Raw genomic sequence first — 144,179 nt, 5'->3', positions numbered from 1 at the left:
GCATATTACATCCATCATCAAAGTTGGACAATCGCGCGAGGAGATGACGTTATGTGCAATCGACACTGAGAAAGTGTTTGACCAAGGTCCCTGGCCGTTCTTGCGACTATCCTTCCAGTGAAAGGACTTCTACCACAATGCAAGCCCTGGGTATTTAGCAACTATTAGACCTTGTGTGCACATATGATGGGGGACAAGGCATGAGTGTACATTGTTGCCCCTTCTGTTCACCATACGTATGGAACCACTTGCCATAACAATCAGACATGCCACTGACATTCAGGTGAAGATGACAAGTAGCACCGAACTCAAAATCTGCTCATACCCTGCTAATGTTCTCTTGGTGAAGACCAACCTAGAGGGGCCTCTCCTGGCTGCAGCAGCAGAGTTACAAAGCGTCTTGGGTTTTAGAATAAACATTCATAAATCCCAGATGTTCTCTCTGTAGCTCCCTGAGGCCTCGCAAACAAGAATTAGAGCTAGGCTCCCACTCCAATGAGCCAAGGGCAGGATCACGTAGGGAGTACCTCCAGTGATATCTATGCAGACCTCACTCATCACTTGGAAATGGACTTCAGGGCCTGGCGTCGAGTTGGTCTTTCATGGTTGGGCATAACAGTGGCTGCTTATATTACTGCGTTGCCACAAATATTTTTTTTAGTGCAGAATGTACCCGTAGTATCCCCTATGGACACCCCCCGGAACATGCAACAACATTGTAATCATTTCATATGGGGAGGGAAGCAACCACACTTATCTGCTTAACAAATGTCCCGACCTGTGGCCGAGGGTGGATTGGGTGTCCCCAACATGAAGCAGTACTTTTATGGGGCGCAGCATATAGGTGAATAGTAGAAGGGCACAGTCCGGAAAGCGAAAGGTATTGGTGCTTCATAGATCAGTCCATCACGGGTGCGCACGTCTGGGAGGTAGTTCCCAAGAAACACAGACCCTTCGGCTTAGAATCCTCACCTGCCACTAAAGCCACAACGGTGGCGTGGGGTGCTTGGGAAGGAATTAGCTACAATGTCTTCACCTACGACTCCAATGCTCGGCAACCCAGAATTTACTCCTACATTGAGGAAGGAGGTCTTTGGTGAGTGTCAGGATGCAAAGGGATAGGTGATTTGTTTGACTGGGAATGCCTCAAATCGTTCGAGCAGATAAGGGACCATGGGCTTCGGAGGGGGAGAGATTCCTATATGGACAGATAAGATGCTGGGTGGCACCTTTCACTCAAATGGCTGGCAGGCCATTGCTGCCACGCGAGATTTAGCTCCTTCCTAAGTCAGAGGATAAGTGTATAATATTGGAGATTTAAGACCTACTTCTGCGCAGGATAACAGAGGAGAATACGTCATTGCTAAAAAGATGAGAGAAGAATTTGGGAAGGGCCTTGGGTCGTAGGTAAGTGGAAGACTGTGCACCAAAGGGCTAGAGTTACACCATCCAGTACAAGGAATAGCAGAAACATTGACCATATTAGCTACATATTGGCACCAAACCCCAGAAAGAGTGCGCACGTTATAATGCTTGCTGATGCGATGTGTCGCTATTGGCTCCTTTTTATTCTTTCCACCCCCCTCTTAATGGCATCTATTGTGGCACTGCCCCCACACTGAATATGTTTGGGAGTCAGTATAGATTAAATAATGAGCGGTAAAATTCGGAGAATCCCCGTGTACATAATCTTAGGAGAAGATGACAAACTCTCATTCCCGCGGAAATCTCCTCAGGGAAAGCTTATTACAATCTTATTGTGCGCAGATAAACCAGTGATCCTGGGGTCGCGGGGAACGAACTGGATCACTGACATGAACCAGTGGCTCCATGAAATATGGGAGGTAATTGGCATGGAAAGATAGCTGTATCAACAGAGCATAGACAAACGGATTCTGAGACGCGAAGGGGGCATTGGCTTTCTTTCCTGGCGCAGATGTTTACGGAACGCACGTGCCCCAGATAACTTAGGGTACAGTGACTGACGGCCCCAAATGCCGAATCCTTTCTGATCCCAATGGGAGGCACGTGCTCATGCATTCCCCCTATGAACACTTGGCCCGTATGCCCCATATATTTACGTGTCCCCATAGTGCAAGGAACTGGATCTCGTCTGGGGGAGGAGTAAGTCTGGGGGAGGAGTAAAGGGGGTGGGTACGGGTTGAATTTGGTTGATTCTTCTGTTTTTTTGTTTCATTTATTTTTTTGCAGATTTTATATAGCGAGAACTCGCCCCGAAGGTATTGGAAAAATATAGATGAGCATTATTTACATTACGCAAGGACACACTCCTTTTTGATAGGCTCAGGGAGATTAGGGGGCATATTTACTGGAATTGTGGCACATAGCAGCGCAGCAAGATACCTTGTGCCCGCCTGTGTCACAGGGAATGTTTAGGAATGCACTGTTTTTATCAAACATAATGCATTACTGTCCTTTCCCCCTGCGCCGGTGCTGTTTCAGCAGCCTAGCGCAAATGCAGGCACCCAAGGGTGCCTGCGTTACACGCAGGATTGTTTTTGTGCACGAAGGGGCACCTTCCTATACAAAAACTATCCAAAGAGGCATTTTCTGCAGCACACACAGAAAGAGGAAAATCTGAGGAGAAATTAAGATATTTCTCCTCCTGACACCTCACCTGGGGAGGCATAAGAGTTTGACACATTCCCAGGTTTACAAGTCCTTGTAAATCTGGGAATGCGTAAAAAACCAAAAACCCACCACAATGCCCATGGAATGCCTCCCTTACACAGAGTAATGCAATGCAGCAATTTGCGCTGTGTTGCATTACTGAATATTTGTGAAGTCCTTTTAAAGCCATGGAAAGTGGTTTTCTGTGGCTTCATAAATATGATTGGGTGCAAGCATAAAGGAAAGCCCTCATAAATATGCCCCTAAGTGATTTGCCCAGATTCACAGGATGTTGAGCAGACAGCAGACTCAAAGCTGGTTCCCCAGCTCCAAAGTCGGCAGCTCTGGCAGTTACACCACATCCTCTCCTGTTTATTGATACTGATTTCAATCTTGTGGATTTCTTTTGGCCGGCCTGGTGGTGTATTTTCAGAATTATAATAAGGGAAATGGATTTGACTATAAACTCATTAGTTAATTCTTCCTTGAAGAAATTAAAGTCAAACAGTGAAATACTGTTGTAATCCTCTGGGAGAGGACTGTGCTGCTGCAATCCCTCCTAGAAAGGGAATTTGTGCAAAAAAAAAAAAAAACTTACAAAGAGTAATTTCACCTTTTACATTTTCTTTAACTTTTTTGAACCCTCATGAACGTTCACCAGTGAAACTAAAGTCACAGTTGGAATTATCAGTGGACATTGGACTTGGATCTGAGTTAGTGTGAGCACTGCAAGAGGACTTAAACACTTTCCAGACAGAGTTAAGCCTTCTAGAAGCTATGCTGGTGGCAAGGTATTTATTTAATTACTTATTAAGAGATCTTATAAAATGCTATGTCAATCCTCTTGGTTACTTCAGAGAACTTTGTAGAGGAGCGAACATTACAGCAGTATGACAGGATGGAGAGGTCAAAGTCCAGCTAGCTAGTGATTAACCATGTCTGAGAATATTTGGGCAACTCTTCTCGGAATCTACTGAATCACACGTAATATTCCCTGAATGAGGCACACATCCTCAGCTTGATATAACAAATAAACGATTTAAAATCCAGAAAGCTTATTTATACCCTGGCAGGAAAAGATATGTAGACTTCCCAAACTGTCAAGCAATGTTCCTTCCAAAGTGTATTTCAGATCCAACAGCAAAATGAATATGATTGATCATCGTCAGTGGGAGTAGGGGACAAGAACATCTCATTGGAGTTTGTCGATCTCTAGGAGGAAAGAGAAATAAAGGACATATGATTGGACATATGTCCGCAAACACATGTTCCACGCTTTATTTGTCATAGGTAAATTATTTTTCACTAGAATAGAACTGTAATGGTTATTTACAATGAATTCCGATTTCATTTTCCTCTGTTCAGATGTTACATGGCAGACCAAAAGACTGTTCCTATGGGATCTCAGGTTTGCTCACTGATGGTCGACATGAGGTATCTGAATGTACATTGCCTGGACCTATGGTGGTTGCCATCTTGTCTCTGTGTGAGCCTGGTATTAGTCAAATATCGATTGTGGCTTTTTTCTGTCGCTACGTAAATTCTAACCCTTCTCTGCCTTCGTGCAAGGGCTCAGGCGACGGGCACAACACAGAGCCCATTAATTCAAGAAAAGCAGTTGAACGAATATATGGAGTGAAGAACAGGCTATGATGCATAACGAAGACACAAGGAACTCCTCAGTAGAACATTAGCAAGGACAGTAGGATTGAAATATTAAGATGCATTGACCGGTGCCCATGCCACCAGAGGACAAGATGGGTCTTGGGTGGAGATAGTGAAGAGGATCTTGTGTGCTCTTTGGCACACTGAGAACATGTCAAAGGCACAATCATGAGAGAAAATATCATGCAAAAAGTCTGTTTGTTATTCATTTGCAGTTTAATATAGTGCAAACAAGTCCCAATTGGTGTCAGAAGACTTTACATAAGAACGTCTGCTTACTGTATGCAAGTATTTTACATAACAACAGCTTCACAAAAGAACAGAGAGCACATAAACGATTTAAGCAAATGTAAGCAGTCAAAGCATCTCAAGTTTAATTGGGTTTGATCGAATAGAGCATTACGTATGCAGCAGATCTTTTATTATTATTTTAGGATAACCTTTCTCATGCATTAAGAACAAGCCCTTAATGGTCCTACTGTGCCTGTCCATAGTGGGAGATACCTGGACTACTCTGAGTGTCACTTCCAATATGGCCAAGGATGTAAGTGGACTGTACTGATAATATTCTTGGCATAAAGAATCAAGCATGTTGTTGGAGGACAGGATACTTTGGTCCGTATTACATGTGGCACAGGAACACAGCCCAGATTTTCCCATCCTCATTTACTGATACTATGGGAATTGATAACACCATGGAAGGATAAATCCGAGCAATTAAAAGTGAAACCCTTCAGGTCCCTTAAGAAGTGAGGAACCATTGGGAGAATCACTGATTCCGGGGCAGATACACCCAGTAATTCCTCATTTTCCACCCTATTTTTCACATAGAAATATCAGCTGCTTTTAGCTGAAGCACAGTGGATCTTATAATTTTGATAGGGCCGGTAACTGATGTTACTGCCTCCGTCGGAATTAAGAGGCCACTCATAAAGATGGCCTATGTGCTATCAGACACAGACAACATTATTTGGGAAGTCAGCATAAGCCAACAGGGGACATTGCAAGATTGCAGTGGGCAGCATTGCATCTCTAAACAGTTCTAGAGTGTGAGAAATTGGGCTGTTGATTGAGGTGGTTGAAACCTGAGTCATGCAACAACCACAATCCTTGTCAGGGTGAACCACAAAAACTAAGCAAATTAACCTGTGCTTAAACCTGTATTAGCTTGGCAGGAAAGCAGTCAAGCTTAACTTAGAAGCAAAGTGTAAAGTATTTACGAAGCACACAAACAGCAATAAAGTGAAAACACAAGACAAGAAAAATCCCACACCCATTTAGAGAAAATAGAGTAAAGCTTCATAAATCATTTGACACCAAAACAACAAAACTATAATCAGTAGAACTGGAGATATACAATTTGAAGGTTTTAGGGTAAGAATGACACCTAAAAGTGCACAGTGCATTCAAATTTGGTCGCGCTGGACTGAGACAAAGTTGCAAGTTCAGGCTGACCTCAATGGAGTGCGTCCTCGATACACTGACCAGGTTAGTTTAACTGTGAATTATACCTTCTATCCTTGATGCAGAGTGGTGCGTCACGCTGCGTCTGTTCCGAAGAGGAACTGTGAGGGCTGCGGTGCGAGGTCCTGCTTCAATTTGGGTCGCGCTGCATTGGTTCTGATGAATAGCTGCTAGAGTTTTCCCCCCACCGAGGTGTTTGGAATTCCCTTCCTCCCTGTCATGTTTCCAGTCTGTGTGCTGTCACTATAGGCTAGTGTGAAGTTCTTTGTGTGTGAGCTGGGCATTGTCTTTGAAGTCCAAGTAGGGCTGTGCACAGCTCTGCCCCATCCTGCCTTGGATGGGCCATCCTGCCAACACCCAGGCCCACTATTGTATGGCTCTCTGGGAGGAATACACAAACGTCAACTGCCAGCTACACATAGTCATGTGACCCAGGAAACAAGCTGCAGGCACCAAGTGGTGACGGCAAGAAAATGACAACTTTCTGAAAGAAGCTTTTTCGCAATTGTGACTTTACCATTAAAGTGGTTTTTAATTATAAATCTTCAGACACCAAAAATGAATTCCCACCTGCTCCCAAACAAAAGTCATCACTTATTAAATGTAATAAGGTAACGCAATGCTATCTTATGGGAGAGATAGGCCTTCCAGTAGTAAAAAACCAATGTAAGAGTTTTTCACTACAGGAACATGTAAAACTTAAAAGTACAACCCCAATTTCTTATATATACTTCACATTCTCCTATGGGCTGTATAGGGCCTACCCTTAGGCTGACTGTTATTTATTAAAAAGGGAGATTTACGCTTGGCAACAGGTTTATTTTGCCATGTGCGATTGGCAGTTTTAGACTGCACACAGGCTGCAATGGCAGGTCAGAGACATGTTTTAAGAGGCAACTTAAGTAGGGGGCACAATAAATGATGTAGGCCCACTAGTAGCATTTAACTTGCAGACCCTGGGTACCTGTCATACCACTTTACAAGGGAAAATTAAGAAAATAAATGTGTCAATTGGATGGAAGCCAATTTTACCATATTTAAAGGAGAGAGCACAAGCACCTTAGTACCGGTTAGCACTGATACAGGGCACATAGTCTTAAAAGCCAACAAACCCAAACAGTTTCAGAAAGCAGGTGAGTGAAGGCTAAAAGTTTGGGGGGTGACCCTGTAGAGAGGGCCCAGTCTAACACACACAGAGAAGGCGTCATAGGAAATGATAGGCAGTGCAAGCAAAGACATGAGCCATCAGCAGAGTACTGGTAATGTAAAAGTAAGAGGTTGAGATGTTGTGGCTTCTGAGGGATTCTTTGCATCATCAATCTGTAGAGACTGGGAGATGAACAACAAAAGGCAGTGATTCAGTATGTTATCTTTGACTTGCAAATTAACAAACATGCAACTTCTCTTTTTTGCCTTGAGCAAGCTCCTGGGTTTACTAACCTTAGTGAAACGTAGTTGGAATTTTAGGACTGTATCTCTATCTATTATCCAAGTCTAGTAGCTCTCAGCTTTACTTAACAAATAATCTTCAAGTAAAAAAATATATTTATGGACTATTTATAAGAGATGACCGGTCTATTCATTGATCACAGACCCAGCGTGTCATGGTTTACCATTTGCCTGATACCCTTTAATGATGGATGTGGCAACAAAATGTGACCTTAAACATCCAACTCAACTTTACATTATATTTCATCTTACTTTGTAACATTCTTCCCGATCCTAGGATTCATTACACAGTAGCTGCCCAGGTGACACCACAAATAGTCAGAGGTGATATGTTGTTGGAATGTTTGTGCAGCATAGCTAGCCAGACCTGGAGAAGAAGGAAAGAGGAGAGGGGATTTACTAACACTTTGTTCTGTGTTTGCATTCCCAACCTGTTGCAAAATGTTGTACTGGGATTTTACTTTACAAGACAAAGTGGATTTGCATTAGGAAAGCTACCTGAAGTAACACAAAGTAGCTCTTAGTGCCAGTTTGTGCTACTTTGCATCAAGGGGCATTTTATGGGTTGAACATGGGTGCTCCCCTGCAACCACACATGGATTTTGAAGCAAAGCCCTATCTACAAAAAAAACCTGGAGGCAGGAGTAAAGTTTGTTGAAGGTTTTGTTTTCTCAAAACTTTTCAAACTTTTCATGTGAGCTGCATTGTACAGAACACAACAAAGTGGTAAAAGTGTTTAATTATATCAAAGCATAGTTTTTGTACTGGAAAGGTACCTTCCAGTACAAAACCTATCCTTCACATCACCATGGTGCAAGGGTGTGTGAGTTGGCTCAAGGCAGTGGAAAGAGCAGGGGGAGACAGAAACAGTACTATATCTTAGTTGACATGGCATTGTTCTGCTCTCCCCCTTTCTCGCAACATAGAGCAGCAACTTTGGTTGATGCACTGGGTTGCAAAGCAGCTCTGTAAATCTGCTCAGGGCAATCGTCTTTTCTTCTGTTTTTGTCGGCAACAACAGCCCTTCATCTTGCGCTACACCATTTACTCAAAGAGATGACACTTGCTCCTCTCTTACATTTTCTGAAACTGGCAATCACCGGTGCTACAAAAGTAACATAACATTTGCAAACTTTTCCACTAGATGAAGAAAACACACATCACTGTGAAATAACCTACATGGTTAGTACTTAATATGAGCTGTGGTTGCAGGAGGGGGCACCAGCCCTCACTTTTGGGGACTGGCACTTATTTTCCCTCATCTGACATTTCCTGAGAGCAAGAGAGGGAAAAATACACAAACAGGAATGAAAAAGGAGAGGAAAGACGGGAAAAATTTCACCAAGGGAGAAAACAGGAACCTGCAAGGATGAGTTAAAGGGGCGGGGGTGTCTGTAAGTGGATTAAAGAGGCCTGATGTGGATTTAGGCCTACGATAGGGCTGACCGGCTTTCTGGGCAGCGCTTTGGGCATTGGCGCTCATTATTTTATAAAGTAAGAACTGTACATGGTATGCAGTAAGCATCACTAGTGGGAGCAGTAACTGAATCGCAAAACAAGATGCCATGACCTAGGAAAAAGTTGAAGTATGGTACCCTCTTCTGATAATGGTGTGGGCGGATCAGTTGTAGGTTTCCACACCCTCTGAGATTAAGTGCCCTTCTAACTGAGCCAAAAGGAAAAATGGAGAGCACCTCAAGGAATATAAGAAAAAGGTGAGGACTGGACATTTGGTACAGTCAATTGAGGACTTTCATCCTCACACATTTCAACTCATAAACCTCTGTTCAGAATTTCTTACATTTTTCATTGAATTATTTACATTAAGGAAACAATTATGAAAACAAAGCTCACCAGTCAATTATTCTCAACCTTGAAAAACATTTTTGGAAAATGTTTTGTAGCAATTGTGTTCTGCTCATAACAGCGAAATAATTCTACTACTTTTTAGATGAAATACATATTCTGTTTGGTAAACCTATTCATATCAGTGGTGCTATGAGCGTTAACAATGATTTACATGCATTACCACCAATTCAAAAGTACTCTAGTTGTCACTTTTATCTCTTTAAACAATATTACATTTTTCTAGAACATAATTTTAATAAAAGTATATTATTGGAGAGCTCTATATGAGAGGAGGCCCTCATGTTATGAATAATGCAATGATGAGATAGATCTTGAATTACTTGGTTTTAACAACTTATTTTGAGGTCTGTATGGAAACAAACATATCTCTGTGTTTTATGTTGATAAGCCCACATTTATCAGTCATTGCTTCATTGTAATTGTCAATAATAATATGGGACACTATGGAAGCACATGTTCGCGGTATAACACTGCAATATGTGGCTAAGCAAACTAGAGCCATCTCCGCAGAATATTATTCTTTATGTCAAACTATTCTCCAGCTTGAAATATTACATGCCTTTAAAATTACTCAAGGAGCAATAGATGAGCAAAAAGTATTTTTCCAACTTTTAGAAATGCGATCCTGTGTTGGACTCAGATTGAAGGAGCAGGTAGCTTTTAGATTTGTTAAATACAGGAAGTTGCAATACGAATATGGTGAAAGGGTTGATCAAGTTTTAGCACATCAAATTGTAGAACAACGAACCAAGAGTAAAATCCACCGAATTAGGGTAACAGGAGGTAAGCTCTATACAAATACCACACTTATTTTGGAACAATTCTCTCCGTTTTACAGAGAGCTGTATAAACCGTCCTAAAAGTTCGATCAGGATGAGTGCTTAGAATATATTCAGCAGTGTCACTTACGGAGGAGCAGGCATATGAGTTATAGACAGAAATTTCCAGGCTGGAAATTGAGGTTGAACTAACGGCCCTACCCTCAGACAAGGGGGCCGAGGAGGACCCGCTACCTACTGAGTTTTATAAGACATTTATAGAGCTACTGAGTGTGGAATTTTCTATGGTTACTCAATTTATTCAGGTGGGGGGCTATTCCAGAAAGCTGGAACACAACTAATATTGTGGTCTTTAAAAAAAAAAAAAGAACAAACAGACTGAAGATCTGGGATCATACAGGTCCAACTCATTGATCAATATGGATGCAAAATGGTTTGCAAAAATCTTGACCTGCCGTCTTGCTCCAGTAATCTCTGTTTTTATGTCACCACAGCAACATGGATTGATCCCACGTAGAGACACCACTGCGCATACTAACATTGCAATCGCGGCATTTGATGTTGCTGGAAAATGCAATACATACATGGGCATGATTATACTCAATGCAGAGAAGGTGTTTGACCGTGTCGCTTGGGGCTGCCTATGGGTCACCTTGACCCCTTTGGTATAAGGGAAGATTTTATCAAATGAATTCATACACTATATAAGACCCAGGCGCTCGGATTGCACATGCTGGGAGCTACTCTGATCCCTTTTGGATTTACCGCGGGACACAACAGGGATGCCCACTTTCTCCCCTGCTCCTTCCTCTTTATATAGAGTCTTATCTACAGTCTCTCCTCAGGAATACAGGAATTCATCTTCTGGTCCTCGGTGGTCAACAACTGAAACCGACTGCATATGCCAACAATGTGGCAATTGTTTCTTCTAATACAGCAGCAGCAATCAGTCAGATCACCCTTAAAGCACGTATTTTTGGGAAATGTTCATGGTATAAGCTGAATTTATCTAAAACTCAGGCTCTTTTAAATTTTACTCTCAATCCTCCAACTCCAGGGGTTACTACCTTGGCGGTCTATTTAGGGGTTAGGCTGTGCCTTGAGGTTTTCAATATTGTTAAACTAAATTTCGAAACGTTGCTATCTACAACTGTCCTTAAATTAAAATCATTGGAATAAGCTACTACTTACTATTGTTGGATGAGTATATTTTATTAAAATGAATATTCTTCCCAAATTTCTTTATTTGTTTAGGGCAATTCTATTGAGGGTCCCTGATTATATTTTAGACATCTGGAAGGCGCCATTGGAAGTTTTATCTGAGGCTACAGGCGGGCAAGGCGAGCTAGTTGATTTTTTTAACTTCCCTATAAGAAAGGAGGGCTCTCATTCCCAGATTTTAAGCTTTATTTCTGGTCTGCTTGTACGGGACGCCTGCACAGTCTACTGACCTTAGGCAAGCCAGATCCAACATTATTCTGCTACCAGCTCACTCTTGGAGCAGATGTTAAGCTTTTTTGGGCTAGGGGATCCCAACAACCACAAAAGGGCACACTTTAAGATACTAAAATATAATATCTGTATCTGGCAGGGGATTGGTAAGAAATATTCTGTTGGTTTTATCAATAAAGAAACCCCCATATGGGACAATCCTGCTTTTCCCCTTATTTTCCGGGATCCAACCTGTAGGGTCTGGGCGCACTGCGGCATTATAACAATGAGCCAATTATTCAATTTGAATGGCCTTCGATCTTTTTCTGATCTGCAAGATGCCTTTGATCTCCCTCATCATTCTTTCTTTAAATACCCGCAACTGAGGGACTATATGCAGACAGGCCACGAATATGCAAAAGACATTGATAGCTCAGAGCTTTCTTCATTTAATTTTAAGCCCGGTATTAAACCTACTATAAGTATGATGTATCAGGCGTTTTCTCAGCTTGCTGTAGAAGACACCCCACTATTAGCAGCAAAGTGGAGCAGACTTCTTTTGTATGAGGTTTTGGATGGAGAGATCCAGAGGGCCTTAGATTTGCTGGATCGCTCTGTACATTCTGTTAATCTTAAATTGCAACAGAGGCACATGCTGTGTCTTTTATATTATACCCCAGACGTAATTTCAAAATGGGGAGCAACTGCCTCTACAGATATAATAAAATTCCCTCAGTGCAATCTTTTTGCTGCAGATGTCTTGCATATGTTCGCACTTTTCCCTTGTCTACAATAAGTTTGGGATGGGGTGATGAAGTTTATGTTGTTAAGTCTGGGTTTCCCAGTACAATTATCTGGTAAAGAGAGAATGATGGGTGTTAAATATGATCTCTAAGGGGGCATTCAGAAATTAATAATAATTATTCTGGTACCAGCCCGGCTTTGCATTGCTAGGGCATGGGTGTCAGGGAGCGCCCCTAAAGATACAGAATGGGGTACACCTATTTATCAGATATACGAATCGGAGCTCACTCTGGCTAAAGCAAGGGGCCCCTCCTCGCTGCTAAAGTTTGATAATATTTGGAAATATTTTTGGTGGGATTTTATCAATGTTGATCATGATTAACTATATATTGAAATGTATTCTGAATTAAAAAAAAATGTGTTTTCTATGTGTGAAATCCCTTTAACATTCTTAGCCAATGAATTAATGAATTAATCAACTAACTAACTATAATTATTTCTATTTTGGGTTGTTTCTTTTTTGATGTTCACCCTGTATGAATTGTTTATATATATCTGTCGTATACTATGACCTGAGAAAATAAAAAAATAAAATAAAAAAAGAATACTGCTTCCCTGTTCGCCACTATTCTTTAGGAATTGATTGTTGCGGTTGGAAGCTGTCAGCAGCACGTTCTTGGTTGAGTGAGTGGGACAATCTGAGTTAGCACTCTAGTTGCTGGAGAGATGCTACAAAAGGGGTATGGGTGCGGGACGTGCTAAAGATGTGCCTAAGGCACCCCATCTGCACCTGTCTGCATCTGGACCGTGCCTGACCCCTGGTCCTGTCAACCTGAACTTTCCCTGAGTTATCATGTACTCTACAGATTCTTTAGACCATGAGGGGAGGTTGTTTCCAACTCTTGTGTGCCTTTCACCTTTACTGATATATACGAGCATTGATGATGTAGCTGTAGGACTTGCTGCTTCAAGTTCTGTTGCTGGTATGATATTGGCCTCCATATTGGCCTCCATAGTTCAGAGAGTAAAGTGTCAACTGTTCCCAATCCCTATAAAGTTTGGGGGTTTAGAGCTGCTGAATCAGAAATTCAATTTAAAGGGCTTCTCATTATTGGTAGATGTTTAGTGAAACATACAGTGGAATTCTCTGGTTTTCTGTCATCGCGTGACCAAGATTGGATTTGTGTAACTGAATCATAGGCCAATGGAGCCTCTGGCCTGGACTTAGCGGATACAATTACATCAGGTTATTCCATTCTAAGATTGGATAGAGTGGGAAGGCTGGGAGGGTGTCTGGCAGTGGAGTTTAAAGCTCATTATCAGTGGCATTTGGAATCAGAGCTAGGCACTTGCTGTGAAGCTTTCTATTTTAATATTAAAGTGTCTATTACCAACTCTTTTACTAGTATACTGGTTTATATGCCTAGAACTTTGTTTCTATTAGAGCTAACATACCTCAAAGAACCACTTATGATGAAGAGTGGGCTGATCGTTTTGGATGATTTTAATTTTCACCTTGAAGAGAGTGCTAACAAAAAGTCTATAAAACTGATTGTTAGAAATGGGATTTCTGGTTGGCTAGAGCATGTGCCTAGGCCCGGCAGAAACCACCACTCTAGTCAGGTCAGGGTGGAGCATGCCAAGGAGATAGTGCAGCTGGGTGTATAGGAGAAAAAGGCCCTATTGGCTGAGGAGTTGAGACTCAAGGAGTTGGTCCTTGAAGAGACTGCGAGGGTCTTAGCACAGGAGACAATGGCAGAGGCAGAGAGGGCCTTCGCCAGAGGAAAGCTAACTACTGAGGATATGTCTCCTGAGTGTAGTTTTAGTGGTCTGGATTCACCAGTGAGGGTGGGGTCCAGTGGTGGCAGCAGAAGTGAGTCCAGTGTAGGAAGTACCACTCCCAGATCCCAGAGCATGGTACCTAGTTCACAGGAAGAGGGTGTCACACCTGAAGGGTATAGGCTGAGGTTCAGGTGCAGTAGCAAACTGTTTCACCATTCTTTTGGGGAGTTTGTGGATGAGTGTTGTGATGCACTGGAAGGTTGTGTGATGGGTAGCACAGCAAACAATGTTGAAGGGCTCTTCAATCTGATTGTCAGAGAGCACATGTTCCGTTGTTTTCCAGGGTTACGCCAACACCTGCTGGAGTGTGAGTTCTCTGATTCCAGGTACTTGCACAGGAGGCAGACCTCTGGGTGAGTGCCAGAGGGCCTGAAGTGGCATTGGGTAGTGACCCTAAGAGGAGTGGCTCAGGTATTTCCCAGTCCAGGGTGGTGGGAAAGGTTCTTAGTAGCCCAGATAGGTCCCGGTGTAGTGGGAGGGGTGTAGTGGCTCACGTCCTGTCTCAGCGGAGGAGTGAGAGTGGGCTGTGTCCCAAGGTGCCCGAAACCCAGGCTCAGGGCCTGGAGAGTTCCCTAAGGGAACACCAGGTAGGGAGCCTAGGCTATACCAGTAGGCCATCCATTGAGGGGGATCTCCAAGTGTCAGGAGAACTTGGAGTGTCTGTAAGCAGACCTCCATCAGTTCTGGTGTCCGGCGGTGCCACTCCTAAGTGGAGGGTGCAGAAGTCCAGAGGAAGAGGTGAGAGGGGGAGAGAGTCCCCAATGGAAGAACCAGTGGGTCAGGGGCTAGCCATAAGGGCCAAGCCTCCTAGGAGTGACCATGGTGACACCACTTCTGTCTTGGGGGATCTTCGCGCACTGTCAGATGGACAGGGGTCGGGAGATCATCGCCAGGCAGACTGTCAAGCAACACACGAGGTTACCCTTGGGAGGGGAATGCGTGCTCCCAAGGAAGTCCTGGTGTGCCAGGCGGGTGCTCAGCTGCAGGGTTTAGTCCCTGGGTTGGGAGGCCAGGTTCAGGTTCTGCCTGACCTGGAGGGAAGGACATCTGTAAGCAATGTCCTGACCAGTTTGTCTTCTAGGGGTACCACTCCAGCACTCCAGGTGGGGCCAGTAAATGAAATACTACTTCGGGGGCTTGCAGCGCTGATTACACCACCCACTAAAGTAGTATTTCAAACCTGTCTCAGGCCTCTGCCATTTCAGGGCCTGTGCGCGCAGTTTACTGCCACTGTGACGTGGCACCTAAAGTGTGTTCCACTTCTGTGACCCCCTTTTACTGCATGTCAGTCACCCCTAAGGTAGGCCCTAGCTAGCCCTATGGGCAGGGTGCATTGTAGGTAGAAGGTAGGACACGTACCTTAAGTGCGTGACATGTCCTGGTAGTGACAAACAGCCATTTTGGTTTCTCACTGCTGTAAGGTTGCCCTCTCATAAGAATGCATTGGGAATTCCCTGATGAGTGTTTCAGTGGTAATTCCTGATATGAGAGGAACGGCGTGGTCAAGTTCTATATGTTTGGAATAGTGATAATAAATGCTGCATAATGGTGTGCGCAGATTTATGATCACTATTTTGGCATTTCTGTGTGCTATGTGTCTTTGCATGCCTGATGTGTATTGCATGTCTGGCTCTGGAGTGACAGGGGCTGGGATGGTGTGTGGCTCCAGAGGGGCAGGGTGAGTCAGCACCAAGCTGAATGGGCAGATCTACATTTTGAGTAGTGGGAGGAGTAGTCCCTGACCCTGAATGGGTCTGTGTCTGCCTGGGTCAATGCTGGCTCCGCCCCCCTGTGGTGTGTCTGAGGACCGAGCCCCACCTGACAAAAGAGAGTAGAAGCACTATAAACAGAGTGCTTCAGTACCCCCCAAAACCAGTTGAGACTGGTTCCCCAAGCCCTGTGCCAGGGCAGAACAAAAACAACACTAGTATAAATATTTGGGCTGTGACCCCATGTCAAGTATGGGGTTTGGGGGTGCTTGCTGGTACCTGCTGGGCCCCAGGAGGAACCGCCATAAGGGACTGCCCCTCTGCTGGAGGGCCCTGTAAACTGGCCTGCCTGGGCCCAGCTTTGCCCCTCTAAACTCTTGGCCCCTAGCACCTCGAAAGCGCTACATCTTCTTTCCTGCTGCTTGAGGACGGGAGGAGCGCTTGTGCCCTGCAGCGCTGTGCTGCGAAGTATTTAGAGGGAATCCCAGCGTGGGGACTCTCCCTTGCTGCTGGGAGGTAAAGCAGGAGCCTACCCCACATTTCGGTGCAGCTTTGAGCGGGAGCCTACACCGCATTTATGCTCACGGAGAAGCAGGAGACTACCCCGCATTCCAGGGCTGAGAGCCGCTGCCACAAGCGACCCGGAAGCCAGGCGCCCATTGCCTGACTGTGGGCAGGGCCAGGACAAGTTAGCTGATGGCTGGCCAGAGGCGAGGCAGCGCGACGTTGCAATCAGGCAGCCCGTGTCTGGAAGAAGGCAGGGCCTCCGTGTGTCGGTGGGAGCTCCGCGTGTTGCCTGAAGATGGGAGCCTCGCAGGCTCACAAGGAAAAAGATCGGAGCCTCGGGGGCTCCCTGTCGAAGTCCCACACCACCATGCTGAGGCACACTGTCGGTGCTTGGATCTGGTGCAGATCAGCTCCGGTGAGTGGGGCTAAAGTTGTTGGGCATTGGTGTTGATTATTGAGGGCCCCAGATGAAGCCCAATGAATGGGGCTCCCTGGGCACTGTGAGTGCAAGTCCTGGGTCTTCTCCAGTTGCACCGTGAGAGCGCGGGAAGCTGCAATAAAGGGGGCATTATTTTGGAGGTCTCGGAGTGGGGCTTCAGAGGCACAGTGGTGCCAAGGCTTTTCACAGCTGCACCGACAGAGGTATTCCTAGTTGGATGGCGAGGAATGGGTGAGATGCACCCCATGCCCCCATGTGCGTTACGCACATCTTTCTGCTGCATTGGTAGCCAGAGGGCCTGATGAAAGGCCAATTATTATTGTGCTCTGACGTTTGGTACAAAGGGTAGTTGGGACAGCCCAGACGGGCTCCAAGGAAGGCCAGCTGGCAAGGGGTCATTTTTGGGGTGTTGGGAGGGCGCAAGGCCCCCAGATGATTGGTGCACCTTCCTAGTGTTACTGGGGTGCACTGCTGGTTATTAGGATGTATGCCTAATGTGATGCTTAATGTGATGCAGACATAATGTGTTTATATTACTTATGATGATGCTGACTACGGTATTTGCCAGAAGTTACTGGATGTGTTTTACTACCTGTTCTTATGGTTCTGACAGTGGCCCGATTGGCCCTGTCATGTATATAATCCCCTGTAAAGTACTACGTGGTGCCAGTTTGCACAGTGTATATGTGTGATTATGATCTAATGTGTTTATGAGTAATACAAAGGCTATTTTTTATATATACCGTTGTGTGGAGTTTCTTTTGTGGTGTGCCGAGTGTGTCGCTGCTGTGTGTGTGTGTTGTACAAACGCTTTACACATTGCCTCTGGGATAAGCCTGACTGCTCGTTCCAAGCTACCAAGGGGGTGAGCAGGGGTTATCTTCAGTGTGTAACTCCCTTACCCTGATTAGAGTGGTGGTTTCCACCTGGCTTAGGCGCATGCCCTAGCCTACCAGAAATCCCATTTCTAACACTGATTGAGGCCTTTTCTGGAATGGGATTATCTGAGCTGGTTTTGGCACCCACTCATGATGCAGGACATACCCTAGATGGTATTTTTTCAAACGATCCTCGGGTGTTGTTCCAGTCTGTCTTTTCCCTCAGTTAGTCAGATCATGGAGCAGTTGCATTTTCATTTGTGCTTCCTTCTCAAGATGGGGGATGTTTAGCGTTGAGCGTTAAGGTTCGCAGGAGGAATTGGAAGGGGATATCTGCAGAAGCTTTGGTGACTGCTTTAGATCACATGCTTGTTGAGATACAGGATGATGTAGATAAGGGGCCAGAAAACCTTTCAGCCTGGCTGAATGTGTCCACTGATATGGTAACTCCTATACAGGAAGTTAAGTTGAGGAGGATTTTCCCCTAGGCCCCCTGGTTCAATAAGACGCTGAGAGCTCTTATTCTTCATATTAAAGATCCTAAAAACTACTGTGCAATCACGCTACCCCCACTTCTTGCCAAGATGCTTGAGAGATATCTAAATGGCCACTTGATGGAGTTTGTGGAAGATCAGGGATAGTTGGCCCTACATTATTCAACCTTCATGTGTCTCCACTTGCCACCATTTTGCGCTTTTATGGGTTGTATGCAATATTGTACGCTGACGACACACAGAATATTGTATCTATCCCTAAGAACACAGTAGCTACTGTAGATAATTTCTCACATATGTATATCTGCCATCACAGTTTGGATGGAAAGGAATTTTCTCAAACCTAATGGTGAAAAAACCAAAGTGTTGCTTTTTGGGATGCAAGCCTCGATTTAGAATGGTAACTGGTGGCCAGACACTTTAGGTACTTCTGTGGTTCCAGTGGAGAAGGCCAAACATCTTGGGGTGATCTTGGATAGTGAAATTTCGTTTAATAGAGAGGCCAATCTCCCAGTTGAAAACTCTTTCTGGCTGATAAGGAAGTTAAAGAAAATCTTCCCCTTTATTTCTTTCTTGGTGTGGAAACAGGTGGCCCTGGCATTGGTCATGTCCAGAATGGATTATTGCAACGAACTATATTTGGACTCAAATCCTAATACCCCGTCAAAAGTGCAGTTAGCACAGAACTCTCTAGCCAGGGTGGTTTTTGATATTCCGAAGCGCCAATCAGCTGCTGTGGGGCTGCGTGAGCTGCACTGGCTCCCAATTAGAAGGCAGAGCATATTCAAGGCTACCTGTATTGTACATAAGACCTGGTTGTATGCTGGTTAGGTAGCGTCCTATTAGTATCCAAATGTTTGATTTGCCACTGGATTGTAGCGGACTGCTGTGACTAAATTTCCCTGATACCCATGGGTAATTGCTGCACTTTATAAAAATAAAAATCAATCAAATCTTTCAGTTCCCAAGAAACTGTGTAGTTTCAAAACGTCCATTGGAATTCTTCCAAGTAATACCTTTCACTGTCTCAAACCTTCAGTACCTATCCAGGTTAAAAATAAGTGTTCCATTGGAGCAAACAGACATCATTGGCTGGACACTGACTCCTTAGCCCCACAAGTCATAAGTAGAACTATACCACCCATATTGGAGTAGCATGCCAGTAACATAATTTTTTATGTTTTACAATTCTTTATTGAAAGATTAAAACAAAATATAGGGGAAGGAGGGATGGCAACTCTGACATCCATATGGGTGTCGAGATGTTGAACTGGGAGACGTGGTATTCTGTAAGCTTCTACATCTACAGCCTCCATCAAGTCCTCCAACAAAGTGCCCTCAAATCCTTCATGGAGCTCTGCAAATAATTTTGTCTCACATCCCATCAGTCCTGGCAATATTTTCAGCACCCACATTGCCCTAGTCGTCGCCTGAGTTCACAGCCCTGGGTCAGAAGCCCTCTCCTGTAGTTTCTTACTGTAGAACTGGGGGCCGCTTCCACGGGGTGATGTCTGGCTTCCAGAGCTTCTTGAGCTGTCATCTTTTCTCCCTGTCCATTCTAAATAGCCTCCATACCACATGGCAAACCAGACTTCAAACAGAATATGAACCTGAGGTTTTGGTGGACCTTCTGTAGGCATTGGATCTTGGGGCCCAGTGGGCACAATTGAGGTTCTGTCTTTTAAAGTCACTGCATGACTGGAACAGGACTCCCATAAACCTGCAGGCAGTGGGCCTGTTACCTCATGCAAATTGCTGGCACTGCTCCCACAACAGATGTGCCCTCATACATGAACTCTGTGATTGCCCCTCAGTTCAATATTTTTGGGAGGCAGTCGGTACCACGCTGAGCGAGACCCTACCAATCACATCACCCCTGCCTCATCCCCTGATCCTCCTACATGATCATGTGAACTTCCTAGACCTTTCCCACCTTCAGGGCCACCTACAGCATATGGCTCTCACCACGGCTAAGATCTGCATTCTCCACCACTGGCATTCTCCCAAACTCATGATGAATGGCTCTCAACAATGTACCAGACAGCGTCCTATATGTAGCCCATATCTAACCTACAGGATACAACAGAGACCTTCCTCCTCACCTGGACGACTTTCCTCCAGAATGAAGCCCACTAGCCCTTAACTGAGAATGCCCCCCGTCTCCAGAAGGGTGACCAAATATTATATCATACTGACACTGCCCTTAAAATCATATCTGGTTATGATCCTTGAGGGTGTCAGCCTACTTCCCCCACTTTCTTCTCCCACTCCTTCCTTTTCCACATCTCTCTTCTTCTTTGCCTCTTACCTTTTTCATCTCTTCCCCCTTCCCTTCCTATTCTCGCTCCTTTTCCCCTCTTCCCCCACCCTCCCCAGGCGTGTGGATGCGAGTATGGTTTACCTCTGTGCTTTTCCTCTATTTGTTCCTTTTTGTCATGTTACATTTTTCCGCCCCACCCCACCCCGCTGACCATTCTGTGTACAGATGTGGACCCGGGTGTCTTACTTTATATTATCCGTCCTTGTCCTTCAAGGGCTCCAGCCTCCTGGGATCACCGCATGCTTTGTACCTAGTGCTCTGGTTCATCTTGCACTGTGTTTTTTAGTACAGTGTTACTGTTTCACATATAGGAAATTACTTTCAAGGCAAAAACAGAGATATCACTATTCAATACTTTGCCAGGAAGGCTTGAATTCTTCGATCCAAGCAGGTAACATTTCTTTTGTCTTCAGAATCAGGCAGATTCTCTTCTTGGAATTGGTTATCACGGTTATGTTAATAGGCCAACCATACAACTTTAGGGACATGGTTATGGTCAATCCTAATTGTTAGATTTGGGGGTCTCTAGTTGGCACGGGTAGGCACTTGTGACAAATAGGGACCCTTGCCTCCAGTCAGGGTAAGGGGGTACACTCCTAAAATAAGCCCTGCTCACCCCCTTGGTAGCTTGGCACGAGCAGACAGGCTTATCTCAGAGGCAGTGTGTAAAACATTTGTGAACACATACAGTAATCAAGTGACAACACTACAGACGGACACCAAACAGGTTGTATAAAAAAAAGAAGTATCTTTTATGTAGATTTAACACAAGACCACAAACGACAAAAATCCACAATACTGTTACTTTAAAATTGTAGAATTGGCTTAGTTCTCTTTAGATCTTAAATGTGACACTTTGAGTCAATATACCTTAAGATACGACACGCAGGGCAACGAAAGTGTTGCAGGGAAGGTGATGCGGTAGGTCCTTACACACAAAGGCGGTAATGCGTTGAGGATCTGGTGCAAAGAAACAAAGATGGAGTCTTCTTGTTGATGCGACACGCTTCTCCGATGTTGCGAGATGTCTTGGCTCGATGCGTCAGCTGCAGCGGCGACACCCTTGTCTAGTGATGCGACGACAGCGGCTTTGGCGGCGATACTCTTCTCCAACGATGTGAGATGCTTCCGCTCGATGCGACAGTTGCAGTGGCGACACCCTTGTTCAGTGATGCGATGACAGCGGCTGCGACGGCGGCACGCTTCTCCGTGGATGCGAGGCACTTTTGTGATGTGGTGCAATGCGACAGCTCCAGCGGCGACACCCTTGTTCAGTGATGCAGCGGCTGCGACAGTGACACGCTTCTTCGGTGCTGCGAGACGTTTCTCGTGATGTGGTGCAATGCGACAGCTCCAGCGGTGACACCCTTGTTCAGTGATGCAACGGCAGCGGCTGCGACGGCGACACACTTCTCCTTCTTGAGTCACGCTTCCAGCTCCTTGCGACACGCAGTCCCTCAGAAGGCCCGAATACAGCTACAGGCACTTCCAAAGAATTCTTGGGGAGCTGGTGGTTGATGTGTGTTGTCCCTGAGACTTCAGCAGGAGGCAAGCTCTTCTCTCAAGCCCTTGGAGATCCTTTACAAGTTGAATAAAGAGCACACAAAGTCCTTTCTCCTTTCTTTGGCAGTCAGGCAACCACTGCAGGCCAACCCCCCAGGTTCAGGGGTAGTCTCTCCTCAGTCTCTCTGGTTCCACTCCTCAGCAAAGGTTTCTTCTTGTTTCAAAAGTGATCTAAAGTTCTTGGGTTTGCGTCCCAATATTTATACCCAGTTTTTCTTTGTTCTCTGAAGGCAGAGAGGCCTTTGCCTAGTCCAAACCAGTTCTGGTCAGTCCTGGAGCACTTTGATTACATGACTCCTTCTTTCCTTTCAGAGTGCAGGGCAGAGACAGCAGACGCACCACAGGAGGTGGAGCCAGCATTGTGGAGGGAAGGCACAGCCCTATTCAGGTCCCAGGTGCAACTCCTCCCACCCATCTAGATGCAGATCTCTCTATTCACCACTGGGCTGACTCATCCTGTCTCCTGGAATCCCCCAGCCCTGTCACTCAAACTCCAGACAAGGAATACACAGCCTAGCAGAGGCAGGTTAAAATGGTTAGACAAGAAAATACCTACTTTCTAAAAGTGGTATTTTCAAACACAGAATGTTAAAACCAACTTCACTAAAATATGTATTTTATCATTCTGAGTTCAGGCATACTAAACTCGAATTTGTACTATGTTCCCTGAGTCAGTTAGGATTATAAAATGTAATAATCAAACTGCCCATTCTGGCCTATGGAGAACAGGTAGCCTTGCAATAGTGAAAAACAAAAATGCCCGTAATTCATTATTATAACATACCATACACACGGGCATGTCCTACCTTATACTTACAGTGCACCCTGCCATTGGTCCTACCATAGGGTTGTGTCTGATATGAAGAAAATGGAAAGTTTAGGGACTGTCAAGTGGGTGTACTTGCCCAGTCAGCATGACAGTACCAGACTGCACACAGGCTCTGCAATAGCAGGCCTTAGACACACTTTTACAGGCTGCTTCTGTGGATGGCACAACCAGTGCTACAAGCCCACCAGCAGCAGTTGGATTTACAAGCCGTGGGCACTCCTGTTGCACTCCTGGTGCACTGTACTAGGGTCTGACAAGTAAACCAAATCAGCCAATCATGGAATCACTAATCCATACATCAATTTACAATAGGGAGCACTTGCACTGTGGCACTGGACAGTGGTGGCACAGTGTCCAAAGCATCTAACACCAGCAAAAACACATGAGGCAACAGCAAAAATGGAAGGGAGACCCACGCCAAGGTGCCAGGTCTAACACATGTTAAATCCATGGTAAACAGATATGTATGTCTTTTCGAATGCACTGCTGCTGAGAACAGGCAGAATATATTTCATATTTGGAAACTGTCATAATGATCCAGCAGTGATCCAGCAACAGATACTCCAATACCATACATTCACCTGGGCCCATAAACATACATACACACACACGCACAGGCCAGTAAAACTGCTGGAGTCAAAGTTTGTGTTGTTTCTTGCTTCAAGATTAGTTACCTATCACTCCTAACTAATCTTTCACTGATCAAAAAGTTCTTTCCTCTGGTCAATGGACCATTAGTTGAACTAGTTGATGGTGAAATGACATGAATTATTTCTCTTTGCAATGAAATGACCACAGACTCGGGAAAAATGTTAAAGGCTTTATCTAAATTAATTTCATGTGAACCACTTTCAGAGTAGAGTACAGTCTCTGTCACTGATAGGCAGGAAGATTCAATTATCAATCAATTAAACAGATATATCATACAAAGCAATGACGTTACTCAGAAAGGAGAGGATAGAGAGAAAAGCACATCTGCACATTCATGACAGTATATTTACCTAAGATGGTGTGAAAACCAACCCCCCTGGCCAAGGAGTTGGGAAGGGTCCCCCGGGAAAGATCAGGCGACAAAGGCTTCAGGACAGAATAGATGACCTCTCTAACACCGACGCTTGTGTAGCACCCCTCTCTGACACTCTCTTCCTCCTTACGATTCTACCGCAATCTTCTTCTAAATTAATTTTAGAATAGATTGTTCTGCATTCGATTTTTCATCACTCCCACAGCATCCGGAGCTCTGCATCATTCCGCAAATCTCTGTCTGACTAACTAACTAAAACTACCTCAATTATACTCTTTAGTATTCATGTACCACCCATTAATGTTTCAATACTGCAAAATTACTAACTCCAATTGGACAGGCAAGGGGGATGATCATCACACCATGCTTATTTTTCAATTTAGTCTTTCAGTCCATAGTTCAAAGATCCCACCCCTCCATTTGTATTCATAAATCTTTATTCCCACCCGTATTCACATCTTATTAGACATAAAAGTATAATTTTCATGTGTTCCCATTCATTTCAGAGGACTTCGGGGCTGGGTCCCAGGGTATGTATCTTTAGCGTCCTTGTACTGTGTTCAAGAGTCACATCACTTCTTCCGGCTCAATCACACCACGCATGTGCGGAGGTCAGGTGAGTTACAGACTCCAAATTCGTACAAGAGGCCGAAATACATACTAATAAGAAAGTCAAAAAGACAAATATTAATTTAAAAATAAAATGGTTTCACTGTATACCACCTATCTCTACTCTAATTCCATTTACTTATAAATGCTTTCCCCGCATTAGCATTAGTAAAACAGCTTGGTTTAGTTTCAGCAGAGCAGATGCCATGCATGTGAGCTTTCCAGCAGCCATTTTAATAGCGTCTGCACAGTCGCAAGAAATTCCCTCCAAGCGACAGCTCATCATACTGTGTAGATGCAGTTGACGCATGCGCAATAAAGATTTCCTGTTAGCGACCATTTTAGAATTTAGCTGGAGTTACTTATTAGTAAGACACTTAGGCAAGCTTCTCTTTCTTTTATGTCAAATGTGGTGCGTATTAATTTACACAATACATAGTTAATACAAGGTTAGAAGTTAAATGAGAGGATTGCTTCAGAGCAAGTCTCTTTTTTACGAGTCCTTGTTCCATCAATAAGACTAATAAGAATTTATCTTCACCACTGATCTTCTCAGCCCATGTCACCTATATGCTGCAAATGCTGTTTTAATCGGATTTTCCAATCAAATGTTTTACATTTACGGTTTATTGGCATTCTCGACAATAAGCATATGTCCTGCAATAAGGGCTTCAATGGAAAACGTAATCTAAAATAACTTGTTATGATTTAGGAGCAGATGGTATAAATATATCCTTCACTCCTACTCTACTTGTTCGTAGTCTGTGAAAGTTCCTATGCACCGACAGTTGCCTTACCACAGAGGCCATTGCGAAAATTTTGAAAATAAAAACGCGCTATCCTCTTTACATTTAGAATGCAACTCTTACTGTCTCACTGGACACAGTCACTGGGGAGGCAAAAATAGCAGATGTCCAGAGAAAATAAATAGAGCTCAAGGCAACTATATGAACTTCATTACTGTTGTAATTTGCATTTTTTGAAAACACTCAGAAATCATAGCTTAGCGAGTGTTTTCAAACGCATGAAAACCATTCCAAACCACACCACTTCAGAACATGGACATGTGCTCCAAAAATGCAGATATGACTGGAGCAGCAAGACAAAGATCTTCACAAGAAAAAGAGCGGAAACGACATTTAAAAGAAATAACCATTTCTCCAAGTCTATCGCCTGAGGGTCGTATCCCTTTATCTAATCCATAGGAATATGGATATATTTAACAGGTGAATTCATGGAAATATGTTAAAGTCGTAGTTTTAAGGCAACATACCTGGGACTTCGTGAATTTCAAAACAATCGGAATTTGCTGCAGAATGTAGATATTTGCATTATTTTGACAATTGGCCCCCCAATTATGTAAATATAGCAAATTTTTCCTGGTGAAGTTGAACATTCGTACATGTGAGGCTTGACTAGAAGCGCAACGCTTTCTATAGAAGGGCCCAAATATAGTGAAGAGTGAAGGGGAGATAAAGTGCATGCTTCTCCAAATTCCTGATATGTGCTCAAGTTGATGAGCAAAGATGACTGAACCTTCTATATTACCAAACCCCATTTTAGACATGAGTCAATACTTATCTCTCTGTCTTCATTAAGAAGAAGGCAGTCCCATTATCGTGATATCAATTTAAAAAACATTTCTCACCAAGCTCTGTTATACTTATGATAGATGTGAAAAACCAAGCCCTGGACACACGTTTATATAATAAAAACACTGTTTGTTGATGTTCTGAGCATTTGTAGAGCTGTTATTAAAGTCCACTTGAATAGTCAATGTTAATAGTTTTAATCTCAATAGCAAAAGGACAAAGGACAACCAGCCAACATGTGTTTCGTCACAATGGGAAGTATGCCGTGACTGCTTCAGGTCTGTAAAAATTACATAGAAGTTGTTGAGTAATCTCTCTGCCGATGATAATTCCAACCCGGCTGTTCTGGGTAAAGAAAATGGTGATGAGATCCAATATACTGTGGGGGGAGCTCCGGCTTGCGGCGATCCCAAGAAAGAATGATCGAGTGACCGTGAGTCAGTGGGTCCACGTCTCCACCGATCTTGGGTCAAGGAAAACCTCTGTAAATTGAATAGGGAACCTCCAGAGTGTTGGCGATCCCAAGGTAGTGCCAGCAGCTTGTAAACGAGCGAGTCTGCCGGTCAACAAGATCTTCAGCGTAGAAGTCAAACAGGACAACTGACTGCACTGTATCCTCTCTGTTCCATGTTAGGACCAACATGTGAGGCTTGACTAGAAGTGCAAAGCTTTCTATAAAACGGCCCAAATATAGTGAAGAGTGAAAGGGAGATAAAGTACATGCTCCTCCAAATTCCTGATATGTGCTCAAGTTGATGAGCAAAGATGACTGAACCTTCTATATTAACAAACCCCATTTTAGACATGAGTCAATACTTATCTCTCTGTCTTCATTAAGAAGAAGGCAGTCCCATTATTTTGATATCAATTTAAAAAACATTTCTCACCAAGTTCTGTTATACTTATGATAGATGTACCAGTACTCTCACGATTGGACTACTGCCATTCTCACTTACTAACATTAGGGATAATATACATTCCCTAGGTGGACGCCTGTGCTCTTCTCTGACTTGCTACATTTTCTTCCCTCAACAAACTTGACAGTCTGGAAATCCACTAATGGAGTTACATGTTTTCTTCGATGTTCTTCTTCAAAGCATCAGGCTCTGCAGACAAAATTGACCCTGATTCAAAGTAGAAGTAAACCTACAATCACTCAAATAAGGTGTTTGAGAGACTGATGTTTAATGACAGCTGGATTGACAGTTCAGGGACACAGGTGTTGAAACCTGAAACGTGGATAGGGAGAAGCCCATCCCCTCTCTTAGGTAGTTCTATTAAGGGCCTGACTACAAGTATAGGTGCCATTTAGTGCATCTGATAAATAACATTAACCACAGGGTACGTTATTTATTGGGCATGATGAATGGCCCCTATTACAAGTTTCTGGGGAATAACATGCAGATATTGATGCGCTAAAAACCAAAATCCACATGATACGGTAAACACCGTATGCTTTCCCCTGTTAAATTTTGACAGGTTTGACCTGACGTAATTTAATGAAGATTAAGGTATTTAACACATTCGATAAATATAGGATGCGTTAAATAACACTCACCTCGTACTTTTGACCCCTGCGCAATCAGGGGTTTACACAGGTGTTGGAAAATAATGACCCACTCATAACCAGGCCCTAAGTAGCCAATAACTGATAGCTTTAGCCTGTTGTCAGCTCCCACCTGTTGTCTCATGTCATTGACCTGCCCTACTGATGACAGCTGCGTCGGGCGTCGCATGTAAGCGAGAGCTTTGCCCGTTCTGGCATAACTTTGTTTGGTTTACTGTAACTATTCTGTAACTCACCTTGTTTCATTTCCCATTGTGCTTGTTTGCTAGACCTTAGTCCTGGTAGTCAGATTAGATTTTTGTATTAGATAGCCCCCACCGCGGCACTCCCGCTGCCTCTGCTGCCAATTATTGTCTGTTTTCATCTGTTATTCCCCAGCTCATTCTCCAATGTGTTTCTTGTTTCCCTAGTCTGCACAGCTACCATACTTAGCCTGCATAGTCAGCACATTGTTGTATTGATGTATTGGGTAGCTACCACTCAACTCACTCCTCTTCTGACGCTTTTTGCCACCAGCCCTCCTCCCACTGCACATGCCCATCCCTGCCCCAGGACCTACTTAATGGAGGTCGCAGTGTAGCCGCGCAGTGGCGGGATGCAGCAGGTGAGCCACAGGCACGCCAGTCTGTGCCTCACTGCACCTGGACCGCACCCAGTGCCAGGAACCCTGGACCTCCAGCCATCCACCAGTATAATCCACCGAGCTGCTGGCCTTTGCCCCTGGAGGCCAGAACAACAACTGCTGCATCCCCTCATCACGATCCACAGAAGGAACCTTTCACCTGCCACGCTGCAGCTTCACCTGCAACGCCAAAACCCTCCCCACTCCCACACAGCCAACACACAACCCCAAGGAACAGCTGTAGTGCATGCTCCTCAATGTCTGAGCCCTCTGCAAACACGCACCAGAAATCTGGGGCAATATAACCACCCTCATCCCTGACATGATGTCCATCCCAGAGAATTGGCTTACCCCCTCATCGATGCCTGACATCGCCACTGCAACGCCCCAAGGCTTCAAGATGACACACTGTGACCACTCCAACAAGCATGGGGGAGACATTGTCATCATCCACAAGAACACACTCCAATGCACCACCTCCGAAGATGAAATCTCACCAATCATAGAGCATCTCAACTTCCAGATCAGAACAGATGCAAAAACAACCATTAGAGGAACCCTTGCCGACAGACCCCTGGGCTCTAGCCCATCTAATGCATTGCCATCTCCGACTTCATCGACCCCCCTGGCAATCAACTCCAAACACTACATCTTCCTCGGAGACCTCAACTTCCACCCCGGTGCTCCCAACGACACCAACTCTGCCAACCTCCTGGAAAGCATGGGCAACCTCGGACTCACACAACTGGTTACCAGCCTCATGCACAATGCGGGGAACACACATTGCATCCCATCTTCACAGCCAGTGACAGAATCAAGTTCTCCCACATAACCGAGCAAACCTGGACCAACTACAGCATCATCCACTTCACCATTACAAACTCACTGGAACCCCCCACTAAACCCCCCAACCATCCTCCTCGCAGATGGAGCAAAATTACAGAGATCATCTGGACCTCTGCCCTCAAATTCCACCAGGCAGAACTGCATCACCATCCTCGAGCTAGACGTCCAGAACTTCTCCAACTGGATCTCCACCGACTCTGTCACCCCCCATAGGAAAGGCCAGACCCTGCAAGCATGCCGGCTGGTTCACACCTGAGCTATGACCCCTCAAGTGCTAATGGAAGCAACTGGAGAGTCGTTGGCACTCCAGCAGGAACCCCTCAGACCTCACCACCTTCAAATAATCCCTCAGCAAATCTCAACGCCATCTCAGGGAGGCCAAGAAGGACACCCTAACCAACAGCATCAGACGAGGGCAAACCACAATAAAGAACTCTTCAGCATTATCAGAGAGTTCTGCCCAGCTGCCTTCAAAAATGTAATGCGCCAGTCCCAGTCCCTCTGCAACACTCTGGAAGACTACTTCCACAACAAGATAGCAGACATCTACAGCAATTTTGACCCACAACCCACTGACTTTGACCAACTCCTCAAACCCACAACGCTGCCGACAGCCACCTGTTTACTGATTGGAAACAGCTCACCACCTAGGCTACCATTAACATCATAAATTCGATCCCCTCCAGAGCACTGACAGACTCATGCCCCCACCACATCTTCAACATGGGAAGAAAAGAAATTGGCAGCACCATCACAAACATCCTCAACTCATCCATCACCACGGCCACTGTCACCAATGCATGGAAATACACTGAGGTCAAACCGCTCATGAAGAAAACCTCTGCCGAACCCAGCAAACTCAAGAATTATCACCCCATCTGGCTGCTCCCCTTCTCTGCCAAAGTCCTGGAGAAAGCCATCAATCCCCATCTTACTGAGCACTTGGAAACAAACAACCTTCTCGATGCCTCCCAATCTGGCTTCTGCTCCAACCACAGCACCAAGACTGACCTGATTTCTGCAACCAACGACATCAAAGTCCTCCTCGACAAAAGTAGCTCTGATCTTCTTCGACCTCCCTGCAGCCTTCGACACCGTTTCCCACCTCACCCTCATTGCCAGACTCCACCACATCAGCAACCAGGGCAAGGCCCCAAAGTGGATCACCTCCTTCTTCACAGGATGAACACAGAGGATCCGCCTACGTTCCTTCACCTCCAAACCCAAAAGCATCATCTTCTGCATCCCCAGGGCTCCTCCCTCAGCCCCACCTTCTTCAACACCTACATGATGCCACTAGCTGACATCGTCCGGTCCCACGGACTCAACATCATCTCATTCGCCGACAACACACAACTCATCCTCTCAATCACAGAAGACCCCTCCACCATCAGGTCAAACTTCCGGAACTCCATGACCAGTGTCGCTGACTGGATGAGGTTTAACTGCCTGAAACTGAATACGGTATCTATGAACTAGGGGTTTGCCCAAATCACCCTCCAATTTCTGGGCTATAAATCATTTCAAAAATAAGAAAACGAACTGGACGAACCAATATTATAACATTATTGCGGAGGAGTACCTTTAATCACTCCAACGTATGAGGTCTGTATCCCACTGAATAAAGATTAGAATTAATCTATAATAAATAATATTCAAAAATCATTCTATGTCGCAACCATATTTATTTTCTTATATAATTTCTGGTTATGACTTTTCATTTTCTTTAAACATATTCAACACAAAAATGTATATAAACATACAACATATATACAAATTCTATAACATTTCCTAGGCCCCAATTCTTTGTAACAAGCAGTGTCCGTACACACAATTCTGTTGCGGTCCACTGTGAGGTAACCCTACTGTACAAAAGAGACAAAAACACATTTCCACCTCTACATATTCTTTATATCTGTACAGAATGAGCTATCTGCCACTTTAATGATCAATGGGTTCCTCCTTATCTGCAGGTCTACGCGTTTCGACCCCTTTATTTGGGTCTCATCAGGACGGGGGTGTAAGGAAAACCTATAATACATAAAACACAATATATAATATATACATATATATCAGCTGTTTATACATCCATTACCTACGGAACAATGTTACAACTATAATAGAGACTACTACCAAAGATGGTATCCATGCACCAACACCGAATTGTGAATCAAAGAAAAAAATTACAAGCAAATTAAATAAAGTGACCTAAGGTGACATAAAATAAATATAGAGAATAATAAACCAATAGACCCACGCGTTTTGAAAGTCAAAGTGTGTAATTAATCCGCCATACTAGAAAATCTTACCTAATGGCTACATATGCAAATAACCATCACATCTACCAAGGGAAGTAACACTCACAATTATTAGCTGTGGGCCGACCAAAACGGAAGTTTTTTATATGTGACAGAGTTTCCACTACCTAGCTCACGATCCAGTTAGCCTTATAATGTAAATAACAAAAAATAATAAATAATAATCGTGACAACGTGCCCAAGCACCTCAACTGCACCCTTTGGCAAGAGCAGGTTACAACAATACCTTAAAATCTCCTTTGATGTACAATGGGAAAAACTAGGATGCGACTTGCCTCTAGTAAATCAGTATATGCTATGGGAAGATACAATAAAAGCGGGACTCGTTAAAATCCCACATTGCCCTACTTTGTGTAGCAACCCCTAAGAAACTATCCAACTCACGTGGCTTTAATAACGCTTACCTGGGGTGAAAGTCCCAGGTCATAAATCTTTAAAGAACTCAGAGGAAATTAAAACCTTTTTTCTGGAGCCGCATTAATCCAACCGCGGTCAGCGGGAACGGGAAAAATCACCGTTGTATTCTATGGGGCAAAGTATCAGCCAAACAAGGCTAATTCGTTTCAACGTTGTCCTACAATATTAAAATATAGTAAAAGCTAAACAAGGCTTACCCGTGTTTCAAAGAACAATCCTGTCGAACCTGGTACTCCGTGCAAGTCAAGAGCCCTGTGTTACCATGAGAAGCAGTGCAAAACTAAACACTCAGACATTCAAAATAATATCCGAAGAGTGTCACGTGAACAGTCCATTCATGGAGCAAGAAAACATACTGCTGTATGCGTGCACCCAAGCACAGGAGTCTGCCTGGTGCTCAGAGTAAGGATCTGAATAGAGAGGAATGGAAGAATATAAACTATGCTCACACTAATGAAAAAATAGATAAGCAAATATAAAATTAAAATAAAAAAACTGAAAAAAATCACCAACACCCGATTTGCATGAAAAACGCAATCTCCATCAGGAAAAAAGGCCAGAGGCTCAAAGGTGAGGGAAGGGAAAAAACTGAATACGGACAAGATGGAAGTGCTCATCTTTTGGAAACAAAACCTCACAAAGGGACGATACCTGGTGGCCAGCAGCACTCAGCCCGATACCGACCTCCACAGACCACACCTGCAACCGTAGCATAACCCTGGACAGCCAACTCATCATGAAGCGGCAGGTTAATGCAGTGCCCTCTTCCTGCTTCCACACACTCTGTATGCTCCATAAGATTTTCCGATGGATCCCCGCCACCACCAGGAAAACAGTCACCCAAGCCCTCATCTACAGTTGACTCAACAATGGAAATGCACTCTACCCCATAACTACCAAACAGCTCCTTAAACATCTCCAGATCATTCAGAACACCGTAGCAAGACTCATCCTCAGCCTCCCCAAACAGACCAGCATCACCCCCACCTCAGAATCCTCCACTGGCTCCCTGTCCAGAAGAGATGCTACTTCATGCTCTTGACTCACTACTACAAAGCCCTCTACAACATCGGACTCACCTATATCAACCACCACCTGACTTTCCACCAACCCACCAGGAATCTTTGCTCTGCTTTCCTCACCCTTGCACATGGCCCCCGCATCTACCAGAGTCATGGAGGAGGTTGTTCCTTCTCCTACCTTGCTGCCAAGTTGTGGAAGGACTTCCCCCTCCACCTGCAAACCTCTCCCTCACACACCCCCTTCAGGAAGGGGCTCAAGACCTGGCTCTTCAATTAAGGTCTCAGAACCTCTGCACCTTGAGACACCCAGGGGTGATAAGCTGCGCTTTACAAATGCTGTTTGATTGATCTATTATCTCCCGGTGTGTAGTGTTACATGATTGTGTGTTGCATGTTTTGGCTCATGTGTGGCATGCATGGAGACAGGGAATGTTATGGCTGGTGTCCTCTATGTGAAAATGTTGCATGCACCACAAAACATTGGTCCCCCTTCACACACTGAGGCCATTCCTGTATATATTTCACAGAAGAGACCATATGGCTGGTCCTTAGAGGCAGTGCCTGCTCTCTTTCTTTTCTGGATATAAAATGATTCAGTCCACAACCCTATTTTAAAACCAAAAAGCTAGCAAAACAGGGTCTGCAGCTGGCAACTGTGCCTGCAGATCTGCCCGGAAACAAGCTGAATCCCACTGCATGGCTTTTTTGTGAGGCTCAATCTACATCCTGATCCATCAGCTGCCTCCTCTTTTTGCTTCTCCAGTGATTAACTGCAACTCATAGGTAACTCACTCAGGCAGTCTGCCTTTCCTCCCTGGGAATCTACATTATCTATGACCGTTTAGTGCCTGAATCCATCCATACATTGTTGAAAATATGTTCTTTGCTTTACCTGGGAATATAACCTTTGGAAATGGATCCCCAAATTAATTAACCCTGGGTTTTCTGCAAATACTTCCCAGTTTTCTATACATTCAGGTCCCATTTCTGGTGGATTTCTTTGCCATCCTAAAACTAAATTTTTTCAGTAGTGGGTATCTGTGAAGTTTAAACATTTTCTCACTTTTTGAAGTTGTTGGTAGATTCGTAAATAAAACCAATGAATAGTACCTGAGGTCACTGATAAAGTAGGGAAATTGGCATGAAATAGCCACGGCCATGTAACTGTGCAGCCACTGCATTTTTAATTTTTGGGGGGGAACAAAGGCATCCAGGGATAACTGCACTTTAATTGTGACCACTGAGGTCATTTTCCACAGGTCTCCTGGGGTCCCCATTTTATTGTTACCCCCAACTAAAAATCAAGCACACCCTTTCAGTACTTGACTGTCAAGCTGGTGATAGCGGATCAGCACGAGGCTCCCTCAAGGAAATAAAATGGGTAGGAAACTCAGAATTCAGTTATGTACAGTGCTTTTACTCTTAAAAAAAGGAAAAGTACTTTAATGTACAAAAAGCTAAATAGTATGCGTAGAATCATAAACATATGCACAACATAAAAGTGGCAAAATAGTGTTCCAAACAGTAACCACAATGACAGATGGAACAGTGATTCTTCCTAAAAAGGCCCTTGCAGATACTCAATGAATAGTTAAGCCTACAGACACTGAAAGGCTAGCTCACAATTTACAATAAATACCTAATGCCATTGACAATACATGTGCCATTTTAGAACATAGGCCACTTGGTTTTTATCAAAACAATAATTGCTGTGCATTATCAAAAGCCAGTCCTATTGAATTTGACACACTTTTCATAACATCACTGCAAGCAATCATTTCATCCAAAAATGCATATTTTAACATGAAGATATATTTATGCATTTAAACCAAGATGCTAGGTAACATCTAAAGACCCATGTCATGAAGGGTCTAACACTCCTCATGCCTTCATACTAGAAATACCGTGGAAACAGCTTCCTGAGGTCTCAAAGTCTTGGAGAGAGAGAGAGAAAGAGAGAGAGAGAGTGTGTGTGTGTGTGTGTATGCGTGTGGTTGTGTGTTTGCGTGTGTCTCTCTCTCTGCACGTATGCACCTGGTTAGCTGTCACCCAGAAGAACTCTTCTTGGTGTGCCACTGCCCTTCTGGGGCATTATAGAAATATGCATATTAGACAGGACAGCCTCAGTGCCTTCTATGGTGCTCCTTCACCCTGAGGGCTTTACTTTGATGCTACCACACAGGCTGTGTTGACTTTTCTCAGCTGTGTTTCTTAAGCAAGTGAGGCATTTCTCCTGTGGCACCTGCGTTGATCTACACTATGTAATACAGGGCCTTGGGACTCACTGGGAACTGCCCCGCAGGTTCAGTGACCCACAAAGTATCCCTTTTCCACCCAACACTCTACTCGTTAGAGCCTGGAAGCGAATACGCTCAAACCTAATTTCTTATTATGGACGCAGAGAACATGTAAGAGATTGTAATACACAGGGTATATTCACAAGAACGTGTGCTAAACACCACCAAAAAATGTTAACACAACTTTAACCATCGCAGCCTATTGCAGGAAAATAACCCTGTGTCAACGTGGAATTCACAACAAGGCGGTGCCATGCGATAGTCTGCCGAAACCGCAGACAATGTCCGCGATACAACCACCTCGATGGAGATAGAAACACAAACCTTAATACGAAAAAACATGCGATGGGCCAAAGCGCGATGAGGAAATCAGTGATAAGCAGCGCCAGGCCTGCAACACACACCTGGCTGGGGGCAAAATCACCATAAAAGTAGAAAAAACACCCAAACCTAAACTGACCAACACCCAAGCACCATGGAGGCAGCCGGAGCAGGCGCAGAGGACGAGCGCAACCCCACAAGCACCCCGGACGACCAGCCCGGGACCTCAGAGACAGGGAAGGGCAAGGACAAGAAGAAGAGGAAGACGAAGTTCAGTCCGCAGGCAAACAGGATCATAGTCACGGAGGTGATAGAACACCATCAACAACTGTTCGTCACCTCCAACGTGTCATTGGGCACCAAAAATCGAATATGGCGGGACATCATGGACAAGGTGAATGCCGTCAGAGAGCACAAGAGGACAATGTACGCGGTCAAGAGGTGATGGAATGACATCAAGCGGAAGACCAAGTTGAAACTCGCAGCCAACCAGAAGGCAGCAATGCAGACTGGAGGTGGGGGCCCAGCGCCACAACTTGAGCTGGATGACATGGAGGAGCTGGTGTCGACAGTCATCAGTGTGGATACTGTGGCCGGAGTTGGGGGACCAGACACTGCTCGAAAGGACACAACACAACCGCAACAGGGTGAGTGACCACCAGGTACTGGGGGGATGGGTGGAGATGGCCACAATGGCACACATGCACAATCAAGCACAGCACAGTGCACACCCTCAATGACTCTGGGTCATCGCCAAGATCCATAGACTGTCACAATGTACAATGCCATGGTATCTGAATGTCAACATCTCCCATGCGGCTACATACATGTGGACACATTGCAATACACCGTCTCCCCTTCACATTGCAGGGCCAGCATCAACACCCTTTGCAGAGCAGTCCCAGTCACTCTTCACTGATGACGAGGAGGACAACCCCAGCATCGACACCCAAGCCCTCCTTGACATCATTGACATCATCCGCGACTCACCTCCACGTTCAGGGCTGCCCAGCTGCATGGAGGAGACCCCACCCACCACCCAAACCACCCAGCAGGAGGCACCCACGGCCCGCCAGTCTCCCAAGACCCCCAGGAACAACACATGGCCTTCCAACGCCGTGTGCTGGAGGCCCAGAGGGAGACGGCTGAGAAGATATGGGTGGGGTTTGACCTCATGGCTACCAAACTGGACGCCATCCATGGGTGTCTAGATCCGCTCCATTGCCTCCAACTAGCCCTGACTGACATCGCTGGAGTCCTGACATGGAGAGAAGAACACCTGTCCACTCAGAGTGGCTCCAGCGATAGCAGCCGCGATCTGGCACTCATGCAGAGGCTCATGGAGGACATGGTGCGTATGGAGGTGAAAAGGATGGCAGCCACCACTGCACACCAGCAAAATGTAGCTGGGATCTACCATGCCCTGCAGATCATCATCATGGGATTGCTGCCACAAGGCATGGCACAGATGAATGCTGCTGACCCCATACCATCCACATCTCTGACCCCTGGTGTGTCAGTGCCCCACAGTACGGCAGGAGTATCCACTCCGGCACCTGATGTGTCACTGCCACACAGTGCAGCCAACAACCCTCCTCCAGCCCCTGATGTGTCAGTGGCACAGAGTGCCCCAGCCGGTACTGCAACACCCACAGGTGGGGCAGAGCACACATCCGGGGACGAGGACGTGGATGGGTTTGTGATCAGGTGGCACTAGCTTTCATTTCCACCATCTGGCCTGTTCCTGCTTGGTGCAGCACATGGCCCCATGACCTTTCACTGATCCCCGATACACTCCAATGCACTCACCTTAGACAGCGACATGGACTGCCATATCCTGTTTGATGATCAATGACACAGCGACCAGACTGCGGACTGTACCCTTCCTCTGCCGCAGTACTTGTCGTCCCCGGATGGACTCTGGCTGGCCCTCCACGGGTCCATATTGTGTAGTGTGCTCGGCACTGCCATGTACCGCTCCAGCCGCAGGACTGCACTGGATGTGCAATAAACATCCAGTGATGCACTGCTGTGTTACGTCTTCCATTATTCATGTATGAATGTGTGGGTGAATGTAGGGGCAGTAATGTCCCTTGCATCAATTATGCTCATCCTGTGGGATTCCAGTCAGAGGGTGCTACATTGCATATTGTGTACCGGGTCCTGTGAACACTAAAACAGGGACACACGCATCAGTCACTTCCATGTCCGGACATGGACTGAACCACGCCCAGATCCCACGAGTCATTGTGGCAAGCGCTGGGCTGGTCCGGCATACCGCAGGCCAGACCACTCCTCTTATGCTCCGAGGGAGGGCCCTCATTGCTACCCATCACAGGCGTACTCACTGGTGGTGTGCAGGTCACTGATCTAGTTGTCAGCGTGTCACAGCCACTCCCTGAGGGCAGGTTTGCACGCACACCACACCCAATCTGGCACAGGCATCACAGGCCATGTGACTCCGCCATCATAAGAGGCCGACGATGTCACATTCCCCTCTGCCAGTAGTGACTGGATGATGGACGCTCCACAGTTCTCAATCATAAAGGGCCCATGAGTTGTTGCGCACAGGGTTAGTGGCACCCGAGGCCTTGTGGCCGTCACGGGCCTACCACCACGTGGCGCTTACTGGGGCTGCACAGGGTTAGGAGCACCTGGAGCATTGCGGCCGGCACAGGCACCCCACCACGGGACGGTGACTTTGGGTGCAGTGAGTTAGGGGCAACTTGAGCTGCTGAGGGGGTGTGCAGCCTGCGATGATGCGTCTTCTCGGTGGTCCGGACACCTCAGGTTTTGTGTGCCCTACTGGGCCGCAGTGTAGGCCAGAGCCAGGGGGCAGCGCGGGCCTACCGCCACGCGGCGTCGCTTCCGGGATCACAGAGTTGGTGGCATCTATTGGGCTGAGCGGGTGTGCAGCCTGCGATGAGGCCGGGTGCACTGGTATGTCCTCTGCCATGAAGTAATCAAGACCCAGCACCAAACGTGGGACCTAGTGGCCTGCAGATTGAGGCGGCATGGTGTGGAGTGTGCCATGTCCGCGGTCCCCAGGCTTGTGGCTTGCAGAGGCATGTGGTGGGACCTCCTGTCTGAACACCGGTGGCGAAAGGTGAGCAGTGCGGCCTGGGTGTGCATGCTCCGATGGGCGGTGGGAGGGGCTGGGGTGCCTCTGTCTGGGTGTGCATGGGCAGGCAGACGATGTTGTCTTGTGCAATTGTATGTACTGTGCCAATCATGGACTCTGTTTCAGTTGATGGGTCTGTCTCAGATGTGTGACCTAATGAACTGCACTACATGCCGGCAAGTGGTTGGAGACACACTGGTGGCAGCAGGTGAGAAGTGTGGCCTGGGTGCGCAGGAGCGGCGCTCTCTCTCTCTCTCCCCTTCTCTTCCTTTCTCTCTCTCTATCCCCTCTCTTCTCTCTCTCTCTCTCTCTCTCTCTCTCCCCCTTTCTTCTTCTCTCTCTCTCCCTCTCTTCCTTTCTCTCCCCTTCGCTCTCTCTCTGTCCTTTGATGTGCGCAGGACACACCTTCTCATCATGATTTTTGTCTTGCAGGCTACACACTACGGATTGGCCCGAGGGGAGCTGGAATGTGTCTTCATTTCATTTCAGTGTTCATTTTAATAAAGTTTGATTTGTTGCGTCGGAAATGAATTTGTGATGCTCATTTTTGTCACGACACATACATGTCACCAGTTGTGATTCTGTGACAACATGCATATAATTTTGTACGTGATTGGGTGTAGCTGATGTGGCATGTCTTTGGTCAGGTGGTGCCGGGGAGGGGGTCCTGGGGGTGGTTGCGGCAGGTGTTGTTTCCCTTTCGGCCCTCCGGGCTGCATGTTCAGTTGCCCGTGTGCATCTGTTGTTCTTCAGGTGTGGCTCTGGGCTGCTCTCCCTTTTATAGTCCAGGCTGTGGTCTGACTTAGCACCAGGTTGGAGCAGGTGTTATTTTCCTGGTGCCTTATCGCCAGTTTCATGTTCTTATCGCAGTTCTGGCTGTTCATTGTGAATGTTGTGGAGTGGTGATGTCGCTGCTTTTAGCACGGGAACACCTACTCTGCATCTCATTAGCGAAAGCTGCGGGGGTCATCCGCAGCGATGTTTTTTGCGGCTGCTATCGTGGGTAAATTGGTGCAGTGGGCTGTTAACACCAGCTTGTGATTGCGGCGATAAGTTTATCGCAATTTTGGCTGCGATAAAGTGCTGTTGACTCGGCGATAGATCCTTATGAATATGGCCAACTGTTCATTGCTGAGAGGACACCCCTGCTTTATGTGGCCACTTGGAGCAATCCCACATGCTCCCTGGGCTGGGTGATTGTTGTCACAGTTTCCCCCATCTTTAACAGGGGTATTTCAAAGGATAGAACAATGGCGTTCAAGTCTGCCTGTGGGGTGCACCACCTTAAAGGCACCCTGGGGGTGAAAAGTACATTCCATTTGAGATTTGATGAGGCCAGGTGTCCCCGACCCTCCCTTACATGTGTTTCAGCCCTGGAGATGTCGCACATGAGCAGCTGTTTCTTTGTAGACTGTTTTTGTGATATCCCAGAATATCAACTAAATATCATGAGGCCAAAATATTGAGGCCTAAATATCGGTGAGCAGCCTAAATATCGATAATTTAATTTCGACCTACCATAATATCGAGTCTAGAATATCGTAGGGACAGAATATCGATGTCAAGAATATCGATGGACAGAATATCGACCCTAAGGTAAGTAATATCGATTTTTGTTATATCGATGATAGTAATATCGAAGTTAGTAATATCGATATGAAATATATCGATGTTACTAATATCCATGTCACTAATATCGATATTTATAATATTGTTATGTATTTTATTATGTATTTAATATGTATGTGTTAATTATTTTTTGTTAATTGTTCTACTGTTTTTAAAATATATGTATACAATTTATATATGTTAATAATGTTTTTTTTAAGTTAATTTTGTGTTTTAGTACCGTAGCGGGTTGTGGGTTTATAGGGGAATAGGGTGGGAAGTAATTTAATTATATGAATTTAATTATAAATTTTTGGGAATTATAAATTAATTTTAAATATGTTTTGCGTTTAAATTCTGTAGCGGGTTGTGGGTTTATAGGGGAATAGGGTGGGAAGTAATTTAATTATATGAATTTAATTATAAATTTTTGGGAATTATAAATTAATTTTAAATATTTTTTGCGTTTAAATTCTGTAGCGGGTTGTGGGTTTATAGGGGAACAGGGTGGGAAGTAGTTTAATTTTATGAAATTAATTATAAATGTTTAGGAATTATAAATTAATTTGAAAAAAGTTTTGCATTTAAATTCTATAGCGGGTTGTGGGTTTATAGGGGATTAGGGTGGGAAGTAATTTAATAATATGAAATTAATTATACATTTTTAGGAATTATAAATTTTTTTAAAATAATTTTTGCGTTTAAATTCTGTAGCGGGTTGTGGGTTTATAGGGGAAGAGGGTGGGAAGTAATTTAATTGTAATTAAGTAATATTTATATTTATTTATTGGTATTGATAATTATATTATTGTTAATTAAGTATTAATTGGTAATTAATTTTTATTAATTGGTAATTAGTTTTGAATAATTGATTAATTGTTAATTATATTATTGTTAAGTAAGTATTAATTGGTAATTAAGTTTGTATTAATTGGTAATTCGTTTTGAATAACTGATTAAATGTTAACTGTATTATTTTATTATTTGAGTGTTTCGTGCGTTTATAGGGTAATAGTGTTGGAAGAAATTGAAATCTAATTAAGTAATTATTAAATTTGTAGTTGGGTATTGATAATTAATTAATTGTAGATTGATTATTAATTGGTAAATATTTAAAATAATACTTTTTTGGTTATGAAAAATAATTTATTGTTGATTAATAATCAATTGGTAATTAAATATGTTTAAATATTATTTAGTGATATTTCTAATTAATATATTAATAAGATATTATAAATTGGTAATTAATGTATAATAATTATTATTTTGTGTAAAAAAATATGTAATTGTTTAAGATTTTTTAATTGGCAATTAATGTTTGATAATTTAATTGTTCAATAATTTTTAAATTGGTAATTAATATTCCTTAATTATTATTTATTGGTATTTAATAATAATTTTTTGCTAATTAATTATTTATTGGTAGTTATGTTTTTAATAAATATGTATTGGTATTTGTAAGTAATTTTGAGTTATTTAATAATTAAATTATTAATTATTTTAAATAATTATTTTATTTAAAAGTATGTTATTTTTAACTTCTAAGCTATCCAACACTTTCTCTACTGTTGCACTCTCTGGAGTTAGAATAGTAATTTTTACCCCTACGCTATCCAACACTTTCCCTACTGTTGCAGTCTCTGGAGTTGGAATATTAATTTTTACCCCTACGCAATCCAACACTTTCCCTACTGTTGGACTCTCTGGAGTTGGAGTAGTAATTTGTACCCCTACGCTATCCAACACTTTCCCTACAGTTGCACTCTCTGGAGTTGGAATAGTAATTGTTACCCCTACGCTATCCAACACTTTCCCTACTGTTGCACTCTCTGGAGTTGGAATAGTAATTGTTAGTCCTACGCTATCCAACACTTTCCCTACTGTTGCACTCTTTGGAGTTGGAGTACTAATTTTTACCCCTACGCTATGTAACACTTTCCCTACTGTTGCACTCTCTGGAGTTGGAATAGTAATTTGTACCCCTACGCTATCCAACACTTTTCCTACTGTTGCACTCTCTGGAGTTGGAATAGTAATTTTTAACCCTACGCTATCCAACACTTTCCCTACTGTTGCATTCTCTGGAGTTGGAATAGTAATTTGTATCCCTACGCTATCTAACACTTTCCCTACTGTTGCACTCTCTGGAGTTGGAATAGTAATTTTTACCCCTACGCTATCCAACACTTTCCCTATTGTTGCACTCTCTGGAGTTGGAATAGTGATTTTTACCCCTACGCTATCCAACACTTTCCATACTGTTGCACTCTCTGGAGTTGGAATAGTAATTGTTACCCCTACGCTATCCAACACTTTCTCTACTGTTGCACTCTCTGGCGTTGGAATAGTAATTTTTACCCCTACGCTATCCAACACTTTTCCTACTGTTGCACTCTCTGGAGTTGGAATAGTAATTTTTAACCCTACGCTATCCAACACTTTCCCTACTGTTGCACTCTGTGGAGTTAGAATAGTAATTTTTAGCCCTACGCTATCCAACACTTTCCCTACTGTTGCACTCTTTGGAGTTGGAATAGTAATTGTTACCCCTACGCTATCCAACACTTTCCCTACTGTTGCAGTCTCTGGAGTTGGAATATTAATTTTTACCCCTACGCTATCCAACACTTTCCCTACTGTTGCACTGTCTGGAGTGGGAATTTTAATTTTCACCCCTACGCTCTCCAACACTTTCCCTACTGTTGCACTCTCTGGAGTTGGAATAGTAATTTTTACACCTACGCTATCCAACACTTTCCCTACTGTTAGACTTTCTGGAGTTGGAATAGTGATTTTTACCCCTACGCTATCCAACACTTTCCCTACTGTTGCACTCTGTGGAGTTGGAATAGTAATTGTTACCCCTACGCTATCCAACAATTTCCCTACTGTTGCACTCTTTGGAGTTGGAATAGTAATTGTTACCCCTACGCTATCCAACACTTTCCCTACTGTTGCAGTCTCTGGAGTTGGAATATTAATTTTTACCCCTACGCTATCCAACACTTTCCCTACTGTTGCACTGTCTGGAGTGGGAATTTTAATTTTTACCCCTACGCTATCCAACACTTTCCCTACTGTTGCACTCTCTGGAGTTGGAATAGTAATTTTTACCCCTACGCTATCCAACACTTTCCCTACTGTTGCACTCTCTGGAGTTGGAGTACTAATTTTTACCCCTACGCTATCCAACACTTTCCCTACTGTTGCACTCTCTGGAGTTGGAATAGTAATTTTTACCCCTACGCTATCCAACACTTTCCCTACTGTTGCACTCTCTGGAGTTGGAATAGTAATTGTTACCCCTACGCTATCCAACCATTTCCCTACTGTTGCGCTCTCTGGATTTGGAATAGTAATTTTTACCCCTACGCTATCCAGCACTTTCCCTACTGTTGCACCTTTTGGAGTGGGAATCTTAATTTTTACCCCTACGCTATCCAACACTTTCCCTACTGTTGCACTCTCTGGAGCTGGAGTATTAATTTTTACCCCTACGCTATCCAACACTTTCCCTACTGTTGCACTCTCTGGAGTTGGAATAGTAATTTGTACCCCTATGCTATCCAACACTTTTCCTACTGTTGCACTCTCTGGAGTTGGAATAGTAATTTTTAACCCTACGCTATCCAACACTTTCCCTACTGTTGCATTCTCTGGAGTTGGAATAGTAATTTGTATCCTTACGCTATCTAACACTTTCCCTACTGTTGCACTCTCTGGAGTTGGAATAGTAGTTTTTACCCCTACGCTATCCAACACTTTCCCTACTGTTGCACTCTCTGGAGTTGGAATAGTGATTTTTACCCCTACGCTATCCAACACTTTCCCTACTGTTAGACTCTCTGGAGTTGGAGTATTAATTTTTACCCCTACGCTATCCAACACTTTCCCTACTGTTGCACTCTCTGGATTTGGAATAGTAATTTTTACCCCTATGCTATCCAACACTTTTCCTACTGTTGCACTCTCTGGAGTTTGGAATAGTAATTTTTAACCCTACGCTATCCAACACTTTCCCTACTGTTGCACTCTCTAGAGTTGGAATAGTAATTTTTACCCCTACGCTATCCAACACTTTTTCTACTGTTGCACTGTCTGGAGTGGGAATCTTAATTTTTACCCCTACGCTATCCAACACTATGGTGCCGATCACGATCCGGCAAAAACCGGGTACGAACCGTCGGACGGAGCACAATCTCCGCCCGACGCGTACCCGGTCGTCAATTTTTACAAACAAGGAATTACGATTCGCACGGGTACACCATTACCGTACGAATCGTAAAAAAGGCCGACCGAACAAAAAAACACCTACCAATGCGATCCGGGAAAGCGCCGACCTGACGTCGGGACGCTCGCAGCCAGCCATTCACGACCCAGGAATCACGATTCGCACCGACGTCACCCCGCACGGCGAATATTTTGCGGCAGCCAAAAACTGCCGGGAAATCAGGACGACGCGAACAAGGACCACCAGTACGCGACGGACAGACGACGACGCGAACAAGGAGGACCAGTACGTGATGGACACACAGGACGACGCCACCAAGGAGGACCCGTACGCGACAGGACGACGCGATCAAGGAGGACCCGTACGCGACAGGACGATGCGATCAAGGAGTACCAGTACGCGACGGACAGACATGGACCCGAACCTACGAGTCATCCCTGCCCTCATAGCAGTCCACCTCCTCTACAGGTTACGACGCAGACGCCGCAGAAGGTCAGAATAACTAAGGGAGGGGGGAAAGTGGGGTGGGGTGGGGGTGGCAGGACCAGGGCAGGCCACAAAACAACCACATAAGTCACACACCACACATGGCCTGGACATACCTGACTCCCATGCCCTGGTCACCACGAGGGGGTGGGGGCGTGTCCTGATAAGCCTGCGACCGCCACAACGGAAGTCCGTCACCACGCGAACCGGCAACACAACCAGACAGGTATGTCCCGTACCCACGCCTGAAGAGCGTGGGTACGAGTCGGACCACGCCCACACACGTCACCCCAACAATGGCGGGACGGATCGCACCCACGTGGCAAAGGCCTGGCTACGGGCCGCACAAACATCACATAGCGTGGGGACGGATATGTACGGACCCTACCCCCACCCCGTATGCAAGGAGCGCACCCCCCACCCCAACAGTGAAAGTACGACCCGTACCCCCACCCGCGTATGCATGGAGCGTACCCCCACCCCAACAGTGTAAGTACGACCCGTACCCTCACCCGCGTATGCATGAGGCGTACCCCCCACCCCAACAGTGTAAGTACGACCCGTACCCTCACCCGCATATGCAAGGAGCGTACCCCCCACCCCAACAGTGTAAGTACGACCCGTACCCCCACCCGCGTATGCATGGAGCGTACCCTCCATGCCAACAGTGTAAGTACGACTCGAACCCTCACCCGCGGACGTACGGACCGTACCCCCACCCCCACCAGTGTAAGTACGACTCCTACCCCCACCCGCAGACTCACGGACCGTACCCCCACCCCAACAGTGTAAGTACGACCCGTACCCCCACCCGCGTATGCATGGAGCGTACCCCCCAGCCCAACAGTGTAAGTACGACCCGTACCCTCACCCGTGTATGCAAGGAGCGTACCCCCCACCCCAACAGTGTAAGTACGACCCGTACCCCCACCCGCGTATGCATGGAGCGTACCCCCCAGCCCAACAGTGTAAGTACGACCCGTACCCTCACCCGCGTATGCAAGGAGCGTACCCCCAGCCCAACAGTGTAAGTACGACCCGTACCCCCACCCGCGTATGCATGGAGCGTACCCCCCAGCCCAACAGTGTAAGTACGACTCCTACCCCCACCCGCGGACTCACGGACCGTACCCCCACCCCAACAGTGTAAGTACGACCCGTACCCCCACCCGCGTATGCAAGGAGCGTACCCCCCAGCCCAACAGTGTAAGTACGACCCGTACCCTCACCCGCGTATGCATGGAGCATACCCCCACCACACCAGTGTAAGTAGACTCGTACCCTCACCTCGAATGCATTGAGCGTACCCCCACCGTGTATGTTCCAAGCGTACATATCCTGAAATCGGAGGTGTGTGTGCAGAGTCCACCCAGCAGTGCCCTGAGACAGGAGGGGTGGGTGTGGAGTCCTCCCAGCAGTGCCCTGAGACAGGAGGGGTGTGTGCAGAGTCCACCCAGCAGTGCCCTGAGACAGGAGGGGTGGGTGCCTATCACTAACAGCAGTGCCCTGAGACAGGAGGGGTGGGTGCCTATCACTCCCAGCAGTGCCCTGAGCCAGGAGGGGTGGGTGTGGAGTCCTCCCAGCAGTGCCCTGAGACAGGAGGGGTGGGTGTGGAGTCCTCCCAGCAGTGCCCTGAGACAGGAGGGGTGTGTGCAGAGTCCTCCCAGCAGTGCCCTGAGACAGGAGGGGTGGGTGCCTATCACTCCCAGCAGTGCCCTGAGACAGGAGGGGTGGGTGTGGAGTCCTCCCAGCAGTGCCCTGAGACAGGAGGGGTGGGTGTGGAGTCCTCCCAGCAGTGCCCTGAGACAGGAGGGGTGTGTGCAGAGTCCTCCCAGCAGTGCCCTGAGACAGGAGGGGTGGGTGCCTATCACTCCCAGCAGTGCCCTGAGACAGGAGGGGTGGGTGTGGAGTCCTCCCAGCAGTGCCCTGAGACAGGAGGGGTGTGTGCAGAGTCCTCCCAGCAGTGCCCTGAGACAGGAGGGGTGGGTGCCTATCACTAACAGCAGTGCCCTGAGACAGGAGGGGTGGGTGTGGAGTCCTCCCAGCAGTGCCCTGAGACAGGAGGAGTGTGTGCAGAGTCCTCCCAGCAGTGCCCTGAGACAGGAGGGGTGGGTGCCTATCACTCCCAGCAGTGCCCTGAGCCAGGAGGGGTGGGTGTGGAGTCCTCCCAGCAGTGCCCTGAGACAGGAGGGGTGGGTGTGGAGTCCTCCCAGCAGTGCCCTGAGACAGGAGGGGTGTGTGCAGAGTCCTCCCAGCAGTGCCCTGAGACAGGAGGGGTGGGTGCCTATCACTCCCAGCAGTGCCCTGAGACAGGAGGGGTGTAACACATGTGTGTGAGGCCAGAATTATCCACATGCATACTGGCTACAAGGGAACATGTCCCCATGAACTCATGTCAACAGACTCCACACACAAGTACAGTGATCACCAAGGATGCCACGATTGTTGCAGGTGGAGACATGGCCCTGCATGCATGGCTAAAGTAGAAGGGCTCCGTCACACACACAGCTCATGTAGACACAGCTCTGCGCTAAACATTGGGAACACCCTGCAGGGAAGAAAGCTGGGTACACAGAGGAAGGAATACACCCTGGGACAAGTGCACCATGCAGTAACTGCTTACATGAACAAAGAAAGTTAGCCAACACCTTGTGATGGCACACAGATCCCAGGGTCCCACCAATGAGCAGTACACTACTACATATCCCACACACCCAAACCCTTACACACCACCCAAAACCATGTAGCAGCCCCACCAACACCAATACCAGCATAGCAGTAGTGTGATAATGAAAACAAAATTAAGCTTTATTCAGCATGAGCACAATGTCCGTGGATCGCAGGCAGTTCAATCTTCACAAAGCCCATAGGGCAGTCAATGATTCTCAGCTGGATGGGGGACACAGTGGGATGCGTGTCCCCTACCTTGCCTGCACAGTCAAATGGCATCGTCTTCCACACTGGTGAGGGCATCAGGGGGGGGGGGAAGCAACAGGCACCGCAGGGACATCAGGGCAAAGGGGCGGCGTTGTGGGTGCAGGGATGGAGGACTCCACCACAGGGGGTGGGTCAGTGCCAAAGGTGGAGGCCAGGATGGCACTACACACCTTTGCAAGGTCCTCCAGGGAGTCCCCTGCACCCGAAGGGACCTCAGGCCCCAAGGAGGGGGGGGGGGGTCAGAGGGATGGGTCGCAGCGCCACCGGGGGAGGGTGGAGACAGGGGGGGAGACTCAACCACCCTGACCGGGGACCTCCTTGACCGCTTGCGTGGTGGTGTAACTGTGGGGCTCAGGGACAGAGCGGCCATGAAGGAGTCCTTGGGGGAGATGTGGCCAGGAGAGCTGAGGGGAGGGGATTTGGAGGGAGTGGACTGGGTGGAATGCGGACTCCCACTATGGCTGCGTGTCACACGTTTGCTCCCCGACCCAGTGGGTGTGCCTACCTCACCCTGTGTGTGCGTGTCAGGAGGAGTGCGGTGGACCTTCCCTGCTGGTGTGGTGCCCGTGTCCGTTGATGTGGGTGCATGCCGACGTCTGGGTGTACGTGGGACAGGCATGGGAGTGGGAAGTGTGGATGGGGCAGGGGTAGGTGGGGGGAGGTCGCGCTGCAGGAGACCCACTGCTGCAGTCAGTGTGGAGTCTATGGACCTCAGCAAGTTGCGTTGGTCAGCCTGCGATGAATGAATGCCCTCCAAGAAAGCCTCGATGTTGGTGAGGGTTTTGCCGTGGGCATGGAGGACATTAAGGATCGCAGCCTGACCAACCTGCAGTTGCCGCTGGATGTCCACAGACTCTGCATTGGCGGCAGCAGTGGAGACAGGGGCAGGGGGTGCGGTGCCTGGCAGGAAGGAGACATGCTGTGACCGGGCACGCTGGGAAGGGACACGAGCAAGTGGGAGGCGGCTGGTGGGAACTGAGGGGGCGGTGCGAGGTGTTGTTCCGCTGTCAGCTGCTGGTGCAGCCACCGCCCACTCGGAGACATCCTCCTCGGACCTGTCAGCTTCATATTCTGACGTGCCAGTCGACAGGTCCTCGGCCGCACTATCCTCCACCTCTGTCCCACTCGATGTGCCAGCCCCGATGTCACGGCTGACACTGGTGCTCGGTCCCTCCGCCTTGCCTGTGTCCATGTCTCCCTCTGTGTCCCCCGACGATGCTGTGGGCAGGGTGGAGAGACAGAAATTAATCAGACAGCTGTACACATCAGTCACATGAGTCCAATCGACATAGGTAACACTGCATAGACTGAAAAGGAAGATCCCTAACATCTACTTAACAAGGTACCGATGTAGGGCATGAAACACACAGTTGGTTGAGCCACCATGCCACTGAAATACCATGGAGAGCATGAGACAATAGCTAAACACAGGAAACGGAGTCTGACATAGCACCCAGGCCCTGGGGACAATCCAGCACTGCATCTGCACCACACAGCGTTGGCGAAAATACCGATGACCAGGGACCATATCCATGAACTTGAGACACATGCTGCATAGGTAATGCTGAAAACATGCCCAACATGACTCGGTCACTGCACATTGCGTGTGTGTCCAGACACATCACACACTGCCCAGACCCAGCAAGTAGAAATCAGGATTTGACACATAGGCATTGCCCGCCCCAACAAGACCCTACACGAGGCAAATTGTTGAGACACAGGTGGCACCAACATCTCATAGTCTGGGCAAAAAGCAAGATTGGACGCCAAACAGCCAAGGTGCGCCTGTACAAATAATGAGGTACCAGTGCCCATCCTCAGATGAGTATAACAAGACACACAGGCACTGGCAACTGTGAGTATGAAGAAGGACAACCAGGTCAGGCTGCACAGTGGACACCTGTACAAAATAGCACGTCTATATACATGGTGACAGGGGACAATGGCACAGAGCACAACCTACGCTGTAGACACTGAGATTGTCCACGTTTATGATGACACATACACCACTGAGGAAAAGGTGCCCCAGGGGACAGTAGTGGGCACGCAACTACATGCTACTGAATGGTAATGACTGCAACACACGTCACCATCCCTGCACTATGTGTATCGCACACTCATGCACATCATGTCACAGGCCACTACATAGGACATGCGCGCTGTAAGGCATGACACATGAGAGACCAACTCCCATGTCTGGAGTCAGCATCAGTGCCAACTGACATGGAACCCACATGCAGTGAACTTGACAGTGCACAGGCAAGGTCCCACAACCTGTTACACACCACCCCCACACATGATGCTACAGTCATTGTTCTCGTGGACAAAGCGCCAGCCTACATTACCTTGTGAAGGAGTGACTACACACAGACCAGGGAACACATTGCAAGGAGGGGAAGGGTGGCAGGGGCGCAGCGCTATACTGGGGCAAACAGGATCTGCACAGCACCTTTAAACCCTGCCAGTGAATTCATGCTACTGTGCCCTTACAAATGCCGGTGACACACAACAAACACACATGTACCTACCCCCTTCCGGCTGCTGCATCGCCTGTAAGCGCCTCTCCAGGTCTGGAAAGACCACCGGCAGCACACGCCTGTGGAGGTGGCTCAGACGGCGGCGGCCGCGGTTCTTGTGGCTCTCAGGTGAGTCCCCCAGCAGGAGCCGTGCAATCCTCCGCGTCCAGCACCGGATATCCTGCCAGCGTTTCCTCACCTGGGGCAGGCTCCGCCTCCGACCATCCACACCCCTCACGGCACTGACGGCGGTCAGCCAGATCTGCTCCTTGGCAGTGGCGCCTACCTGTGAGGAGGAACAAGTGACACCACATCAATACACCAGCCACATGTCACAGAGAGACATATGGGTACAAATTAGCTGGTTACAACAAGGCATGTCATGCAGCCAACGCATTGCACCTTTGTCATAGGGACATCATCCCCTGGTGAGGGAAAAAGCAGTACGTGCCACAGTGGGTACACAGGTGGAATGATGGCAATGTCACAATCAATGATCAAGGCTCACACTGTGCATCACACCCACCCCTCCTGTCTCAGGGCACTGCTGTGAGTGATAGGCCCCCACCCCTCCTGTCTCAGGGCACTGCTGTTAGTGATAGGCCCCCACCCCTCCTGTCTCAGGGCACTGCTGTGAGTGATAGGCCCCCACCCCTCCTGTCTCAGGGCACTGCTGTGAGTGATAGGCCCCCACCCCTCCTGTCTCAGGGCACTGCTGGGAGGACTCTGCACACACCCCTCCTGGCTCAGGGCACTGCTGTGAGTTATAGGCCCCCACCCCTCCTGTCTCAGGGCACTGCTGGGAGGACTCTGCACACACCCCTCCTGTCTCAGGGCACTGCTGTGAGTGATAGGCCCCCACCCCTCCTGTCTCAGGGCACTGCTGGGAGGACTCTGCACACACCCCTCCTGTCTCAGGGCACTGCTGGGAGTGATAGGCCCCCACCCCTCCTGTCTCAGGGCACTGCTGGGAGGACTCCACACCCACCGCTCCTGTCTCAGGGCACTGCTGGGAGACATCAGGCACCCCCCCCTGGGACCCCCCCGACAGTACATGGCATGTGTGTTACACCTGGACACAATGGCAGAAGTCACAGTCACAACATAGGGACAGTCTGTGGCAGTGGCCTATGCACTCACCTGATACCCTGGTCGCCCATACAGCATGGAGTACTGTGGGAGGATCACATCCAGCAGAGCCATGTTCTCCTCCAAGGTGAATGGCTGTGTCCTCTCCACAGCCCTTGACATGGTTCCAGGGAATCAGTAGCAGCAGCTGGGTCGACGAATGCAAAGATGTGCAGGCAAGTACTCCCTCATGGGACCTGGCTGCCTTATATGTGCCCTTCTGCCCAGTCTCATGCACAGGAGTACAGAGTGATTGGTCACTCACATTTGCATCCTATGTTTCCACCAATCCCTTCAAACCTAGCAGTCTGTGGGTTCTCTATCGGTTTCATTCTCCTGCATGATGTCAGCCCCACAAACACATTGCAACAAAGTAGAAGAATTCCAACTGACTTCTGCTGTGCACCTTCCAGAACAATTTCGAAATTTGAACTTGGTCTCCATGACAACCAGCATGCATGTAGGCCTTAATACTTGTCCCCTATGTAATTTGGAGCATCACACACAGGTACGGTGCGTTTCGGGGCCCTAGGGCACCCCAAATGCATGGCAACGGCCCGTACATGCATGCCTACGTTCACTATCACTATGGGTCTGCACGCGTATGCGTACTCGTAGTGGTACGGGCCGTACACTCGCATGTACGCTCACTATCACTACGAGTACGCATACGCGTGCAGACCCATAGTGATAGTGAGTGTAGATGCGTGTGTACGGTCCGTACCACTACGGGTACGCATACGCGTGCAGACCCATAGTGATAGTGAGCGTAGATGCGTGTGTACGGTCCGTACCACTACGGGTACGCATACGCGTGCAGACCCATAGTGATAGTGAGCGTAGATGCGTGTGTACGGTCCGTACCACTACGGGTATGCATACGCGTGCAGACCCATAGTGATAGTGAGCGTAGATGCGTGTGTACGGTCCGTACCACTACGGGAACGCATACGCGTGCAGACCCATAGTGATAGTGAGCGTAGATGCGTGTGTACGGTCCGTACCACTACGGGTACGCATACGCGTGCAGACCCATAGTGATAGTGAGCGTAGATGCGTGTGTACGGTCCGTACCACTACGGGTACGTATACGCGTGCAGACCCATAGTGATAGGGCCGTACACACGCATCTACGCTCACTATCACTATGGGTCTGCACGCGTATGCGTACCCGTAGTGGTACGGACCGTACAAATGCCTGTACGCTCGCCATCACGATGGGTACACATACGGCAGCACTCCCACAGTGATTTGGGAACATACACAGGCCCTCTTAGCAGCAGTACGGCGGTTTTTACACATCACAGTGGTGATAGGCGACACACAGGTAGGAATAGGGCGGACATACTTGTCCATGGATGGACATACTTGTCCATGGATGGACATACTTGTCCATGGATGGACATACTTGTCCATGGATGGACATACTTGTCCAGGAATGGACATCAAGGCATCGTCTGTGCATTACTACATGTGTGGGGCACAGGTGTGACAGGCTGTGATGTGGAACATGCCTCCTGAGTGGAGAAGGCACCAGATGTATGATGAGATGTGCATAGGTGTACTGTGTGACGGTGCAATGTGTGCCAGGCATGCCCTTGACTCCTTTGACATGTGTGCATGTCGTACTGCGCACTTGGGGTGAGCGTCACTGGCATGGCACGGACACCAACACACGGAAGTGTCCCATGATGCCCGGTACAGGGGTCATGACACATGACTTGTCACTACCCACAGTGCACAATGTGACTATGTCATTTATGTGTCCGGGATTTTCATCAGGTTGATGTTGTAGCACCCTCAAAAGCTGCAGCCGTTGCAGCAACCAACATGTGTCTGTGTGTAGATTGTCATTGCACACTGTTCCGCACACCATGCCACATGTGGTATCGGATGTGAGGTGCACATGTATGCATGGGACACGGAGTAGCGTGACAAGGCCATGTCAGCATCCTCACAAGGAATGTGTGGTGAGTCATGACATGTGCACCTTCATGGCAAGGTGTGTGGGCAGGCCTAGTGTAATGTCATGTGACCTGTGGCTCCGGTGTTCCGCAACCAGTCTCTGCAATCGGCATCCCACTTCTGCTGATGTGTGGGTGTATGTCACTCCTGTCTTGCGTCGGGCTGTTCACTTGCACTGGGACACAGCTATTCCCATGGCGTGGCATGGGGAGGTTCTCAATCTCCGTGTGTAGCTGGGTCTTGGAAGGAGTGTCACCTTGCATCCATACGTGTCCTGGACATGTAGCACATACCTGACTCCCTATGTAGCATGTGTGTATTGCCAGATTTACATGTGCTCAGTAGACATGAGTTGTTGTCGTAGTGCACTCACTCTTCCTTGTCACTTCCAAATTACTGCAGAGCGCCGCCTCTTGCCCGAAGAATTCCAGACTTGGCTGCCATGCAGGAGAATGACAGGATCCGGCTCTACGGCTTCACCCAACCGTTGATCCTGGAGCTGACGGCGAGACTGGCACCACACCTGCAACCGCAGCACAGGTATCCTACGGCACTGACACCCCAGCTGAAGGTAATGGCTGCCCTACATTTTCTTGCCACGGGTACCTTCCAAAATACCATAGCTCATGTTGGTGGCATGTCCCAGAGCATGTTCAGCGGTGTGCTGCATGATTTCTTGGAGGCCATGTTGATTCACCTGGATGACTTCATCAAGTTCCCAACCCCTGAACAGATGACTGAGGTCAAGCGTGGATTCTATGCCCTGGGAGGGATGCCCCATGTCATTGGGTCCATAGATGGGACACATGTAGGTTTGGTACCACCACACGCACGGGAGGTGGCGTACCGCAATCGGAAGCACTACCACTCCATCAATGCCCTTGTGGTGTGTCTGTCCAATATGGTGATTTCACATGTCTGTGCTCGTTTCCCAGGATCAGCACACGATGCCTACATCATGAGGCGTAGCGGGATGCCTGATATGATGATGCAGCTGCGCAACGAACGGGCATGTGTTGTTGGTGGGTACAGTCTGTCTGTCCTGTATTCTGTATAGCCGACCAGCACGACCGCTTCACCAGTTCTAACGATGTCCATGTGCTTCCCATGTAGGGGACGCTGGCTATCCCAACATGCCTTGGCTGCTGACACCTCTCCGCAACCCCATCACGCCGGCCCAGCTCCGCTATAACACCGCCCATGGCCGGACAAGGCGAGTGATAGAGAGGACGTTTGGCATGCTGAAGAGCCGATTCCGGTGCCTCCACAAGACCGGCGGTGCACTCCCTTATGCCCCGGCGAAGGTCTGCAAGATCTTCATGGTCTGCTGCATGCTGCACAACATGGCAGTTGAAAGAGCTGTGCCACTCATCCTGAATCAACATGACGAGGACCATCCACCCGTGGAGGACGAAGGGCTTGGCAATGGGGCTAGTGATGTGGAGGATGTGGAGCCGCAAGAGGACATCCGGACTCGGCTCATACGCGACTTCTTTGCTTAGTGGTGAGTACCAGTGTCTGAGTGTGCACGCATTGGTCCCCGTGTGGCATGCGTTGTGATGTGTGTCTCCACCTGCATGTATGGCACGTGGGTCAGAGGTGTGTGTGGGTGTGTCACTGGAGTGATGGTGGCAGTGATGGTAGTATTTCCCCAGTCATAATTGTGACCTAGCATGTTGTCATCCATACATGTGTTGAGTAAATGCACATGCAAGTGGCTGTGCTTTTTGTGGCTGACTTCTTGTGTGTCTCTCTTCCCCAGGTACCTGCGCATGCCGTTTGCTGGTTGCATTGTTGTGGCACTGCTATTCCTCATGGACATGACATCGTGGGCTGACTCAGCGTTACAGGCACGGACACGTTTGGAAGTCTCCATGGGGTAAGGGATGCATCTGGGGTGTATTGGGTGTGGCAGTTGTTCACGATGTGTGCACACTGCCCCTGTCGGGGTTTGGTTCCTCTGCAGCCATGTCGCATCCCCATGGGACACGACATGCAGCTGTGTACACCTGAATAGATGGTCTGCCTGGTTGACAGTCATCAGTGATGGGATAGTGGATTGTGATGATGGCATCAATGTGTGTGACACTGCCCTCGGACACATACGGTTAGCATTGGCTTGACATGGTGTGGGACTTCCACATCAGCGGATCTATGGTGTATGGCAGGCTCTCCGTGTGCAGCTGTGGGTATTTAGCTGTTAGCCGACGCTTGTGTGCCAGTACCATGGCTATCACGCATTTGTGCTGCAGAAGGGGGGTGCCAGTGTTGGACCCACATGTCACTCCACATGATGGGTTCATGTGTACTTCAAGTTGCCTCTGCAATCCCAAAAACATGACTAATAAAGGTGTCCCTATGCCTCCAAGGTGCCTCTTCTCAGTCAATGCTGGTGTGTTGGCACGGTGCATCCTGCATGTCTGGCATGGTATTCCCTGATTGTGGCTATGTGTCAATGTGTCGAGTGGCAAGATGCAAGCTGTGTGTGTGTGCTGAGACTGTGTATTGGGCATGATGTCCATGCCTGTTTGGGTATTGTGACATGTGCCATCCCCATGCATCCAACGTTGTCCATGACCCCATTCTCTGCATCCACCGGACTCAAGCTTGCAGGACATGGTTCTGCCACCTGTCTACACATACCTGGGTGCCCCCCAGGACACTGGCCAGGACCCCTGACCTCTGCGCATGACTGTTGCTGTACTCAATGTGTCTGTCAGCACGGTTGTTCGGCCACCCCCTCAGCTGGTTGTGCCCATCACGGGTGTGTATGGTGCTCCATGTCTGTCTTGCCTAATAAACTGTGACCCATGTGTCCTGTGCCAGACTCAGGCCCCAGGGTGTGGATGGTTGAAGAGAACAGATGACTCAGGCATGTTTAGACTGTACAAGACACATGTTAGGTAATAATGCTACCAGCAGGCATCTACTCTTAATAGTGTGATTTATTATTGGGGGGGGGGGGGGACAAAGTGAGGGGCTTTCCGGGATTAGGGAATCCAAAGTTCAGTAGGGGAGTTGGTGTCCTTGCCATTGGAAATCCTCAGAGTCCATGCCACAGTCTTTGTCAACATTGGTCAGCCAGTGACCAGCAGGGCCATGTGGCAGAGAATGTCTCTTGATGCTGTGATGCTGTTGCTCCAGTGGGCCAGGTGCCAGGCCAGGTGTCCTGGGAGATGGTGATGTAGCAGCCACCCTCACGGTCCTTTCCGTGGACGACCCGGCTTCCTGCGGGGAACCTCAGCAGCAGGCCGTGACGACGTCTGGGATGCTCCGTCGGATGTTTCCTCCTCCTCCTCCTGATCCCTCCCTGTGGGTGGTGATGTTCTCCGCCTTCTGGCACAGGGAGGGTCGGCCATGGTGTCGGCCATCCGACGGAGTGTAGCGTGAATCCCCTGGAATGCCGTCACTTGCTCAGCCTGTCTGTCCTCCATCCTCCGTTGGTGTACCAGTAGACAGGCAATTAGCTCCGCATGTTGCTGGGCCTGCTGGACCTTGATCCCCTCGAGGACGGACACAACCTGGGCCATGCCCGTGGTGTCCTGCCGGTATGAGTCCAGGATGTTACGGACATGGGAAAATACCGGATCCCCAGCCAACTGGTCAGGCTCGCGCCTCCGCCGTCCTCCACTCCCACCACCCCTGCCCACTTGCGCCTGGCCTGCACTTGTGGGCACATCGGGTCTCCGGGACCCCTGAGGGGTGGCATTGGCGTTGTCGCCTGCCTCCTCCTGGGTGCCCGGGACACCGTGTCCCTCCTGGCGAGCCTGGCTGCATTGTGGTGTTGGGGCAGGGATCCTGGGTGTCTCCTGGGATGTGGCAGGAGTGGGGGTGGTGGTTGGCACAGTTGTACCTGACGCAGGTGCTGCAGGTGGTTGGACACCAGAGGGGCCAGGTCGGTCGGGGTCGTCCGCAGAGTGGTGAGTGGTCGCTGCCGGTGGGATCGGTCTCCTGCAGATCCGGGTCCTGTGAGTGTTCCCCCCCAGTGTTGGGGGGTGCAGCACGACGTTGACCTGTGTGTGAGAGAGACAATGTTAATTTTGGTCCATGCAACATCCATGTTTCATCCTTTTCAAAGTTGGCACATTTCCTCTTGGAATTAGGATCTGTCTTGCATTCCACTCACAGTGCACTTGTGCATGGGTGTGTCCCTTGGGCACCAATTTGGCCCCTTTAACTATGTGTGGCACAGTCTTACTTGCTGCGTCAAGTGTGACTGCAGTCAGCAGTGGAGTGTGCAGGTGTGGCGAGCCATGCATTTGCGCCTTCCTTGTAGCACTGTACATGTGCACATGGAGTGGATCCACACACTTATATGATGCAGGTAGCTGTCCTTGTGCTCGTGTACAGGTTGTGACATGGCCCTGCGTTTTGCCATGATGAAGAGGGGGGGTTCTGGCACTGGCCACCCTTGTCTACATGCACGCAGTCCACCTGCTGACGAGCAGACATTCCCACACACCAAAGGACTGATTTGCTCTCCCTGTGTCTCCCTCCTTCTCTGTCCCCCTCTCCCTCCCTCTCTGTCCCCCTCTCCCTCCCTCTCTGTCCCCCTCTCCCTCCCTCTGTGTGTCAGCCTCCTCCCTCTGTCCGTCTTCCTGTGTCTCCCTCCCTCTCTGTCCCCCTCTCCCTCCCTCTCTGTCCCCCTCTCCCTCCCTCTGTGTGTCAGCCTCCTCCCTCTGTCCGTCTTCCTGTGTCTCCCTCCCTCTCTGTCCCCCTCTCCCTCCCTCTCTGTCCCCCTCTCCCTCCCTCTGTGTGTCAGCCTCCTCCCTCTGTCCGTCTTCCTGTGTCTCCCTCCCTCTCTGTCCCCCTCTCCCTCCCTCTCTGTCCCCCTCTCCCTCCCTCTGTGTCCCCCTCTCCCTCCCTCCGTGTGTCAGCCTCCTCCCTCTGTCCGTCTCCCTCCCTCTCAGTCCCCCTCTCCCTCCCTCTGTGTCCCCCTCTCCCTCCCTCCGTGTGTCACCCTCTGTCACCTTGGCCCAGCTTCCTGGGCACACACTGTTAGCAGATCTTTGAGTGGCCCTTGGCCTGTTGATGTGAGTTTGTTTCTGATCTCCAGGCACCCATTTGGTGTGATGTGTGTCTGTGCGCTGCTGCTGTGGTGGTGTGTGCTGCCACTCTTTCACAATGTTGGCTGTTCATTAGCTGCTGTCATGTGCAAAACAGTGCCTTCACCCCCATGTGTTGATGCAAGGCGTCCGCCATTTGCTGGCAAGTCATTCCTGTGTTGGGACACAGTGTTTGTCTGGCTGTGACCTAGGCCATATGGGCAGAGGGCATTGTTGTCTGCTTTGGAGTCGCACTATGTGATTTTTGGTGCCCAGCCTCCCGCCATCCGGGTTACCGTGTCATGTGTTGTTGTCTTCTGTGGCCTGTGACTTGACATTGTCCAGCTGGGTGCATGGGGCATGGTGGCAGCAGTGGCATGTGCCTGCTCATGGAGTGTGGTTGAGTCATGCGATGGCTTGTGGTGGTTGCGTGCCTGTTAGTAATTTTGGTTGTGGTTGCAGTTCCCCCCATGTGAGGTGCGTTGTTTGTGTACTCACCCGGGTCTCGGAGTCCTTCTACTCCTTCAACTGCCTCCACCGGCAGTATGGCCATCACCCTCTCCTCCCAGGGATGGTACTGTACGGCTCTGCGGGAGGGCCCTCCTCCGGTGGCGTTGGCCTGGTCGTGTTCCTCCTGCCTCTTGGCTCTGACCCTCCTCCGCAGATCGTACCACCTGTTCTGGCAATCCTGCTTGGTCCTCCTGGTGTCCGCAACGGCATTCACAGCATCGACGATGGTCTGCCACATGGCTGTTTTGGCTGCCTGGCTGGTGCTTCTGACCAATGTTCCAAAGATCTGTGGCTCGACTCTGAGGATTTGATCAACAAGGACCTCCAACTCTCGGTGACTGAACTTTGGATTCTTGGTAGTGGGCATGGTGAGGGGTGTGGGTGGGGATGGTGTGGGTGTGGGGGGTGTGTGGATGTTGGGGGGGGGTGTGGATGGTTGTGTGTGTGTGTGAATGTGATGAGAGGGTGTTTGTGAGGGTGGTCGTGTGAAGGTGTGCAAGTGTAAGGTGTGGTGTAGCTTGTAGTCTGGTTCTGTGGTGTCTGGCAGCAGTGAGTCTGTTGCAAAGGCTCATGGTTTGTGTGTGTGGGCCCTTTTTATTGGTCCATGGGTGGGTGTGGCAGTGTTTGAAGTTTGGGTGGGTGTGTTATAAGGAGTGGTGGTGTATTGGGCCTCTGTTTGTTTTTGGCAGTTGCAGGTCAGTGATTGTGTTATTTTAGTGGTTGTTGGCCATGTTTAGTGGCTTTGTGCCTTTCGAATGGTGTATTCTTGTGTTGTTTTGTTTTGTCCTGGTTGTGTACGTGCGTTTTGAGCGTGTGTACGGTGTGTACATGGGCCATTTGGTTGTACGATTATGTCCTTGTGTGTGGCTTTGTACGACTCGTACATGCGGTTGTGATGTTGGGGCATGGGGTGCGCTCCGTACTTAGGAGGTTGTGTTGGGGGTGCGCCAGGAACTACTGGGGTGTACATAGACGGTGGTACGACACGTACAGGGGTGGGGGGGTGTACATTGACGGTGGTACGACACGTACTGGGGTGGGGGTACGACTGGAACGTACTGGGGTGTAGGTACACGGGGGGTATGACACGTCCAGGGGTGGGGGTACGACTGGAACGTACTGGGGTGTACATAGACGGTGGTACGACACGTCCAGGGGTGGGGGTAGGACTCGAACGTACTGGGGTGTAGGTTCACGGTGGTACGACACGTACAGGGGTGGGGGTAGGACTCGAACGTACTGGGGTGTAGGTACACGGGGGGTATGACACGTACTGGGGTGGGGGTACGACTGGAACGTACTGGGGTGTAGGTAGACGGGGCTATGACACGTACTGGGGTGGGGGTATGACTGGAACGTACTGGGGTGTAGGTACACGGGGGTATGACACGTACTGGGGTGGGGGTACGACTGGAATGTACTGGGGTGTACATAGACGGTGGTACGACACGTACAGGGGTGGGGGGTGTACATTGATGGTGGTACGACACGTACTGGGGTGGGGGTACGACTGGAACGTACTGGGGTGTAGGTACACGGGGGGTATGACAAGTACTGGGGTGGGGGTACGACTGGAACGTACTGGGGTGTAGGTACACGGGGGGTATGACACGTACTGGGGTGGGGGTAGGACTCGAACGTACTGGGGTGTAGGTACACGGGGGGTATGACACGTACTGGGGTGGGGGTACGACTGGAACGTACTGGGGTGTAGGTAGACGGGGCTATGACACGTACTGGGGTGGGGGTGGGGCTCGAAAGTACTGGGGTGTAGGTACACGGGGGGTACGACACGTACTGGGGTGGGGGTACAACTGGAACGTACTGGGGTGTAGGTACACGGGGGGTACGACACGTACTGGGGTGGGGGTACGACTGGAACGTACTGGGGTGTAGGTAGACGGGGCTATGACACGTACTGGGGTGGGGGTACGACTGGAACGTACTGGGGTGTAGGTACACGGGGGTATGACACGTACTGGGGTGGGGGTACGACTGGAATGTACTGGGGTGTACATAGACGGTGGTACGACACGTACAGGGGTGGGGGGGTGTACATTGACGGTGGTACGACACGTACTGGGGTGGGGGTACGACTGGAACGTACTGGGGTGTAGGTACATGGGGGGTATGACACGTACTGGGGTGGGGGTACGACTGGAACGTACTGGGGTGTAGGTACACGGGGGGTATGACACGTACTGGGGTGGGGGTAGGACTCGAACGTACTGGGGTGTAGGTACACGGTGGTACGACACGTACAGGGGTGGGGGTAAGACTCGAACGTACTGGGGTGTAGGTAGATGGGGGGTATGACACATACTTGGGTGGGGGTAGGACTCGAACGTACTGGGGTGTAGGTACACGGTGGTATGACACGTACTGGGGTGGGGGTACGACTGGAACGTACTGGGGTGTAGGTACACGGGGGGTATGACACGTACTGGGGTGGGGGTACGACTGGAACGTACTGGGGTGTAGGTACATGGGGGGTATGACACGTACTGGGGTGGGGGTAGGACTCGAACGTACTGGGGTGTAGGTTCACGGTGGTACGACACGTACAGGGGTGGGGGTAGGACTCGAACGTACTGGGGTGTAGGTACACGGGGGGTACGACACGTACTGGGGTGGGGGTACGACTGGAACGTACTGGGGTGTAGGTAGATGGGGGTATGACACATACTTGGGTGGGGGTAGGACTCGAACGTACTGGGGTGTAGGTACACGGTGGTACGACACGTACTGGGGTGGGGGTACGACTGGAACGTACTGGGGTGTAGGTACACGGGGGTATGACACGTACTGGGGTGGGGGTACGACTGGAACGTACTGGGGTGTAGGTACACGGGGGTATGACACGTACTGGGGTGGGGGTACGACTGGAATGTACTGGGGTGTACATAGACGGTGGTACGACACGTACAGGGGTGGGGGGGTGTACATTGACGGTGGTACGACACGTACTGGGGTGGGGGTACGACTGGAACGTACTGGGGTGTACCTAGACGGGTGGGGGTATACATATACGGGGGGTACGTGTCGGACGTACGGGGGCTGGGGGGAGTGTTGGGCGCGTATGCGGGCACATGTCTCCATGGTTGCTATAGGTGTTCGGTGCGGACGGTGTTTTTTCCATACGGTTGTACGCTCGGACGCACGGGATGGATCGTGATTCCTCGGTCGGACTTGGCTTTTCACGTTTGTAAGGTAAATCGTCCGAGGACGTGTCGGACACATTTTCCGACCCGAGGACGTGTGGGGAATGATTCCCAGTGCGGTTCGTATGGACTTTTTACCATGCGAATCGTGATTGCCAGTTCGTACGGCACTTGTACGATTCGTACGGTAAAAAGACCCGATACGAGTCGCACGGGGGAATTTTTTGCCGGATCGTGATCGGCACCTATCCCTACTGTTGCACTCTTTGGAGTTGGAGTACTAATTTTTACCCCTACGCTATCCAACACTTTCCTTACTGTTGCACTCCCTGGAGTCGGAATGGTAATTTATACCTCTACGTTATCCAACACTTTCCCTACTGTTACACTATCTGGAGTGGATATAGTAATTTTTAGCCCAGCGCTATCCAAAAATTTCCTTTATGTTGTTTTTTTGGGAGCTGGAGTAGTAGTTTTATTGTCTCTGCTATTTAATATTTATTTTAGCTAATGTAGTATATAATTAATTTTAGCAATCTTTAAATTAAATGTAATTTTGTAAATTTGATATACATAATTATTTAATTTTTATTTATGTTATTGTTTTATGTGTGTAATGTGTTTGCAATTTTTAATATTTTTAAATAATTTATAATTTATTACAATAATTATAAAAACATTATTAAGTAAGTATATATATTATATATTATATGTATATGTTTAATTCATTTTTTATTAAATTATATTGATTAATTATTAATTTTTAACATTATTAAATATATTTAATTATGTTTATTTTATTTATAAGTATTATTATGTTTATTTAACATATTTATTGTAACAAAAAAAACGATATTTTTATATTTTTTCAATATTTTTGCACTTACCATGTTGTAGATAGGATGTCGATATTCTTGACATCGATATTTGTGTTGCGATATTTTTGTAGGTCGATTTTCTGACCTTCGAAATTTTGTCAGAGATCCCTAAATATCACAGACAGAATATGCTGAAGGTAAGTATATATATCTTCAAAGCTTGAGAGATGTGGGATAAGAATACTAAATAAACGTACCAATATGCATTTATCTTCACAATAGTTTGGTCCTGGATATTTTGGTGCCACAATATTTTTCTCATTAATATTCTGACTTACAACCAACTATTTTGGTTCCCATTCCATAGATTTGCATTAGGATTTAGCGTTTTCTCCTTGTGGTGGGTTATAACCATCAATACCACCTTCTATTGACCCTCCCGGCTCCCATAATGTGGCTGAACGTTTTTCATAGCCCTTCCTGTGCAGTTGGTTCTCTTATTCGTGGCAGTGTCTTCCTATGGGGTGTATCAACAGCATCCCCTTCCACAGCGAGTTTGCATCCACCCACAAGGCAGATTCAGCTCCTCCAGCAGGATCAGGAACCGTGTCCACTGCACAGCTCCTTAGTCACCAGGTCACCGCTCACCAGCTGCCGGCTCCACAACACAGGCTTGTCCTCTGAAGATGCTTTCAAGCAGTCCCTTTTCTTCAGCAGGCAGTCCATAGCTGGCTTAACGTGAGTCTTATCTAGGTTGGCTCCACCTGAAAGGAAACTAGCTATCAGAGATCCTGGCTCTGGCACTCAAGTAAGCCCCACCCACTCAGCTGTGTAGATCCTATCACTGGGTCATGATAAGGGGTTTCTAGCCAGTGCTTAAATGTGTTTTGAAGCCCACAACATGTATTCCACTGGTCCACCACTGAGACATGTTGAAGGCAGTCCCCAACATTTTGCCTCCCAGACTGGTCAAGCTGCAGTCATTGTCCTTTAGTGTCAACAGAAAGGATGAGTGGACAGGGAGCATCCTGTCAGGGAGACCCAAAACAAAGGCACTGTTGGACCTGGCCCTTTTTGCAGGGTTACCCACAAACCTTTTGCATTCCTACTCCTATTTTTCTTACCCACTTTTGTTTGCTGTAGGACTCTGGGCAACAATACAAAAGTGCATGTGCTTTCCCCTAAAACATGGTATGATTGGTTTACACTTGTTTGGCATGTTTAATTTACTTGCAAGTACCTATTGCATTGGTATCCCATATACCCAGGGCCATCCATCATCTCCTTGTGTTTGCTTTGTTCGCCCAAAGTTGGCAGGGTATGCCCAGACATGGGTCCCTTGCTCACTTTGCCACTGGATTCAAGCTAGCCTGGCTGAAGAAGGGTGTTACCCAGAAACCGGTCCCAGGATGCTTGTTTCCAGTTCAGGGAAGACCTGGCTTGGCAGTTCGGGCTGGACTGTTCCCATGAGGCACAGGGTCAGACTGATTTGCATATAGCTGGATCTGAACTAAGGTGGTGAAGTGGGCTAAAGAATGATGATGGATCCAACCCAGATCTGTGACTGGGGTGAGTGTCTGAAAAGTTTCAGCACTCCGTCTATCATCTCCTTGTATTTACCTTTGGTGTGTAACTTACACGCCCTGACTAGAGTGGTGGGTTCTTTCTGGATTAGGTACATACCCTAGCCAACCTGAAACCCCATTTCTAACAGGCACAAATGACAGAATGGCTCCCTTACTCTCCCCCTCTCAAACTCTTGGAAAGATAACCTCTAGAAGAAAAAGTGAGAAGGAATGGGGCCAAGAATTTCACTATACTTCAGAGGGAGCTTCTGTCTCCTGTTCTGCCACACCTTAGAGGCTAGACTGATAGACCTCAGGAATGATTTAGAGGAGTCCTGGAATTCATACGTCTGTCTAGCAGGTTCTCTACACCCCAATCAATTGTACCAGTCAAGCACAGAGTTTCCAAAATGATTCCTGTTACCGTATGGTAAGGTTCTACAAATGCACTCCATGCTGAGCAAAATCCACACAGGCAACATGTACAGTGCACAGGCACTCTCCACACGTGTTCTCTAATACCTATCCAGAGCCTCCTATCCTAGTTTTCCAGACAGATGGTCCTATATTAAAAGGTGGGCGTTACTGGTTGCAGCTCCTACTCCAATTTAAACTAAGCCTACAGTTTGTAAGACTTTCTTAGGGAGGCTCACCACACAGCACAGGCCCAAATACCAGAGCTCATAAAGTGAGACGCTTGGAGTTTTCACAGGCTAGAAGCCATTTGCCTAAAATCACAAAATCTACAATTTGTTGCATAATTTGCACATTTCAGCGAGAAAAAGTGTCAAGCTGGTAAAAAGCTACTAAATAAAAGTGCTACACGAGGCACCACACAGTGACAGATCCTTTGCGAGAGGTAAGTGCTCAAATTAATTTCAATTGCTGATTGCTATATTCAGGAGTTAAACTGGCACTGAGGTGAAACCAATGCTCAGACAGTATTAATGTATGTTAAAATTTCAAAATAGCAAACTGTGCTGCATCCTGCCATCTAATGGGCCCTTTCTTGCTGCATAATTTACTCAGCCCTGGCGCATGTTAATAGTACATGTGATACAATATAACATTCTGCTTGGCACCTTTATCTCTATTGACCAGGAAATGTAACCAAGGCGTTAGTAAAATCACTGAGGCCCAATAGTTTCCATGGACACCTGAGAACTCACAAAAGCTTTCGCCATGAGATTACATTGTCCATAAAGGCCATGAGATGTGAATCCCAGCGCCTTACCACATAAACTCGACAACATTGTTTGCTGTAGGTTCAGCTACAGAATGTGCTTTACCTACTGTTATTTACTTTGTGCCATATTTTAGCTGTTCTTTTGCACTATATGGAAATGAAAAGCTATTTGAAACGTACGTGTTTAACTGTAGTGTAAGAGTAATAGTTTCCCTTGGACTCAAGTAGTAACCTCTGCTTTCCAATGCATGTCTTGTCTCCTTTAAAATGATCAGATTTCTTCGCGTTTGCTCTTTGCCAGTCTGTGCTTAGAGCTTTTTTATGTGTTTTTTTTTTGCTGGCAAAACACCCTGAAGAGTTTATCCGATCTCATCGGTCATTTGCGAAATTCTTTTTCGTTTTTTCTTTTCTGTGTGTGAAGTGTGAAGGAACAAAAAAGTACGGCACGTTTATGATTATTACTGCAGTTATTGCAACACATTCCTATAAGTGTACTGTTTATTTAGTAGTCTGTTTTCTACATCACTGCGAGTATTTGGCGTATGTTAGCCCTTTTTTAATATTGTTATGCGATTTTGCAACACTGTAAACTGTAGTGTAAGACTGTAGTGTAAGATTAATAGATTCAATTGGACACAAGTAGTAAGCTCTGCTTTCCAATGTATGTCCTGTCTCCTTTAAAATTTGCAGATTTCTTAGCGGTTGCTCTTTGCCAGTCTGTGCTTAGAGCTTTTTGTCTTTTTTGCTGGCAAAACACCCTGAAGATTTTGTCCAAACTCATCCATCGGTCATTTGAGATTTTTTTTTATTTAAATGTTCTCTGTGTGTATTGTGAAGGAACAAAATGGTAAGGCAAGTTTATGGGCCATATTCTCAAGGAGCTATCGCCAAGTTAACGGCACTTCATCGCAGCCAAAGTTGCGATAAATGTATCACCCCATTCACAAGCTGGTGTCAACAGTCCATAACACCAGTTTATCCGCAATAGCAGCCACTAAAAACATCACCACAGATGGCCTGGACAACTATCACTAATGAGATGCAGAGTAGGCATTCCAGTGCAAAAAGCTGCAACAACATCACTCCTCAACATTCTCAACGACCAGCCACATCTGCGAAAAAGACCACAAACATGCGATAATGCACGTTATTAGCAGGACACTAACACCTGCTCTGACCTGGTGTAAAGTCGGACAGCAGCCGGCACCAGAAAAGGGAGCCCAGCCACACCTGAAGAACAACAGATGCCATGGAGCTACTCATCATGCAGCTCGGTGCCCCAACAGGCCCACAACACCCACCGTCACCACCCCCAGGCCTGCCACCACCCCCGAACCCCCCCGGACCACCACAGAGGCAGCACAGACACAGACCGCGGAACTTCCAAAAACGCACCAGCCTCACAGACATGACACCAGAGTGTCATTGCCCACTACAGGCTCAAGAGGACAACCATCCTCCACATCCTGAACATCATTGCCCACAGGCTGACGGTACCAATACAGCAGATAACCAACATGCCACCTCAGACAAAGCTGCTGGCTGTGCTGCACCTGCTGGCCTCTGGTACCTTCCAATCAACAACTGCCAGAGTCAGAGGGGTCTCACAGCCAGCCCTATCAAAGTTCCTCAAACCAGTCCTGGATGCCATCATCAGCTTGGTACCCCAGTACCTATACTTCCCCCACACTGCGCAGGAACAGCTGGAGACCAAGCAAGGCTTCTACGCCATAGCTCCATTGCCGCACGTGTTGGGGACAATTGACTGTACACATGTCCTACTTGTGCCCCCTGCCGACACTGCACACAACTACCACAACAGAACGCACCTGCATTCCATCAATGTGCAGGCAATAGTGGATCACCGGGGACTCTTCACCAATGTCGGCGCCAACTACCCAGGCAGTGTGCATGATTCCTACATCTTCCGACAGTCCATCATCAACCGTCGCTTCCAGGATGGCATCTACGGAAATGCCATGCTCGTTGGTAAGTACCAAATGAACACACCACACACCTCAACTTCACAATCGTGCAACTCACAACTCTGGGAATGCACACGTTACAATCTCACATACAACATGCCAAACGACATGCCTACCTACCAGACACGATAGCACAACTTACTGTGGTAACCTGGGCTAGCCATGTACACAAGCCATCAACGGCATGGCACCTCAGCCACACAATAGCAGATTGTGGGGAGAGGTGGGACCAGGCATGTGCGAAGGAGACAAGTCACCCATTAATAAGCATGTACACAATGCCAAGAGTGGCGTGGATGTGCTGGCCAGACTGCAGTATGAAGACCACACACATATCCATGTTGACACACACCGCTGGTGTATGGAGTGTAGTGTACAGTGGACGCAACCATGTCACCCCAGCCAGTGGGGAAGAGCCTGGAAATGTAGCTTGTTACTTCCCCCCTGTAAGCGTGAGCGGAGTGGGATGGCCCAGCGTATGCCAGACCAGTGCAGGGGTGTGAATTAAAGGCACGTAACTCTGGGCATGGTCCTTTTCCGGAATGCCCAAAGTCTCTGCCTGGGTGGCGCCTCTCACCCCACCATGAGGCCGAGGGCGACGCCGTTGCCGTGAGTGGTGTTGCCTGTGATCCTGTGAGCCTGATGCACCCCAGGCAGCTGGTTCCCGAACCAGTCTTGCCCGCCCCTGCGCACACAGCCCTCAATGCCCAGCTGCCGACACCGGCGTGTGTCGAAGAGGGCCCACCACGTGCTGGTGCAAGCTCCAAGCCCAAGGCCCGCGACCTTGGCAGCCTCCTCAGACCATCACGGCCTCCGCGACACAGGCTCGCAGTACTCCTTTCTCGTTGACGTACTGCACCAGAATACACAGCGGACTAGTAGGTCACACATTTGGAACAGAGTCATGCCCTCTACATGGCAGAGTCCATGTCATTGTACATGCCTCATCCATACTGCATCTCCTTCCAGCTCTGTTGCCCCTGAGTGTGACCTGAAATTCATGGTCGATATCTGTCTGTACGTCTGGAGGTTGTCTTCCTCTACATGTAGCTGATACTGACAAGGTGAAAAAGTGGAGTCTGTAGCATTCAACTCCATAATTTGCCTGTTCCTGCTTGCTTCTGACCTTTGCATCATGCCCTGGAGGGACACTTTCCACTCTCCCCCGCAACCCTCCGCGACATTCCACTTGGACATGGACGAGTACACGCTCAGCTCGCGTGGCCCTACCTCAGTGCACCGCAAGTCACTGTCCCGTGGCGGTGTGCCTGTGCCGGCCGCTGTGCATCCAGGTCCACAAACTCTGGGCTTCTCAAGTCAGGGATCCATGATGTACATACCTTGTCTGCTCACTGTTGTGGTTTTTGCCAGCACCAACCAACCCCTGAGTGGTGGCTTACACTACCCAACACCCATCCAGCACAGGCATCACTGGAGATGTGACCCTGGCAATAAAAGGGGCTGGACGCACGTGCACGTAGCCAGTCCCAGAAACTCACTCAGTGTGTCTGTGTGGTCATTATATATGCATGTGGGATGGGGGCCATTTCACAGTACATTGTGCAGTGTACAGCGTGCGCAACCTTGTCACTGCAGGCGGTGGTGTAGACCTGGGACATGTAACCGTGTCTTATCTTCATGTGAGCGTAAGCAGGGTGGACAGGCGTAGGACAGTACTGCATAGGGGTGTGGCTCCTCCACACGTAGATCTGACTGTGTGGTCCAGTGTGGGCCTTGCCAAGGATGTGGCTGATGCATGTTTCTCTGTTGTAGTGTCTGCGCCCCCGTCACGCAATCGACAATGTTGCTAAGTGGCATGTCCCCGGTGTGCGTGGTCGGCCAAAGGGGTACTTGGGGGAGGGCATGCCCGCTTGGGGTCAGGGATCACACATGCCAACTGTTGTGCGTGTCGCTATTAGCGCAGCATGAGCCAAAGATGTACCCTCAACGGCATGTCGAGTTCAGCCAGGCAGGTGCTCTACATCTGTGTCAGCACTGCCCTTGCAATGGGCCGACACGTCGCCGGCCACATTCTGCGCAGCATCATCACTGTCATACTCTGGCTTGAAGACATGCGCAGACAGGCATGTCAACGGGGTGGCGTACAGGTGCATGTGATGGACTCGTGCTGCGCACACTAGTGAATGTGCTCGGGGGGAGGTGCAGCTGTGAGGCTACATAGTACACAGTGATGCAGCTCATTTGCAACACACAGTACATGTCATACAGGAATCACTAAGTCACACATATCACACACCAATGAACCAGTGAGGCTGCCAACACATCATGCAGTATTTAATCATGTCTCTGCACTGTCACAGGTGAACAAGGCTATGCACTCTGCGCTTGGATGATGACACCCCTCCGAGTCCCGAACACACAGGCCCAGAAGCAGTACAATTTAGCCCACAAACACACCAGGGGCATCGTGGAATGCACATTTGGCATGTTGAAGTCACGTTTCAGGTGCGTGGATGTCACAGGTGGTAAGCTCCTGTACAGCCCTGACCTCGTGTGCCAGATGATCGTTGCATGTTGTGTGTTGCACAACATATGTGTACGCAGCAAAGCCCCATGGATACGAGTGCCAGATGCACCTGACAATGATGATGAAGATGAGGCAGGTGGACTACACCCTACTGCAGCCGCAGCAGGTATAACACGTAGGGACTACATCATTGACAGTTTCTTCTCTGGTTGACGTCACATAGTGTGGGTCCTTTGCAGTAATGGCACAGTACGTTGACTGCCACAGGCACTGCATGTGCTAATAAAAGCATTCCGATACACATTCCCTGCGTTCATGTCAATCATCTGTACAGGCACTTTACTCAGACAAGTGTGGGTGCACCATGTTGTGCTGTCAATTGAGGGATTTGTTGATGGATGGTGGGTGTGTCACCTCTGTGCAGTGAGGCTGTTTATGGTGTCACGTATTCTAACTGCCAGTTCTGTGTGTCACAGTTGTTAGGGTATCCCACTCTTCGGCGTTTCACATGTGTCCCATAGTATTCCATTTTGGCTGTGATTTGTGGCCTACAGGTGACAACAGGGACTCTTTTGTGCTCTGATATGTGCCGCCATGATGCCGGGATGCACCCTGTGACTCAAGGACCACGGCATGGGCAAAATGTGCGTAAGGGGGAGTCACAGCCCTTGCATTAGTCTGTGCTTTCATTCTTGTTTGGTCATGTATACGGCACGTCGGTGTGCAGGGGGTGTTGTTTGTCCCTCTGCAATGTGAGGGGGAGATGTGGTTTCACAGTGTGTCCCATGTTTGTTTCCTCATTGGTGCAGGTTACATACTGAATGCATGTCTATGTGCATTGTGGCTGTTTGTGGGGAAATGCCTTTCTGATTTGGCCAATGGTCATTTGTTCTGCGTCACAGCTGTGGGGTTGTGCTCACAGGTTGTCCTCTCACCGTTTATTTACTCTGCTTTTATGTTGCATTTTCCTGCCAGACGCATTGGATTTGCAGGTCTGTGGCTGGTTTTTGCTGCTTTTTGTACCGCGCTTGGCCTCATCGCAGCTTTCGTTGCATTTGTGTTTCGCATTTTTCAGTGTGTCGTTGATTTTTAGCGTGGCAATTTGACGCCTTATCTGGTGACTATCACTTGGTACCGCCATGTTGTGAATACCTAGTTAACACGGCGTAAATTTCCCGCGATGGACTGCGATGTTGAGGGTTGCGTTAAGTAACTTTTGCGATGGTTATCACACGTTCTTGAGAATATCCCCCGATGAGTTTTATTGTATTTATTGCAACACATTCCTATGAGTGTACTGTTTCTTTAGAAGCCTGTTTTCTACATCACTGCAGAGATTAGGCGTATGTTAGCCCTTTTTTGTAATATTGTTATGCGACTTTGCAAACGCACTTATCAGTTGCAACATCAGAAACTGAAAATGTAAAAAAAAAAAAGACATAGTATGTTAGAATTAATAATCATTTTCCTAATGCTTCCACATAAGCAGTTCTCCCTCCCACACCAGTAACTTTCAAACGATACATTTTTTTTCTCCAGAACAGTAAGGCAAGCATAAATTTGGACTCCATTAAGCTGTCTGTTGAAATCTTCCCGTTCCCTCATTACGAAGATGACGTTCATCAAGCATTTTCATGAAACTGGCAGGATAGGTCACAAGTGCTGAGCCAAGGAACATGTAACTTTTTAATTTTAAATGGAGATATAGCCTGCATAGGAGTCTATTGTTAGCATTGTCAGGAGAGGTGCAAGGTTAGTCCCCCGGCACAAAAAGAATGTTGCCTCCTGGAGCGCTCCCTACACTACGAAAAAAACCTGTTTGTAACAAGAAGCCTTTTTGTGGCGTTTTACAGTAAATTAACACCAACACAAGCCGGTGCTCTAAGGCTGGTGACTTAGCTCGACTTTTAGACCTCCCAGACTTGAGTCATTTCTAAGAAAAGGGAAGTAGGTTCTATTCCAAATGAAACATTTTGAGCAGTCAACCATCAAGTTAGACTGATCTACATTTAAGCAGGGGATTGTCTCAAAGAGGGTCCTTTAGACTTCCTAGGGCAACTTTTCTTGAATATAAGAACTCGGTAAAAAATGTATATTTCTAGTTTGCTACCTAAACTCGATGAACGGAATATTGTATGGTTTCCGGACGATTTTATGGCATCTGCAACACCATGTTTTGTTACTGGGGCTTCCATGAAATTATCTGATGAACTGTAGTCTGGGGTCCTATCAAGGAAACTCTTCAGATTAAAGAACCATTGTGTCTCCTGTGACACGACCCTAGATCAAGTTAAGGGGTCCCTTTTGGCCTAAAAAAATATTATGATTACTTAAGGTTTCTCTATTGCCATGAAGACTGTCACTAAAAGTCTTTAGCAGTCACCAGTAATGCCACTACGGATGGTCGTCTAGTTGATTTGTTTATTGTTGTGTAAGAGACTCTGGGACATATGTACAAGGACTGTCGAAAACTACCGCTAACGCTAGTTAGTGGCAGTTTTCTTACCGCTGTGTACCGCTGAAAACTATCGCCATGGCAATAGCTTCAGGGATCAGTGGTGAAAACTGCCGCTAACATTAGCCTGATGGCGATAGGAATTCCGGCGTTAGCGAGCGAAAACCAACGAAAGGTCCATTAGCGGCAAAAAAACGCATGATAGTCAGCCCAACGTGAGTTTTTTTTGCCTCTAATGGAAAAAATAGAGTTTGAGTCAACCTCCAATAGGAAAATAGGCACAAACAAAAATTTGAAATGCAGAATGGAGCAGTGAGGAACAAGTGCAGCACACATCAACAACCCCCTCAAGCCACCCAACATCCAGGATGACCAGGATGAGAGCCTGGATGCCTCGCAGGACCTGTGTCTGGAGCCTGGATGCCTCACTGGACCTGCGTCTGGAGCCTGGATGCCTCGCTGGACCTGCGTCCGGAGCATGGATGCCTTGCTGGACCAGCGTCTGAAACTTGGATGCCTCACTGGACCTGCGCCTGGAGCCTAGATGCCTTGCTGGACCTGCATCTGGAGCCTGGATGCCTCACTGGACCTGCGCCTGGAGCCTGGATGCCTCGCTGGACCTGCGTCTGGAGCCTGGAGTGAGATGGGGAGGAGCTGTAGAGTCGATGACCCGTGGTGGTAAACATTGTGGCGCGGCGATCACCCGTACCTGGTGGTGAAGTCTGGCTGGTCGCATGGAGACACGTTGCTGACCTGTGTGAGAAGACCGCCTTGTGCCCCTTAGGGATGTGAATGGTAGAGGCACTCCTGTGCACCAACGTAGAGAGGTCTGCATCGCATATTATGATCCACAACTACACAGGAGTGCGCAGAGGGGATTACCAACGCTGGGCTGCACCTCTCTGCATCACGGGCCCGATGAGGTTGCGCTGGCCGGACGCTGTGGAGGGTGAGGCCCCTGAGCTGTGCCAAACCTGTGTTGCTGGAGCGCTGCAAGTTCACGCCGAAGGGGGCCCTGCTGCATCAACTGCATCAGGAGGTTCACCAGCGGACTTGGCAGCGACTGCTGTACCCAGGGTAGTGCAATCCCACCTGGCTGAGGCTCTGGCTGGCTAAGTCACAGATTTGGAGAAATTTTCATGGATTGCGCCACGATGTCAAAAGCTGTGAGAAGGTGGCCTGGTATATGCTGTCCACTAATTAAAGTATATTACAGGAAACAATGGTCCCTGAAATCAAAAAGTAGTTAGTCATATAATGAATATAACCAAGATTGGTACTATATTGCAGCCAATGTCCAGCCGGACAAGGCACCTTTAATAAGTTGAAATGGTTAACAATGATCCAAAGAATGTAAGTAGAATCTTAGTGGGACACAAGCCTGTATCCTGAGACTTACATATCGTGAGGACAACATGTGAAACACATTCAGGCAATTTCAATGATGTTTGGAACATAGGAGGTTCTAAGGCCAATCCACCAGTGAGTACAGAGGTACCTGTGTTACATATCCCAGAGGAGCAGGGTGCATAGGGATCAAGTGGTGTCGGAAACCTTTGTCGTTTTCAATGGAGAGTTGCAAAGAAGTACTGCTGCCAGGAAGGCGAAGAGTGTCCAGTGGAATCCAAGCCTGGATTCTAGGTGAGAAGAACCTGAAAGCAGAGGGGGCAGAGTCTGGGTCACTTCAGGTGACCAGGGGCTCGGCAGTCGAATGCCCACCGATGTCGGATGCTTCAGGTGCAAAGAAGGGTTGCTTGACTCTGCAGCCACTGGGACCAGGAGATGTCGAGGATGACCAGGATCCAGAGGTGAGCTGTACCACAAAGGATGGCGAGTGCTGAGGGGTCAATGTCCAGCTGGAGCAGCAACAAGCCTTGGCAAATGAAACCCACGCGGTCAGAGTAAACAGGTTACGGTGTGGACAAGCAATGGAGAGTCAGGGCATGTCTGGAGCAACCAGGTAAGCCCAAGAACAAACAAGGTGACCCTCGCCAGAACCCATAGGCCAACGGACCAGGGATCGTGAGAAGACCTCAAGCTAGTTTGCAGAGTACCAGCCCACAGGACACTCGGTGAATATCTTCAGTGCAATTACTGCTCGCAGTCAGGACTACATGGAGTCCAATGAACAAGCTTGGGTATTGTCAACAAGCATATGCACTTGCAAATGTACGTGGTGCACAGGGGTTCGGGTTGCACGGCCCCCACAAGGGATACTGGTCTCATAATCGGTGAGAGGTCAGATCTTCTTCAGGGACCTTCGAGAACCTACCTCCTATGTTGCTGAAAACTTAAGAGTCCTCAGGAGCTTTGGAGAAGCAAACTGGTCAGATGCATTTAGGTGCCTGCTTCTGCAGGGAGTAACTCCTTTACTCTAAGGGAGATTCTTCAGTTGTCCAGCATCGTTCAGGCAGTCGAAGCACTTGTTTTCTTCTTAGCAGAATCTTGTCCAGGTAAAATCTAAAGTTCTGTAGCCAGGTAACCCACTTTATACCCATGGGAAGGGGTTGGAAGGATTCTGTGGACCATCCTAGGGGAGGGGCAGGATAGAGGGGTGGCTACACCCATGTCCTTAGTCCAGTTTCACCCCGAGCAGGAGCCAATGGCTCCCAGAGCTGGACTATGCACAGGGACACCAAATGTGCCCCCAGTCTGTCTGGGAGGTGGTCGACACCTCCCTGTGACACAATGCCTATTGTCATGCCTTCCTCTGCTCGAGCTTGGCTCAGCAGCAGGAGAGCAGAATCGTGCCTGTGGCTGGCAGCGTCCATTTTGTGCTGCCCAGGTTGAGAAAGCTGGTACCGGGTAGACCGGTGACCCACATATGTCCCTTTGGAAGGGTGGAAGCATACCTCCCACACCAGTTACTGGTGTGGAGGTATGATTCCAAGGTGTTTGACACCAAACACAACATGTTTCTGAGCAGCCATTTTAAAGTTAGCATTTACCGCGAGGTTATAATGCACTTAAACATATATGTCTGACTGCATCACAGACAACCCCAGAGAATGGTCTCCGAAGGCTGCATAGGGGCTCTGCTCATGCAGGGGCACCCTCTCATGTAACACCCAGCACCCTGCCTTCAGGATTGATAAGGCCTGCCATAGGGGTGACTGATAGGTTTTTAAGTGTAGTGATTTAGATAGATATAGTGAATCTATATCTTAGTAAGTGATGCAAGCACAATCTTCCACAGTCTGCAGTAGCAGGCCTGTTGTGTCATTTTGAATGGCCTCTCAGGTCGGGCACAATACATGCTTCAGCCCATGGGAGGCCTCTGTGGTTCCTATGCCCTGGGTACGTGGTGTACCATATACTAGGGACTGATAAGGGTACCCCAGTATCCAATCTGGAGTGTACCTAAAGTACATACATAGCAATTTAAGGGAGAAAGCAGATAGACTAGGGTCCTGGATAGCAGGATCTCAGTCAGACTAGGTCAAAACAATGTGACTTCATCAAAAAGTGGGGGTAACCATAAGAAGCAGATGCTACTGTCCTACAATGTCCAGGTAAGGAGAAAGTGGGACACGTAGCGGATTAAGCCCGGGGGTCATGTCGCCCAGGCCTAGCACCTGTAGATGATGCACCCCCAGTCTCGGCTCATCCGCTATGGCGGAAGAGCGTCACACCACTGCTTTCCAGCAGTGCAAGAAGAGGAACAATCAACGCATGATCATAACTTGCCTTGTTTCCTTTGCAGGTGGGAGGGTGGGAAGGGCTGCTCTACTCAGGGAGAAGGGCAGGGGCGGAGTGGCATCCCCACTCAAGTGCACAGTGACTGTTTGGTCGGACCTCTCAGGCTCCACAAAGCAGTCATGTGCACTGTCCTGTTCGCAGTGCAGGCTGCATAGAGAACATGCCCACACCTCCAACCCCTGGCTGAACGCCTCGTCCCAGTGCCAATGAGCAATCCCAACGCCGCATTGCAGCATTGTGATTGGCTTAGGGGAGGGAGCCTGGCTGCCTACTTCCTGTTCCTGAAAGCGGACTCAGGAGAGCTGGCAACGAAGACACGGAAGCCGGCCTCAAGGTAAGATTTCTCTCATTTAAATATTTATAAACTCTTGCTCACACGCCCCCCCCATGTCCATGCCCCATCCAGTGTTCTTTCCAGCGTTTACCACCTCCCAGCTGTCCAGTCCGTCCCTCAGCACTTCCCAATGGCGGCCGCTGTGCGGTCATGCGCAGCGGCCATACCAATGGTGAGCCAAAGGTATATATGGAGTTCCAGCGCATACCATTATATTGCATTCCATTACAATGCATACTAACACTAGGCATATTGCAACAGTAGGGAAGGTGTTGGATTGCGGAGATGTAAAATTTACTATTCCCATTTCAGTGAGTGCAACCCTAACACTAACCTTGCACCTCAAAGCAAACCCTGAACCCTAAAATTCATCTGTGAGTCCCAAAACACACCCTAAAAATCATATTCGACTCAAATGCACACCCCAATTTTCCTATTTGATCCAAATGCACACCCCAATTTTCATATTTGATCCAAATGCACACCCCAATTTTCATGATTGACCCCAAAACACACCCCAAAATTTCAAAGTTTACCCCATAATACACCCAACAGTTCATCTCCGACACCTGAAACCTATACCCACCCTAAAAAAAAAAATACCCCATTACTGACCTCACAATGCGTTGTAATGGAATGCAATGTAAATGCACCTGCGTTATTGGATTTGCATTGTAAAAGTAATGCCTGCGTTGTAATGGACATCTCCCGTGCCAAAGGCAAGCCATAGGCAAGCCCGTCTGCGTCCGTCTGCCACTGGACCACGCTCAGCACCAAGGACCCTTCCTCTCGGACACTCCACCCCTATGGCGCCAGCACCCTACATGCCATCAACCCAGGATGCAACATCGGCAGCCAGGACCAACATCTGCTCCGAACCGGACATCGACATCGCCATCGCCATCACTGACGGCTACTAAATCACCCACAAGGACCTCCGTGACCATCCAGGAGGTGAAGAACCAGAACCTTTTGGGTCTGGCGGCGCAGGGTACGCCCAAGTCTCCGGAGTTCACCTGCTCAGCCACACAGAGACACGGGACACTCTGTCGGCGTTAGAAGATCAGATTTATTTAGCTGCAGCTAGTACAGTTATCCTAGAAGTACACAAAGTAGGTTCTCAGGAGACTGCCACTTCACTCTGTGGCGTACAGGGTTTTATACTGTATAGGGTTCAGATATATTAACCAAAAGCACTCCCAGAACATACAAGAAAGAGCCAATAAGGAAAGTTAGAAAACAGGATAGAACCAATAGGAGAGATTGGAAAACAAAAGTGTCAGATGACTCGAAGAAACCTCTGCTCCAACTATGTTTGTCACCCCTCCCTCAAGCTAATTCATTAACAGATTCATAACTAACTTGCAGGTGGCGAGATACGTTTGTGTGTGTTGGAGGACAGTTGTGAAACAAGAGAATGCTAGCAGAAGACAGTGAAGGCCAGGGGACAAGATAAAGTCAGAAAAGAATGGTGTGAATCAATAGATAGTTGAGACGGGGATTAGGAAAGCCAGACAGGGATTAGTGTACTCGGCCAGTCCTAACACCAGCTTTGTAAATAGAGGCAGAAAGCGTATTTCGACACCAGGTTGCAGAAAAAGCAGAATAGACTTTGCTCGCCGTGCTGCCTGAGTGATGGCAACACAAAATGGCGGCGGAGCACAAAATGGCGGGTCGATTCGATCGCGATCAGAAATCGAAGTTCCTCAGACCCTCCTTTTGCCAGAACTCAGACAAGATAGACTCATGTTAATCTGAGTCAATGTCGATAGCCATGAGGTCATCGAGCTGTTGCTGTAACATCATTCTTATGTTTTCTGTTACTTGTGGTTTGGGTTTTGGGATGCACATAGTAGCACAAAGGTCACAGATAGCGGGACCACAGTGCATACAAAGGCAACAGGAGAAAATAATGGTCAGAATTATACCAAGGAATGTCAATGCTTTCCAACCCCATTTGGACAGTAGTGCCCAAAACCACTCCGTAAAAGACCAATCACCTTCGTCCTGGTGAATAGACTCAGAGATTATGTGCAACTTGGAGATAGCTTGGTATACTGTCGGAGCGTCATTAGGTATGAAAATACAGCAACTTGACCCTATCAATTTGCATACTCCACCACAATCTGCGAGAACAAAATCTAAGGCAACTCGATTTTGTAAGGTCATAAGACGGTCCGCCTGTAGTTCTGCCGTGATGTTACTTAAGGCACCTACAGTGATGTCTATTGTGGTCTCTACGACACGAACCAGTTGCCTTATATTTCTGCTGTTGGCCATTGGACCCCAAAAAGGAAGAAATCCTTTGAGGAAATCTCCTCCCTCTTGTCCAACTGGAAAGTCACCCAATATATGTCTAGTCTTAGTGAGAAAGTTAAGAAAGGAAAGTCTTCACCGATTTGGACTATACCACATCAGGGCAATTTCTGCTTACAGATAAACGATCGCTCTTCTGACACTACACAAAAGAACAACTGCTCCTACACGTACGTTTATTCCTCTCAGAACTCGCCTCCTCTAGTGCCGTCTCAGGGCACCTATTTCATTTGCTATAATAGAGCTTATACATGGTTACCAACGGGCTTCTCTGGTACTTGTTATATAGCCTTTCTTCTTCCCCCTACTTACACCGCTTCCGCAAACCATCATCGAACCAGATACGGCAGAGGAATTATTGATTTGAAGGACCACTTACTGATGCTGATGTAATAACTGGACAAAGGAATTGTTATAATATTCAGTTCTTCTAATGAGTTCATGTTGAGGAAGAGTATGAAAGAGATGTGGAGAAACAGTTGAAGAAGACGAAAAAGGAGAAGGAGAGACAACTTTTGGCTGCAGAGCATAAATAATCCAACTTATAAATGCCAAAACAATACACAATAATATAATAACACATAAAGTTATATTGAAACGATTGTACATTATTTTACAGGATTCTTTCTTTATTTCTTCTTTTCTCTCTCTTTTGCCTAGTGTAGTTTCCATCTTACTAATGGATGCTCACGGCAATCTTCCTCAATCGCTAAATCACGATTGTCGACCGTCCTATGACACTGTAAGTCCTGCAGGCCTATTGCCACTACTCAGGTCGTGACTCAGACTCCTACCGTGACCCTGCAACCGGGACAGAATACTACACAAGAGAGAAAATTCTTAAGTGTTCTTTGGTCTAGGTCTTAAATTGTATCGTTCCCTCCCAGGAACGCTTTGGTCTTGGAACAATGTTCGTGGATTAGTCGTATCCAAGCGACGATGTGGTGGTATTGCTTCCTGCAAAACGTCGTCGTCCTCTTTCTCAGACAGTGTCCCATTCAGGTGTGCATCACTAAAAGGCACGAATCGTGGAATCTTTTCACTTTCACAGTCACCAACACCTCTGCGAACCCACTGATCAAAGGGCAAAGGCACTTTCTTACAATGCACACCGTGAATCCAATTTTTCTTTCCCTCGACTTTAACTGCTGTTCTCATGGTCAGCAAGACCATCCGGGGCTCCCTCCATCTGGGCTCCAAATTCCTTGTCTTCTGAAAGTTTTTGATGCAGACCCAGTCACCTGGTCGGATGGAATGACCTGGGTCTGTGGAAGCCTCTGGTAAAGCACTCTGAACCTGTTGATGGAGAACACACAATTTAGTCGTAAGATCATGCAGATAGTCAATCAACATTGGATATGGCAAGTCTGAGTATTTCTTAGGGCGAGGGACTCCCCATACATTAGCTGGGCATCCAAAAACCACTTCGTAAGGGCTAAGTCCCAAACGAGAGTGTACTGCAGTTCTGGTGGATAGCAAGGCTAATGGCAAAGCATCGGGCCAATTGAGTCCTGTACTCGCTTGAACCTTTGCTAGTTTCAACTTCAAGGTTCCATTGTAACATTCTACTAAACCCGCTGACTGGGGATGATTTGCCGCATGGAACTTTTGCTGGATACCAAGACCTGCACAAACTTTCTGCATGACTTGGCCAACAAATTTGCTCCCATTGTCACTCCAGACAATGCGCGGCAAACCAAACCTGGGGAAAAATTCTTTTAGTAGAACTTTAGCTGTGGATAAGGCTGTTATCCTTTAGGGGGTATGCTTCTATCCATCTTGAAAAGGCGCATACTACCACCAGAACATATTTGAGGTTGTTGCATCGTTCCATATGAATATAATCGATCTGCAACACTTCAAATGGATATGTTGGAGGAGCAAAATGACCTGCTGGAGTTGGGGTTCCCTTTCCCGGGTTGTACATCAAACAAACAATACAATGTTTCACTACATTGTCTGCGCTCTTTGGGATTTTGTCATTTTGCCACACTGGAGCCAGAAGCTTGCATATACCTTTTGCACTTAAGTGGGCTGAACCATGTGCCATAGTAACCACTGGGAGTACATAGGCATCTGGTAACAGCCAACGTTGATGTTCAGATAGTTCTATCCAACAACCCATCTCGTCTAACATTCCTGCACTTTCTTTCCACTTGCTCAATTCCCTCTCTGAAGCCTCTTTCTGAATCGCTTTTACACTTTCTACTGTATTTTCATACATTCCTCTCTCTCTGACCCAATTCGCAGGACCTGCCACATACATTCGACTTGTAGAATCTCTTGCTGTCTTTTTCACTGTTTCATCTGCAAATGCATTTCCTCGACCAACATCATCTGTAATCTTTTTGTGTGCACTACATTTCACGATCGCTATTTGGGTGGGTAAGGCAAGTGATTCGAGGAGTTCGGTCACTAACTGACCATGTTGTATTTTGGTGCCATGTGAGGTGAGAAAACCCCTTTCCTTCCAGAGACGCCCAAAGTTGAACGCTACACCAAAAGCATATTGGCTGTCAGTGTACACGTTCACTCTCTTCCCTTTCGACAATACACAGGCTCTTGTTAAAGCTATCAATTCTGCTGCTTGCGCTGAATTATGTCTAATACGTGCAGCTTCCACCACTGTGTGCAAAGTAGTCACAACATAGGCTGAAACTGTCTCTCCATTAGGCATTTTAAAACAAGAACCATCTACCCATAGAGTTCCATCCGGATTCTCTAGTGGTGTGTCTTTAAGGTCAATTCTTCCTTTCGTCTCTTCCTCGGTACGGAAGAAACAATCATGTTGCTCCTCAACACTTTTCTCATCTGGAAGAGGCATCAGAGTGGCTGGATTCAGGGTATTACATCGTTTGATGTGTACGTGACTAGACAACAGCGTCAGCTTGTATCCAGTTAGACGAGCGCTCGTAAGATGCTGCATTTTCGTTCTGTTTAGTAAGGTATCCACTGCATGTGGCACCATGACAATGAGAGTGTTATCCAACACCACTCCAGCAGACTGTCGGATAGAAATTGCTACTGCTGCTGTCGCTTTGAGACAACTGGTCAATGCTTTAGCTACAGGATCTAACGTAGCCGAAAAATAGGCACATGGCCGCTGTTTGTCTCCAAATTGCTGTGTAAGAACTGACAATGCACAACCTTCTCTCTCATGAACATAGAGCGTAAAAGGCTTAGTGTAATCAGGAGTACCCAATACAGGAGCGGAACACAGAGCAGCACGTAAGTCAGTGAAACTCTTTTGGCACTCATGAGTCCATGGAAGGGGCTGAGGCGTATCTTTTAAAGTGAGTGCCAACAAAGGTTTGGCTATTAGAGAGAAGTTAGGAATCCACTGTCTACAATAAGAGGTGATACCCAGAAAGGCACGTACCTCCCTTTGAGTGGATGGCACAGACATTTGCGTTATCGCCTGAATTCATTCTGGCGTTAGTCGCCGTCCCTCCTTTGATAGGAGATGACCCAAGTAGGTAACCTCTCGACAGACATATTGTAATTTGGAAGGTGAAACCTTATGATTCAGATTAAACAAATGGCGTAATAATGCAACAGTGACATCTTTGCAGATCTCTTCTGAATCAGCGGCTACTAACAAGTCGTCCATATACTGGAAAAGAGCAGCACCAGACGGCAAATGAAAAGTATCTAGATGATTTTTTAACGCTTGACTATAAATAGAGGGACTTTCACAATACCCTTGAGGTGCGCGCTTAAACTGGAAGCTTCGGCCTCCAAGAGAGAAGCCAAAAATATCCCTACTCTCTTCTGCAATGGGGATACTAAAGAAAGCATTCTTTAGATCGATAACAGAGAACCAAGTCACTGTGGAAGGTATCATTGTCAACAGAGCAGTGATATCTGGAACAACAGGAAATTGTGGGACAACAATTTTGTTTACCTCCCGCAGATCAATTACGAAACGATATACAGGTGGTTGAGAAGGATCAGTGCGTTTGAGAACAGGAAGAATAGGACTATTGCATGTGTTACCTCTTGTTTCTTCAACCACACCCTTCCGAATCAAGTCATGAATAATTTCCAAAAGCGTTTTTTCACCTTCAGTGGAAATTTTATACTGCGGGATACGCGGTAATTCAACATTGGGCTTGAGAGTGACAACGTAAGGTGGAATCTCAAGACAACCCACATCGTTCGGACCCGTGGCCCAAAGTGTTGCTGGAAGAAAAAGTAATTCAGGTGGAAACTGATCTTTGGACAAATACATTGGGGAGATCAATTTCTGTCCCAAAGTAAGATGTACACCAGAAGGGGAACAATATATCGTAGCATACATTCTTTTTAGTAGATCTAGACCCAACAGATTCTCACCGCAACCATTCGTCAACAGAAGTGGAGCTTCCAAATCATAGGGGCCAACTGAAATAGGCAAAGGGCAAGAAACTGGGTTGCGAACAGGGGCGCCAGAAAATCCTACAGAAACATTCGTTAAGCCAGACAAAGGTGCCCCAAGGAGTTTAGAATGAATGATAGAAATCTCATCGCTCCAGTATCTAAAAGAAATGGCTCTGAAACACCCATTGTAGTGACGTTAACATAAGGTCCATTCTGATCTACTGGAATCGACACAACTCCCTTACTTTGTCCATGGCTGTCCTAGTTGGCATGAAGACTCTCATTTCCGTTTTCAACATAATAATCTTCATTATAATATTGCGTAGACCTAACATTTTGCTGATCAAAACAGTTCACAGAATTGGGAGAAGGAAGGGTACGCTGTTCTTGAGTCAACACATTTCGACCTCTACCTCTGTTTGCTGACTGGAGGCCAGCACGACCTCGTGGAGCAGATAATGTTCCGCTGCGTTGCAATAAAACCGGACAACTATTCTTAAAATGACCTTCCTCTCTACAATAGGCACATTGATTAGGACCTAACAAAGGTCGCGGAATGTATGGCTCAGGTTTTTGATACAACCTCTGAAACTGCGGAGGCTGTTGAAACTGAGGCTGAACATAGCGAGGAGGATAGGCTTGTTGCAAGAGAACCTTCGTTTTTAATTCTTTCGTCTTTTTCTCTTGCTTTTCCTTCTCTTCTTTATCTCGGTTTTCGTAATATTGTGCAGTAGCCAATATCTGGGCAGAAGAAGAAACAGCCCATGAACTTTCAGAATCTTTTAATTTGTGTGACAGCTCGGGAAGCAAATTGAATACGAATTTGTCCACAAATAATCGCTGTCCACCTTCTGTAGCCATATCTTGACCACTGTGATCAATAAAGGTCTCTTCGAAACGAGTGAAGAAGTCAGAGACACTTTCATCTTTCTTTTGCTTGCATGCTGCTAGTTTGTCCCAGTTAACTCTCAATGCAGGCATCATAGTTTTCATTAATGTGATAATCCTACCAGGGAGTTCCGAAATCAAAGCTTCAGGCTTTGCACCAACCACTTGATCTCTCTCTGTAGTAGTTATAACATCCCAAGTAGCACCTAGTTCCTGCGCGTGATCCTCTCTACGAATCTTAGCCCATATTGTCTGTGGGACTACATTTCCCATTAACATGTCGATATCAGCTAAATTCATGATGCAAGCATCAACTGTCTGTGATAATTCTTTGTAATAACCTGCAGGGTTTTTACGAGGATCTGGTAGAGTCTGCTTAAGAGCCAAGACTTCAGATCGTTTCCATGGAACATGTACCCATATACGCTGAAAATGAGCAGGAATAGCTGCATTAGCACCTACTCCCACAACCTCTTCCTTCCATACTGAAGGAACCTCTCTCATGGGATAGTTTTTCAACGTCAGTCTAACCGACGGATCAGAATCAAGAAAAGCCTGAGAGAACAACAAGGATCTATAAGAAATAAGTGTCCTTATAGCTTTCTCAATTTTGGAACCCACAATAAGTCCTTTATCGAAATCAGCCTGAACATCTAACAGGTCTTGTGGGATCGGACTCGAACTCACATCTTCCCATTCTTTAATGAGAGTGTCGCACATTACATTAAAAACATATCTTTGCGTAGGCGCATTCCATTGCGAGAAGGTAGGCATAATATCAAGCACACTGTATTGTGGACCCTTCTTGATCCATTTTCGTGCGAGAGAGTCTAACCTTTCTCGTTCTTCAAAATCTGGGAACTGACTACGAGACTGTCTGCGAGCAAAGGCCGGAGACACACTTAAAGCTTCAAAGAAAGGAGATAGAATACCAGTAACAGTGTCTGTGAGACGCATACGCACAGACGGAGAATTAGACATAAGAATTGGAGACAAAGGTGCCGATTCGGATCCTGGAGAAACCGGGTACGAACCGTCGGTCGGAGTGTTTTCTCCGTCCGACTCGTACCCGGGAAAAAGCATTACAAACATGCAAGTACGATTCGCACGGAAACACCATTTCCGTACGAACCGTAAAAAACACCAACCGACGAAAATATCCATACAAATATGATCCGGGAAAGCGCCGACGTGACGTCGGGACGCATTCAGGCTGCGTTTCACGAACCAGGAAGTACGATTCGAACCGACAGCAGTGCCGGAAAAGCTAAGTACGCCACGATGCCAGCGGAATAGGGGGCCCGGTACGCGCCGTACCCCCCCCTGCCCCCGTATGTACGTGACGAACACCCCCCTGCCCCCGTATGTACGCGCTGAACCCCCCCTGCCCCCATATGTACGTGCCGAACCCCCCCCAGCCCCCGTATGTACGTGCCGAACCCCCCCTGCCCCAGTATGTACGCGCCAAACACCCCCCCTGCCCCCGTATGTATGCGCCGAACCCCCCCTGCCCCCGTATGTATGCGCTGAACCCCCCCCAGCCCCCGTATGTATGCGCCGAACCCCCCTGCCCCCGTATGTACGCGCCGAACCCCCAGCCCCCGTGTAAGTACGGACCGTACCCCCACCCGTGTATGTACGGACCGTACCCCCAGCCCCCCATGTAAGTACGGACCGTACCCCCACCCGTGTATGTACGGACCGTACCCCCAGCCCCCGTGTAAGTACGGACCGTACCCCCACCCGTGTATGTACGGACCGTACTCCCAGCCCCCTGTGTAAGTACGGACCGTACCCCCACCCGTGTATGTACGGAGCGGACCCACAGCACTACACTGGGGGTACGGTCCGTACATACACGCGTGGGGGTACGGTCCGTACTTACACGGGAGGGCTGGGGGTTCGGCGCGTACATACGGGGGCTGGGGGGGGTTCGGCGCATACATACGGGGGCTGGGGGGGTTCGGTGCGTATGCGGGCACATGTCTCCATGGTTGCTATGTGAGTTCGGTCCGTACAGTGTTTTTTCCATGCAGTTGTAACATCGGACGCCCGGTACGGATCGTACTTGCGCGCTCGGACTTGAGTTTTCACATTTGTACGTAAAATCGTCCGGGGACGTGTCGGAAACGTTTTCCGACCCGAGGATGTGTGGGGGAATTTTCCCAATACGATTCGTATGGACTTTTTCCCATACGAATCGTACTTGCCAGATTGTACGGTACTTGTACGATTCGTACGGAAAAATATCCGGATACGATTCGTGCGGGGAGATTTTTTCCAGGATCGGAATCGGCCCCAAAGTATTAGGAGAACTAACAGGAGAAGGATGGTTAATTGCAGGAGGAGCAGAAGGCAAAGGAGATCTAAGATCAGGAGATGAGGGCAAAGAAGTCAAAGTTAATGGTAAAACCGGCAAGAGCGGTAATACTGGAGGAGTCAAATGCGGAAGAGCCGGAACAGGTGGAGGTACCGCTGGCGGCTGGACAGGCTGTAAAGGCTGAGGTGCATTAGCACTTTGTACATAGGGCGGAGGCAACCTCAATAAATGGGACATTAGGGGATCTTCTTCTATATCTTTCTTTTTTTCAGAGGGGGAAACAGGCAACACCGGATAGCATTTATCTATCGCCATGCGATGCTGTCTCTCTGAAATTTCAGTTACTTTATCAATTTCATCATCTTAAAACTGTTGGGCAGCCTGTATAATCGTCATACCCTGTGCTTTTCTCGTTTTGCTTGTTTAATTTCTTTCTGTTTGGCTTCCTTTCGCCAAAGGCGGAAAGAGTCAAACATTGCCGGCCGGGCTTTTCTTTTGAATAAAACTGCTTCCAAATTATCTAACACATCAGGATCAAAGCTACCATTTTCTGGCCATTTTAGAACACCATCTTTCTTTGTGTATCGGGTCCATGTCTCGTTAAAGGCAATGGGGCCAATACCATGTTTTGAATAGAGCTCATATGTGGGAGTTCCAACCGAAGGAATCGGACAAGAGTGCTCAAGTCGGGAATCCCTATTACAACCAAGACAACAAATTCTTCCAAACTTAGTCAGACCAGGCATCTCGCGATTTTTCCTGTCTGTTCACAAACTTCAAGGGAGTAAAACTCAGTTTACGCAGCACAAATGCACTTACCCTCGGCTTTGTTTATTGCAATAGACAAATCTAAGAACCAAAGAAAAACTAAGAACCAAAATTGTGGGCGCGACCCACAAAGATACTTAACTAAGGACGTCTTCTTCCACCAACAGAGGCCCGTCTATCGTCTCGCCTTACCATACATCATCAAAGGAAGGGCCAAAGCAGGGCGGCAGTCAGGGCAGCGGTCGTCAGTAGCCGTCAGGAAGGAGTAACCGTGCTGCAAAAGACCTTCGGACCACTTTCGACATACAGGGGTCGCTTAATGTGGCTCGCGAACCCTCTGGAATTTTCTTGCGGGGTTCCTCGCGACCTTCAGGCAGAACCGGTACCACTGAAGCCGCCCCACATTGGGCGCCAGTTGAAGAACCAGAACCTTTTGGGTCTGGCGGCGCAGGGTACGCCCAAGTCTCCGGAGTTCTCCTGCTCAGCTACACAGAGACACGGGACACTCTGTCGGCGTTAGAAGATCAGATTTATTTAGCTGCAGCTAGTACAGTTATCCTAGAAGTACACAAAGTAGGTTCTCAGGAGACTGCCACTTCACTCTGTGGCGTACAGGGTTTTATACTGTATAGGGTTCAGACATATTAACCAAAAGCACTCCCAGAACATACAAGAAATAGCCAATAAGGAAAGTTAGAAAACAGGATAGAACCAATAGGAGATATTGGAAAACAAAAGTGTCAGATGACTCGAAGAAACCTCTCCTCCAACTATGTTTGTCACCCCTCCCTCAAGCTAATTCATTAACAGATTCATAACTAACTTGCAGGTGGCGAGATACGTTTGTGTGTGTTGGAGGACAGTTGTGAAACGAGAGAATACTAGCAGAAGACAGTGAAGGCCAGGGGACAAGATAAAGTCAGAAAAGAATGGTGTGAATCAATAGATAGTTGAGACGGGGATTAGGAAAGCCAGACAGGGATTAGTGTACTCGGCCAGTCCTAACACCAGCTTTGTAAATAGAGGCAGAAAGCGTATTTCGACACCAGGTTGCAGAAAAAGCAGAATAGACTTTGCTCGCCGTGCTGCCTGAGTGATGGCAACACAAAATGGCGGCGGAGCACAAAATGGCGGGTCGATTCGATCGCGATCAGAAATCGAAGTTCCTCAGACCCTCCTTTTGCCAGAACTCAGACAAGATAGACTCATGTTAATCTGAGTCAATGTCGATAGCCATGAGGTCATCGAGCTGTTGCTGTAACATCATTCTTATGTTTTCTGTTACTTGTGGTTTGGGTTTTGGGATGCACATAGTAGCACAAAGGTCACAGATAGCGGGACCACAGTGCATACAAAGGCAACAGGAGAAAATAATGGTCAGAATTATACCAAGAAATGTCAATGCTTTCCAACCCCATTTGGACAGTAGTCCCCAAAACCACTCCGTAAAAGACCAATCTCCTTCGTCCTGGTGAATAGACTCAGAGATTATGTGCAACTTGGAGATAGCTTGGTATACTGTTGGAGCGTCATTAGGTATGAAAATACAGCAACTTGACCCTATCAATTTGCATACTCCACCACGATCTGCGAGAACAAAATCTAAGGCAACTCGATTTTGTAAGGTCATAAGACGGTCCGCCTGTAGTTCTGCCGTGATGTTACTTAAGGCACCTACAGTGATGTCTATTGTGGTCTCTACGACACGAACCAGTTGCCTTATATTTCTGCTGTTGGCCATTGGACCCCAAAAAGGAAGAAATCCTTTGAGGAAATCTCCTCCCTCTTGTCCAACTGGAAAGTCACCCAATATATGTCTAGTCTTAGTGAGAAAGTTAAGAAAGGAAAGTCTTCACCGATTTGGACTATACCACATCAGGGCAATTTCTGCTTACAGAGAAACGATCGCTCTTCTGACACTACACAAAAGAACAACTGCTCCTACACGTACGTTTATTCCTCTCAGAACTCGCCTCCTCTAGTGCCGTCTCAGGGCACCTATTTCATTTGCTATAATAGAGCTTATACATGGTTACCAACGGGCTTCTCTGGTACTTGTTATATAGCCTTTCTTCTTCCCCCTACTTACACCGCTTCCGCAAACCATCATCGAACCAGATACGGCAGAGGAATTATTGATTTGAAGGACCACTAACTGATGCTGATGTAATAACTGGACAAAGGAATTGTTATAATATTCAGTTCTTCTAATGAGTTCATGTTGAGGAAGAGTATGAAAGAGATGTGGAGAAACAGTTGAAGAAGACGAAAAAGGAGAAGGAGAGACAACTTTTGGCTGCAGAGCATAAATAATCCAACTTATAAATGCCAAAACAATACACAATAATATAATAACACATAAAGTTATATTGAAACGATTGTACATTATTTTACAGGATTCTTTCTTTATTTCTTCTTTTCTCTCTCTTTTGCCTAGTGTAGTTTCCATCTTACTAATGGATGCTCACGGCAATCTTCCTCAATCGCTAAATCACGATTGTCTACCGTCCTATGACACTGTAAGTCCTGCAGGCCTATTGCCACTACTCAGGTCGTGACTCAGACTCCTACCGTGACCCTGCAACCGGGACAGAATACTACACAAGAGAGAAAGTTCTTAAGTGTTCTTTGGTCTAGGTCTTAAATTGTATCGTTCCCTCCCAGGAACGCTTTGGTCTTGGAACAATGTTCGTGGATTAGTCGTATCCAAGCGACGATGTGGTGGTATTGCTTCCTGCAAAACGTCGTCGTCCTCTTTCTCAGACAGTGTCCCATTCAGGTGTGCATCACTAAAAGGCACGAATCGTGGAATCTTTTCACTTTCACAGTCACCAACACCTCTGCGAACCCACTGATCAAAGGGCAAAGGCACTTTCTTACAATGCACACCGTGAATCCAATTTTTCTTTCCCTCGACTTTAACTGCTGTTCTCATGGTCAGCAAGACCATCCGGGGCTCCCTCCATCTGGGCTCCAAATTCCTTGTCTTCTGAAAGTTTTTGATGCAGACCCAGTCACCTGGTCGGATGGAATGACCTGGGTCTGTGGAAGCCTCTGGTAAAGCACTCTGAACCTGTTGATGGAGAACATGCAATTTAGTCGTAAGATCATGCAGATAGTCAATCAACATTGGATATGGCAAGTCTGAGTATTTCTTAGGGCGAGGGACTCCCCATACATTAGCTGGGCATCCAAAAACCACTTCGTAAGGGCTAAGTCCCAAACGAGAGTGTACTGCAGTTCTGGTGGATAGCAAGGCTAATGGCAAAGCATCGGGCCAATTGAGTCCTGTACTCGCTTGAACCTTTGCTAGTTTCAACTTCAAGGTTCCATTGTAACATTCGACTAAACCCGCTGACTGGGGATGAAGTGCCGCATGGAACTTTTGCTTGATACCAAGACCTGCACAAACTTTCTGCATGACTTGGCCAACAAATTTGCTCCCATTGTCACTCCAGACAATGCACGGCAAACCAAACCTGGGGAAAAATTCTTTTAGTAGAACTTTAGCTGTGGATAAGGCTGTGTTATCCTTTAGGGGGTATGCTTCTATCCATCTTAAAAAGGCGCATACTACCACCAGAACATATTTGAGGTTGTTGCATCGTTCCATATGAATAAAATCGATCTGCAACACTTCAAATGGATATGTTGGAGGAGCAAAATGACCTGCTGGAGTTGGGGTTCCCTTTCCCGGATTGTACATCAAACAAACAATACAATGTTTCACTACATTGTCTGCGCATTTTGGGATTTTGTCATTTTGCCACACTGGAGCCAGAAGCTTGCATATACCTTTTGCACTTAAGTGGGCTGAACCATGTGCCATAGTAACCACTGGGAGTACATAGGCATCTGGTAACAGCCAACGTTGATGTACAGATAGTTCTATCCAACAACCCATCTCGTCTAACATTCCTGCACTTTCTTTCCACTTGCTCAATTCCCTCTCTGAAGCCTCTTTCTGAATCGCTTTTACACTTTCTACTGTATTTTCATACATTCCTCTCTCTCTGACCCAATTCGCAGGACCTGCCACATACATTCGACTTGTAGAATCTCTTGCTGTCTTTTTCACTGTTTCATCTGCAAATGCATTTCCTCGACCAACATCATCTGTAATCTTTTTGTGTGCACTACATTTCACGATCGCTATTTGGGTGGGTAAGGCAAGTGATTCGAGGAGTTCGGTCACTAACTGACCATGTTGTATTTTGGTGCCATGTGAGGTGAGAAAACCCCTTTCTTTCCAGAGACGCCCAAAGTTGAACGCTACACCAAAAGCATATTGGCTGTCAGTGTACACGTTCACTCTCTTCCCTTTCCACAATACACAGGCTCTTGTTAAAGCTATCAATTCTGCTGCTTGCGCTGAATTATGTCTAATACGTGCAGCTTCCACCACTGTGTGCAAAGTAGTCACAGCATAGGCTGAAACTGTCTCTCCATTAGGCATTTTAAAACAAGAACCATCTACCCATAGAGTTCCATCCGGATTCTCTAGTGGTGTGTCTTTCAGGTCAATTCTTCCTTTCGTCTCTTCCTCGGTACGGAAGAAACAATCATGTTGCTCCTCAACACTTTTCTCATCTGGAAGAGGCATCAGAGTGGCTGGATTCAGGGTATTACATCGTTTGATGTGTACGTGACTAGACAACAGCGTCAGCTTGTATCCAGTTAGACGAGCGCTCGTAAGATGCTGCATTTTCGTTCTGTTTAGTAAGGTATCCACTGCATGTGGCACCATGACAATGAGAGTGTTATCCAACACCACTCCAGCAGACTGTCGGATAGAAATTGCTACTGCTGCTGTCGCTTTGAGACAACTGGGCAATGCTTTAGCTACAGGATCTAACGTAGCCGAAAAATAGGCACATGGCCGCTGTTTGTCTCCAAATTGCTGTGTAAGAACTGACAATGCACAACCTTCTCTCTCATGAACATAGAGCGTAAAAGGCTTAGTGTAATCAGGAGTACCCAATACAGGAGCGGAACACAGAGCAGCACGTAAGTCAGTGAAACTCTTTTGGCACTCATGAGTCCATGGAAGGGGCTGAGGCGTATCTTTTAAAGTGAGTGCCAACAAAGGTTTGGCTATTAGAGAGAAGTTAGGGATCCACTGTCTACAATAATAGGTGATACCCAGAAAGGCACGTACCTCCCTTTGTGTGGATGGCACAGACATTTGCGTTATCGCCTGAATTCATTCTGGCGTTAGTCGCCGTCCCTCCTTTGACAGGAGATGACCCAAGTAGGTAACCTCTCGACAGACATATTGTAATTTGGAAGGTGAAACCTTATGATTCAGATTAAACAAATGGCGTAATAATGCAACAGTGACATCTTTGCAGATCTCTTCTGAATCAGCGGCTACTAACAAGTCGTCCATATACTGGATAAGAGAAGCACCAGACGGCAAATGAAAAGTATCTAGATGATTTTTTAAAGCTTGACTATAAATAGAGGGACTTTCACAATACCCTTGAGGTGCGTGCTTAAACTGGAAGCTTCGGCCTCCAAGAGAGAAGCCAAAAATATCCCTACTCTCTTCTGCAATGGGGATACTAAAGAAAGCATTCTTTAGATCGATAACAGAGAACCAAGTCACTGTGGAAGGTATCATTGTCAACAGAGCAGTGATATCTGGAACAACAGGAAATTGTGGGACAACAATTTTGTTTACCTCCCGCAGATCAATTACGAAACGATATACAGGTGGTTGAGAAGGATCAGTGCGTTTGAGAACAGGAAGAATAGGACTATTGCATGTGTTACCTCTTGTTTCTTCAACCACACCCTTCCGAATCAAGTCATGAATAATTTCCAAAAGCGTTTTTTCACCTTCAGTGGAAATTTTATACTGCGGGATACGCGGTAATTCAACATTGGGCTTGAGAATGACAACGTAAGGTGGAATCTCAAGACAACCCACATCGTTCGGACCCGTGGCCCAAAGTGTTGCTGGAAGAAAAAGTAATTCAGGTGGAAACTGATCTTTGGACAAATTCATTGGGGAGATCAATTTCTGTCCCAAAGTAAGATGTACACCAGAAGGGGAACAATATATTGTAGCATACATTCTTTTCAGTAGATCTAGACCCAACAGATTCTCACCGCAACCATTCGTCAACAGAAGTGGAGCTTCCAAATCATAGGGGCCAACTGAAATAGGCAAAGGGCAAGAAACTGGGTTGCGAACAGGGGCGCCAGAAAATCCTACAGAAACATTCGTTAAGCCAGACAAAGGTGCCCCAAGGAGTTTAGAATGAATGATAGAAATCTCATCGCTCCAGTATCTAAAAGAAATGGCTCTGAAACACCCATTGTAGTGACGTTAACATAAGGTCCATTCTGATCTACTGGAATCGACACAACTCCCTTACTTTGTCCATGGCTGTCCTAGTTGGCATGAAGACTCTCATTTCCGTTTTCAACATAATAATCTTCATTATAATATTGCGTAGACCTAACATTTTGCTGATCAAAACAGTTCACAGAATTGGGAGAAGGAAGGGTACGCTGTTCTTGAGTCAACACATTTCGACCTCTACCTCTGTTTGCTGACTGGAGGCCAGCACGACCTCGTGGAGCAGATAATGTTCCGCTGCGTTGCAATAAAACCGGACAACTATTCTTAAAATGACCTTCCTCTCTACAATAGGCACATTGATTAGGACCTAACAAAGGTCGCGGAATGTATGGCTCAGGTTTTTGATACAACCTCTGAAACTGCGGAGGCTGTTGAAACTGAGGCTGAACATAGCGAGGAGGATAGGCTTGTTGCAAGAGAACCTTCGTTTTTAATTCTTTCGTCTTTTTCTCTTGCTTTTCCTTCTCTTCTTTATCTCGGTTTTCGTAATATTGTGCAGTAGCCAATATCTGGGCAGAAGAAGAAACAGCCCATGAACTTTCAGAATCTTTTAATTTGTGTGACAGCTCGGGAAGCAAATTGAATACGAATTTGTCCACAAATAATCGCTATCCACCTTCTGTAGCCATATCTTGACCACTGTGATCAAGAAAGGTCTCTTCGAAACGAGTGAAGAAGTCAGAGACACTTTCATCTTTCTTTTGCTTGCATGCTGCTAGTTTGTCCCAGTTAACTCTCAATGCAGGCATCATAGTTTTCATTAATGTGATAATCCTACCAGGGAGTTCCGAAATCAAAGCTTCAGGCTTTGCACCAACCACTTGATCTCTCTCTGTAGTAGTTATAACATCCCAAGTAGCACCTAGTTCCTGCGCGTGATCCTCTCTACGAATCTTAGCCCATATTGTCTGTGGGACTACATTTCCCATTAACATGTCGATATCAGCTAAATTCATGATGCAAGCATCAACTGTCTGTGATAATTCTTTGTAATAACCTGCAGGGTTTTTACGAGGATCTGGTAGAGTCTGCTTAAGAGCCAAGACTTCAGATCGTTTCCATGGAACATGTACCCATATACGCTGAAAATGAGCAGGAATAGCTGCATTAGCACCTACTCCCGCAACCTCTTCCTTCCATACTGGAGGAACCTCTCTCATGGGATAGTTTTTCAACGTCAGTCTAACCGACGGATCAGAATCAAGAAAAGCCTGAGAGAACAACAAGGATCTATAAGAAATAAGTGTCCTTATAGCTTTCTCAATTTTGGAACCCACAATAAGTCCTTTATCGAAATCAGCCTGAACATCTAACAGGTCTTGTGGGATCGGACTCGAACTCACATCTTCCCATTCTTTAATGAGAGTGTCGCACATTACATTAAAAACATATCTTTGCGTAGGCGCATTCCATTGCGAGAAGGTAGGCATAATATCAAGCACACTGTATTGTGGACCCTTCTTGATCCATTTTCGTGCGAGAGAGTCTAACCTTTCTCGTTCTTCAAAATCTGGGAACTGACTACGAGACTGTCTGCGAGCAAAGGCCGGAGACACACTTAGCTTCAAAGAAAGGAGATAGAATACCAGTAACAGTGTCTGTGAGACGCATACGCACAGACGGAGAATTAGACATAAGAATTGGAGACAAAGGTGCCGATTTGGATCCTGGAGAAACCGGGTACGAACCGTCGGTCGGAGTGTTTTCTCCGTCCGACTCGTACCCGGGAAAAAAACATTACAAACATGCAAGTACGATTCGCACGGAAACACCATTTCCGTACGAACCGTAAAAAACACCAACCGACGAAAATATCCATACAAATGTGATCCGGGAAAGCGCCGACGTGATGTCGGGACGCATTCAGGCTGCGTTTCACGAACCAGGAAGTACGATTCGAACCGACAGCAGTCCGGACGGCAATATTTTTACGGCACCCAAAAAATGCCGGAAAAGCTAAGTACGCCACGATGCCAGCGGAATAGGGGGCCCGGTACGCGCCGTACCCCCCCTGCCCCCGTATGTACGTGACGAACACCCCCCCTGCCCCCGTATGTACGTGCCGAACCCCCCCTGCCCCCGTATGTACGTGCCGAACCCCCCCCAGCCCCCGTATGTACGTGCCGAACCCCCCCTGCCCCCGTATGTAGGCGCCGAACACCCCCCCTGCCCCCGTATGTATGCGCCGAACCCCCCCAGCCCCCGTATGTACGCGCCAAACCCCCCTGCCCCCGTATGTATGCGCCGAACCCCCAGCCCCCCATGTAAGTACGGACCGTACCCCCACCCGTGTATGTACGGACCGTACCCCCAGCCCCCATGTAAGTACGGACCGTACCCCCACCCGTGTATGTACGGAACGTACTCCCAGCCCCCCGTGTAAGTACGGACCGTACCCCCACCCGTGTATGTATGGAGCGGACCCACAGCGCTACACTGGGGGTACGGTCCGTACATACACGCGTGGGGGTACGGTCCGTACTTACACGGGGGGGCTGGGGGTTCGGTGCGTACATACGGGGGCTGGGGGGGGTTCGGCGCATACATACGGGGGCTGGGGCGGTTCGGCGCGTATGCGGGCACATGTCTCCATGGTTGCTATGTGAGTTCGGTCCGTACGGTGTTTTTTCCATGCAGTTGTAACATCGGACGCCCGGTACGGATCGTACTTGCGCGCTCAGACTTGAGTTTTCACATTTGTACGTAAAATCGTCCGGGGACGTGTCGGAAACGTTTTCCGACCCGAGGATGTGTGGGGGAATTTTCCCAATACGATTCGTATGGACTTTTTCCCATACGAATCGTACTTGCCAGATTGTACGGTACTTGTACGATTCGTACGGAAAAATATCCGGATACGATTCGTACGGGGAGATTTTTTCCAGGATCGGAATCGGCCCCAAAGTATTAGGAGAACTAACATGAGAAGGATGGTTAATTGCAGGAGGAACAGAAGGCAAAGGAGATCTAAGATCAGGAGATGAGGGCAAAGAAGTCAAAGTTAATGGTAAAACCGGCAAGGGCGGTAATACTGGAGGAGTCAAATGCGGAAGAGCCGGAACAGGTGGAGGTACCGCTGGCGGCTGGACAGGCTGTAAAGGCTGAGGTGCATTAGCACTTTGTACATAGGGCGGAGGCAACCTCAATAAATGGGACATTAGGGGATCTTCTTCTATATCTTTCTTTTTTTCAGAGGGGGAAACAGGCAACACCGGATAGCATTTATCTATCGCCATGCGATGCTGTCTCTCTGAAATTTCAGTTACTTTATCAATTTCATCATCTTAAAACTGTTGGGCAGCCTGTATAATCGTCATACCCTGTGCTTTTCTCGTTTTGCTTGTTTAATTTCTTTCTGTTTGGCTTCCTTTCGCCAAAGGCGGAAAGAGTCAAACATTGCCGGCCGGGCTTTTCTTTTGAATAAAACTGCTTCCAAATTATCTAACACATCAGGATCAAAGCTACCATTTTCTGGCCATTTTAGAACACCATCTTTCTTTGTGTATCGGGTCCATGTCTCGTTAAAGGCAATGGGGCCAATACCATGTTTTGAATAGAGCTCATATGTGGGAGTTCCAACCGAAGGAATCGGACAAGAGTGCTCAAGTCGGGAATCCCTATTACAACCAAGACAACAAATTCTTCCAAACTTAGTCAGACCAGGCATCTCGCGATTTTTCCTGTCTGTTCACAAACTTCAAGGGAGTAAAACTCAGTTTACGCAGCACAAATGCACTTACCCTCGGCTTTGTTTATTGCAATAGACAAATCTAAGAACCAAAGAAAAACTAAGAACCAAAATTGTGGGCGCGACCCACAAAGATACTTAACTAAGGACGTCTTCTTCCACCAACAGAGGCCCGTCTATCGTCTCGCCTTACCATACATCATCAAAGGAAGGGCCAAAGCAGGGCGGCAGTCAGGGCAGCGGTCGTCAGTAGCCGTCAGGAAGGAGTAACCGTGCTGCAAAAGACCTTCAGACCACTTTCGACATACAGGGGTCGCTTAATGTGGCTCGCGAACCCTCCGGAATTTTCTTGCGGGGTTCCTCGCGACCTTCAGGCAGAACCGGTACCACTGAAGCCGCCCCACATTGGGCGCCAGTTGAAGAACCAGAACCTTTTGGGTCTGGCGGCGCAGGGTACGCCCAAGTCTCCGGAGTTCTCCTGCTCAGCTACACAGAGACACGGGACACTCTGTCGGCGTTAGAAGATCAGATTTATTTAGCTGCAGCTAGTACAGTTATCCTAGAAGTACACAAAGTAGGTTCTCAGGAGACTGCCACTTCACTCTGTGGCGTACAGGGTTTTATACTGTATAGGGTTCAGACATATTAACCAAAATCACTCCCAGAACATACAAGAAATAGCCAATAAGGAAAGTTAGAAAACAGGATAGAACCAATAGGAGAGATTGGAAAACAAAAGTGTCAGATGACTCGAAGAAACCTCTCCTCCAACTATGTTTGTCACCCCTCCCTCAAGCTAATTCATTAACAGATTCATAACTAACTTGCAGGTGGCGAGATACGTTTGTGTGTGTTGGAGGACAGTTGTGAAACGAGAGAATACTAGCAGAAGACAGTGAAGGCCAGGGGACAAGATAAAGTCAGAAAAGAATGGTGTGAATCAATAGATAGTTGAGACGGGGATTAGGAAAGCCAGACAGGGATTAGTGTACTCGGCCAGTCCTAACACCAGCTTTGTAAATAGAGGCAGAAAGCGTATTTCGACACCAGGTTGCAGAAAAAGCAGAATAGACTTTGCTCGCCGTGCTGCCTGAGTGATGGCAACACAAAATGGCGGCGGAGCACAAAATGGCGGGTCGATTCGATCGCGATCAGAAATCGAAGTTCCTCAGAGGAGGCATTGCCATCACTTACAGAAGCACACTCCGACTGACCACGCACTCTAATGACCCAACAGTGACCATGAAACACCGTAACTTCCAGATTCGGACCAACCCCAACCCCATACTCTGCAGCACCCTCATCTGCAGGCCCCCTGGGCCATGGACACCTATTCTCCGATACCATTGTAGACCTCATTGCACACCAGGCTCTCCCATCCACCAACAACATCCTACTCGGATAACTCAAGTTCCACCTGGACAACCCCAGTGACCAGAACACCACTCCCTCCTGGGGTAGCTCCCCAACATCAGACTCAAGCAGCTAGTCACCGCAGCAAGCCACATAGCAGGACACACGGTCAAACACGTCTCCTCCGCCAGCGGAACCTTCCACTACAGCCACAACACCGGACTCTCCTGGACCAACCATCATTGTATACATCACGTCTTCACCATGACCATCGTACACAACTGCAATCATCGCCCCCTCGCAGCTGGATCAAGGCCACCGAAGTACGTCTCATCAACTTCCTCAGCACAACCACTCCGCCAATGCTTACAGACGATGACACCGCAGAGCGCAACTGCCACCGAAGGATCTCACACTGAGCCGACACCTGGGCACCCCTCAGGAACAGCACGGTGAGCAGCCAAAATATCGAAAATAAAATATCGAGCTACACTAATATCGAGTTTTAAATATCGAAGGGACAGAATATCGATGTCAAGAATATCGATGGACAGAATATCGACCCTAAGGTAAGTAATATCGATTTTTTTTATATCGATGTGAGTAATATCGAAGTTAGTAATATCGATATCAAATACATCGATGTTACTAATATCGATGTCACTAATATCGATATTTATAATTGCTATGTATTTTATTATGTATTTAATATGTATGTGTTAATAATTTTTTGTTAAGTGTTCTATTGGTTTTAAAATATATGTATACAATTTTTATATGTTAATAATGGTTTTTTTAAGTTAATTTTGTGTTTTAGTACCGTAGCGGGTTGTGGGTTTATAGGGGAATAGGGTGGGAAGTAATTTAATTATATGAATTTAATTATACATTTTTGGGAATTATAAATTCATTTTAAATAATTTTGGCGTTTAAATTCTGTAGCGGGTTGTGGGTTTATAGGGGAACAGGGTGGGAAGTAATTTAATTATATAAAATTAATTATAAAATTTTAGGAATTATAAATTAATTTTAAATAATTTTTGCGTTCAAATTCTGTAGCGGGTTGTGGGTTTATAGGGGAACAGGGTGGGAAGTAATTTAATTATATAAAATTAATTATAAAAGTTTAGGAATTATAAATTAATTTTAAATAATTTTTGCGTTTAAATTCTGTAGCGGGTTGTGGGTTTATAGGGGAATAGGGTGGGAAGTATTTAATTGTAATTAAGTAATATTTTTATTTATTTATTGGTATTGATAATTATATTATTGTTAATTAAGTAATAATTGGTGATTAATTTTTATTAGTTGGTAATTAGTTTTTATTAATTGATTATTTGATAATTATGTTAACTGTATTATTTTATTATTTGAGTGTTTTGTGCGTTTATAGGGGAATAGTGTTGGAAGTAATTGAAATCTAATCAAGTAATCATTAAATTTGTTGTTGGGTATTGATAATTAATTAATTGGAGGTTAATTATTAATTGTTAAATTTTTTAAATTATAATATTTTGGTTATGAAAAATAATTTATTGTTGATTAATAATCAATTGGTAATTAAATATGTTTAAATATTATTGATTGATATTTCTAATTAATATACAAATAGGTAATTATTAATTGGTAATTAATGTATAATAATTATTTTTTGGGGTATAAAAAATATGTAATTCTTTAATATTTGTTAATTGGTAATTAATGTTTGATAAAAATTTTTTTGTATAAAATATGTAATTGTTCAATATTTTTTAATTGGAATTAATATTCATTAATTATTATTTATTGGTATTTATAAATAATGTAGTGCTAATTAATTATTTATTGGTAGTTATGTTTTTAATAAATATTGGTATTTGTAAGTAATTTTGAGTTATTTAATAATTAAATTATTAATTATTTTAAATAATTATTTTATTTATAAGTATGCTATTTTTAACTTCTAAGCTATCCAACACTTTCCCTACTGTTGCACTCTCTGGAGTTAGAATAGTAATTTTTACCCCTACGCAATCCAACTCTTTCCCTACTGTTGCACTCTCTGGAGTTGGAGTAGTAATTTTTACCCCTACGCTATCCAACACTTTCCCTACTGTTGCACTCTCTGGATTTGGAATAGTAATTTTTACCCCTACGCTATCCAACACTTTCCCTACTGTTGCACTCTCTGGAGTTGGAATAGTATTTTTTACCCCTACGCTATCCAACACTTTCCCTACTGTTGCACTGTATGGAGTGGGAATTGTAATTTTTACCCCTACGCCATCCAACATTTTCCCTACGGTTGCACTGTCTGGAGTGGGAATACTAATTTTTACCTCTACGCTATCCAACACTTTCCCTACTGTTGCACTCTCTGGAGTTGGAATAGTAATTTTTAACTCTACGCTATCCAACATTTTCCCTACTGTTGCACTCTCTGGAGTGGGAATAGTAATTTTTACCCTTACGCTATCCAACACTTTCCATACTGTTGCACTCTCTTGAGTGGGAATAATAATTTTTACCCCTACGCTATCCAACACTTTCCCTACTGTTGCACTGTTTGGAGTTGGAATAGTTATTTTTACCCCTACACTATCCAACACTTTCCTTACTGTTGCAGTCCCTGGAGTCGGAATAGTAATTTATACCTCTACGTTATCCAACACTTTCTCTACTGTTACACTATCTGGAGTGGATATAGTAATTTTTTGCCATCCGCTATCCAACATTTTCCTTTCTGTTGTTTTTTTTGGAGCTGGAGTAGTAGTTTTATTCTCTCTGCTATTTAATATTTTTTTTATTATTTTAGCTAATGTAGTATATAATTAATTTTAACAATATTTAAATTAAATGTAATTATTTAATTTGTTATACATAATTATTTAATTTTTATTTGTTATTGTTTTATGTGTGTAAAGTTTTTGCAATTTTTGCAATTTTTATATAATTTATAATTTATTAAAATAATTATTAAAACATTATTAAGTAAGTATATATATTATATATTATATGTATATGGTTAATTAATTTTTTATTAAATTATATTTATTAATTATTAATTTTTAACATTATGAAATATATTTAATTATGTTTATTTTATTTATAAGTATTATTATGTTTATTTTACATATTTTATGTAACAAAAAAACCCGATATTTTTAAAAACGATATATTTGACATCGATATTTTATTTTCGATATTTTTGTACTTACCATGTTGTAGATAGGATGTCGATATTCTTGACATCGATATTTTTGTTGCGATATTTTTGTAGGTCGATTTTTTGACCTTCTATATTTTGTCAGTGAACCGAACAGCACTGAGTCAGTCCCTTACGCCTGCATGATGGCAGGCGTAAGGGTAACGCAGTGCCACAGGGATAGGCTGGCCCCATGCATTGCTGGAGTTGTGTCATGGTTGTGACATGACTGCAGCAATGTGAGACTTTAGCGCAGACATATACATCAGGATTCCAGATGTATCTGTCATTACTTGCGTCATGGAGCGCTGTCCAGTGAATACAGCGCGTCCATGGTGTCGCAAGAAGGGGGTAGTGAAAAGTGCTGGAAAGCTGTCTTGTCACAGCGCTGCAACACTTTTCATGAGTGAGGCCCAGGAATGCACACTATCTTATTGATCGTGCCCAGCCCTGCCCTGTAGCTTTGTCGCAGGGCAGCGCAGCAACATTGCTTGCAGCGCAGTCCAGCAACAAAACCTGCTGAAATGAGGCCCCAAGGGACCAGCTATTATCTGGTCTTAAAAAACTGCCTCTAACTGCAGTTATAGGTAGTTTTTTGGGTCCTCCAAACTTGAAGAATCCCCTTGTAAATATAGCAAAGTGGGATTAGCGCCCGTTTTAACACGGGAACGCCTTCCTTGCATGTCATTATCGCTGACAGAATTGCCGATCTTTATAATGGACGTTTTCGCCAGAAAACTGCTGCTAACAGAGGTTAGTGACAGCTTGTACATATGGCGATAAAAATATTGCCGCAAAGCCTTTGGAAAAGTGCAGCTAAGGTGGCGTTAGCCCCTTGTACATATGCCCCTCTGTACGTTGGAACATTAGCTTAGCATTCTCTGCTCTGCGAGCCAAGAGCTGCGTTAATATACCTGGAGAAGGGCAAGTTACAGAGAATAACACACAGGTTTGGGCACGTCACTCGCACAAGTAGGGATGGATAAATACATACGCTCCAAAGGCATGGCTCAAGTTCTAAAAAAAGAAGTGGGGGGACTTACCAAGTTAGGCAGAATGGTTGTGACATCACATCGAGTGACATCACAGTAACCGACATCACTGTGTGTGAAATCACAGAAAGTTACATCACTGCGCGTGGCATCACATATGGCCTCACAGGAAGTGGCATCATAGACCATGACCTCACAGGAAATGACATCAGATCTTAGGACCTCACATATGTTTAGCAGGTCTATCATGAGTACATTTGAGCTCATTTCAATATTTAGCAAATGAGATTTTGCATTGGGGTTGTGTCAAAATATTGATGCAGCCCAGACGCAAAATCTGGGCCTCAACTTATATATATATATATTTTTAAACCCTGTCACAAAGAAATTGGCAACAAGGAGAAATGATGTAGTAAATCTGTTCTGTTTAATTGGTTGCAATGTCTGTATTTTAAAATATCTTATGGGGTTAAGGCACTTGCTGCAAAGATCTTTGTGTGCCAGCTAAATCTCAGGGAATATTAATAATGGTAAGAAAACACTGGAGCATAGTGTATTTTTTGGAGAGACCTGTGCTTTACCTAGTCGTAATTTTGAATCATAGTAGCATATAGGGTTAATATGTTTCCTGCAAAGCACATTATGTAACACGCAAATGACAAATTTGTATTTTATGTAAATGAATGAGTGGGTTACTGCTTTTAAGACAGAGATCCTTTGGTTACTTCCAATTCATAAATTGTAATCCTTCTAATATAGCACAGTGAGGTATGAAGGGCATGTGACTCCCACACCTTGTAACCCTCACTGTCTTATTTAACTCATTCTTTATATGGATGTACACGCATTTATTGTCAATGTGTAATCTGTACGTGTGATGTAAAGCGCTCTGACACCCTGTATTGGGATGAGTACTGGCACTACTCATCCCAATGCAGGGTGTCAGTGTGCTTTTCACCACACCTACACAAATATTTAAAATCCAGTATTTTGTTTTACTTCTTTTATAGCGCTTTAGCATTACTGTAGCGCTAAAGTGCTATAAAAGAAATTAAACAAAATAGTGGTATTTAAATTATTTGTGTAAATACTTGGGAAACCAAAACATCTGACATTCTTATACTCCATGCATATATATCTCGTTTTTACAGGGACTGAACAAAGTCGAAAGTATTTCTCTCCTAAGTACCGGTGAAGTCATAAGCTGTGTGCCTTTGTTTCCCTCCATTGCATCTAGTTCTGAGGCTCCTGATAGCCTCCAGCCAGCCAGGATACTCCAACAAAAAGAGGTCTAATGGCCCCTTAACTTCTGCTTTTGTTATATGCCCAGCTTGCAACTGATAGCCCTCTTCCCTGTTGGCACGTTGCTGTGCGGAAATAAAGCAGACAGTGTGCAGGCGCTGCTGAAACTGTCCCAGCATCAGAAAATTACACGGGGACGAGTTAAGCATATTTCTGTAAATCCGGGAGAAGCAGAAAAGGAATGTGGCACTCCGCTGAAAGCAGCTAGCTTTGCAGCAGGGTAGACAGTATCTACCCTCTGAAAATAGTGGGTAGACGGCATCTCCCCACGTCTTCCCTTGACTCGAGTCCTGTCCTAGGGGATAACATAAGTAAAGGTTACTGAAACAAAACAAAACAGTCAGAGGGTTTTAGAGGTTGGAGGTCATGGGAGAAAAGGAGGAAGTCATTTCTTTCCTGAGGGGCAGGCAAGAGGGTCCAGTCTCAGATAAAGGATGAGATCATTTAGGTGTCTGAGGCATAAGAAGTACCCATTGTCTCAATGTTTCTAAGTCTGGAAATAGCCTAAACCTTTTTATTATACTAAAATTATGTTTATACTATAGTTATTTACTGGGACTTTCAGCCAGCCTCATCATGCTTTGGTCTGTTTTTGAGCCATCGACATTTTTCGTCCACCTACTTCCGCATGGTGCGGTGCATCAGCCCACTTCAACCGCTGACTAACTTCACTGTGAGTGGAAGCATTGTGCTCTTTCACAAAGACCAAATCCACACAAAGGTGCCGATCACGATCCTGCAAAAACCGGGTACGAACCGTCGGACGGAGCACAATCTCCGCCCGACGCGTACCCGGTCGTCAATTTTCACAAACAAGGAATTACGATTCGCACGGGTACACCATTACCGTACGAATCGTAAAAAAGCCCGACCGAACAAAAAAACACCTACCAATGCGATCCGGGAAAGCGCCGACCTGACGTTGGGACGCTCGCAGCCAGCCATTCACGACCCAGGAATCACGATTCGCACCGACGTCACCCCGCACGGTGAATATTTTGCGGCAGCCAAAAACTGCCGGGAAATCAGGACGACGCGAACAAGGACCACCAGTACGCGACGGACAGACGACGACGCGAACAAGGAGGACCAGTACGTGACGGACACACAGGACGACGCCACCAAGGAGGACCCGTACGCGACAGGACGACGCGATCAAGGAGGACCCGTACGCGACAGGACGACGCGAGCAAGGAGTACCAGTACGCGAAGGACAGACATGGACCCGAACCTACGAGTCATCCCTGCCCTCATAGCAGTACACCTCCTCTACAGGTTACGACGCAGACGCCGCAGAAGGTCAGAATAACTAAGGGAGGGGGGAAAGTGGGGTGGGGTGGGGGTGGCACGACCAGGGCAGGCCACAAAACAACCACATAAGTCACACACCACACATGGCCTGGACATACCTGACTCCCATGCCCTGGTCACCACGAGGGGGTGGGGGCGTGTCCTGATAAGCCAGCGCCCGCCACAACGGAAGTCCGTCACCACGCGAACCGGCAACACAACCAGACAGGTACATCCCGTACCCACGCCTGAAGAGCGTGGGTACGAGTCGGACCACGCCCACACACGTCACCCCAACAATGGCGGGACGGATCGCACCCACGTGGCAAAGGCCTGGGTACGGGCCGCACAAACATCACATAGCGTGGGGACGGATATGTACGGACCCTACCCCCACCCCGTATGCAAGGAGCGTACCCCCCATGCCAACAGTGTTAGTACGACCCGTACCCCCACCCGCGGACGTACGGAGCGTACCCCCACCCCAACAGTGTAAGTTCGACCCGTACCCCCACCCGCGAATGCAAGGAGCGTACCCCCCAGCCCAACAGTGTAAGTACGACCCGTACCCCCACCCGCGTATGCAAGGAGCGTACCCCCCATGCCAACAGTGTCAGTACGACCCGTACCCCCACCCGCGGACGTACGGAGCGTACCCCCACCCCAACAGTGTAAGTTCGACCCGTACCCCCACCCGCGAATGCAAGGAGCGTACCCCCCAGCCCAACAGTGCAAGTACGACCCGTACCCCCACCCGCATATGCATGGAGCGTACCCCCCATGCCAACAGTGCAAGTACGACGCGAACCCTCACCCGCGTTTGCAAGGAGCGTACCCCCCACCCCAACAGTGTAAGTTCGACCCGTACCCTCACCCGCGTATGCATGGAGCGTACCCCCCATGCCAACAGTGTAAGTACGACTCGAACCCCCACCCACGAATGCAAGGAGCGTACCCCCCAGCCCAACAGTGTAAGTACGACCCGTACCCCCACCCGCTAATGCAAGGAGCGTACCCCCCAGCGCAACAGTGTAAGTACGACCCGTACCCCCACACGCGAATGCAAGGAGCGTACCCCCCAGCCCAACAGTGTAAGTACGACCCGTACCCCCACCCGCGAATGCAAGGAGCGTACCCCCCAGCCCAACAGTGTAAGTACGACCCGTACCCCCACCCGCGAATGCAAGGAGCGTACCCCCCAGCCCAACAGTGTAAATACGACCCGTACCCCCACCCGCAGACGTACGGAGCGTACCCCCACCCCAACAGTGTAAGTTCGACCCGTACCCTCACCCGCGTATGCATGGAGCGTACCCCCACCACACCAGTGTAAGTAGACTCGTACCCTCACCTCGAATGCATTGAGCGTACCCCCACCGTGTATGTGCCAAGCGTACATATCCTGAAATCGGAGGTGTGTGTGCAGAGTCCACCCAGCAGTGCCCTGAGACAGGAGGGGTGGGGGCCTATCACTCCCAGCAGTGCCCTGAGACAGGAGGGGTGTGTGCAGAGTCCTCCCAGCAGTGCCCTGAGACAGGAGGGGTGTGTGCAGAGTCCTCCCAGCAGTGCCCTGAGACAGGAGGGGTGGGTGCCTATCACTCCCAGCAGTGCCCTGAGACAGGAGGGGTGTGTGCAGAGTCCTCCCAGCAGTGCCCTGAGACAGGAGGGGTGTGTGCAGAGTCCTCCCAGCAGTGCCCTGAGACAGGAGGGGTGTGTGCAGAGTCCTCCCAGCAGTGCCCTGAGACAGGAGGGGTGTGTGCAGAGTCCTCCCAGCAGTGCCCTGAGACAGGAGGGGTGTGTGCAGAGTCCTCCCAGCAGTGCCCTGAGACAGGAGGGGTGGGTGCCTATCACTCCCAGCAGTGCCCTGAGACAGGAGGGGTGTGTGCAGAGTCCTCCCAGCAGTGTCCTGAGACAGGAGGGGTGTGTGCAGAGTCCTCCCAGCAGTGCCCTGAGACAGGAGGGGTGGGTGCCTATCACTCCCAGCAGTGCCCTGAGACAGGAGGGGTGGGTGTGGAGTCCTCCCACCAGTGCCCTGAGACAGGAGGGGTGTAACACATGTGTGTGAGGCCAGAATTATCCACATGCATACTGGCTACAAGGGAACATGTCCCCATGAACTCATGTCAACAGACTCCACACACAAGTACAGTGATCATCAAGGATGCCACGATTGTTGCAGGTGGAGACATGGCCCTGCATGCATGGCCAAAGTAGAAGGGCTCCGTCACACACACAGCTCATGTAGACACAGCTCTGCGCTAAACATTGGGAACACCCTGCAGGGAAGAAAGCTGGGTACACAGAGGAAGGAATACACCCTGGGACAAGTGCACCATGCAATAACTGCTTACATGAACAAAGAAAGTTAGCCAACACCTTGTGATGGCACACAGATCCCAGGGTCCCACCAATGAGCAGTACACTACTACATATCCCACACACCCAAACCCTTACACACCACCAAAAACCATGTAGCAGCCCCACCAACACCAATACCAGCATAGCAGTAGTGTGATAATAAAAACAAAATTAAGCTTTATTCAGCATGAGCACAATGTCCGTGGATCGCAGGCAGTTCAATCTTCACAAAGCCCATAGGGCAGTCAATGATTCTCAGCTGGATGGGGGACACAGTGGGATGCGTGTCCCCTACCTTGCCTGCACAGTCAAATGGCAACGTCTTCCACACTGGTGAGGGCATCAGGGGGGGGGGAAGCAACAGGCACCGCAGGGACATCAGGGCAAAGGGGCGGCGTTGTGGGTGCAGGGATGGAGGACTCCACCACAGGGGGTGGGTCAGTGCCAAAGGCGGAGGCCAGGATGGCACTACACACCTTTGCAAGGTCATCCAGGGAGTCCCCTGCACCCGAAGGGACCTCAGGCCCCAAGGAGGGGGGGGGGTCAGAGGGATGGGTCGCAGCGCCACCGGGGGAGGGTGGAGACAGGGGGGGAGACTCAACCACCCTGACCGGGGACCTCCTTGACCGCTTGCGTGGTGGTGTAACTGTGGGGCTCAGGGACAGAGCGGCCATGAAAGAGTCCTTGGGGGAGATGTGGCCAGGAGAGCTGAGGGGAGGGGATTTGGAGGGAGTGGACTGGGTGGAATGCGGACTCCCACTATGGCTGCGTGTCACACGTTTGCCCCCCGACCCAGTGGGTGTGCCTACCTCACCCTGTGTGTGCGTGTCAGGAGGAGTGCGGTGGACCTTCCCTGCTGGTGTGGTGCCCGTGTCCGTTGATGTGGGTGCATGCCGACGTCTGGGTGTACGTGGGACAGGCATGGGAGTGGGAAGTGTGGATGGGGCAGGGGTAGGTGGGGGGAGGTCGCGCTGCAGGAGACCCACTGCTGCAGTCAGTGTGGAGTCGATGGACCTCAGCAAGTTGCGTTGGTCAGCCTGCGATGAATGAATGCCCTCCAAGAAAGCCTCGATGTTGGTGAGGGTTTTGCCGTGGGCATGGAGGACATTAAGGATCGCAGCCTGACCAACCTGCAGTTGCCGCTGGATGTCCACAGACTCTGCATTGGCGGCAGCAGTGGAGACAGGGGCAGGGGGTGCGGTGCCTGGCAGGAAGGAGACATGCTGTGACCGGGCACGCTGGGAAGGGACACGAGCAAGTGGGAGGCGGCTGGTGGGAACTGAGGGGGCGGTGCGAGGTGTTGTTCCGCTGTCAGCTGCTGGTGCAGCCACCGCCCACTCGGAGACATCCTCCTCGGACCTGTCAGCTTCGTATTCTGACGTGCCAGTCGACAGGTCCTCGGCCGCACTATCCTCCACCTCTGTCCCACTCGATGTGCCAGCCCCGATGTCACGGCTGGCACTGGTGCTCGGTCCCTCCGCCTTGCCTGTGTCCATGTCTCCCTCTGTGTCCCCCGACGATGCTGTGGGCAGGGTGGAGAGACAGAAATTAATCAGACAGCTGTACACATCAGTCACATGAGTACAATCGACATAGGTAACACTGCATAGCCTGAAAAGGAAGATCCCTAACATCTACTAAACAAGGTACCGATGTAGGGCATGAAACACACAGTTGGTTGAGCCACCATGCCACTGAAATACCATGGAGAGCATGAGACAATAGCTAAACACAGGAAACGGAGTCTGACATAGCACCCAGGCCCTGGGGACAATCCTGCACTGCATCTGCACCACACAGCGTTGGCGAAAATACCGATGACCAGGGACCATATCCATGAACTTGAGACACATGCTGCATAGGTAATGCTGAAAACATGCCCAACATGACTCGGTCACTGCACATTGCGTGTGTGTCCAGACACATCACACACTGCCCAGACCCAGCAAGTAGAAATCAGGATTTGACACATAGGCATTGCCCGCACCAACAAGACCCTACACGAGGCAAATTGTTGAGACACAGGTGGCACCAACATCTCATAGGCTGGCTGATACACACAGGGGCAGGCAAAAAGCAAGAGTGTACGCCAAACAGCCAAGGTGCGCCTGTACAAATAATGAGGTACCAGTGCCCATCCTCAGATGAGTATAACAAGACACACAGGCACTGGCAACTGTGAGTATGTAGAAGGACAATCAGGTCAGGCTGCACAGTGGACACCTGTACAAAATAGCACGTCTATATACATGGTGACAGGGGACAATGGCACAGAGCACAACCTACGCTGTAGACACTGAGATTGTCCACGTGTATGATGACACATACACCACTGAGGAAAAGGTGCCCCAGGGGACAGTAGTGGGCACGCAACTACATGCTACTGAATGGTAATGACTGCAACACACGTCACCATCCCTGCACTATGTGTATCGCACACTCATGCACATCATGTCACAGGCCACCACATAGGACATGCGCGCTGTAAGGCATGACACATGAGAGACCAACTCCCATGTCTGGAGTCAGCATCAGTGCCAACTGACATGGAACCCACATGCAGTGAACTTGACAGTGCACAGGCAAGGTCCCACAACCTGTTACACCCCACCCCCACACATGATGCTACAGTCATTGTTCTCGTGGACAAAGCGCCAGCCTACATCACCTTGTGAAGGAGTGACTACACACAGACCAGGGAACACATTGCAAGGAGGGGAAGGGTGGCAGGGGCACAGCGCTATACTGGGGCAAACAGGATCTGCACAGCACCTTTAAACCCTGGCAGTGAATTCATGCTACTGTGCCCTTACAAATGCCGGTGACACACAACGAACACACATGTACCTACCCCCTTCCGGCTGCTGCATCGCCTGTAAGCGCCTCTCCAGGTCTGGAAAGACCACCGGCAGCACACGCCTGTGGAGGTGGCTCAGACGGCGGCGGCCGCGGTTCTTGTGGCTCTCAGGTGAGTCCCCTAGCAGGAGCCGTGCAATCCTCCGCGTCCAGCACCGGATATCCTGCCAGCGTTTTCTCACCTGGGGCAGGCTCCGCCTCCGACCATCCACACCCCTCACGGCACTGACGGCGGTCAGCCAGATCTGCTCCTTGGCAGTGGCGCCTACCTGTGAGGAGGAACAAGTGACACCACATCAATACACCAGCCACATGTCACAGAGAGACATATGGGTACAAATTAGCTGGTTACAACAAGGGATGTCATGCAGCCAACGCATTGCACCTTTGTCATAGGGACATCATCCCCTGGTGAGGGAAAAAGCAGTATGTGCCACAGTGGGTACACAGGTGGAATGATGGCAATGTCACAATCAATGATCAAGGCTCACACTGTGCATCACACCCACCCCTCCTGTCTCAGGGCACTGCTGGGAGTGATAGGCCCCCACCCCTCCTGTCTCAGGGCACTGCTGGGAGTGATAGGCCCCCACCCCTCCTGTCTCAGGGCACTGCTGGGAGGACTCTGCACACACCCCTCCTGTCTCAGGGCACTGCTGGGAGTGATAGGCCCCCACCCCTCCTGTCTCAGGGCACTGCTGGGAGGACTCTGCACACACCCCTCCTGTCTCAGGGCACTGCTGGGAGTGATAGGCCCCCACTCCTCCTGTCTCAGGGCACTGCTGGGAGTGATAGGCCCCCACCCCTCCTGTCTCAGGGCACTGCTGGGAGTGATAGGCCCCCACCCCTCCTGTCTCAGGGCACTGCTGGGAGTGATAGGCCCCCACCCCTGGGACCCCCTGACAGTACATGGCATGTGTGTTACACCTGGACGCAATGGCAGGAGTCACAGTCACAACATAGGGTCAGTCTGTGGCAGTGGCCTATGCACTCACCTGATACCCTGGTCGCCCATACAGCATGGAGTACTGTGGGAGGATCACATCCAGCAGAGCCATGTTCTCCTCCAGGGTGAATGGCTGTGTCCTCTCCACAGCCCTTGACATGGTTCCAGGGAATCAGTAGCAGCAGCTGGGTCGACGAATGCAAAGATGTGCAGGCAAGTGCTCCCTCATGGGACCTGGCTGCCTTATATGTGCCCTTCTGCCCAGTCTCATGCACAGGAGTACAGAGTGATTGGTCACTCACATTTGCATCCTATGTTTCCACCAATCCCTTCAAACCTAGCAGTCTGTGGGTTCTCTATCGGTTTCATTCTCCTGCATGATGTCAGCCCCACAAACACATTGCAACAAAGTAGAAGAATTCCAACTGACTTCTGCTGTACACCTTCCAGAACAATTTCGAATTTTGAACTTGGTCTCCATGACAACCAGCATGCATGTAGGCCTTAATACGTGTCCCCTATGTAATTTGGAGCATCACACACAGGTACGGTGCGTTTGGGGGCCCTAGGGCACCCCAAATGCATGGCAACGGCCCGTACATGCATGCCTACGCTCTCCATCACTATGGGTCTGCACGCGTATGCGTACCCGTAGTGTTACGGACCGTACTCACGCATGTACGCTCTCTATCACTATGGGTCTGCACGCGTATGCGTACCCGTAGTGTTACGGACCGTACACTCGCATCTACGCTCACTATCACTATGGGTCTGCACGCGTATGCGTACCCGTAGTGGTACGGACCGTACACTCGCATCTACGCTCACTATCACTATGGGTCTGCACGCGTATGCGTACCCGTAGTGGTACGGACCGTACACACGCATGTACGCTCTATATCACTATGGGTCTGCACACGTATGCGTACTCGTAGTGATAGTGAGCGTAGATGCGAGTGTACGGTCCGTACCACTACGGGTACGCATACGCGTGCAGACCCATAGTGATAGTGAGCGTAGATGCGAGTGTACGGTCCGTACCACTACGGGTACGCATACGCGTGCAGACCCATAGTGATAGAGAGCGTACATGCGAGTGTACGGTCCGTAGCACTACGGGTACGCATACGCGTGCAGACCCATAGTGATAGAGAGCGTACATGCGAGTGTACGGTCCGTACCCCTACGGGTACGCATACGCGTGCAGACCCATAGTGATAGGGCCGTACACACGCATCTACGCTCACTATCACTATGGGTCTGCACGCGTATGCGTACCCGTAGTGGTACGGAACGTACACACGCATCTACGCTCACTATCACTATGGGTCTGCACGCGTATGTGTACCCGTAGTGCTACGGACCGTACAAATGCCTGTTTGCTCGCCATCACGATGGGTACACATACGGCAGCACTCCCACAGTGATTTGGGAACATGCACAGGCCCTCTCAGCAGCAGTACGGCGGTTTTTACACATCACTGTGGTGATAGGCGACACACATGTAGGAATAGGGCGGACATACTTGTCCATGGATGGACATACTTGTCCAGGAATGGACATCAAGGCATCGTCTGTGCATTACTACATGTGTGGGGCACAGGTGTCACAGGCTGTGATGTGGAACATGCCTCCTGAGTGGAGAAGGCACCAGATGTATGATGAGATGTGTACATGTGTACTGTGTGAGGGTGCAATGTGTGCCAGGCATGCCCTTGACTCCTTTGACATGTGTGCATGTGGGACTGCGCACTTGGGGTGAGCGTCACTGGCATGGCCCGGACACCAACACACGGAAGTGTCCCATGATGCCCGGTACAGGGGTCATGACACATGACTTGTCACTACCCACAGTGCACAATGTGACTATGCCATATATGTGTCCGGGATTTACATCAGGTTGATGTTGTAGCACCCTCAAAAGCTGCAGCCGTTGCAGCAACCAACATGTGGCTGTGTGTAGATTGTCATTGCACACTGTTCCCAACACCATGCCACATGTGTTATCGGATGTGAGGTGCACATGTATGCATGGGACACGGAGTAGCGTGACAAGGCCATGTCAGCAAACTCACAAGGAATGTGTGGTGAGTCATGACATGTGCACCTTCATGGCAAGGTGTGTGGGCTTGACTAGTGTAATGTCATGTGACCTGTGGCTCAAGTGTTCCGCTACCAGTCTCTGCAATCGGCATCACACTTCTGCTGATGTGTGGGTGTATGTCACTCCTGTCTTGCGTCGGGCAGTGCACTTGCACTGGGACACAGCTATTTCCGTGGCATGGGGAGGTTCTCAATCACCGTGTGTAGCTGGGTCTTGGAAGGAGTGTCACCTTGCATCCATACGTGTCCTGGGCATGTAGCACATGCCTGACTCCCTATGTGGCATGTGTGTATTGCCCGATTTACATGTGCTCAGTAGACATGAGTTGTTCTCGTAGTGCACTCACTCTTCCTTGTCACTTCCAAATTACTGCAGAGCGCTTCCTGTTGCCCGAAGAATTCCAGACTTGGCCACCATGCAGGAGAATGACAGGATCCGGCTCTACCGCTTCACCCAACCGTTGATTCTGGAGCTGACGGCGAGACTGGCACCACACCTGCAACCGCAGCACAGGTATCCTACGGCACTGACACCCCAGCTGAAGGTAATGGCTGCCCTACATTTTCTTGCCACGGGTACCTTCCAAAATACCATAGCTCATGTTGGTGGCATGTCCCAGAGCATGTTCAGCGGTGTGCTGCATGATTTCTTGGAGGCCATGTTGATTCACCTGGATGACTTCATCAAGTTCCCAACCCCTGAACAGATGACTGAGGTCAAGCGTGGATTCTATGCCCTGGGAGGGATGCCCCATGTCATTGGGTCCATAGATGGGACACATGTAGGTTTGGTACCACCACACGCACGGGAGGTGGCGTACCGCAATCGGAAGCACTACCACTCCATCAATGCCCTTGTGGTGTGTCTGTCCAATATGGTGATTTCACATGTCTGTGCTCGTTTCCCAGGATCAGCACACGATGCCTACATCATGAGGCGTAGCGGGATGCCTGATATGATGATGCAGCTGCGCAACGAACGGGCATGTGTTGTTGGTGGGTACAGTCTGTCTGTCCTGTATTCTGTATAGCCGACCAGCACGACCGCTACACCAGTTCTAACGATGTCCATGTGCTTCCCATGTAGGGGACGCTGGCTATCCCAACATGCCTTGGCTGCTGACACCTCTCCGCAACCCCATCACGCCGGCCCAGCTCCGCTATAACACTGCCCATGGCCGGACAAGGCGAGTGATAGAGAGGACGTTTGGCATGCTGAAGAGCCGATTCCGGTGCCTCCACAAGACCGGCGGTGCACTCCCTTATGCCCCGGCGAAGGTCTGAAAGATCTTCATGGTCTGCTGCATGCTGCACAACATGGCAGTTGAAAGAGCTGTGCCACTCATCCTGAATCAACATGACGAGGACCATCCACCCGTGGAGGACGAAGGGCTTGGCAATGGGGCTAGTGATGTGGAGGATGTGGAGCCGCAAGAGGACATCCGGACTCGGCTCATACGCGACTTCTTTGCTTAGTGGTGAGTACCAGGGTCTGAGTGTGCACGCATTGGTCCCCGTGTGGCATGCGTTGTGATGTGTGTCTCCACCTGCATGTATGGCACGTGGGTCAGAGGTGTGTGTGGGTGTGTCACTGGAGTGATGGTGGCAGTGATGGTAGTATTTCCCCAGTCATAATTGTGACCTAGCATGTTGTCATCCATACATGTGTCGAGTAACTGCACATGCAAGTGGCTGTGCTTTTTGTGGCTGACTTCTTGTGTGTCTCTCTTCCCCAGGTACCTGTGCATGCCGTTTGCTGGTTGCATTGTTGTGGCACTGCTATTCCTCATGGACATGACATCGTGGGCTGACTCAGCGTTACAGGCACGGACACGTTTGGAAGTCTCCATGGGGTAAGGGATGCATCTGGGGTGTATTGGGTGTGGCAGTTGTTCACGATGTGTGCACACTGCCCCGGTCGGGGTTTGGTTCCTCTGCAGACATGTGGCATCCCCATGGGACACGACATGCAGCTGGGTACACCTGAATAGATGGGCTGCCTGGTTGTCAGTCATCAGTGATGGGATAGTGGATTGTGATGATGGCATCAATGTGTGTGACACTGCCCTCGGACACATACGGTTAACATTGTCTTGACATGGCGTGGGACTTCCACATCAGCGGATGTATGGTGTATGGCAGGCTCTCCGTGAGCAGCTGTGGGTATTTAGCTGTTAGCCGACACTTGTGTGCCAGTTCCATGGCTATCACGCATTTGTGCTGCAGAAGGGGGGTGCCAGTGTTGGAGCCACATGTTACTCCACATGATGTGTTCATGTGTACTTCAAGTTGCCTCTGCAATCCCAAAAACATGACTATTAAAGGTGTCCCTATGCCTCCAAGGTGCCTCTTCTCAGTCAATGCTGGTGTGTTGGCACGGTGCATCCTGCATGTCTGGCATGGTATTCCCTGATTGTGGCTATGTGTCAATGTGTCGAGTGGCAAGATGCAAGCTGTGTGTGTGTGCTGAGACTGTGTATTGTGCATGATGTCCATGACTGTGTGGGTATTGTGACATGTGCCATCCCCATGCATCCAACGTTGTCCATGACCCCATTCTCTGCATCCACCGGACTCAAGCTTGCAGGACATGGTTCTGCCACCTGTCTACACATACCTGGGTGCCCCCCAGGACACGGGCCAGGATCCCTGACCTCTGCGCATGACTGTTGCTGTACTCAATGTGTCTGTCAGCACGGTTGTTCGGCCACCCCCTCAGCTGGTTCTGACCATCACGGGTGTGTATGGTGCTCCATGTCTGTCTTGCCTAATAAACTGTGACCAATGTGTCCTGTGCCAGACTCAGGCCCCAGGGTGTGGATGGTTGAAGTGAACAGATGACTCAGGCATGTTTAGACTGTACAAGACACATGTTAGGTAATAATGCTACCAGCAGGCATCTACTCTTAATAGTGTGATTTATTTTGGGGGGGGGGCGAGGGGGGGACAAAGTGAGGGGCTTTCCGGGATTAGGGAATCCAAAGTTCAGTAGGGGAGTTGGTGTCCTTGCCATTGGAAATCCTCAGAGTCCATGCCACAGTCTTTGTCAACATTGGTCAGCCAGTGACCAGCAGGGCCATGTGGCAGAGAATGTCTCTTGATGCTGTGATGCTGTTGCTCCAGTGGGCCAGGTGCCAGGCCAGGTGTCCTGGGAGATGGTGATGTAGCAGCCACCCTCACGGTCCTTTCCGTGGACGACCCGGCTTCCTGCGGGGAACCTCAGCAGCAGGCCGTGACGACGTCTGGGATGCACCGTCGGATGTTTCCTCCTCCTCCTCATGATCCCTCCCTGTGGGTGGTGATGTTCTCCGCCTTCTGGCACAGGGAGGGTCGGCCATGGTGTCGGCCATCCGACGGAGTTCAGCGTGAATCCCCTGGGACGCCGTCACTTGCTCAGCCTGTCTGTCCTCCATCCTCCGTTGGTGTACCTGTAGACAGGCTATTAGCTCCGCATGTTGCTGGGCCTGCTGGACCTTGATCCCCTCGAGGACGGACACAACCTGGGCCATGCCCGTGGTGTCCTGCCGGTATGAGTCCAGGATGTTACGGACATGGGAAAATACCGGATCCCCAGCCAACTGGTCAGGCTCGCGCCTCCGCCGTCCTCCACTCCCACCACCCCTGCCCACTTGCGTCTGGCCTGCACTTGTGGGCACATCGGGTCTCCGGGACCCCTGAGGGGTGGCATTGGCGTTGTCGCCTGCCTCCTCCTGGGTGCCCGGGACACCGTGTCCCTCCTGGCGAGCCTGGCTGCATTGTGGTGTTGGGGCAGGGATCCTGGGTGTCTCCTGGGATGTGGCAGGAGTGGGGGTGGTGGTTGGCACGGTTGTACCTGACGCAGGTGCTGCAGGTGGTTGGACACCAGAGGGGCCAGGTCGGTCGGGGTCGTCCGCAGAGTGGTGAGAGTGGTCGCTGCCGGTGGGATCGGTCTCCTGCAGATCCGGGTCCTGTGAGTGTTCCCCCCCAGTGTTGGGGGGTGCAGCACGACGTTGACCTGTGTGTGAGAGAGAAAATGTTAATTTTGATCCATGCAACATCCATGTTTCATCCGTTACAAAGTTGGCACATTTCCTCTTGGAATTAGGATCTGTCTTGCATTCCACTCACAGTGCACTTGTGCATGTGTGTGTCCCTTGGGCACCAATTTGGCCCCTTTAACTATGTGTGGCACAGTCTTACTTGCTGCGTCAAGTGTGACTGCAGTCAGCAGTGGAGTGTGCATGTGTGGCGAGCCATGCATTTGCGCCTTCCTTGTAGCACTGTCCATGTGCACATGGAGTGGATCCACACACTTATATGATGCAGGTGGCTGTCCTTGTGCTCGTGTACAGGTTGTGACATGGCCCTGCGTTTTGCCATGATGAAGAGGGGGGGTTCTGGCACTGGCCACCCTTGTCTACATGCACGCAGTCCACCTGCTGACGAGCAGACATTCCCACACACCAAAGGACTGATTTGCTCTCCCTGTGTCTCCCTCCTTCTCTGTCCCCCTCTCCCTCCCTCTCTGTCCCCCTCTCCCTCCCTCTGTGTGTCAGCCTCCTCCCTGTGTCCATCTTCCTGTGTCTCCCTCCCTCTCTGTCCCCCTCTCCCTCCCTCTGTGTCCCCCTCTCCCTCCCTCTGTGTGTCAGCCTCCTCCCTGTGTCCATCTTCCTGTGTCTCCCTCCCTCTCTGTCCCCCTCTCCCTCCCTCTCTGTCCCCCTCTCCCTCCCTCTGTGTGTCAGCCTCCTCCCTCTGTCCGTCTCCCTCCCTCTCAGTCCCCCTCTCCCTCCCTCTGTGTCCCCCTCTCCCTCCCTCCGTGTGTCACCCTCTGTCACCTTGGCCCAGCTTCCTGGGCACACACTGTTAGCAGATCTTTGAGTGGCCCTTGGCCTGTTGATGTGAGTTTGTTTCTGATCTCCAGGCACCCATTTTGTCTGCTGTGTGTCTGTGCGCTGCTGCTGTGGTGGTGTGTGCTGCCACTCTTTCACAATGTTGGCTGTTCATTAGCTGCTGGCATGTGCAAAACAGTGCCTTCACCCCCATGTGTTGATGCAAGGCGTCCGCCATTTGCTGGCAAGTCATTCCTGTGTTGGGACACAGTGTTTGTCTGGCTGTGACCTGGGCCATATGGGCAGAGGGCATTGCTGTCTGCTTTGGAGTCGCACTATGTGATTCTTGGTGCCCAGCCTCCCGCCATCCGGGTTACCGTGTCATGTGTTGTTGTCTTCTGTGGCCTGTGACTTGACATTGTCCAGCTGGGTGCATGGGGCATGGTGGCAGCAGTGGCATGTGCCTGCTCATGGAGTGTGGTTGAGTAATGCGATGGCTTGTGGTGGTTGCGTGCCTGTTATTAATTTTGGTTGTGGTTGCAGTTCCCCCCATGTGAGGTGCGTTGTTTGTGTACTCACCCGGGTCTCGGAGTCCTTCTACTCCTTCAACTGCCTCCACCGGCAGTATGGCATCACCCTCTCCTCCCAGGGATGGTACTGTACGGCTCTGCGGGAGGGCCCTCCTCCGGTGGCGTTGGCCTGGTCGTGTTCCTCCTGTCTCTTGGCTCTGACCCTCCTCCGCAGATCGTACCACCTGTTCTGGCAATCCTGCTTGGTCCTCCTGGTGTCCGCAACAGCATTCACAGCATCGACGATGGTCTGCCACATGGCTGTTTTGGCTGCCTGGCTGGTGCTTCTGACCAATGTTCCAAAGATCTGTGGCTCGACTCTGAGGATTTGATCAACAAGGACCTCCAACTCTCGGTGACTGAACTTTGGATTCTTGGTAGTGGGCATGGTGAGGGGTGTGGGTGGGGATGGTGTGGGTGTGGGGGGGGTGTGGATGTTGGGGGGGGTGTGGATGGTTGTGTGTGTGTGTGAATGTGATGAGAGGGTGTTTGTGAGGGTGGTCGTGTGAAGGTGTGCAAGTGTAAGATGTGGTGTAGCTTGTAGTCTGGTTCTGTGGTGTCTGGCAGCAGTGAGTCTGTTGCAAAGGCTCATGGTTTGTGTGTGTGGGCCCTTTTCATTGGTCCATGGGTGGGTGTGGCAGTGTTTGAATTTTGGGTGGGTGTGTTATAAGGAGTGGTGGTGTATTGGGCCTCTGTTTGTTTTTGACAGTTGCAGGTCAGTGATTGTGTTATTTTAGTGGTTGTTGGCCATGTTTAGTGGCTGTGTGCCTTTCGAATGGTGTATTCTTGTGTTGTTTTGTTTTGTCCTTGTTGTGTACGTGCGTTTTGAGCGTGTGTACGGTGTGTACATGGGCCATTTGGTTGTACGATTATGTCCTTGTGTGTGGCTTTGTACGACTCGTACATGCGGTTGTGATGGTGGGGCATGGGGTGCGCTCCGTACTTAGGAGGTTGTGTTGGGGGTGCGCCAGGAACGTACTGGGGTGGGGGTACGACTGGAACGTACTGGGGTGTACATGGACGGTGGTACGACACGTACAGGGGTGGGGGGGTGTACATGGACGGTGGTACGACACGTACTGGGGTGGGGGGGTGTACATTGACGGTGGTACGACACGTACTGGGGTGGGGGGGTGTACATTGACGGTGGTACGACACGTACTGGGGTGGGGGTACGACTGGAACGTACTGGGGTGTACATGGACGGTGGTACGACACGTACTGGGGTGGGGGGGTGTACATTGACGGTGGTACGACACGTACTGGGGTGGGGGTACGACTGGAACATACTGGGGTGTACATGGACGGTGGTACGACACGTACTGGGGTGGGGGGTGTACATTGACGGTGGTACGACACGTACTGGGGTGGGGGGGTGTACATTGACGGTGGTACGACACGTACTGGGGTGGGGGTACGACTGGAACGTACTGGGGTGTACATGGACGGTGGTACGACACGTACAGGGGTGGGGGGTGTACATGGACGGTGGTACGACACGTACTGGGGTGGGGGGGTGTACATTGACGGTGGTACGACACGTACAGGGGTGGGGGGGTGTACATTGACGGTGGTACGACACGTACTGGGGTGGGGGTACGACTGGAACGTACTGGGGTGTACATGGACGGTGGTATGACACGTACTGGGGTGGGGGGGTGTACATTGACGGTGGTACGACACGTACTGGGGTGGGGGGGTGTACATTGACGGTGGTACGACACGTACTGGGGTGGGGGTACGACTGGAACGTACTGGGGTGTACATGGACGGTGGCACGACACATACTGGGGTGGGGGGGTGTACATTGACGGTGGTACGACACGTACTGGGGTGGGGGGGTGTACATTGACGGTGGTACGACACGTACTGGGGTGGGGGTACGACTGGAACGTACTGGGGTGTACATGGACGGTGGTACGACACGTACTGGGGTGGGGGGGTGTACATTGACGGTGGTACGACACGTACTGGGGTGGGGGGGTGTACATTGACGGTGGTACGACACGTACTGGGGTGGGGGTACGACTGGAACGTACTGGGGTGTACATGGACGGTGGTACGACACGTACTGGGGTGGGGGGGTGTACATTGACGGTGGTACGACACGTACTGGGGTGGGGGGGTGTACATTGACGGTGGTACGACACGTACTGGGGTGGGGGTACGACTGGAACGTACTGGGGTGTACATGGACGGTGGTACGACACGTACAGGGGTGGGGGGGTGTACATTGACGGTGGTACGACACGTACAGGGGTGGGGGGGTGTACATTGACGGTGGTACGACACGTACTGGGGTGGGGGTACGACTGGAACGTACTGGGGTGTACATGGACGGTGGTACGACACGTACTGGGGTGGGGGGGTGTACATTGACGGTGGTACGACACGTACTGGGGTGGGGGGGTGTACATTGACGGTGGTACGACACGTACTGGGGTGGGGGTACGACTGGAACGTACTGGGGTGTACATGGACGGTGGTACGACACGTACAGGGGTGGGGGGGTGTACATGGACGGTGGTACGACACGTACTGGGGTGGGGGGGTGTACATTGACGGTGGTACGACACGTACAGGGGTGGGGGGTGTACATTGATGGTGGTACGACACGTACTGGGGTGGGGGTACGACTGGAACGTACTGGGGTGTGGGTAGACGGGGCTATGACACGTACTGGGGTGGGGGTGTGGCTCGCACGTACTGGGGTGTAGGTACACGGGGGTACGACATGTACTGGGGTGGGGGTACGACTGGAACGTACTGGGGTGTAGGTAGACGGGGCTATGACACGTACTGGGGTGGGGGTGTGGCTCGCAGATACTGGGGTGTAGGTACACGGGGGGTACGACACGTACTGGGGTGGGGGTACGACTGGAACGTACTGGGGTGTGGGTAGACGGGGCTATGACACGTACTGGGGTGGGGGTGTGGCTCGCACGTACTGGGGTGTAGGTACACGGGGGGTATGACACGTACTGGGGTGGGGGTACGACTGGAACGTACTGGGGTGTACATGGACGGTGGTACGACACGTACAGGGGTGGGGGGGTGTACATGGACGGTGGTACGACACGTACTGGGGTGGGGGTACGACTGGAACGTACTGGGGTGTACATGGACGGTGGTACGACACGTACAGGGGTGGGGGGATGTACATGGACGGTGGTACGACACGTACTGGGGTGGGGGGGTGTACATGGACGGTGGTACGACACGTACTGGGGTGGGGGGGTGTACATTGATGGTGGTACGACACGTACTGGGGTGGGGGTACGACTGGAACGTACTGGGGTGTGGGTAGACGGGGCTATGACACGTACTGGGGTGGGGGTGTGGCTCGCACGTACTGGGGTGTAGGTACACGGGGGGTACGACACGTACTGGGGTGGGGGTACGACTGGAACGTACTGGGGTGTGGGTAGACGGGGCTATGACATGTACTGGGGTGGGGGTGTGGCTCGCACGTACTGGGGTGTAGGTACACGGGGGGTACGACACGTACTGGGGTGGGGGTACGACTGGAACGTACTGGGGTGTAGGTAGACGGGGCTATGACACGTACTGGGGTGGGGGTTCGACTGGAACGTACTGGGGTGTACCTAGACGGGTGGGTGTATACATATACGGGGGGTACGTGTCGGACGTACGGGGGCTGGGGGGAGTGTTGGGCGCGTATGCGGGCACATGTCTCCATGGTTGCTGTAGGAGTTCGGTGCGGACGGTGTTTTTTCCATACGGTTGTAACCTCGGACGCACGGGATGGATCGTGATTCCTCGGTCGGACTTGGTTTTTCACGTTTGTAAGGTAAATCGTCCGAGGACGTGTCGGACACATTTTCCGACCCGAGGACGTGTGGGGAATAATTCCCAGTGCGGTTCGTATGGACTTTTTACCATGCGAATCGTGATTGCCAGTTCGTACGGCACTTGTACGATTCGTACGGTAAAAAGACCCGATACGAGTCGCACGGGGGAATTTTTTACCGGATCGTGATCGGCACCAAAGTAAGTAGTTTCCTTAAGGGACTGTGATGGCAAAGTATGCTAGCAAAGTAGGCTTTGTGAGACACAAAATATATGTTTGCCTTTAGATAATGAGTGTTTTTTTATACTGACGTGGCCTGGCAGGTCCTGAAAATTAAAGTTTTAACGAAAGCATGACAAAACAAACATTGCCAAAGTCAAAAGGCTGGCAGTCATTGTCAGACCTATTGTAGAGAGACCAGATGTACCGGATGTCCCCAGACAGTCCCGGTTTAAAGAGGACTTTCCAGGTGTCCTGACGCTTTCCTTAATTTTAAATACATGTCCCGGTTTTTGGGACAACGATCAAGTCATCCTGCAAGGGAGAGTTAAAAAGGTAGGCTTCTGTTATATAATGTATCTGTTTCAGGCAGCGCAGGTTGACATCGACTTCATACATGCTGCAGTAGGGGGGAGCGAGAGTGGAGGCCAGGGTTACTGAGGGTAGAGGCTAGAAGTCTTGCCATAGGTAATGTTAAGTGATTGTACCGCGTAAATGTGTGTGTGTGTATATTTATAGTGCATATATATTGTGTATGTTTGTGTGTATATCTAAATAGCTATATCTATCTATCTATCTATCTATATGTATGAATCTGCAAGGTTCACTTGAGCCTGTGAACAAGGATCGAGATGATCTGCGTAAGGCATACCAACAAACCTTGATGTTAATGCCGGTTTTGCCTCAATAATAAAAGAACTTGGCAAAGTTCGTCTGCAACTGAGTGCATCTTCGTCTCTGAGGGCAACTTTGGTTAATTTATTACGGCAGTCCTGCCGTGAAGAATGCACCGCCATTGAAAAGAAATATGAGCCTGCGGGGTTTGAACTGCTTGAATCTGAAAAGCGGAGTTGCAGACAGGCAAGAAAATGTAAGTGAAAACTGGACTTTGCAGTGAGGGGCCCACTGGAGGGCTACAAACATTGTTAATTATTTTAAGTGAACTGAGCACACCCAATGGAGGGTAAAAAGTAATAGTTCAGACACTACGAGTCCCAGCATGCATATTCAAGCAACTCACCTGTGAGCGCCCACTGGAGGGCAGTGACTATTTAATGAGCATGTGGATTAGAGTGTTTTGAATCTGCAAGGTTCACTTGAGCCTGTGAACAAGGATCAAGATGATCTGAAACGCGTAAGGCATACCAACAAACCTTGATGTTAATGCCGGTTTTGCCTCAATAATAAAAGAACTTGGCAAAGTTTGTCTGCAACTGAGTGCATCTTCGTCTCTGAGGGCAACTTTTGGTTAATATATATATATATTATCTACTGGCGGTCGCCAGTAGATAGTTATAGTTAGGACCGTGTTTCCATAGGAAATCTCAAAATTCTATTTTGAATAACTTTGGCACCGGTTGACGAATCCTCGCGAAATTTTCAAAACTAATGGGGCGGTACGCTCCGCTCCTACCCTGAAAGTCTCGGGGTGATTCGTCATATATATATATTACCTACTGGCGGTCGCCAGTAGGTAGTTATAGTTAGGACCCTCTTACCATAGGAAAACCGCAACATTCTATTTTGAATAACTTTGGCGCCGGTCGACAAATCCTCGCAAAATTTTCAAAATAGGTGGGGCGCTGAGCTCCGCTCCTACCCTGAAAGTCTCGGGGGGATTCGTCAAGCGGGGGCTGAGATAAAAGGGGGGTCCCAAAACGCGTTTTTCCTATGCATTTTTCCATAGGACCTTTAGATACAGCTACAGCCCGAACGGCTGGACAGAGTTCCTTGAAATTTGGCAGAGAGGTAGTCTACAGGTCAAGGAAGTGCCTTTTGTAGGTTTGGTGTAAATCTGTTCAGTAGATTCTGAGAAAATACCTGTGAAATTATTAAAGAATACATTTCACAACGATGCCCATAATATGTCCCCCATGTGCACACGGTGCGCGAAGCGCATCGTGCGTACACGGCCCATCGGTGCGCGCACGGAACGAACTGCGTTAAATGGGCGCGCACGCCACGAATGGCGTAAAGTAACTTAGCATTTAAAAAACCGTACAAATTCACTGAAAAAACCATAGGTTTCACACACGTTATAGTTAGGAATTAGCATTTAAAAAACCTTGCAAATTCCCTAAAAAAACCATAGGTTTCACACAAGTTATAGTTAGCTGTACATTTCACTCGTAAAAAACCAATGAAATTCCCCCGTTATAGTTAGTGCAGGCAACTATAACTCACGCGACCGCAATCCTCTGCTGATGACATATGTGTCTTTATGAAAAAAAAATATTTGTAATATATGTATAGCTAAAATTTAATGGAAGAAGACATGGGCAAATAAGTGTCTAAATACAGTATTAGCATCAGCAGAGGATTGCGGTCGCGTGAGTTATAGTTGCCTGCACTAACTATAAAGGGGGAATTTCATTGTTTTTTTACGAGTGAAATGTACAGCTAACTATAACTTGTGTGAAACCTATGGTTTTTTCAGTGAATTTGCAAGGTTTTTTAAATGCTAATTCCTAACTATAACGTGTGTGAAACCTATGGTTTTTTCAGTGAATATATATATATATATATATATATATATATATATATATATATATATATATATTCACAGAAAAAACTATAGGTTTCAGGTACGTTATAGTTAGGAATTAGCATTTAAAAAACCTCAGAAATTCACTGAAAAATACCATAGGTTTCAGGGGTGTTATAGTTAGCTGGACTTTTCACTTGTACAAAACCATTGAAATTCCCGCGTTATAGTTAGTTCAGCTAACTATAACTCGCGCACCTGCAATGCACTGCTGATGACGTCACATATTACATCACTCATGACATGGTCAGTGACATCACTCATGACATCACTGATGACATCTCAAATGACATCACTGATGACATCACTGATGACATCATCCAGTGAATGTGTGTTTTTCTGAAAATTAAATATGTTTTATATATGTATATCTATATGTGTGATGTAACCAATGCTCATGTAAAGCACTCCAATACCTTACAAGTCTGCACTATATAACACTGCAAAACCACAAAATAATAAGTGTTTTGCACACTTCTGTCATTGGGCTATATTTGGGCTACATCTGGGTGATTTTGGGCTACATTTGGGCTCTTTTGTCTCCGGTGGCCATCTTGGGAGATTTATTTGTTATGAAGTTTCCTAATTTCCTCATGTACTGCAGTCTCCTCAGTAGGAAATGCTTTCAGTTTTTTACTTTGATACCATCATGATGGTATTCAGATATGTCACACATTTGCCATAAATTCTGAATGTTAGCACTCTAGTTGCTCATTAGATCACTGTAGTAAAATTACTGTTCACCATGGAAGTCTGCTCCTGGTATTAAAAGTGCATGTTTCAGTCTGCATGTCAGAATTTTTTAATGAAATAGAAGAGGATTTGAGAAGTCACTCAAAATGTGCCCTCATTTTCTTTCTTCAGCATTAATCATAATTTCTATGGCAAAATGAACCCCCTCATTGTGTTTCTTTTTAAAATAAATGTTTTAAGTGTTACCAGTTTATTCCAATCAAGATGGCTTCAGGTGTGCCATACTTTTGTCATAATGAAGACAGTAAGCACTCTAGTTGTTTTTTAAGAACACTCTGGGACATTTTGTCATTGGGCTATACTTGGGCTACATCTGGGTGATATTTGGGCTACATTTGGGCTCTTTTGTCTGTGGTGGCCATCTTGGGAGACTTATTTGTTATGAAGTTTCCTAATTTCTTCATTTACTGCAGTCTCCTCAGTAGGAAATACTTTCAGTTTTTTACTTTGATTCCATCAAGAAGGCATTCAGATGTGTCACACATTTGCCATAAATTCAGAATGTTAGCACTCTTTTTGCTCATTAGATCACTGTAGTAAAGCTACTGCTCACCAGGGAAAACTGCTGCTGGTATTGAAAGTGCATGTTTCAGTCTGCATGTCAGAATTTTTTAATGAAATAGAAGAGGATTTGAGAAGTCACTCAAAATGTGCCCTAATTTTTCTTTCTGCAGCACTAATCATACTTTTTATGGAGAAATGAACCCCCTCATTTTGTTCCTTTTTAAATTAAATGTTTTAAGAGTTACTACTTTAATCCAAGCAAGATGGCTTCAGGTGTGCCATACGTTTATCATAAGTAGGACTGTTAGCGCTCTAGTTGTTCTTTGAAACACTCTGGGAATCTGCAGTAGAACACAAAGGAATCAACTGACAGTCTCTGCCCTTGTTGTATGTACATGTTTTACTGAGAAGGTCAGACTTCATTCTCACATGACTGAGAAAGATAATGTGAATTTACAGAAAATAAGGTCTCAGTTTAACTTATAGATCACCTTCCAAACCTCTGTGGGAAAAGCATGAGAAAATATTTTTCTCTCAATCATGATATCCCAGCAGAAGGCTTTTTCACATGGTGAAATCACCTTAGAACATACCACAATTCCTAAAATGAGTATGGTACCATCAACAAATGATTTATAATGTAACTAAAGTCTTAAAACCTTCTATTAACTGCAATGCTTTTTAATGAGGTGCTATATTGGTCCCAAGATGGCTGCCAACACTTCTTGGATGAAGTGCTGACAGCCAATCAGATCTCAGGATGAGATGTGTGGTTAGGCTCTGCCCACATATATATATGATTTTACTTTTGATTTTCTCAGGAACTACTGAACAGATTGACACCAGACCTGCAAAAGGCACTTCCCTGACCTGAGGACTACCTCTCTGCCAAATTTGAAGTAATTCTGTTCAGCCGTTCGGGCTATACCTTCGACTAAAGGTCCTATGGAAAAATGCATGGGGAAAACGCGTTTTGGGACCCCCCTTTTTTCTCGGCCCCCGCTTGACGAATCACCCCGAGACTTTCAGGGTAGGAGCAGAGCGGAGCGCCCCACCTATTTTGAAAATTTTGCGAGGATTCGTCAACCGGCGCCAAAGTTATTCCAAATAGAATGCTGCGGTTTTCCTATGGAAACACGGTCCTAACTATAACTATCTACTGGTGATCGCCAGTAGATAATATATATATATATATATGTGATCAAGGCTCCACGGAGTCGAAACGCGTCATGGCTGGCATACCTTGCGTGAAATAAACAACTATCGTATGCATCGAATTGTGGTCCGTGCTCCTTTCTGTGGATTTACAGGCGCTTTCCAAGGTGTAGGCGAAGGAGTGCTCTGGATATAATATATATATATATATATATATATATATATATATATATATATATATATATATATATATATATATCTATATTACCTACTGGCGGTCGCCAGTAGGTAGTTATAGTTAGGACCTATTACCCATAGGAAAATCATAACATTCTTTTCCCAATAACTTTGGCGTCGGTTGACGAATCTTCGTGAAATTTTCAAAACTCATGAAGCGCTCCGGTCAGCTCCTATCTTAAAAGTTTCAGGGTGATTCGGCAAGCGGCGGCCGAGAAAAAAGGGGGTCCCAAAATGTGTTTTCTCCATGTTGATTCCCATAGGAAACTTTAGACTCGGCAACAGCCCAAACTGCTGAACGGAATTACACCAAATTTGGCAAAAAGGTAGCCCGTGGTTCAGAAAGATCCCTTTCTGTTAAATGGTGTAAATCCGTTCAGTAGTTCATGAGAAATGAGAAAAAGAAAAAAGTTTCAATATCTGGGCGGAGCCTAACGACACATCTCATCGTGAGATCTGATTTACTGTCAGCACTTTATCCTGGAATTGCTGGCAGCCATCTTGGGACCAATATACATGATAGTACCCCATTGAAATGCATTGTAGTGAATCGAAGATTTTGAGGGTTACCAAAAGGAGAACTATAAAGGGTGATAACAGACTTTAGTTCTATTAGAATTCATTTGTTGATGGTGCCATACTAATTTCAGGAATTGTGGAGTGTTCTAAGGTGATTTTACCCTGTGAAAAACCTTCTGCTGGGATATCATGAATCATGTTTGAGAGAAAACTGAAGCTAAAATGAGAGCAAATTTTCTGTAAATTCACATTATCTTTCTCAGTCATGTGAGAATGAAGTCTGTCATTCTCAGTAAATCATGTACATCCAACAAGGGCAGAGACTGTCAGTTGATTCCTTTGTGTTCTACTGCAGCTTCCCAGAGTGTTCTAAAGAACAACTAGAGCGCTAAGAGCCTTACTTATGACAAAAGTATGGCACACCTGAAGCCATCTTGATTGGAATAAACTGGTAACACTTAAAACATTTAATTTTAAAAGGAACAAACTGATGGGGTTCATTTTGTCATAGAAATTATGGTTAGTGCTATAGAAAGAAAAATTTGTTAGGGCATGTTTCAAGTGTGATCTCAAATATCTTCCTGTTATATTTCAACAGGAGCAGCCTGTCAGTTGATGCCTTTGTAGTTCCCAGAGAGACTTCCCAGAGTGTTCTAAAGAACAACTAGAGCGCTAACAGCCTTACTTATGACAAAAGTATGGCACACCTGAAGCCATCTTGATTGGAATAAACTGGTAACACTTAAAACATTTAATTTAAAAAGGAACAAAATGAAGGGGTTCATTTTGTCATAGAAATTATGGTTAGTGCTGTAGAAAGAAAAATTAGGACATGTTTTAAGTGAGATCTCAAATATCTTCCTGTTATATTTCAACATGAGCAGCCTGTCAGTTGATGCATTTGTGTTTGACTGCAGCTTCCCAGAGTGTTCTAAAGAACAACTAGAGCGCTAACAGCCTTGCTTATGATAAAAGTACAGCACACCTGAAGCCATCTTGATTGGAATTAACTGGTAACACTTAAAACATTTAATTTAAAAAGGAACAAAATGATGGGGTTCATTTTGTCATAGAAATTATGGTTAGTGCTGCAGAAAGAAAAATTAGGACATGTTTCAAGTGTGATCTCAAATATCTTCCTGTTATATTTCAACAGGAGCAGCCTGTCAGTTGATGCCTTTGTGTTCTACTGCAGCTTCCCAGAGTGTTCTAAAGAACAACTAGAGAGCTAACAGTCTTACTTATGACAAAATTATGGCACACCTGCAGCCATCTTGATTGGAATGAACTGGTAAATCTTAAAACATTTAATTTAAAAAGGAACAAAATGAGGGGGTTCATTTTGCCATAGAAATTATGGTTAGTGCTCCAGAAAGAAAATTTAGGGCATGTTTTAAGTGAGACCTCAAATCCACTTCTATTTCATTAGAAAATTCTGACATGCAGACTGAAACAATCACTTTCAATACCAGCAGTAGACTTCCAGTTAACTCCCTGGTGAGCAGTAGCTTTACTACAGTGATCTAATGAACAACTAGAGTGCTAACATTCTGAATTTATGGCAAATGTGTGACACAACTGAATGCCTTCTTGATGGAATCAAAGTAAAAAACTGAAAGCATTTCCTACTGAGGAGACTGCAGTAAATGAGGAAATTAGGAAACCTCATAACAAATAAGTATCCCAAGAAGGCCACCAGAGAAAAAAGAGCCCAAATGTAGCACAAATATCACCCAGATTTAGCCCACATATAGCCCAATGACAGAAGTGTGCAAAACACTTTTTATTTTTAGTTTTTCTGCAGTTTTATATAGTGCAGACTGGTCAGGTATTGGAGCGTTACACCTTACTTGGACCCCTTAATGCGAATTTTGCACGAAGTACATGAGATTGATCTTGCGAAACATTGAACTTTACAATTCTGCTAACCTGAAGTTGCTCTGAACCGGGCTTTGTAACACCCGTTTTTACCTACTGGTTTTAATTAATTCTCTCTGTATTGTATTAGGAAAGAGGATTTACTGTTTTTATGTACACTTTTATGATCTATGTTTCTAAATCAGATCGAATAAAGTTTAATTAATTCTATGGCAGGACGGAGGCGAGGATTATGCATATCTTTCCTCACTTTATTTGCATAGCAGTTCAAAGAAAACGTAACATAACAATCATTAAACAAAAGACTACGCAACCCATGAACCATTAGGGGGGTAGTCTCCAAGGCAACTATAGTCCAATCATATCACAGTCCATCGTATATAATATTGTGACGTCCCTTCCGCTTCCTCTTTCTTCACTGCTCATCAGTTAAGTGCATTCCTTACATTCTTGGCTTAATCTGACATTGTTGTTGTTTGTATAGCAGTTTCTTGTGCACGTTATTAGCATTCATTCATTCATTCATTAAGTCTTTATTGTGATTAAAATCATAAAAGACAGTTCCATAAAAATGTCATAACCATTAATGTAAACAAGTTATTTGACATTAAAACATAATGATGAATTTCATAGACATCGATATGAGCAAGTCTGTGCATTAAAAGGATGGTATACAAGAAGATAACAGATCCACAATGAAGAAATACATAAATATATGATACATAATTAAAATTGCTAAAAATCTCTAAGAAGAATCCCACCATAGTAAATATAATGATTATAATTACATTATAGTCAATGCAGCACAGTACATAATATTATTCGCCCCCGACAACGTACAAGGAGACAATTATCAATGCTTCCTCTCCTTTGCCCATATATCCCACATCCAGCTTAAAAACTTGGCAACAGCAATCACAATGGATTCATTAGTGGCTGTTTTTAGGATCCTTAGTGCTTCGCTGCTTAACCTAGTCCCTAGGTTTAAACAGATAGGTTTTAACCATCTGTGCCTAGGAGTTTTATAGGCTGGACAGGCAAATAAGATGTGTGCCAACAATTCATTCTGTGTTGGACAAAATGGACATTTGCTGTGGTTCAGGGCGTGCCATTTACTGACAAATAAATTAGTGGGGAGTGATCCCACCCTAAATTGGTGGTAAAGTTTCCTATCTTTAATAGAGGTGATAAGGTCCCAGTAATTGTCATACTAAAATTCATGCTTGTGTTCAAAATAGTCCCTGGATAATGATGGTCTTATTAAGGCAGAGAAACGCTTCGTTTTACTCATATTCCAATATGCCACCTCATATTCATTCTTTGCAGGAAAGGCGTTTTCAGCGGGATTTACCCACAATATACTCATCCCCATCTGACAAAGAGTGATTTTTAGCCATCTCAACCATGGAATTTTATGCATGCTCTCAGCCTCCCTGACTTCCAAGAGTGCTTGTGCATACCGGCTCAACTCTGGGGTAACCCAGAGACTTCTCCAGTACGGCACCGGTCTAAATTGCGCCATATCTTCAATAGAATAACAGCCAAGATCTAAAAATAAGGGCAATAGAGGAGTTGACTGGGGAAGGCCGGTCAGGACCCTAAAAAAAATATTTTGGGCTGTTACTAAGGGGGCTAGGTTGTCGAAGACCCACAGTTCGGCCCCATACAAGACCGAGGCACTAATTTTAGAATTATATATTTTTAGGGCTGGAGCAACAGGTTTAGTGTAAGAAAGACGCTGCTCCTTCAGCAGGGCACCTGACAATTGGGCATGCCTGAGGGTCAATAATCTAATCTGAGGCTTCCAACTAAGTTTACTGCCAATAGTTACCCCCAAATAAGTAAAATTCTGAGCCTGTTCCAGGATGCCTTTCTTCATTTCAACCCTACCATTTATAACCTTGTGTTTATGTAGGACCATACATTTAGTTTTCTCCACATTCACTAGGAGATCATGATCCTGACAGAACTCCTCAAATCTCACCAGAGCAGACTGTAAACCCTTCTGTGTCTTAGAAAGTATCAGAGTGTCATCTGCAAACATAAGCAATGGGATCTTCAAACCTGCTAAGGTAGGAGCATCAGTGGGAAAGTTCTGGAAGTACTGGACTACCCTATTGATATACAATGAAAAGAGGGTTGGTGCCAAAACGCACCCCTGAGGAACCCCCTTTGCTATAGGGAACCTTTGTGTGACACTCCCCTGCATATCCCAGCGTACCTGCGCATAATTAGCATCATGTAGAGTAACCAAAAAAGCCAATATTTCAAGTGGCATACCTAGTTCCAAAAAGGTTCTCCACATTTTGGCGCGGGGGACGAGGTCAAAAGCCGACTTAAGGTCAACGAAAGCAGCATAAATAGTGCCCCCGCCTAAAATTACCACACGCCAATAAACTAAAATAAACCTAAAAACCTGGTCAATAGTGCTGGTACAAGAACAGAAACCCGCCTGAAGTGGTGACAAAATATCAAATTCATCCATCCAGGCCTGGATTCGGCTTAGTACCATCCTAGCTGAAACTTTCTGTATACAGTCAATGAGGCTTATGGGCCTATAGTTACCTGGGTTAGAGCGGTCTCCTTTCTTAAAAATTAGGAGAATTTCTGCTCCTAACTATGTATCGGGCATAGATGCTCCACTAGCAATAGCATTCACAAGGAGCGGAATGTAGGATGCCCAATTAGTTATATCGTGGAGGAACAGATCCGCCGGGATACAATCTAACCCGGGTGCCCTGCCTCTGGGGACTGATTTTAATGCTATATCCACCTCTTTCTTTGTAAAATACAGAGTAGATTTAACAAATAGCAATTCAAAATGTTCCTGTGTGGGGTTCATAGTTGCAAACTGGGCCTTATAGTGAGATACCCTCTGCTCGGGAGCTACGTGGTTCACTGGCACACGACTCGGTTCACCCCTACGCCATTTCACGAGATGCCAAAAGGTGGCCATACTTCTCCCTGTACTAGCCTTGAGCAGCTCTACCCAGTATTGTTCGTCCCATTCCCTTTTTGCTTTCTGTTGGGTCAACTTGTACCCCGCGCTTGCCTTTCTTATATCTCCCCGGCTCTTGGATGTTATTGCCCTAGCTAGAATTCAATAAGCTTTTCTACATGATTGACCATACCAGGCGGCTGCCTTAAGGCCCGAATAACTCTGGCGTTTTGTGACTATAGTAGAAAAAAGCCTTTTAGCTTGTTAAACAATTCACTGTGGACCTGTGAAACCTTTGAGTTCACCTCCTCTTGAGTTGCACAGTTTTGAAGGATAGCAGTTGCACTAACCACTAACTCACTCATCTGCTGTAAGTGCTCTAATTTTTTAATAACATTAGTCCATTTAACTCTCCTTGTATCATTAGTCAAATGTGCTTCTACATAAGCAGTTCCAGGCACCTGACTAACAACAATGGGAATGCCTTTGAGCTGCATGGAGAGGACTAGGGGCCTATGGTCGCTCTTGGTCCGTTCCCGAACTACCATATCTAGTAGGGAGGGCCAAAATTCCTTGTTAAGGAAAATAAAATCAATGCGACTACTTTGCAACCCATTGTTAAAGGTTTGCGAGCCCTGCCTATCTGAGACAGACCTCCCATTGACAGCCCTAACCCCCTGTTCCAGACAAAATGCTTTTAACTGCAGGGCTGCCCCTGTCCATTTTTTAATGGGAGGAAGATCCAAATGCGGTATGTTCCACTGGACATCCTCCTCAGGACTGAGATTGACATCATTATCATCAAGGGGCTCAAAATAGCAGTTGAAATCTCCAGCGATTATCATATTGCTTACACCTCTGTGATCATGTAAAAACATATCTAGGAGGGCTACAGTGGGAGAGGCTTTCCCACCTGGCATACCCCTAGCATAAACATTAATAAGCAACAAGCCCATGAACCATTAGAGGGGTGGTCTCCAAGGCAACTATAGTCCAATCATATCACAGTCCATCGTATATAATATTGTGACGTCCCTTCCGCTTCCTCTTTCTTCACTGCTCGTCAGTTAAGTGCATTCCTTACATTTTTGGCTTAATCTGACGTTGTTGCTGTTTGTATAGCAGTTTCTTGTGCACGTTATTATTGCCTTGGTATTGTTTCATATTCCCTGTGCAGCAGGCTCTTGCGCGAGAGCGTTCTCCCCCTCGCAGTTTCTCCCGCTGTGCGCTCTGCGTGCAGAGAGATCCTGTCAGGCGCGTCTGGTCCGAACGAGGCAGCTCCGTCGAGCGCTCCCGCTGGTCTTTACGCGCATTTGGGAATCCGGTCACTCCTTCAGTGTCCTCTTGATTCCCGACCAACCCTCACCTAATTTTGACACCGCTACGCGGTGATTTCCCCACATGGCCACGTTAGTAATTGGTATTGCGCCTCAGTCTATTCTTATAATAGCTTTGGGGAAAGCCCAGCTGTTGGAGCACCAGCGAGGAGGCTGCCTTAAGGATTTTAAGGGCATTTGTTCTGTGCTCACACCCTCTGCTATCATGTCTTCTCCAGAAGACCATTTATACTCCTCCTACCAGAAAGTGGATGAGGAATGGCCCCCCAACTTCTCCCTCTAGCAGTGGACCAAGCCCTCTCTCTGGCTATTTCTAGGGTGCTGGCTCCTCTTAGGGATCAGGTTGATAAGCTGGCGAAAAGCATCCCAGGGGTGTGCAGTGACCCAGATCTGGTGGTGGAGGGTCCCAGTAGCTCCCAGATGAGGAATAAAAGGGCTCTTAAGCATAGCGCGGGGCACTTGGAAGGATTTTCTAAACTTACGGAGACCTTCCTCAGGAAGTCGCGAACGCTGAAACATGCACCCTGCCGGGAGGAGGAGGTGTCTGGAGGAAATTGTGACGCTGTCACCACTATTGTAGACCCCGACGGCGGGTTTCCCTTAGAAGGAGAGGGTGTAGCAGAGGATGATTTCTCCTCCGATGAGGATAAGGACTAGGGGCGTCCTTGGCATCCAGAGTCCCACTCCTCTCAGTCCCGGGTTGGGGACGGGGTCCACTCGGACATGTTCGACCCTACCCAAATTTACCATCCTAGGTCGGCGGAGTGGACCCCTAACACCAAAGTGGCAGAGTATGTGGTGGGGAAAATCCATCAACCCCTTGAAAGTGAGGACAGGAATAGGATGAGGGGAGAATGCCCCAGACCCTCACTGAAGGGGAAGGTGACACACATGCCTGAAATTGATGAGAAACTATGTACCTTTTTCTCCAAGTATATGAGGGATCCCAAGAAAGGAATTGATAGGTCTTGGACGTGGTAGGGCCCTTGACCCAAATTATTCAATTGGCGGAGCGTTCAAAAGAGTCAGGATCCCCTTTGTCCATGGATATTGTGGCTGGTTGGGCGCACTACCCTAAACCCTAAAACACTACCCCTCCACTACCCAAACACCACTGTACTACCCTAAACCCTAAAACACTACCCCTCCACTACCCAAACACCACTGTACTACCCTAAACCCTAAAACACTACCCCCAGCATGACACCCTACACTACCCAAACATAACTGCACTACCCTAAACCCTAAAACACTACCACCAGCACGACTCCCTACACTACACAAACACCACTGCAGTACCCTAAACCCTAAATCTATCCCCAGCACAAACCCCTTACACTACACAAACACCACTGCACTACCCTAAACCCTAAAACACTACCCCCAGCACGACCCCTTCACTACACAAACACCACTGCACTGCCATAAACCCTAAAACACTACCCAAGATCGACCCCCTACACTACACAAACACCACTGCACTACCCTAAACATGAAATCTATCCCCAGCATGACCCCCTACACTACACAAACACCACTTCACTACCCTAAACCCTACACACTACCCTCAGCACGACCCCCTTCACTACCCAAACACCACTGCATGACCCTAAACCCTAAAACATGACCCCCTACACTACACAAACACCACTGCACTACCCTCAACCCTAAAACACTAGAACCCAGCATGACCCCCTATAGTACACAAACACCACTGCACTACATTAAACCCTAAAACACTACCCCCTCCACTACACAACACCATTGCACTACTCTAAACCCTAAAACACTACCCCCAGAACTACCCGCTACACAACACAAACACCACTGCACTACCCTAAACTCTAAAACACTACCCCAGCACTACCCCCTACACTACCCAAACTCCACTGCACTACCATAAACCCTAAAACACTACTGTCACAGTTCAAGCCTCTTGTACCATCAAATGGCCCCACTGTTAGTCAGGGGTAGCAATGCCTGCTCTGCAGAGATAGAGAACATTTGCGAGATTCCCTTGCCATGCTGAAGAAGGACAGGAATTTATACACGCTCCCTTAAGGGACTGAAGAAGGACAGGAATTTATACACGCTCCCTTAAGGGTATAAATGCAGGCCAGCAGATGGACCCAGTGCTTGGCTTCCGGAAACTTCACCCTTGAGACCACGCCCACTTCCTGTTCCTTCGTGGAGATCATCCTTGCTGTGGCTGAAACCTGTTTTTCTGTGGAGGTATTAAATCCTATTTCTTTTTGACTGCCAATCCTTTTTGTTCCTTTTTCTTTTGCCAGCTGGCACGCTACTGCTCCCTGATTCTTTTTGTGGATGGAGCATTTGCCTGTTATTGCGTAGTAGCGCTAAAGGCATTTAATGAGCAGCACCTATTTTTTTATTTGAGCAGTGTGTGACTCCGCGGCGGCGCTGGAAGGTAATTCGCGGCCGCGTCCTTTTTCTCGCTGCAACCGCAATCGAGTATATATCTAATGCGCGACCATGTTTATTACAATAGCACCTCTCTGATTATTTTTTGTCTTAAGCGCCGATTCATGAACATTCCTGGCCCCCAATATCAAATGGCAACATTGGGCTGAATAAACGCCCCCGAAATAAAAGGCCTTTTGGGAAATTGAACCATACTCCAGCTTTTTATTTTGTGCCAAAGTCCCTATGTTTGGAAATCTCCATATGTTCTCAGTAATAGACTGTGAATGCTCTTAAGAGGCCTACGAATTTGTAAAGTCAGACTTTTTGCGGAACTTACGCCTTTAAACAGGTTTGGACATTGAAAGCAAACCTTTTTGGATTTATCTGCCTCTTCTCCTTCGGATCTTCTGCGGACTGTGAAGGAAATAACTGATGCGCCTGATTTACCTTGTTCTTCGAATCACTCACACAGTTCATACGTTCCTTATCAAATCTGGCTGGTAAGTGGAACGACTGTCTCTGCGGGACAGGCATAATATCCTTACGAAGTTTTTGAGATTTACATAAGGGGATAGAATTTCATTTGGGGCATTTCTTGTTTTCTCTCCTAGGACACTCACTTTGAATTTGCTTTCCTTGAACCTTTTTGGGATTCAGAAGAAGCTACCTGGGTTGGATATCATTCCCCGCATCTCCCTGGGCTAGCCTTCCTGTATGAGAGAATCTCTTTTCCATATCAGGGGGGCTGTCTTTGGGGAGTGTGGAGAGCTCGCTTCGTTCCTGTGGACTGGGCATTACTTCAGGTCAGTGGATCTGGCGACAACTACCCCCAGCACAACCCCCTACACTCCACAAACACCACTGCACTACCCTAAACCGTAGATAAGTAACCACCACCCCATGCCCAATCCCCCTTACCTCTCACTCCTCGTGATTCCTCTCTCCTCGTGGTTCCTGCTTCACTTCGTCTCTGAGGGGTGGTGCACGTCGTTGTGAGGAAATGGAACAGCCTCTGTTTCCTTACAACAACGTGGATCGTCTACATGTTTTTTAGAACGCATGGTCATTTACCATACATACCTTTACAACAAAATTTGTTGTAAAGGCATGCGTGGTAAATGACCATGCGTTCTAAAAAAATGTGTAGTAATGACTTTGCGATGTACAACGCATGCGTGGTAATGCATGCGTTGTAATGGTATCGCGATTTAAAAAGGTCATTGTAACGGCTGCTTACCGATCGAAGCTTGCCCCTGTTCTTAAGTGAGACGTTTATTTGATTAATTAGGCGAAAGGAATGTGTTTTTTTTACCGAAAAGTGCATTCCCAGCTGTTGTATTGTGAAAGTGTCCGAGTGGCCTGGTTTCACTTCCGATGAGAAAGAGGAAGAGTCTGTTTGGATCTAAAGGAGTTCTGTTGTTGGACGGGGCCGGCGCGACACGTCATCAGAAAACATAGCTAATGGAAAGCGTCCTCCCTGAAGTGTGGAGCAGTGCCATGAGAGGTCAACGAGTGCGCATCCCACCGCAGTATGACCGTACCGCGTGACCCATGTGCCGCCTCCAGGGTACAGGAGGCAGAAGCGGCATCGCAGGTCCTCTTGAAGACCGTTGTAGCACTAATTCTATATTTTGGTACTAGGGCATTTTAACTTTGTTGTTCCTGTCAGATACAAAGAGAAGATCCTGTGTTATTCAGTGCCCTCGTTACCTTATTTCTGGGTTGTGGTGCCTGTCACCTCGCTGCCCCGCCGGTGCACACGACTGGGCACCCCACCTGGTGTGCCATCTGCAGGGCCTCTGCCCTCGGATCACTGGCTTCGGTTTCTGGAGTGGCAACATAAACAATTGCTCCCAAACCAATGTTAGAAATGGGGGTCTCTAGTTGGCAATAGCTGGCCACTGTCCAAGTAGGGACCCTTCTTCCTAAGTCAGAGTAAGTGGGCTACACCCTTTGAAAACCCCCGTGCGCGCACTGTCACGAGGTGCGCACACGGTGCGTGCACAGCGGAAAAAAAATCATTAAAAAAATAGAATTAAAAATCAAATTTAAGTGTTTAGATGTTAGGTGGCTCTAAAAAGACCCGTTGTGTTAATTGAGGAACAGAGGAACAAAAAAATGAAAAAAATTATAGGGTGCCGCATGTGTGCTGCTGTATCTTGCTCTCTATTAGGGGAATGCTGGTGTCCCCATAAGAGAGAAGAACATTGCACGCATTGCACTGTATATGCACCCTCTTGAACAGAGGGTGTATATCCAGAGGAACAGAAGCAGGTGAAGCTGCCGCCGCAGATGAAGTGCTCGGCTGAGCTGCCGATGATGTGCTCGGCTGAGCTGCTGCGGATGTGCTCGGCTGAGCTGCTGGAGGGTTTTCTCTAGCAGCTCGAGCATAAGCCACAGGATGTACATTTCTAACGTGCCTGATCATAGTGAAGATACGAAAAGAGTATTTCTTTTTAGGATCTCCTCTTGATAAGACACCACCACAAATAGTGCAGGTGACTTTTGGAGCATTCACCTTCTTCTGCCCCTCTGGAAAAGTGAAAAATTGCCATATAAAAGAGTTTTTCTGTTTCCTCTGTCTCTGTGGCACAAGGGTCTCCTGCTCACTCCCAGAAGATGACTGCTGCTCTGCCATTCTCAAGTACTGGAGTACTGGAAAAGCTGCTCAGCTCCTTCTCCCAGGGAATCAGAAGTAATAATGAGGGGAGTGGGTGTGGTGTTGGAAGTTTCTAGAACTGAAACTACTATAAACCAATGAAAAGTGTTGTTTCTTAATCACATGACCTGAAACTACTATAAACCAATGAAAAGTGTTGTTTCTAAATCACATGCCTTGCCGTGCGCGCACGGTGCGTGCACGGAGCACGCACGCATGCGCGTACGGAGCACGCGTGCATGCGCGTGTGGAGCACACGCGTACGGAGCACGCACGATGTACGCATGTGCACGTGGAGCACGTACGCATGCGCACACGGAGCACGTATGCATGCGTGCACCGTGCGCGCACGGTCAAAAACACTTAAAAAAATTAAAAGTGTTTATAAGTTTATAGAAGATATTAACTAGCTGTTCAACTCTATCCAAATAAAAAACTGAGCCATTCCATATTACAGGATAAAGTTAATCTATAACTATATATATAGGTAGCTTATTGTAAAATAAATATTTAAAAAATATACTATAAACCAATGAAAAGTGTTGTTTCTTAATCACATGACCTGAAACTACTATAAACCAATGAAAAGTGTTGTTTCTAAATCACATGCCTTGCCGTGCGCGCACGGTGCGTGCACGGAGCACGCACGCATGCGCGTACGGAGCACGCGTGCATGCGCGTGTGGAGCACACGCGTACGGAGCACGCACGATGTACGCATGTGCACGTGGAGCACGTACGCATGCGCACACGGAGCACGTATGCATGCGTGCACCGTGCGCGCACGGTCAAAAACACTTAAAAAAATTAAAAGTGTTTATAAGTTTATAGAAGATATTAACTAGCTGTTCAACTCTATCCAAATAAAAAACGGAGCCATTCCATATTACAGGATAAAGTTAATCTATAACTATATATATAGGTAGCTTATTGTAAAATAAATATTTAAAAAATATAATAATACATTCATAAATTAGCATTTAAAAAACCTTGCAAATTCACTTAAAAAACCATAGGTTTCACACATGTTATAGTTAGGAATTAGCATTTAAAAAACCTTGCAAATTCACTAAAAAAAAACATAGGTTTCACACACGTTATAGTTAGGAATTAGCATTTAAAAAACCTTGCAAATTCACAGAAAAAAACATAGGTTTAACACACGTTATAGTTAGGAATTAGCATTTAAAAAACCTTGAAAATTCACTGAAAAAACCATAGGTTTCACACATGTTATAGTTAGCTGGACATTTCACTCGTAAAAAAACAATGAAATTTCCCCGTTATAGTTAGTTCAGCTAACTATGACTCACGCGCCCGCAATCCACTGCTGATGACGTCACATATTACATCACTCATGACATGGTCAGTGACATCACTCATGACATCACTGATGACATCTCAAATGACATCACTGATGACGTCACTGATGACGTCATCCATGTGATAAATTACCACATCTTCTCACACCCTAATATAACCTTTGATACACCGACTCAAAATTTCAGAGTTCCATTCTCAAAACCATACATACTGCAATACCAATAACTACATACCCACTTATTAACTCTTAGGTCTACATACACCTCCACTCATTCACCTGTACAGTCACTCATACTTACAGTCACTCCATACAAAACTATCATATGCATTTATACACCTATATAGACACTCACACACTACCAATCATCCATAGAGGTACTCTCACACCTACTCAGTCATGCAAATAATCACACTCCCATTCACTCACCTATGCGGTTATACACACTCAGTTCACTTACTCATAAAAATAGTATCACATTCTTACGCTCTTATAGAATCATTGATACAAGCACACACTCATCCATACAGTCACTCTCACAATCACACAATCTCACATCTACCCACTTATATACTCTTACACACATATATACTGCCTTTCACATATGTAGTTAGTCACAAATGTACCACTGAGATATACATTCAATCCCTAACACACCCATACATACACTCACTCAACCATAGAGTCCATCACAGATGCACTCTTAAAACCATGCACCCATAGAATCACCCACTCACACATCTATGCATAGAGTCACACACACCCTACCCACACAAACACTCAGGAACCCATACAGATACTGAGACAAGCAATCAATAACTCATATAGACACTTATATAGGTATTCACAAAACCATGCCGCCACTTATACACCAACATACAGACACATACAAACATTTACACAGTTTAGTCACTAGTCTGCAGTAAGATACATTTAATGACTCACTTATAGAGTCAGTTACGCACCACAGAAAATCATCCATTTACACACTTGTACACCCACTCATTCTTCAACAGGCCTTTCCCTATATATATTAAACATATTAAAATTGTTCAGAAACACATACTCAATGGATGATGTCATCAGTGATGTCATCAGTGATGTCATTTGAGATGTCATCAGTGATGTCATGAGTGATGTCACTGACCATGTCATGAGTGATGTAATATATGACGTCATCAGCAGTGGATTGCGGTCGCGCGAGTTATAGTTAGCTGAACTAACTATAACTATAACGGGGGAATTTCATTGGTTTTTTACGAGTGAAATGTCCAGCTAACTATAACATGTGTGAAACCTATGGTTTTTTCAGTGAATATATATATATATATATATTCACTGAAAAAACCATAGGTTTCAGGGGCGTAATAGTTAGCTGGACTTTTCACTCTTACAAAACCATTGAAATTCCCCCTTTATAGCTAGTTCAGCTAACTATAACTCGAGCGCCCGCAATGCACTGCTGATGATTTCACATATTACATCACTCATGACATGGTCAGTGCCATCACTCATGACATCACTGATGACATCTCAAATGACATCACTGATGCCACAGAACTGCGTTGCAGAGAGATGTAAAAAGGGGCACGGCCTAGACCACCTCTCTGCAACGCAGCGCAGTGGCGCTTAGTGGAAGCACCTGGTGGGCTAGTTGGCCCCCAGGGTCCCTCAGGATTGAAGGGGAATTATTTCCCCAACTTAAAACGCACCACAGGGCGTGTTTGCACACGTTAACTCTGACCCCGTCCCCTCCCTTCGCCACTGTGTAAACATGCCCTGTGGCCGTTTTTAGTTGGGAGATTAAGTTCATTTGACTCCTGAGGGTCCCTAGGGTCCAACTAGCCCACTAGGTACCTCCAGTAAGCGTCACAGAGCTGCGTTGCAGAGAGGTGTAAAAAGTGGCCCGGCCTGGACCACCTCTCTGAAACGCAGCTCAGTGGCGCTTACTGGAAGCGCCTGGTGGGCTAGTTAGGCCTCAGGGGCCCTCAGGATTGAAGGGGAATTATTTCCCCAACTTAAAACGCGCAATAGGGCGTGTTTGCACACGTCACCTCAGGCCCCGTCCCCTCCCTTTCCCACTGTGTAAACACGCCCTGTGGCAGATTTCCTATGGAAAATAGGTCCTAACTATAAGGTAGTTATAGTTAGGACCTATTTTCCATAGGAAATACGCAACATTCTATTTGGAATAACGTTGGCGCCGATTGACGAATCATTGCGAAATTTTCCAAACTTTTGGCCAGATCTGGTCCGCTCCTATCCTGAAAATTTCACGGTGATTCGTCAAGCGGGGGCCGAGGAAAAAGGGGGGTCCCAAAACGTGTTTTCCCCATGCATTTTTCCATAGGACCTGTTGACGCAGCTACAGCCCGAACTGCTGAACGGAATTACACCAAATTTGGCAAAGAGATAGTCCTCAGTTCAGACTTGTGCCTTTTGCTTAAACTGTGTAAATCCGTTCAGTAGTTCCTGAGAAAATTAGAGTTAAAAAGATAGATATATCTGGGCGGAGCCTAACCACACATCTCATCGTGAGATCTGATTGGCTGTCAGTACTCCATCCAAGAAGTGTTGGCAGCCATCTTGGGACCAATATACATGATAGCACCTCATTAAAAAGCATTGCAGTTAATAGAAGGTTTTAAGACTTTAGTTACATTATAAATCATTTGTTGATGGTACCATACTCATTTTAGGAATTGTGGTGTGTTCTAAGGTGATTTTACCATGTGAAAAATCCTTCTGCTGTGATATCATGAATCATGTTTGAGAGAAAACTGTTTTCTCATGCTTTTCCCACAGAGGTTTGGAAGGTGATCTATAAGCTAAACTGAGAGCATATTTTCTGTAAATTCACATTATCTTTCTCAGTCATGTGAGAATGAAGTCTGACATTCTCAGTAAAACATGTACATCCAACA

The sequence above is a fragment of the Triturus cristatus genome, chromosome 12 (assembly GCF_964204655.1).
Source record: "Triturus cristatus chromosome 12, aTriCri1.1, whole genome shotgun sequence".
Taxonomy (NCBI): Eukaryota; Metazoa; Chordata; class Amphibia; order Caudata; family Salamandridae; genus Triturus; species Triturus cristatus.
The sequence above is the reverse complement of the archived record's forward strand: the minus strand, read 5'-3'. Positions refer to the sequence as shown.